This window comes from Marmota flaviventris, chromosome 7 (assembly GCF_047511675.1).
Source record: "Marmota flaviventris isolate mMarFla1 chromosome 7, mMarFla1.hap1, whole genome shotgun sequence".
In the NCBI taxonomy this organism is placed as follows: Eukaryota; Metazoa; Chordata; class Mammalia; order Rodentia; family Sciuridae; genus Marmota; species Marmota flaviventris.
In genome coordinates, this window is record NC_092504.1 from 66,200,722 (window position 1) to 66,340,114 (window position 139,393).

Genomic DNA, 139,393 nt, shown 5'->3' on the forward strand with positions numbered 1-139,393 from the left:
ACATATTATGTGTGGTTGATAGACTTTTTAATTATTAATCCATTTATAGACTTCCTCTTCTTCCTTTTTCTTCTTAGATAATTTTATCTTTATCTTCATTCTTCATATTTTTGTTTTTGTTATTTTTTTTTAATTGAGCCAAAAGTAAATTTAATAGGACTATTTTGGTGTCTCAAGTTCCCCAGGAAAGGTTAGAAAGCCACACTTCAGAACTCTCACCCAAGAACTATTCAAAATCACATCACAGGGCTGGGGTGGAGCGCTTGCCTAGCATGCGTGAGCACTGGGTTTGATCCTCAGCACTACAAAAATTAATTAATTAAAGGTATTGTGTCCATCTGCAACTAGAATATATATGTGTGTTGTGTGTGTGTGTGTGTGTGAGCTTGTGTGTGTATGTATGTATATTTTTAAAGATTTTTTTTAAGGGCTGGGGATGTAGCTCAAGCGGTAGCACGCTTGCCTGGCATGCATGCGGCCCGGGTTCGATCCTCAGCACCACATATAAACAAAGATGTTGTGTCCACCAAAAACTAAAAAAATAAATATTTAAAAAAAACAAAAGAATTTTTTAAAACATCATCACAGCTGGATTCAGCGCTGCACACTTATAATCCCAGTGACTCAGGAGGCTGAGGCAGGAGGATTGCAATTTCAGGGCCAGCCTCAGCAACTTAGACCCTCAGCAACTTAGGAAGATCCTGTCTTAAAATAAATAAGAAAGACCAGGAATGTAGCTCAGTGGTAAAGTGCCCCTGGGTTCAATTTTCAGCACGAACAAAAACAAATCGTACCACAAAACTGGGTCCATAAAGGCACCCGTTTCTGCTGCTGCTGCTCTTGTTACACCCACATGCAGCTGCTTTCAACATTGATAGCATCAATGCTGTATACTGGGTGTAGCTGATAGAACCTCTGCTTCTGTACAAAGTGGTTGCCACCTTGCCTGCCACCTGTCACAGCATTTATTATTTTATTAATCCTTGCTTCTTTGCTTCAGTAACTACTGGCTCAAAGTACAATGCAGAATTCTGATTTTAGTGCAGAGCTGATTTCATGTATCTCTGCTCTATTGGAAGGGGTTTCCCAAACATGGGAGGTAATCCCCATTTTTCATGAAACTGTAAATGTTATAATAAAAGAAAAATTATTTTCACTTTAGATTCTTGATAGCCATGATAAATGTTCCTTAACATAGTGTCAAAGCCCCATACATTCTCCACGAATTTTCATGCTATTTGCTTTAGAAGAAATGGGACATTTTTGCCATGCATTTTTCCATATTATAGATTTGGATGGTTGCACCCTTGTTTAATATGTGCCTCTCTTTCTTATATTTCCTCATTACTGGTAGATGGGTCTCAAGATTTTTGTTGTGAACTATTTTTATCACCATAAATATGTCTTCATGTAATTTCTCTTTATTTTTCCTGATTCTTTTGTTGGATATATTGAGTCTATAGATTATCCTTTGTCACTTCTGCAAAAATTTTAGCCATTGTCTCTGAGTATGGTCTTTTATTCCTTCTTCTAAAACTCCAGTTTCACATTATACTTATTGTATTAGCGTTCTCTAGAGGAACAGAATCAACAGAACATATATAAATTTAAAGGGGAATTTATTAGGTTAGCTTACATGATCAGAGGCTAGATAGTCCCACAATGGCTAGCTGCACTGTGGAGACCCAGAGAAAAGCAGTAGCTGTTCAGTCCAAGAAGCTGGAGCCTCAGAACAAGAGGAACAATGATGCAACTCTAGTCCAAGACTAAAGTCCTGGAAGCCCGAGAGTCATGGATGAGTCCACATTGGAAGAATGAAAGAAGCTGGAATCTAATATCTTTGGGCAATGGTAGCAGTAATCAGGGCAGCCACTCAAGAAGAACAGAGGCTGCACATGTTGGCAGACCTCCTCCTCCCACTTTGGTTCCATCCAAGCCCCCAGCTTATTGGATGGTACAGCCCACTTAAGTGGGCCTTGCCCTTCAATTTTCTATTCCACATGCCAATTGTCTCTGGCAACACCCTCAGACAGACCCAGAAGTGTACTTTACTAATTTCCTAGGCATCTCTTAGTCCAATCAAGTTGACCGTCGAGGAACTTAGGAACTATAACTTTTCAAGTTAATTCTCTATGGCAATTTTCATGTTTTTTACTTTCCATGTTATGTTCAGATGGTTTATTCTCATTTCTCTTTCACTTAAATAACTCAATTGCCTCTAATCTATTGTTAAACCCATTGATGTTTTGCTTTTTTGTGTTTTGTTTTTGTTTTGAGATAGAATCTCACTCTTGCCCACACTAGCCTTGACCTCATGTGCTGAAGTGATCCTCCTGCCTCAGTCTCAGCATGTAGCTGGGACTATAGGCATGTGCCACTATGCCCATTTATCTTTTGTTTTTTGTTGCAGTTGTATTTGTATAAGTTCTTTTTCATATTTTTCTCCCATCTCCTATGTTTCTTTTATATTTTGAAGATACTTTCAAACTTGTATTTTAATCTGAAAACAGTTTCAAATCTATTTTATTTCAACACAAGTATGTGTGTCTGATACTTCCTAGATTTGTTTATTGTGCTGTTTTGTGGTGAGTTTTTAGATTAAATTTATTTCTTTTTGTGGGGTGTTGGGAATTGACCCCAACACATGCTAGGCAAGCACTCTACCACTCAGCTACACCTCCAGCCTATGATGGCTTTTTATTTATCATGTGTTGCCCATTCTATTTGAGAAATTATTTGTAGAAACAATCAGAAATCTAAGGATGTAAAAAGCAAGTGGATTGGTTCAGAGATAGAGTACACACTGAGGACCAACTTCTTAACATACTAACTATTGGGGGATACACATAAAATCAAAATTATAGCAGTACTTGTTATGAACTGAATGTATCCACCCAAAATTGATATACTGAAATCCTAACCCCAATGTAATGAGTCCTTTGGTAGGTAATTAGGTTTTGATGAGGTCATGAAGGTAGATTGCTCATGATGGGAATAGTTCCCTTATAAGAGACCAGAGGGTGCTTGATCTTATGTTTTCCCCTGCCTACCCCACTCCTCTACCTTATATATACAGAAAAAGGCAGCTGTCTAAAAGCCAAGGCAGCCCTCACCTGATCATGCCAGTACCCTGATCTCATTCTATACCCCAGAATTGTAATAAACAAATTTATTTAACCTACGTAGCTTATGGTATTTTATTATATCAGCCTCAGCTAAGATATTAAATGATTTTCATTTATTTCTGGCAGGCAACTAAGGCCTTGACTATTCTCACCTTAGTTCTGTGATTGAAATTCTCTTAATTATTTAGGTAAGGAAACTGGGTAATCCCTTTAGCATGTGGCTCTGTAGACCCCTTTAATGAGATAATAATGGCATCAGAGACCCCATCTGGAGTTGAATCTACATTTTTTTTACTTCTCTGTCATTTGTCCTTATATGGTCATCAAAAGTTCTAGGCTTATCTGGGTTTTGAGCTTCTAGGTTTTTGTCAGGCGAATTTCTCATCTTTTTAGTTATCTAGTGCTTTCCAGTTTTTTAAAAAAAAATACTTCGCCCTTCTTCTTAATTGTTTTCAGAAGTATAGTTTTGAATTACCTAGGCCACAGTTGTAAGCAAAAGCAAGAATGTACACAATAAAAGTAAGTGCCGCCAGGCGCATGCCTATAATCCTAGTGGCTCCAGAGGCTGAATCTGTTCAAAGCCAGCCTCAGCAAAGGCCAGGGGAGGTGATAAAGTAAATGCCTTTTGTTTTATATAGGTATTCATGTACACATGAGTATACACTAATGGACTGTGATAATGCATATGAATATGTAATGATCAATACAAAAATATGGTATAATTTTTTTCTTATTGGGAATTGAACCCAAAATAAAAGGTGAGACAGGATCTCACTAAGTTGCTGAAGCTGGCCTTAAATTTCATCCTTAACCTCCTGAGTAGCTGGGATTAAAGACATGCACCACTGTACCCTATTAATATAATCTTTGGAATGGTTTCTGTTTTCTAAAATAATTCTGAGAACTTTTGACATTTTCATATAATGCTTTTTTTTCCCTTTCTCCTGGCAACAAAAGAAGTTAATAATTAACCACAGTCTTTGTTTTTAAATTATACTAAAAGTTTGCATACTTTTCCAAAACTGTTAGTCAATAAAACGGTAATGTCTGTATTTTTCCTGTTTAAGAATCTCCACTTGTTTATTAAAAGAACACATAATTCCCCCAACCCCTCCCCACCCCCGGTTCTGGGGATTGAGTGTTCACGTGCTTAACCACTGAGCCACAACTCCAGCCCATTTTCATATTTTATTTAGAGACAGGGTCTTGCTAAGTTGCTTAGGGCCTTGCTAAAATGCTGAAACTGGCTTTTGAAATTGCAATCTTCCTGTTTTAGCCTCCTGAGCCACCAGGCTCATTTTTGTTTCTTTGAAATGGGGTCTGTGTTGCCCAGAACACAAGATCCTCCCATTGCTCCCTCATGAGTGGCTGGAATTATAGGTGCACACCACTGCCTCTGCCTCAGTCTTAATTTTGACAAACTCTAAGACCTATGTGTACATGCATTATAAGGAATAAGTATTGAAAAAATAGATGTACATTAAGTGAGATAAAAGTTTTTGACTTGAGGTTTTAATGTCATTGAAATATATGATTTTAAAAAATCATAACAATCCCATACCCCAAGTATTTTAAAATACACTTTTTCAGATTATTAAAAGAAATATTTATTCAAAAAATTCCTTTTCCATATTCCCAAAATTGTGGTAAGCATAGTTCTAAAAATTCTTAATAGTAATAAAATTTTTGGACTCATTTTCAGTATTTTAGAAGTGTGGTAGAAATCACATAAGAAAAATCTGCACAGGCTAGTATGCTTCTGATTATCAAACTAAGTTCTGATTGAGAGGTATATACCTGATTAATGTCATCACATAGGCAAAGCAATTTTTACAACAAACCATTCAAAATATCATCTATAGGGAGAAAATATTTAAACTACCACTTACCCACCCCCTTACTATTCACATTCTTCCCTGAGTGTCTGAGGTTCAAGAGCAATCTAAATATTAATCAGTGAATCTCACAGGACTGATCTTTCATGGGAACAAGTAGTTGCTCCATATTATCCAGGCTCGTCTCAATAGAGGAATGGACCCATTGATAACACAATGCTTTTTTCCTACAAAAGATCTCAGAAACCAAGCATATTAAACATTACTAACCAGTCATAATGCTTAAAAAGTGCATTCCCAGAAGTGGTAAACTCTTCAGCTGAAAATCTTGGACTTAAATATACCTCATTGTTTAATAGGAGTTTAATAAATTCAAAAATATAATCTGAGTTGATGTTAGCTAACTCTCCCAACTTGAAAATCAGGGCTTCATGGTTTTGAGGACCTTTGGTGGTGGGGTTGACCATCCTATTGTCTACAGTCAATCATTCATGTGTGTGTTTATCAGCCAACTAAATAATCAAGTACAGAGCATCTACTTTGTGCAACCTCACCAAATTCAGTAAATTTTAGTCAGTTACCAACAATTCTATATCCTTTTTTAAAAAGGATATAAAAGCCAACAGTTCTATACCCTTTTAAACCAGCTGGCTCTTAAGAGATGTCTACAGTTTCCCTGAAACTTAAATTTAAAATATTTTTTTGATTTATACAATTTATTTTTGGTCAGATTCTCAAAAGTAGATTGACAAGAGAAAACTTGGTAGTAGTGTTTCTAACATTTTTAACTTGCTTTGATCTTTGAGAAAAATCTTGGAATATTTCATTTGAAATTTCTAGATTTGAACAAGAGACTATTGTATAAACTTTTTAAAAATACACCCTCAATCTCATCACCAAGATCAATATGCCATCCTCACAGATAGATACTGGTAGGCGGGTCGAACAAAGTGAAATTGCCACTTAACAGCACAAAAGTCCTCACAATGTTTAGCATTTAACATTGTCCTGTAATGATCAGAACACCACCATATCCTTTTCTATGGTATATATAAAGTAGCAGTTGAGACGTCAGTGTATTTTTTGCTACTGAACCAAGTTTTTTAAAAATATTTTTAGTTATAGATGGACACAATGCCTTTATAATTTTTTTAATGTGGTGCTAATGTTTGAACCCAGTGCCTCACATATAGTAAGCAACTCCAACCCAAGCCCCTGAACCAAATCTTGTGGAAATTCCACTCAAGCTGGCCGTTTTAAAGCAAACAGCCCATGTTTTTATGGCAATACATATTCAAAGAATTGGGGGTCTTTTCCCAAGAATTTTTTAATATTTTTATTTTATTTATTTACTTTTATGTGGTGCTGAGGATCAAACTCATGGCCTTGCATATGTGAGGCAAGCGTTCTACCGCTGAGCCATAACCCCAACCCCCTGGTTTTTTGTTTGTTTTTTTAAATGTTGCTTTTGCACAAAATGTTGCGGCCATAGTAGATTAGATGACAGGCCTATGAAGCTGAAGTTTGGGAGATTTTCAGAGAATTACATTTTTAAATTTTGCTCAAGACAAAAATCAATTTGGATGGTGTATAATGCATTCACATAACTTTTAACTAAAAATTGCTTGTGTTACTTTAATTAGTAAAACTTAGCATCATTTGGCTAACAACCAATTAAATCTTAATAAGTAGTTAATGACTAAAGAAATGCCCTTAAATTTTATGAAGATTAGAAAAAGACCTCTGCCATTATCATGAAATGATGCACTGAATATTGTTGGGTGGGCAGAGGCTCTGCTTATCCACATTAGTATTCCCAAACTCTAATATCTTAAATTATTAAAGTGGCTTTAAGACTGCAATATTAAGTTGCTAACAAGATATTCTGCTTAACAACTAACACAGAACTTGGAACAATTCAGAAAGCTTATTTACCTGTGTGGGTTATCACAGGTTACTTCAATTTCATTTTTACCCCCACCCCCCTAGATATTCAAACTTGGTTTAGAATAGATAATTTTGTCTTTTTGCACTACTGGAGATTTAATCCAGGGCATTACCATAGAACTGAGTTCCAACCCCCCTCTTAAGACCTAAAAATCAAATTGCTGAGGTTGGTCTCAAAATCCTCCTATGGTAGCCTCTCACACACCTGGATAGCAGATATATTCTAGCTGGATATGATGGTGTATAACTATCTGGTGAACTAATAGACCCTAAGGACCAAATTAAAATCTCAACTCCAAAGCCCAAGTAGAAAAGTACATTCTCATTTCCCCTTCAGATTCTTGATAAACCACGTAAATTACGTAGTGTAGATTCTCAAAATCATACATATCAAGACTTAATTGAAGAGTTTGTATTTTGTTTAAAAAGCTTTTATTCAGTTTGATCAGGGAATAGGACAATCTCAATGCCAACTTGTCACCTAATCATAAATCTGAATTTACAGGATCCACTACTCTGTATTCTATACCTTACAACATTATCTCTCTTTCCTAAGATTGCATATTGAAAGAATAATAGCCAACCTTGATACTTGGCCATACCAAAACAAGGCCAAGACATCATCATGACTCAACAGCTCAGCAAGTACAAATATTGTTGGAACAAAAGTTGCACACATCCAATGTTTAAAAAGGGGAGGGTACTGGCCTAAAAAACACTGGTTTGGTGTCAGACCAATTAATCTGCATGTGAACACATATGCCAACCCTAACATGGAAGGAACCATGGGAACAAACAGGGTTCCCTAAGTCCAACTCTGTGGAATGTAAAATTCAAAGCTTGTTTACCCCAAGTATAAAAACTTCCAATGCACCAGGACCATCACACTTAAGACCAACATTAACCTAAGCATTTCCAAATGGTTTAACTACTCTACTCATGCACTAATTGCCCTAAAAGTGAGATTTACTAGCATTACTAACAAAGACCACATACCTAATATAGCTTCCCAAGATTGCCAACAAAAATACTTCAGTGTGGTGGGGGCTGTGACCTATATCAGCAGAACACAATTTTTAATTACCTTTAATTGTAATCTTAGCCAAACTTCAACAGATTACTTTTGAATACTTAGATCCTACTAGTTTTTCTTTCCTTATAAGTGATTAATTAGAGAATTACAAATGGCTTGCCAGAGAACAAAGGAGCTATTAAATTTTTTGTTTGCAATACTGGGTATAGATCCCAGATGCTAGGCAAGCACTCTACACCAGAGTTAAATCCCAACCCAAGAGTGCTTTCTTTAGATGTAAAAATCTAGCGAAAACATGGTCTACTAGGACTAGGTTTGAGACTGGAGTTCCTAGCTATCCAGAGCACAAAACACATTATGCAAAGAAACGCATGATGGAAGCCTCAGTTGATGGGGAATATATCTACAAAAATGGGTGACAGGGTAGGTGACATTGTGGTTATTTATAAAGGACCATAGTTTGTCCCTGTGGACAGTATACCCTACAAAATAAATGGTGCCATAATTATTGCTTATTTAAAATTACACATTTACAGAGCTATGTAGTACCTGACGCAGAAAAACAATCACATAAGGAAGCATTTATTTGAGGTTTAACATGAAATCATACAAACAAAATTTGTATAAACACAAATCCACATTGAGTCATAACACAGATAGCAAAGGACAAAGTAAAAACAAAGAAAACTAATTGGCGGCTATATACAGTTGGACACAGTAGTTGTGTCTTGTACACTAGAAAGTCTTTTACAAAATAATCATCTTAGATCAACAGAAGATCAATCTTCAATGTCGTCCTGCAAGATGGGTTTCTTTAGCATCTCCTAAAAGCAAAAACAAAAGAGCAATTAGATCTGTGCCACTGTCACAAGCTTTCAAAGGTCCACTTTCATGAATTGTTTTAAGTCCTCACTTTATTCTTTTCTTCAAATTATTAAAGATCACATGCATATTTATTGGCAAAATGAAGCTTGAGTAATTGATAAACTCACCCTGGAGTTCCCAAATGATATTAAATTCAAATCTGTTCAGAGAAGAATCTGGGAACACAATCTTCCCATATTCAAAGGCTGAACTTAAGGCCTACTAGAAGCATCTCTAGTAAGCCAAATAAAATGCTACCACAAATGTGAATTTCAATAGGCTCATTATATCACAAGAAAACAGATTGCTTTGTGCATATGATCTTTAACTTATATCCCCGATTTAAAAGTTCTTGTTTTGGTTTGTAGATTTCACTATTAGCTATAAAAAGAAAAAGCAAGCATTAAATCTTAAAGAATGAACACTTAAAATGAGGCTCCACAATTGAAATACAACACTAAACAGAAGACCAAAATGATTAAGCTGTAAAAAGGCATTTATGTACTTTAACTCCTGTAAAAAACCATTTAAGTTAAGTTTAGACACTTAATCTCCAAAAAGATTAAAAAAAAGAAGCCAAAGTCTGAAGTTTTCCACTTTAATCTTTACGCTGGTACATGAAGTTGGAAGAGACCATACCACAGGACAGCGTTTTCTGGTGTATGCCTTGCGCTCTGCCCGCAACGTGCGACCCCCAGAGATAGACGTGGTCAGGGTGACACACGGCCTGCAATGAAGTTCCCGCTGGCGGGTACAAACAAGGTATAATGTCAGAGTTAGAAGATAACATTCTTGTTTTCCTTAAGTTGTACCCATTTCAGTACTTTACCTGTTAATAGTTCTAAAAAAGTTTAATTATTCCTCTAGACCTCCTGGTACACAAACAGAAAAACTCTTAAGTTTTTCTGTAATACTAAAAAAAGTGAGATAAGACTTTAAAGTTAAAGATCTATAGACACTTTAGGCAAAACAGGCTCATAAAAGCAATTAAAAATTAACAATTTAGTAAAAACAGGCTACATAATATGTTGTTTTTACTTAGTTTTCATTTGTCTATTGATCTTTAAATTAGACATTTCCACTGGTTTCTTATACTCTTATACACACCTGTTTTCTCCAATGTCCTCCTCTAGTATGGCTGGTAATTATTTTGGTGATTGCCACCCCCTCGAGAAGCCTTGCCATAAGTGCTCTGTTGACCTATTTGGAAAAGATACAAATTTGGCTAAGTATTTTATACAATGGTTTCTTCACAAACATTAAAAAGCTATCAAATGTGTAAAACTTTGCATGCTAAATATGAAAATATTCTTACTAGCCAGTAGTCATAAATCATATATCCTAGTACTTTTCCAATCACCATGATCTATTACTATAATCTCATGATCATAATATACCTCAGAAATAACTCCAAATATTAAAAAATAGATGGAAACCTGTACACAAACAATTTCAGAATGGGAGTGTACTTCAATACTGAATTTCAATACCATTGGTTTATGAAATTAAGTTAAATATTCTTACCACTGTAGTCTGCATATCCCTGTCCATATCCATAGTTCCCATAGTTATACCCAGTATAATCATATCCGCCATAGCCACTATAGTTCTGATCACCACCATAGGCACTATTGTAATTTCCATATCCTTGATCATAATAGTTATTAAATCCTTGGTTCCAGTTTTGGCCCTGACCTGAAACAATGCACAATGATTGTTAGGAAACCACTTCTGACCCCCAATTCTAACACAAAATGATGCGTTCTTGTCCCCTGCTCTGCAAATTTTAGAAGGCAGAATGGACCAAATATTGCTATCTACTGGATAGAATATGTTTTTACTGTTATTAGGGGGCAGAAAGTCCAATTGTGCCAGTATCAAGTTTCTAAACATAATGAATAATCAGTTATCTTTTCCATTTAAGGTTAAGATATTAGGTCGACCTTAAGAACTTCTGAGAAAACCTATCACACCATGTTTTGTCAAGTAATATTATTTTTCTACAAGTAATGACACTATTTGTCAAAAGTGGCCATTCTTAAACAGGTGAAACCAGCTAAGCTCATTTAAATAAAAAAGCAACCCCCTCAATTTGTCATTTTTTTCTATGTTGGAATAGCTTTAAAATTAATTCAACTTTGTTCTTTCTGGGCTTAGTCTTACTTAGCAGCATATAACTTAAACCCTGGAATCATTACCCAAAAATTCTCACCTCGGCCACGACCCCTGGTACCACCTCGCCCACCAGCTGCAGCACCTCTTCCTCCTTTTTGTTGTTGCTGTTGCTGCCTATATACCTCTTTGGGCTGTGCAACTTTGATTTCACACTATAAACAAATTTCAAAAAAAAATATACAGAATTTTACTGAAGTTTTAGCATTAAAACATTTTACTCTTCTCAAATTCATTACTTTTTAAAAAAATCCTCAAATTTACATTCAATATATTTACATAACTTTACCTTCCCAGAACCAATTTGATGATATCTGCTTTCTAACAATTTCTTTACTGGCTCTTCATCTGTATATGTGATAAAACAAAATCCTCTTCTTTCGTTTGTTTTTGTATCCATGGGAAGTTCAATATTTTCAATCTGCAATGAAGATGCATGTTCAAGATCATCCAATAATAGTAAAAAGCTACCAATCTGTCTCAGAACACCAGGTAATTTCCTAAAAGGCATCATTATTAGCCTTAAAAAAAAGATTTGCTATATATGGAACATTAACAGTAAATTACCTTTTAACAGCCTTTTGTACCCAGTCCATACACTGATCACATCAAATATCTGGGTTTTGTGCAAAAGAAATTAGATATTGGTTTTTGTTACAGCACAGAAAGCAACAATTAATTTACAGTCACTGGAAGGTAGTTGAACAGTGACATAATTCTGTCTTCATGAAAAATATTAAGTGGTCCTACACAAACTTAACTAAGGATAAACATTTATGAACACACCCAATAGGAGATACTTGTAAACATCAGCGCACCTCTCCAAAGGCTCCAAAATATTCTTTAATTTGTTCCTCAGAGGTATCTGGGCTCAATCCACCCACAAAAACCTTTTTAGGGGGTTCTTTCCCTTTCAAAGCTTTGGCCCTTTTGGGGTCTATCAATTTGCCATCCAGTTTGTGTTCTTTCAGTTCCAAAACCTAGAAGACAAATTTATTGACAGCAATTAAACCCCATAAAAACTTGGGGGGGGGGCGACACCAAAAGAGGCACAGTGCAGAACACATTCCTACCTTATCAACACTAGCAGCATCTTTAAAAAGCACAAATCCAAATCCTCTTGATCTTCCAGTGACTGGATCTGTTTTAATCGTACAGTCTACAACTTCCCCAAATCGAGACAAATATTCAGTCAGATCTTTCTTGCTCGTATCCCAGCTCAAGCCTCCAATAAACATTTTACTAGAAATAAAAGTTATTTTAAGTTTAGCAGTAACTTAAATGACTGCTTCACTCCTGGAATTAACCAAACTGTGAAATAAGCATAAGAAAATTTACACTAACTTCAAGCAACTTAATCTACTTTTACAAACACGAACAACTGACCACAAAAATCTCGAAATTGCATCTAGGGCACCCAGATTGCTTTTCACATGGTGTAATGCAAAGTTTAAAATGTGGCCAAGGTTCTGCCAGATTCCTCAAGGTCCGAAAATCCAACTTCCTGAACAGATCACTCACAACTTTCATGATCTCTAGTTCTCAGCTGTCACGCAAACATCCTACCTAAGAACTCATAATTTAAGCATCAAATGCCACTCATCTATTAGCGCCAAAACCATGAGTTTCTGAACTCGCCCCTGAAAAGCTGCGCGGGGCAGTAAAAGACAATGAAGAGGCGGCGGCAGCTGCAGCATGTGGTGCAGCTAGGCCGGCCCCTCCGCCCCCCCCCCGCGGCCCCCCCGGCCCCACGCGGCGCCTGCGCACTCAGAACTCCGAAGTAGCCGCCCTCCTCCTCCAACCCCTCTGCCCTTCCCCCACCACCCGTGGGCCTCTCGAGTCACCCCCGCCGTCTTACTTTCCTCTTCCCTCCAAGCTACTGGGGCCCAGTGGGCACGAGGAGAATCGACTCGGGGCAAGAATTGGGGCAGCACGCGGCTCCCGAGGGACGAAGGGCGCGTGTGGCGCGCTGGGGGAGGGGAGGAGAGAAGCGTGCGGTACCCGTCATCCTGCTGATTTTTGCTCGCGTTGATCTTGGATCCCTCTGCGAATTCTTCTATGTTGCTGTACTCGTTCATGTCCTCCATAGTGGCGGAGATGTCGGCAGTCGGGTGCTGGCGCGCGGTCCTGGTCCCGGCAGCAGCGGCGGCGGAGCGTTGTATGGAGCTGGATTTAAAATGGCGGCGGAAGAGATCCGGGCGCCGCCTGCGCCCTCCCTTTATAGCCGCCCCGCCCGCCAATCGGGAGGGCTGCTGGGCGGTGACGTGGCGCTGGGTACGGCGCGCCCCCTGCCGGGCGGAGCCGGCAGCAAGCGAAGGGAGGAGCGGGGCGAGCTGCCGCGGCGCCCTCGGCCGCCAATGGGAAATGCTACGGGAGGCTAAAGTAGCGGGAGCGGAGGGGAACAATGGCGGCGGCACATGGGAAAGCCGGGGCGGGACCTCCATCGCGGCCCTCCCGGTGAGGAACGAGGGAGGGGACGCGGGCTTGGGATAAGAGAAGAATCAGATGAGAAAAATAAAGGGGCGAAAAGTCCTGGGGTCAGAAATCCCGAGCAGCGCCGTCGCGGGGCCACAGTCCTTCTTGCCTTGAGAGCCTTTTGTCTCTGGCGTCTGGTCCGACCCACTCCTACCAAAGAGCCATCAACCTGCCTTTTTGCGCCCTCGGTCCCCCTGTGCGGAGCTGCTGCGGCGGCTGCTCCTATCGACTAGCGCCGGGGCCGGACTGCTCCGGAAAAAGGCGGACTGCGCCCGGCGCTGGCGGCTGAGGCGGCGAGCGCGCTCGCCCGCCGCGCGCACGCGTGTTTCGTTTTCGCGCTGGCTGGAACAAGCCGAACAGGAAGGGCGCGCGCGGCGGCCCCTCCGGGCGGCGGCGCAACACCAGCGCCTCTTCCGCTACCACCTCAGGTGCCCAGGCCACGCGACGCGGCAGATCTCCCCCGCTGGTCGGCCGCAGCCGGGGTCCAGCACTGCCTCAGTGGCTAGCTGAGGACCCGAGGAGGGGTGGGGTCTGGTCAAATCATTGTAGATATGCAAGAGCAGAGGCAGTGAGCGGGATGGGGGCTGGGTGCAGTAGAGGGCAAGGGGCACTCACATCCCCGGCGCGCCACTCGCGGGGCTCCTGTCTGCACGTGCCCCGGGCCTCTCCCACTCGTTCAACCAGTCTGCGGAGGGCGCGCGCGCGCGCGCGCGCGCGGCTCCCGCGTTCGCTTCTTTGTTCCCGCCCACGCGAGGCCCATTTTGACGGATCCCGTTCGAGGCAGGCTGGCGGCCAATCGGAGCTGCCGCCGTTTCCTCCCCGCCTCTAGGAACCCACGAGAACCGCCCCTTTTCCTGCCCACGTGGTCTGGGCCTGCTTCTCCGCCTCATTTAGTTCTGACCCCTGGACGGCAGTCGTCTCCACTTGGTAGTCCGCGGAGGTATCCTTTCCTGCGCGCTTCAGGCCCCTCGAGGTCGCCACCTCCGAGATTGCTGCGGGGCTCTCGGAAGCCCAAGACTGTCTTGAGGCGCAGCCGGCGCCGCCCTCCACCCTCCCTACCAGCATTCCGATTTCCGTGGTAACATCTGGGAGGGAAATGGTCGTGTTTTCGGTGCCCGCTGAAGTCACTGTGATCTTGTTAGATATCGAAGGTACCACAACCCCGATTGCTTTCGTGAAGGTGAGGGGCGGGGAAGTTACTTGTGCTAAAATACAATTGGAAATTTAAGTATTGCAGACTCTGCACTAGAAACCTGAAGCTTAGGAGAAGTGCAGCTTTACATCCTCTGGAATGGAGAAGAAGGAGGTTGCTTTGGATAACGGGCGTGCTTTCCTCATGGCACCATCTTCTCCGTCCTCGGTTCTTGCTCTTGGTTAGATGCAGCTGGCTGGGAAGAGATGGTGATGGTTGAAAAAAAAAAAAAGGTGGGGGGGCTCAGAGGGGCAAGTCCCGGTATGCGTGTGCTTCGTCGCCCCGCAGGTGAGCATCCTGATAGTTCTCTGTGGGGCCTGGCGAGGCTGCAGTCGTGATTTAGTGGTCCTTGAGGTCTGGTTCCTCAAAACGGAAACACCTAAATGTCAAGATGACATTCCAGGTAGCCTTGATATCTTGGGCGGTAATGGTCGCTCTTCGTTCCTTTCCTTGGCTGCTGTTAGTGACCCAACTGCTCACTGGTATTTTATTCAACTAGGTTTTGTGGTTCACAGCACTGATTTATTGAACTACAGGACGCTTCTAGGTTCCGTGCATTTTCCTCAGAAGAACATGGAAGCTTGAAGCTTTTAGTCAAAGCATCCTCCTGTTAATCAACGCTGTGCATGTAATCACAAGCTTACTCTTTTCATTATAGCAGGCTCCTTTCCTAAATGTATTCTAGTCGTCTGCCAGAATACATACCAAATGTTGGTATAATTTTTGAAAAAATGTCTCAGGCCTTGATTTCTCTTTAATAATTCATTTCAAATACAAGTATTAGAGATGCTTGGGGAAATGTAGGAAAAACTTTTTGATTCGAGAAACAGCAACTTGTGTTTTAAATTCTATTTCAGTTTATTTTTAAAAGAACCCGTGAAAAGTGATTTTCTAGATGTAGGTTATATAAAATCTATATACACATTTAGGACTCCAGATGTCACAACTACTTAAAAAGTTTGGAAGAATTACAGTATTTTGACATCTTAAAGATTCTGAAGAAATCTAATTGGACATTTTTTCCAAGTATTTAATCACACCAAGGACGTCAAGATTGCCCAAATGCTAATGATTGTGTTGGCTTTCTTTTTTTTCTTGTGACAGAATGCCTGCTTTCTTGGTTTTCAGAGAAAAAAAAAAGATTCCTAATTTTTGTGGTTATAGTATATAGCTACTTAGCTCCATTGTGGCTCTCTTACTTTCTGCTGTCATCAGGAGATCAGGGTAATAACAGAGAATTTTTGTATTAAATATGTACCATTCTTGGAGACTTTATTTGTGGAATAAAATGCCTCATACAATTCAGTTTTGTAACAAAGTTACAGATACCCCTTCCCTACCTTTTTTTCCCCACTGCATAACTTTATGATAGCCACTTCTTGAAAACCTTATGACAAACTTATTCTAAATCTGAAAATTAAAATACCCTAGCAACCTAAATAAGTTGATTTGAGTTTGACACTAGAACTCTGGTGGAGTAGCTCATGCCTGTAATCTCAGCGGCTCAGGAGGCTAAGGCAGGGGGATCCTGAGTTCAAAGCCAGCCTGAGCAGCTCAGCAAAGGCCCTATACAACTCAGCAAGACTCTGTCTCTAAATAAAAAATAGAAAAAAAGGACTGGTGATGTGGCACAGAGGTTAAGCACCCCTGGATTAAATCCCAGGAGACTATTTTGAAACTCAAGGCAGGCTGCAAAAGAATGATACAGGAATGTTTAAAGGATAGATCATTAGTAGTATTGTTAATGTTTTTTTTACACATGATTTTATCAAAGCCACTATTTCCAAAAGTCTGTTCAGAAGAATGTTAGGTCCTTGGATGTTTATGGTAATTATGCAAATAAATCCATTTAATGTACTTTTGGGAATGCTAGTCTGAATGTGTTCAGCTAGATTTCTTAATTGCATGATTTCTCAGAGCCTTTGCATCGTAATACATACGCATATATATGGTGTGTCTTGAGGATAACGGCTTTTTATAAATTTACTTGAAAAGAAACTTTAGCATAGTTTTTGCACACTTTTTTAAAGGACATGCTGAGTTGTATCCTTAAACTTGTAAGCATGGAACTGGGAGTTGAATGATGTTTTATGTGTTGAGCATATTATTAGTCAGATTAGGTATATGAACTTGCAGCCCTGCTCCGTGGAATGATGGAAGGAAACTGAGTACTGTACATATGTGGAATACATAATAACTCATTTTTAAAGATTATGATGAGTGTGTACTATTTACTAAGGCTTTAAAAAGTTGAACAGTTTGCCTGGGATTTGAACCAAAATTGTCTATTCGAGAACTCTTATTCTTTCCATTATTGAATGCAGTCTCTGTAATGAGACCACAGTGTTTGGTCTTTTTTGCTTGGCTGCTTTATATATTAAATAGCACAGTTGATATGAGAACACTTCAGTCAATATGAAGTACCATAAAAGTATATAGTAACAAATTTCAACTTATGTCATCTCTTGGAAATAGGTTTAGTTACAGATCCTTGGACAAAATAAAGCCTTACCTTATTTGGGTGTTTGGTTCAACAGTGAGTGTTTACTGTAAAAACCAAGCATTGTCAGAAATTGCCTTTGAAGTACCCTTAGAAAGTGAATACTCTAGAGCTTGCCCATCTCTCTTTTTTCTTTTTTTAATTAGAGCTTAATGGTTTACATAGTTGTTGGGTTCATTCCAGCAAACTCAGACATACATGGAAATAGATTTCAGTTTCTCTATGTAAATCAAATGCAGCTCATTTTTCCTTTATGGATGAAACATTCCTGCTTCTTCCCTTGAGCATCAGATGAAGTAGTTATTTTGGGATTTTGTGGTGATAAATGAATAATATGTCATGTCAATTATTAGCCACACACTGAACCACTCAGACTGTAAAAGACACTAGGGAACTGAGACTGCCCCCTGGGAATTGACTTGGGTAGAATGGTAGACAGATTGCCAACACTGTTGTTATATTTTCCCTTTTTCTTTTTTTGCTGAGTACTTGAAAGTGTTTGTGTGTTCACACACACACACACAAATACAATGCCATGTAAGTACATAATGTAGTGCCAACAGTTCAGGATATCTTATGAGATGCCATAGAACCTTTCTTTTGCCATAGTGGGGATACCCAAGGCCTCATTCATGCTAGGCAAGCACTCTACCATTGAGCCACATCCCTAGCCTTTTTAAAATTTTATTTTCAGATAAAATCTCAGTGAGTTGCTCAGGTTAGCTTCAAACTTGCAATCCTCCTGCCTCAGCCTCCCAAGTATATATTTCATTTTCTAAGTCATAAAATTTTCAGATTTCTCTATACTAATGCTATAACTGGCTAATTTCTCATAGAAGTTGATGACTGCAGGTCCTTTGTGAGAATCATTACGATTGATTGAGAGCAGAGCCAAAGTAGAACCCAACTTTCTTTAGAGTTCCCACTGCATCTGCATCCTCAAAGTCACCAGCTCTGCACCTAATGGCAGGCTATGTGTCTCTAGAGTTGCTTTTTTCTGCTACTGACTCTGATCTTTACAGTGTTGATTTCCCAACATTTTTTTGGTCATCAAATACAATTGCAGCAGGCACTGCCAATATAAATTTATGTATATATATCATTGTACTATTACTAAGTTTTAAAATAAAATGAGATGACATTCTAGTCAGAATGGTAGCTATTAAGAATACAAACAATAAGAAGTCTTGGCCTGGATGTGAGGAAAAAGCCACGCTCATACGTTGCTGACGAGACTGCAAAGTGGTGCAGCCAATATAGTGACCTTATAAAAGATGAGATTACAATAATAAAAATGACGGTTGTTATAGTCTCCTATCCATTGTATCATCTTACATGCCCCTGTGTATACACATACTATGGTGCAACCACTTGATCTTTGTCACTGGTGATGTAATATGCATTTTCTTTGTGCATTGTGTTATTCTAATGTTTTTAGTCTATGAATGAACTCCATCAACAGTCCTTGCAGTTATCCCATTGAGAAACCTGGCACTATTTCTGAATTTGGGGAAAATGATCTCTCGTTCTCTATTTCTTTTTTTTAATATTTTTTTAGTTGTAGATGGACACAACATCTTTTTATTTTTTTTATTTTTTTTATTTTTATTTATTTTTTTTTTTTAGTTGTAGTGGACACAATGCCTTTACTTTATTTTTATGTGGTGCTGAGGATCCAACCCAGCAGCTCGCACGTACTAGCACTCTACCCCTGAGCCACAACCCCAGACCCTTTATTTATTTATTTATTTATTTTTATGTGGTGCTGAGGATCAAGCCCAGTGCCTCACACCTGTGAGGCAGGCGCTCCACCCCTGAGCTACAACCCCAGCCCCCAAAATGCTCTATATTTAGAGTTAGTACATGTAACAATAGTTGTGATAGTCTATAAAGTTGCTATGAACACTGTTAATGAATACTGAATCTTTATTCCTAAGTTTCTGCAAGCCTCTGGTCATATTTTCAACTGATCAATGATAACCTTATTTTACATGTGTTTCTGTTTGTCTTATTTAGTATGTATTATTGATTTGTTAACAGTGAGTCACAGCCAATAGCACTGTAACTAATGCTTAAGCACAAAGCTTATCTAACATGTACTTTTTCCACAAGGTACCTCATAGCCTTCTTGAGTTGAGGAACTCTAGATAGTACTTTAGCACTTTGCTTCAGGGTCATTTTTAACAGCAAAATCACCAAGGAAAAAGTGGGAAAACATGGCACAACAGACCTAGAAAGGACACTTGTTTACAACATGGGAGCTTAGGCATGGCTTGTTCAACCTCAGCTGGGAATGTTAGCATCTTTGTATTAAAATTTTTCATCATAAGTATTTTCATCATAAGTATATTTGTCCAAAAATAACTTTGAAAGTGCCATGAGTATTGATTTGGAAGTTGCCCATTTCAGGAAAAGATGTGCTAATATGGAATTCACAGATAAGGAGAATTGCCTCTGTAGGATATTATTTCTAAGTACAGGCTTAGAAGTATGTTGATTCTTGGCTACATAGAAATTAGACTTTATGGTGACTCTACTTTTTTTTTTTTTTTTTTTTTTTTAATGGTACTGGGGATTAAACCCAGGGGTACTTTACACTGAACTAAGTTCTCAGCCCTTTTTATTTATTTTGAGACAGTGTCTCACTGAGTTCCTTAGGGCCTCATTAAGTTTCTGAGGCTGGCCTTGAAGTTGGCAATCCTTTTGCCTCAGCCTACAGAGTCACTGGGATTACAGGTGTACGCCCCCGTACCTGGCTACTTTTTCTTTTCTAATGTATCACTTGTGATGTTGAAGATGAATTATAATTCTTTGAAGATTTGATAAGGTTGTTTTGGTTTTGGCTAACCTTATTAGCACCACGATCTTACATTTGTAAGATCGTGGTGCTAATTAAGGATGGTAAGACAGTGGTTAGGAGCTGGAGTTTTAGCTTAGAGAACAAGGTGTTTGGCAAAGTTTTGAACAAGACTAAGGGGAAATACTGTTGCTGTTATTACTATTGTTTTATTGGAAATGTAACAAAAATGCCTGACAAACCAAAAATCTCATTTTTTTTAATTTTTTGAGATGGGTTCTACCTATGTTTCCCAGGCTGGCCTGGGCTCTAGTGATCTTTCTGCCTCAGCCTCCCAATTAGCTGTGACTACCAGCCTGTGCCACCATGCAGAATCTCTTGGAGAGATCAAAGCTACATTAAAAAAGGAATGTGGTATCAAAATCAAGGGAATTGGTTCTAGTAACTTCTTGAAGTCATCTGCCCACATATGTGAGTGGGTTTGCCTTGATATTGGCATTTGATAAGCTTGGGTTTGAGTCGTGGATTTACATTTGTGCCAGCAGTGAAACTGCTTTGAATGTTTCATCTGTTATAAGACATCACCTTGCAGGGATGTTAGGTGAATTCAAGGAGACAATGTGAATTCCTTTTCTTCCCTTCCATTATTAGAGTCTAAGTCCCTGGGCCAGTCAGGTTCTCCCTCTGAAACTCACTGGAGACACTGACATTCTTTTTTGAGCTGCTTTTTAAAAACCTTATTCCAATTACTTGCCTCCTTGATAACCTTCCCCTTGTTCATTTGTGAATCATTACACTTAATTAGGTGACAGTTATCTTTAATTACAATTTAATCTCCATAGATTCATTTTGAATGTGGATGTTGAAATCAAATGTTTATTTCTAAAGACATCAGTTTTCAAAGGAACATACATTGTATGGGTCCTTCCCATTTACCTTAGAAAGATAGGATCAGTAGAGTTATGATTTCTGAGCATCTGTGATCTCAGGGAGCTGCCAGAACACTGAAACTTCTTAATAGTTTTGAATCTAGTCTTTGAAAGGATATTTAAGGAGTAGTTCTAATACTGCAACTGCTAGAAATAGCTGGCAAATGGTATGAACCATTCCAATAAATAATAAATGCTGGCTGTTAAAAGGGTTCAAGCAAGTCTTGGGAAACCATTTTAAGGGAGTTTTAATAATGAAAACAATTTAAAAAGTCACAGTAAAACTAGCTAGCCTTTGTACCAGACTACATTAGTCCAAGTAAAGTAAAGCCATAATGAGATGGCAGGTCTACTTCATTCTTCACTGATTAGACCACATCTACCAGCTTTTTTTTTTTCCTTTCCCCTAACCCACTCCCCACCCCAGTACTTGGGAATTGAATCCCAGGGGTGTTTTACCACTAATACATCCCCAGACCTTTTTATTTTGAGACAGGATCTTGTTAAGCATCTGAGGCTGTCTCCATTGTTGAGGCTGGCCTTGAACTTTGATCCTCCTACCTCAGCCTCCCAATTCTTGGGATTACAGGTATACTGCACCACATTTGGCCAGGCTTTTGTTTTTCAGTGGCAAGTGACCATATTTTAGAGACAATGGTCAAATGAGGGTGAATCTGATAGAAAGGAACTAAAGACATCTACAGAGTGTGTAAATTATCTAATCCTTATAATAACAATTTATGATAATGATTTATTAAAACATGATAATAATGTTTTGCCTATTAAACTTTTAAGAAAATAGAAAAAACTTAACTATTAATTGTTTTAATAACTATTAATAAACTAATAGTTTTAAGAAAGTTATTAATAAACTATTAAAACTTATTGAGAAAAATTAAGTATATTACTTTAACAAGATTATTTAAAATACTAGGTTTTATTACCAATAATCATCCCCTTTTCCTTTCTATTGATAACAGACTGGAAATGAGACTGATAGGCTTTCCTACCCTTTTTTTTTTAACTTCTCAGCTTCTTGATTTACAATGAACCCTGCCCTAAGGAAGAAAGTACAGTGTTGTTTATTTATTCCTGACAAGGATACTTTTGTCCTGACTTAAGAGTAACAGCACAAAGAAGGGTCAAAGGGATCCAGATATTAGAATCATTTCCAAACACATAGTTTTTGCTATTTCTTAACTAGCAGGGTGACATTTATTTTTATGCCATTTAAGTGCATTTAGATTCTACCACACTCCTGACTTAAGAGTAGCATATCCCTTGTGAATTTAATTATGTGAATCGTAGTCACAGATGGGGCTTAGCATGATAGAGATGGAGGTTATATCACCCAGAAAGACTATTCAGCTGCCTAGCTCACCCTCCCACGGCCACAGTTTCAGGGAATAAAAAGTTGTCTGGCTCTGGGAAATGTTTTTTAACTAGTTCATGAAAGATCAGTATAGGTAAATTTAAAACCTGATTTATTAAGTCTCCCTAATATTATTGCTGTAGGTATCTGACACTACACTCCTATGTGAAAAATAGGATGTTTTCCTTAATCACAGAGAAAGATGTTAAATGGGAATCTCATCCAAGAAAGTGACTTAAAGTGACTTCGACCTAGTAGGGAAGCATGGCTTGACCCAAATATAATTTTTCTTCAGATTTATCATATCACAGCTGATTCACTACCTGTGTTGATGGGACTCTTTTCTCTTGAGGGTACAGTCTAGCTATTCTGATTTGAAATTTGGGTTTTACTAAATTCTAATAGCCAGAGATAACTTGACTATAATCATCAATTGCATTCAAGTTTCCCCTCATTTTTTAAAATTTTTATTTATCTTTTATTTTGGGGGTACTAGGGATTGAGCCCAGAGGTGTTTTACCACTGAGGTAAATCCCTAACTCTTTTATTTATTTATTGTTTTAAATTTCAAGATGGGGTCTTGCTAAGTTGCTGAGGCTGGCCACTTCCAACTTGGAATCCTCGTACATTAGCCTCCTGAGCCACTTGGATTACAGGCATATGCCACCATACCCAGCCAAGAATGTGATTTTTCTTAATTTTTAATTTTTATTGGTACATTATAATTATACATAATAGTAGGATTCATTGTGACATATTTGTACATGCACATAACGTAATTTGATCAATTTTATTCCCTAGTACCTCCCCCTTTCACTTCCTTCCTCCTGTCCTCTGTTTGGTCTCCCTTCTAAATTTGTGAAATTCCCACCTCCCACCTTTTTTTTTTTCTTTCTTTCTTTCTTTCTTTCTTTCTTTCTTTCTTTCTTTCTTTCTTTCTTTCTAGTTTCTACATATGAGAGAAAACAGAATGGTTGACTTTCTGAATCTGGCATTATTTCACTTAACATAATGCTTTGTAGTTCCATCTATTTTCCTGCAAATGACATAACTTTGTTTTTTATGGCAGAATAAAACTTCATTGTATAAATACATATCACTTTTTTTATCCAGAATATGCAATTTATTTTTAAGAACAAGCCAGTTATTTTTCCTTTCCTTTTTTCCCCTGAGAATAATGAAATAATCTTCACTATTGCTTTTAAAATTTTAAGTTCTCAAATACTAAAAACATTTGCACTGCATGTTTCCCTTGGAATACTTTTTTAAGTAGTTTTATTTCATTTTATTTTTTAATTGCTTTTGTTTTTTAAATACATGACAACAGAATGCATCACAATTCTTATTACACATATAGAACACAATTTTTTCATATCTGTATATAAAGTATGTTCACACCATTCATGTCTTCATATATGTACTTTGGATAATGATGTCCATCACATTCCTCCATCATTGTTAACCCCCTGCCCTCTCCCTTCCCCCGCCACCCCTCTGCCCTCTCTATAGAATTCGTCAATTCTTCCCATGCTCCCACTCCCTACCCAACTGTGAGTCAGTCACCATATATCAGAGAAAATATTCGCCATTTGTGTTTTGGGGATTGGCTAACTTAGCATTATCTTCTCCATCTGCATCCATTTACCTGCAAATGCCATGATTTTATTCTCTTTTATTGCTGAGTAATATTCCATTTGCATATGTGCCGAATTTTTTTTATCCATTCATCTACTGAAGAACATTTAGGTTAGTTCCACAATTTAGCTATTGTGAATTGTGCTGGTGTAAACATTGATGTGGCTGTGTCCCTGTAGTATACTGTTTTTAAATCCTTTGGGTATGGACTGAGGAGAGGGATAGCTGGGTCAAATGGTGGTTCCATTCCAAGTGAGGCCCGAACTTCCTTAATAAGACTCCTATAGCGCAAGAATTAAAACCAAGAATCAATAAATGGAATGGACTCAAACTAAAAAGTTTTCTTCTCAGCAAAAGAAACAATCTGCAAGGTGAATAGAGAGCCTACATCTTTGGAGCAAATTTTACCCCTCACACATCAGATAGAACACTAATCTCTAGGTATATAAAGAACTCAAAAAACTAAACACCAAAAAAAACAAATAACCCAATTAATAAATGGGCCAAGGACATAAACAGACACTTCTCAGAAGAGGATATTCAATCAATCAACAAATATATGAAAAAATGTTCATCATCTCTAGCAATTAGAAAAATGCAAATCAAAACTACTCTAAGATTCCGTCTCACTCCAGTCAGAATGGCAGCTATTTTGAAGACAAACAACAATAAGTGTTGGCGAGGCTGTGGGGAAAAAGGCACACTCATACAATGCTGGTGGGACTGCAAATTGGTGCATCCAATATGGAAAGCAGTATGGAGATTCCTTGGAAAACTTTGAATAGTTTTTTTATTTTAAATAGCTGTACTTTAAGTACTATTCTCTCTTTTTTTTTTTTTTTTTGGTACCAGGGATTAAACTCAGAGGCATTTGACCATTGAGCCACATCCCCAGCCCTCTTTTGTATTTTATTTAGATACAGGGTCTCACTGAGTTGCTTAGTGCCTTGCTATTGCTGAGGCTGGCTTTGAACTCACAATTCTCCTGTCTCAGCCTCCCAAGCTGCTGGGATTACAGGGATGCACCACTGCTCCTGGCTTTTAAGTACTATTCTTTAGAGGAAACTTTATTACCTATTTTTTTCCAAAGGAAATTTGAATAAATATTATCGCAACGATTTTATTTTTATTGATTCCATGACTTTCTCATTGAAACAACCACTTGACCACAAAGTTCATCCACATTTTGACTTTAAACTTTTATGAGGTAACTTCTTTAATTAGATTTTCAGAAAGTAATTATAAATTGCTGTTTATATAGTATCCCCTTCAGCATTTAGTGGAATTTATTCATAATTCCCTGAAGGGCAAACTCTCTTTTTAATTTTCTAACGTTTTCCTACATGTATACTGCTAAACCCTAACAACCCCTTAGATGCCGGGTGCATTAAAAATATTCACATATGTATAGAATCCTGGATTAATTGCAGCATTTGTTCATACTAGACTATTTGAAAGTTATAAGTGGATTATAACTGAAGTTAAAGCAATTGTAATCACAGATATTTCTGGAATTATTTTTGCAGTTAAGGGCTTTGCATATGTTGGGTAAGTACTCTGCCTCTGAATCTACATCTCCAACCCTTTTTATTTGATTTTGAGACAGGGTCTTGCTAAGTTACCCAGGCTTGCCTGGATCTTACAATCCCTCCATCTCAGCCTCCCAACTAGCTAGGATTACAGGTGTGCTCCACCACACCCACTGTTTCTGGAATTATTATTTGGTGGGGGTGGTACTGGGGATTGAACTCAGGGTCACTTGACAACTGAGTCACATCCCCAGCCCTTTTTGGTATTTTATTTAGAGACAGCGTCTCAATGAGTTGCTTAGCACCTTGCTTTTGCTCAGGGTAAACTTGAACTTCCTATCCTCTTGCCTCTTGGCCTCCCAAACTGCTCAGATTACAGGGTTGTGCCACAACACCTGGCTTCTAGATTTGGGGGGGGGGGGAGTCTGAACGCAATATCTTTGGTTTATTTATGTATTTTTATGTGGTGCTGAGGATGGAACCCAGTGCCTCACACATGCTAGGCAAGTGCTCTACGGATGAACCACAACCCCAGCACCACCCCCCCCCCCAATAATTTTTTAAGCCTAAAATTTTTCTGTGGGTAAGGTTGGGGAGAAAGCAACAAATTTTTGTTTTGGGGTTTTTTGTTTGTTTGTTTGTTCTTAATGACCAAACTTTCTTTACACAATTTTATTGCATATGGAATGGGCAATAATTATTATTATTTTGACATTATTTAATCTTAAGCTTGCATCATCTTATCAGAGGTGAATCAGTAAGATTTTAAATTTTCCTATTTCACATATTTTAGAACTAGAAGATTTAATGAATTTTGTAAAGTCCACAGATAAACATTTTGGAGAGCTGAGGCCCACTGTTGTTAGTACTGTGCTTCTATGACCACACCCCATAAAATAAAACACTTTTAAATTGGTTTTCTTCTCATCTAGGGGCTTAGGAAAATTATTATTATTATCTTTTTTGACAGTGCAATTGCTTTCTTAAAGGATCTTTCAGACTACATGGGCAGAAAAACACACCAAGAATTATAAACCTTGGTGTGCTGAGTTTAAAAATGAAGAGTCAGATTTAAAAAAAAAAAAAAATCCTGCTTAAAAAAATATTTTCTAATGTGATTACTTTTTTTTTTAGTTTTTAATTTTTGTTCTTATACATGACAGTAGAGGATGATTTGACTTATTTCTACAAATGTGGAGTACATCTTATTCAAATTAGGATCCCAGTCTTGTGGTTGTACATGATGTAGAGATTCGCTGTATTGGCATCAGATTCACCATTTTAGGTCGGGAACCATTTTATCTAGAGGCTCCAAAGTTTTGATTCTGAGGCAGTGCTGCTTAAATTCTGGTAAGAAAGTGCCTGCTAAAGGATCAACCCCACCCCAGCTATGACACAACTCCTAAGCAGCTTATGAAATTTCTCTTGTGGACTATAAAGCTGCTCTGTGAGTGCCAACTGACTGCTGCTCTTCTCTGAGGGACAGCCTTGTTGGTTTGCCTCGGACTACTGACAATAAATCTCTTGCATGAGATTGCGGTGTGTGGTGTGGTCTTTGGACTTTGTGTGAACTCTGCGAGTAACCTTTCTCACTGTAGTGTCTTCATATATATATATACATACGAAATTTATGTCAGATTCATTCCACTGTCTTTCCTATTCCTATCCCAACTATCTTCCCTTCATTCCCCTCTATCCTACTGAACTTCTATTCTCCACCCCCATTGTGTGTTAGCATCCACATATCAAAACATTTGACTTTTGGTTTTGGGGGATTAGCTTATTTCATTTAGCATGATAGTTTCCAGATCCATCCATTTTATGACATGTCGTAAAGGCACTCTTTTTTTATGGCTGAGTAGTATTCTATTGTGTATATATACTACATTTTCTTTATCCATTCATCTATTGTAGGTCCATAGCCTAGCTATGTTGGATTGAGCTGCTATAAACATTGACGTGGGTATGTCACTGCAGTATGCTAATTTTAAGTCCTTTCAGTATAAACAAGGAGTGGAATAGGTGGGTCAAATGATGGTTCCATTCCAAGTTTTCTGAGGAATCTCCATACTGCTTTCCAGAAAGGTTGCACCAATTTGCAATCCCACAGCAGTGTATGAGTGTACCCTCTTGCCCACATCTTCTCCAACATTTATTGTTACTGTTTTCTTGATTGTTACCATTCTGACTGGAGTTAGATGAAATCTCAGTGTAGTTTTAATTTGTGTTTCTCTAATTGTTAGGGATGTTGAACATTTTTTCATATATTTGTTGACCTATCGTATTTCTTCTTCTGTGAAGTGTCTGTTCAGTTCCTTTTGCCCATTTATTAATTGGGTTATTTGGTTTTTTGTTGTTGTTAAACTTTTGTTTTCTTTATATATCCTGGAGATTAATGCTGTATCTGAGGTGCAGGTGGCAAAGATTTTCTCTTCTGTAGGCTCTCTCTTCATGCTCTTGATTGTTTCCTTTGCTGTGAAGAAGCTTTTAAGTTTGATACCATCCCATTTGTTGATTCTTGATTTTACTTCTAATACTTTACTAGTCTGCTTAAGGAAGTCAGTTCGTAAGCCTACATGATAGAATGTTGGGCCTATATTTATGTGGATTTATCTCTGTGTCTTTTATTCTGTTCCATTGATCTTCATGTCTGTTTTGGTGCCAGTACCATGCTGTTTTTTTATTATTATGGGTCTGTAGTATAATTTGAAGCAACAATATATTGATATCCAACTTGCTCTTCTCCCTAGGATTTCTTGGTTATTCTGGGTTTCTTATTTTTCCAAATGAATTTCATCACTGTTGTTTCTAGTTCTCTGAAGAATGTCATTGGTATTTTGATAGGGATTCCGTTGAATCTGTGTAGTGCTTTTCTTTTTTTTTTTGTTTGGTTTGGGTTTTTTTTTGGGGGGGGGGGGAGGTACCAGGGATTGAACTCAACCACTGAGCTACATCCCCAGCACTATTTTGTATTTTATTTAGAGACAGGGTCCCACTGAATTGATGAGGGCCTCGTGCTGCTGAAGCTGGCTCTGGAGCCACTGGGTTTACAGGCCTGCTCTACCACACCTGGCTCATGTGTGGTTTTTACTCATGATTATATTTCTGATTCTTACCACCTGGCCTGTTTATATGAGTCATTCAGCAAATATTTGAATAAATGAGTGAATGAATTTAAAAATAAGCAGCTTTCTTGAATTCAATTATAGTTTCTCCTAAAGTGTAGGGTCTTCTCTGCAGTGTGTACTTGTGTTCTACACTCACAGCTTGTCTTTTTAGACAGGTTATTCCTAAAACTGTTTGAGCTATTATACCTTGATTTTATACAACATTCTGCTGTACCGTTTACCTCACCCATTGTCCCACAGTGTGTTGCACTACCTGACTGACTTCTTAACCTTACTGTCAGTGAGGAACTGTTTTCCTTATCATCTAAATCCACTTCTCCATGATCTGCTCAAGAATTAGCATATCTTGGCACAAAGTAGATACTGAAAAATATTGTCAAATGTGCCACAGTTTGATTTGAAAAGAGATATATACTACATTTGCAGTAAATAAAAATATAAACATTTTGACTAGAGAGAGAACTAAGGGTGTAGCTCATTGGTTGAGTTTGTGCTTGGCATGAATAGGGATCTGGGTACAGTTAATCTGCAGTACCAGATAATAAAATTTTGACCAAAGAAAAGTCATTTGCAGGGCATATGTTGCTAATAGATTGTTTATTAGTGAATTGTTTTGCATAATACTTTCTTACACATTACTCTGTAAGTAGTCTGATTACCAAGAAAGAATTGTAGTGATCAGATTTTTTTTTAAAGAAAGAGAGAGAATTTTTTAATATTTATTTTTCAGGCGGACACAACATCTTTATTTGTATGTGGTGCTGAGGATCGAACCCAGCGCTGCGCGCATGCCAGGCGAGCACACTACTGCTTGAGTCATATCCCCAGCCTGATCACAAATTTTTTTAAATACTTGTTATAGGGCGTCATTTTTTTCAGCAGCCATTTGCCATTTTTCAGCACTGTGCATTGGGGGTATTATTGGGAACAAGACACACTCAGTCCATGCCCTCAAAGATCTGTGCTCTAGGAACATAGTTCAGAAGTTGGTAGCCTTTTTTTTTTTTTTTTTTTGTAATGGACCAGGTAGTAAATATTTTGGATTTTGCAGGCCATATTGTCTTGGTCCATATCCCCATTTCTGCCATTATGGCCTCCAAAGTTGTAATTTACCAGCTCATGTATAGTTCACGTTTCTTGGTCTCGGTCTCTGTCTCTGTCCCACTCATAACAGCAAATTTTTGCTAAGTTCCATTGATTTATCTGTTAAAATTAGCTAAGGTGAGATTATATAGAATAACTGGATCTCATCACACAATTGGCAGAAGCTAACACTTTTTTCTTTGTTTTACTCATTTATCCAGGACATTTTATTTCCTTACATCAAAGAAAACGTTAAAGAGTATCTGCAGACACATTGGGAAGAAGAGGAGTGCCAGCAGGATGTCAATCTTTTGAGAAAACAGGTTGGAATATTTTCTCTCACACATTCTCCTGTGTCTTATAGTTGAGGATGCCTAGAGACTTAGAACGTTCTCTGAGCATACTGTAAAATCAATGCCCTCAATTCACAAGGGAAGAAAGTTGTAGTGACTTGCCAATTTAGGAATTCACAGTACATAATTAAGCTGCCAGATCATGGCAGATTGTTGTCTATAAAATTGTCTCTTTCAGAAGCTGTTTAAATTACATGAACATATTATTTATTAATAAAATGAAGCCCTTTCTGGGTAGAGTGAAAAAGGTTTTATGCAATCTCATTGCATATTTCATTACTGTCTCCAAGTGACAGCATCTTGTCATTTTCCACTCTACTGCCTCAGGGCGTGCGTGAGTCCTTACCACCCATTTTACAGTGCTCCTGCATCCTCACACCCTGACACATGCCACACTTCTTACCCATCTCACCCTAGGCCTGCCCTTCAGACTCACCTTGGTGGCATGTATTTCATCCTACCTGTTCTCTCACTCAGTCCTCATTCTGTCTTCTTCTTTCACATTGTGTGCTATGCATCTTCTGTTCTCTTGATTTTCTTACCGGAATTGCTTTAGTGGCAAAGATCAACCATGATGAGCAGCAGTAACTGGCAATTAGTTTTCCTACACTGGATATTATAGAATGCTCTCTATAATTCTGCTATTTAATATTACAGTTTAGGACTGGAACTATAGTCATGTTCTTTGAATCATGGGATATTTGGGTTTGTTGAATTTTCTGGATAACTCAGGGTTTATCTGAAGTATCCTCCCCCCCAGTGATTACCTTCTTTATTTTCTCAACCTTGTTCTTGAAACATGCATACATAATCCCCACCCCAGAATCACATGTGCTCTTTGCTTTTTTAAAAAAACAGCATTGGGGATTGAACCCAGGAGCACCAGGAGCACCAGGAGCATTTTATCTCTAGGCTATATTATTTTGAGACAGGCTCTAACTAACTTGCCAGACCTGGTGTTGAACTTGTAATTATTCTGCTGGGATTACAAATGTTCACCATCATGCCTGGCTTCCCTTATTAGGATTGCATTGTCACAAGGTTATTCTAAGTAGCTTTAGGGTTTTTGTAAGATGTGGGAGATTATAGTAGGCTGAATGTGAACCAATTGCATTACTTCACTAGTTTCTTTTCATTAAGTCTAGCCATAAACTAACTTATGAGATTTTCTGTTTCTACTTTAATTAGTTATAGTACAGAGAAAATGATCAGATGCAATTGAAAATCCTGGTTTACTGATCCTAATGAGTGAACAAAAAAAGACAGTTGTTCTTATAATTATGTGCTCATTCTCCTCACATATAGTGTGCCTTTTGATTTAAATTTCAGCTTTAGCAATCTAGGACAGGTAATATAAACTTATTAATTATAATCCCATTTCTTTTAGAGGTCATTCTCTTAGGAATCATTTGCTAGGGCTTATGATGACTGGAGAAAATTTATCTGCCTGGTTTGGGGGGCTCATTTTTAATGACCTTTTTAAAAAATATGCAAGAAACAAACTTCATGTTGTTTCCAATTTAAAGGCTGAAGAAGACGCCCACCTGGATGGGGCTATTCCAATCCCTGCAGCATCTGGAAATGGGGTAGATGAACTACAACAGATAATCCAGGCCGTTGTAGATAATGTGTGCTGGCAGATGTCTCTGGACCGAAAGACCACAGCACTCAAACAACTGCAGGGCCACATGTGGAAGGCAGCATTCACAGCTGGACACATGAAAACAGAGTATGTGCTCAAGTGACTAAAATATTTCACTAAATATGTTTCTCATTAGTCTTCTCTCTCCATTATAAGCCACAATATTAGTAAAATGGACACATTAGCATTGTTTTAATCTAACAAATGAGCTGTTTTGTTTTTCAAAGCTGAGCTGAAAGGATTTTACTCAGCTGTATCCCAAGATGTTCATGTCTGGCTTTGTGGATGGTTGAAGTTAATTTTAGACCCAGTTTAAAACAACTTCCTAGAAAATGATGACTTCCTTGAACTAAGTCATATTGGATTCTTAGCATACGAGTGACAGCACTATTGGTCTATTTCCCAGAACCAACAGATCACCTGCATTTTTGCCTTGTTAGAAAAGGAGAATACTGTGAATTATGAACCTGTTATTTTGGGATTACACAAAATGTCAGCACTGCCACTTTTGCTATGCTCTTGTGAGAGTTTTCCATGGATCCTGTGAGTCTTGGTTAATGGGTTCCTGATAGTTCTTTTGCCTAAGGAGACTCTAGAGTATCATATTGCTGAGAAATTCTTAATAAGAAAACCTTTGGATCCAAGACTTGTTTACAGCTACCTATATTTCTTTTGTATTTCTGTCAAATGAGATGTCATTCCTTTATATTATAAACATCATGAACCTTTTTAAAGGATATACTGGAATTTGTGGATATGCCAGTGATCTGGGAATATTCAGCTGGCTTAATCTATAAAACATTCAAAAGTGTGAAGCCAAGAGATTATTCTCCCAGTAGTTGGCCTTTCTTTTGGTTCTTTAAAAAGAAGAATTGGTTCCACATCTCAGGTTCTTGTACTTTTCTTTTCACTTAGTTCCCAGGATATTATTTTGACCACTAAATATGGCAAATACTGTAGAATCAATAGGAGACTTGAAGTGTCAGGAATCAGAAAATCAAATACTGTCAAGTCTCTTAATTGATTTGTTCAGAATAAAGTTTTTTTGTTTGTTTTTTCTGTGTAAAACTTTAGACTTTCTGAGTTCTTAAAAAAAAAAAACTTAATTCCATTATCTATCTTATAGATTTGTAGCATTGAGCCCCCCCAATTTTTTTTTTCCCCTCATTGTTTTGGATGTACATATTTCTAGTTCCATGTCTTCTTAAAGCACAGTGGACATAAATTAGCCTTTTCTTTTCATTAATTACATCAAAAATTATATTACAATGTAGTATTAATTGCAATGTTTTGTTTTTTGCTTTTAAGTTCTTTAACAACTTTTAAAAAGCAGTTTATTCTTTTGAGATATACATACATGACAGTAGAATGTATTTTGGCATATTATACATACATGGAGTATAACTTATTCTAATTAGGATCCTATTCTTGTGGTTGTACATGATGTGGAGTAACCCTGTCATGTATTCAAATACAAGGCTAGGAAAGTTATGTCCAATTAATTCTATTGTCCTTCCTATTCTCCTCCCCACTTCCTTAACAATTTAAAAACCCACTTTCTTATTTCCTTCTTTTACCTGTAATCCCTTTACATTGTCAAATTGTTCCATATAATCTGCTGTGTGATCTTGGAACTCCAGTAACATTTATTAGAACCACAGGAGTTCACACTCTATGTAGAGTGGGTTCATAATGTTACCATTTGAGCACAAATAGAGAAGATTGTGTCATCTCTTTTCTCTGGTTTTCATCTGACTAATGATGTGTTCCTGCATTTTAACTTTGTAATTTTCCCCCCAGGTTCTTTGAAGATGTAGTTCCAGCAGTCAGGAAATGGAGAGAAGATGGAATGAAGGTGTATATCTATTCTTCTGGAAGTGTAGAGGCTCAGAAACTATTATTTGGGCATTCTACAGAGGGGAATATTCTTGAGGTAGGTTACTTAGTTTGCTTTGTTTTGACACGATCAAAGCACAAAATGATAAAAGGAATGTACTACAGTATAAACTAAATCATTCAGATAATTACCTTTGTACATACTGACAGGTTGTAAAGAGAAGTAGAAAAACTTGAATACATTATAGTGAAGGGAGAAATGTTTTGTTTGGTGCTAGTTTTTTGATCAAAGTCTCAAACATTTTTGTGGGTTTACCTGCAGAGTTTATATTAAAAAGGTATATCCCTGGTCCCTGCTTCCTAGCTTTTTTTTTTTTTGTAGTGGGGATTGAACCCAGGGACACTTAACCACTGAGCCACATCCCTTTTTATTTTTTATGTTGAGACAAGATCTCACTAAGTTGCTTAGGGCATCTCTAAGTTGCTGAGGCTAGCTTTGAATGTGTGGTCCTCTGCCTCAGCCTCCAAAGCTACTGGGATTATAGGCATGTGCAACTGCTCCTGGCTCCTTCCTAGCAAATCTTAATTGGCAGGTCTGGAAGGAGGAACCTGGAATTTGCTTTTATAAACATCCACCCTAAGGATACTGATGAGGATAGTCCTTGAACCAGCTATTATATGTATGTAAAAATAGGTATACATGAGTTAGCATATACAGGAATACATCCTAACTCATGAGCTAACATGTAAACCAGCTATCTTGCCAGTATTAGGAAATCAACAACTCAAAAGAAACTAATGGAATGCTTCTTTTGATTGTTTAAAAAAAAAAAAGGTAAAAAGAAAACAGTCACTTTTGTTATTGAATATATAATTTCCTCTATATGAAGTAAAATTTACTGTCTTGAAAAAAATAAAGATGCAAGCTAGCTACGGTGGCCTGTAATCCCAGAGGTTCATGAGGCTGAGACAGGAGGATCGCGAGTTCAAAGCCAGTCTCAGCAATAGAGAGGCGCTAAACAATTCAGTGAGACCCTGTCTCTAAATAAAATACAAAATAGGGCTGGGGATATGTCTCAGTGGCCAAGGGCCCATGAGTTCAATACCTGGTACCTCCCCACCCTCAAATAAATAAATAAATATGCAAAATAGGATCATGCGCAGTGCTAAGAAATACATAAAGACTTCAGTTGTTGTTGTTGTTCTTCTTTTTTTTTTTTTCCCATTGTGCTGAAATTGAGCCAAGGACCTTGTGCACACTAGGCAAGCAAATGCTTTACCACTGAGCTGCATCCCCAGCCCTAAAATAAATATTTTTTGAGCCCCTACTGTGTACAGAGAATACTTTGGCTTTGGAGGTTGTCATATTCTCACTTTAGTACTTCCCTACTTTTTTTTTTTTATTATTAATTTCTTTATTTTAGTGCTCGCTTCGGCAGCACATATACTAAAATTGGAACGATACAGAGAAGATTAGCATGGCCCCTGCGCAAGGATGACACGCAAATTCATGAAGCGTTCCATATTTTTAACCAACAATAAAAATTAAAAAGAAAAAAATTTCTTTATTTTAGTTAGGTATATATATGATAGCAGAATTCATTTTGTTGTATTGTACACAATTGCAGCACAACTTTTCATTTCTCTGATTGTACACAATATAGCATCGCAACTTATGTGCAGTCATACATGTACCTAGTATAATAATGTCCATCACGTTCCACCATCTTTCCTGCCCCCATGACTTCTTCCCTCCCCTTCCCTCCCTCCCTTTGCACCAGAAAACTTCTAGAATTAATAAATGAATTCAGTAAAGTATCAGGATATAAAATCAATACCCATAAATCAAATGCATTTCTATACATCAGTGATTAATCCTCTGAAAGAGAAATTAGAAAACTACTCCATTCACAATAGCTTCAAAAAATAAAAAATAAAATACTTGATAATCAACAAAAGAGATGAAAGACCTCTGCAATGAAAAGTACAGAACACTATGGGGGCTGGGGATACAGCTCAGTTAGTAGAGTGCTTGCCTTGCATGCATAAAGCCCTGGGTTCAATCCCGAGAACCGGGAAAAAAAAAAAACAAAAACTGCAGAACACTAAAGAAAGAAATTGAACATCTTATAACAAATAATGAAATCCTTTAATAATTTAAGACTGTTTTCTGAATACAGATATAAACTTTTCTGCTCTAACTAATGAAATAGGCAATAATAAGGTGAAAGTAGATAGGACATCATAATTATCTACTAAGTTCAATAATAAAAAATCTTTGGTTACTAAATAAATCAAACAGAGAGAAAGGAAGTATGCAAAAATCAATCTTAACATTTTTAAAAAGTTAAATCCTTAATATTGCCTTAATTTGGTTTTGTGTCCTCTTTAGACTTAGTTTGTGAAGAGTTCTAAAGACATTCAGAAGATCACATCATAATAGCTTATTATAAATATGGACTTAACTACTGTTGATAAAATTAGCAAGTGATAATTAGAGAATATCTTTTCATTCTAGGATCAAAAGGGTAATATTTAGAACCTTTCACCAGAGGAAAATCCAGCCCAATCTAATATGTAGTTTACATATAGTGTTTTTAAAATAGACTGTAGGACATGTATATTTTAGATAAGTTTGGAAGTGCTAATGAAAACCAAGTGGATTCTTTATTTTGTTTTGTTTTAGTGCTGGGGATTGAACCCAGGGGCACTGAGCTACTACATCCCCAGTTCTTTTTTTTAAATTTTTATTTTTAGACAGGGTCTTGTTAAATTGTTGGGGCTGGCCTCAAACTTGTGAACATCCTACCTCAGCTTCTTCAATAGCTTGGATTACAGCTGTGTACCATCACATTCAGCTCATCCAAATGTTTTTTACTGTAAAATCTTTATATTTACCTTTTGGAGCCTCTATAAAGTCCTCTATTAAGTAGATTTTCAGTAAATATTTACTGAATGAGTGAAGCCACTATGATTGTCATGAGGTTCAGGCGGAAACGATACTAAATAAAAGGGATTTAGTGTGTTGCAAGTGTACTTATAGAGTTAGTGTTTCTCCTCTCTTTGTTCAGCTTTTTGATGGTCACTTTGATACCAAAATTGGACACAAAGTAGAGAGTGAGAGTTACAGAAAGATTGCAAACAGCATTGGATGCTCAACCAACAACATCTTGTTTCTAACAGATATTACTTTAGGTGAGTAATTGGGCTTTCTTCCTTTTTTTTTTTTTTTTTTGAAGTGGAGTCTTACTATATTGCTTAGGCAGGCCTGGAGCTCCTTGGGCTCAAGTGATCCTCCAAGTAGCTGGAACTACAAGTACATCCCACTGTGCTCGGCTCAGACATATTACACTGTATACTTCAGGAGAGGAGTTGGGCCTGATAGTATCAACATATTTCTTAAGTGAGAATTCTTGAAATACAATAGTTTTATAAAAAGTAACAGCCACATGACCCACCTTCCTCTCCATTTACCAGTCCTTCAAGGTTGTAAATGGGGAATAACACTGAAAAAAACTTTATTCTCTTCATTTTTCTCCATCATGGTACCCTATACATCACTCTGTATGTACATACATACACCAATGACGTGGGAGTATAGCAGAGGGAGACTTAATGTTATTGTGGGATGATCATGCAGGTCAGACCATAGGTGATGGTTAGTTAAGGACAATAGAGTCACAGTGAACCTATACCAGATGCATTTAATAGCAATGAGATCAGCTGTACACTTGTGGAAGGGGTATAAGAGAGATAACTGCCGCAGCCGGGCTGGCTGGGCAAAATAACCCGGGGGGTGACGAACAACTTGTGTACATTGATACAGCAGGAGTGGAAGCCGTTTATTGTAGGACAGGAGCGGTATTTATACATTCCACACAGCTTATCTAATTAACATAAACTAGATACAGCAGTCAACCAATCAGGAATCTCCACACTTAATGGCTCGCTTTTGTTACTTCTCAAACCACTCCCTCTGGCATTTTGCCAGGCACCATCCAGACTTGTTTACGAACTCTAACATTCCCCTGGCAAAATGCCAGGTGTTATTTTGACTTGTTTATGGACTCTAACAGATAACTATAAATAGTTGAAGCAGTTTTATCTGTCATTTTGATCAGTCAGCTGTCTCATGATGAGTAGGAGCTTCATCTTTGCTTTCCTTCAATTGGTCTCTTTTCTCGAGACACCTATCGGGTAAATCTTAGGCTTTATTGTATTGATTTACCTTTTAAAGACTCTTTTTTTTTTTAAACTTAGCATTGCCCTTCGTATTATATACAGTACATTAGCATTATACATTATTACTTTAAGGGTTTAATGTGCAAAACAGCATGTACTGTCCTTTGTTGTTAGTATAAATTATTTTAATAATAGTTTGGATCAACTTGGAAACTCAGGTTTTAGCATCTGTGTAAGAATGTGATCTAGAGAATTATAACAAACATAAGTGAAGAGGTAAGTGAAGAGTGCTTTGAGAATGTAATTTCTGATTCTTATCTGCAAGCTCCTTGCTAAGAAGGCATTCCCATGTGGCTACTTTTATTTATTTATTTTTGGGGGCTGGGGACAGGGTCTTGCTAAGTTTCTAAAGTTGGCTTGAACTTAGGATCTTCCTGCCTCGGCCTCCTGAGTAACTGGAATTTCAAGCCTGAGCCACCAGGCCTGGCTGGCTCCAGCTTTTGATTGTGTGGTCATTCTTAGAGTTCATGCATCTCCTTGTGGGCTTACTTTTGCTTTTTATAATTTACTTGCATTTGAGGGCAGTCCTACATATTTGAGTTTTTCTATTCTACTTTGGATTATAAATTTCTGTGGGACTGAGATCACACCCCCAAAAGAGCACTTTGTGCAGTTCTAACAAACTGGATCTGTGGCATTAGTCTAGAGAAGGATGTTAGGGAGAGGAGAAGGTTGTTCTCTTGTCTAGGTGTCTCTACATGACTCCTGGGCCCCTTGGAGGCAGATTCGGTGGCCTGTATATAAGATTACTCTCTCTAGACCTTCCTGTTTGTTGTCACACAACTAAGTTACTTCTACTGGTCTGGACTTTCATAGAGGGGGCCCAAAGGAACATCCAGGTTGCTAGCAAAAGTTCTTGCAGATAATGTATATGATCTATATTCTTTGTCTTCTGCTGACACTTAATCTTTTGGTCTGATGTAATAGGTGAGAGTTGTAAGTATATAAGCAGGTGCTAATTTGCTAAACTGATCCTTTTTTTTTTTTTTTTTTAATCTTAACCAGCGTAGATCATTTGATGTGTTCAGAAGTTACACTGCGTTTTTCCAAAGACAGTAATTCTTAATATCTTTGTTCCTGCCTTGGACTACCAAATTGCTGGGATTACAGATGTGTGCCACTGTGCCCAGCTCTTTAGCACTTTAGATGATAGATTTCTGCAAGCTTAGAATTAATGTCTGCTTTGTGGTACCATCTCTCTACCCAGTGAACCACTTGTTGATGAAATATATGATTCCACTTTTGATCCCCATGCCTTTTCTCTATCCAGTTTTTTGGTTATATTGATAATACTATAGTTTCTTTATATTCTTTTCCTTAACCACTTTTTTTTTTTTTTGTAGTTGTGCATCTATAATTTTAGGTCTTTTCTCTTTTCACTTAAGCATTTCCTTTGGATTACAGTTCCATAAATTATCTTCACTTTAAAGAATAGAAGTAATCCCCAAATGGGCCTCAAAATGAAATAACTTTCTCTTAGTCCTTTAAAAGAAGGTTTTATTTCTGTCCCTCATCTTCTGCCAGCCGCACATCCCATTAGGCAGGGTAAGAATTTAGATTATCTGTAGCTGGGATGAGGCCAGGTAACTGGCTGCCTGCCTTTCTCTTTTCTGTCACTTCTGGTCCTGTGTTTTGGTACCACATGCTCAGGCTTCCACTGCCAAGGTAGAACAAAAAACCAAGTTGATATCCCAGATGGTACCTAAGTATGAAAAAAAGAATTTAAAGACCTCTTCTCACTGGAGAAAAGAAAAGCGATCCAAGAGTTTTAAGTCAACAAGTTTTACTTAAGTGTCTCAATATTATACCAATAGAGCCAATAGATGCTTAAGGACAAAACTTGCCCTCTGTGATCTAGTTTATGAAGCCTGAAAATGAAACAGCCACTAGCTAGTGTCAATTCCCAGATGGACTATAATGTCCCAACTTAGTCAAGATCCTGGATGCCAGTCGAGATGAAAGCTTTGTTTAAGGAACTCATGCTCTGCAGCCAATTAAACTGTGTTCCTTTATTATGGCAGCCCAGAGTGTGATGGCTACAAACAGCAACCTCCTCCGTAGTATATGCAGCCTGTTGCTTAAATGGGTTTCCCTAAGGGACCTTGGAAATGGTGCTTTTCAGTGGAAGTTCATATCTCCAATCTAGGCTCCAGAAAGGTCTGTGGCATGTCTTTGGGAAACCTCAAGACACAGTGGCAAGTGTTCACATTGGCCAAGTCATCATGTCTATCCACACGAAGCCACAGAACAAGGAAAATGTTGTGATTGATGCCCTATGTAGGGCTAATTTCAATTTTCAGTTCCCTAGCCACCAGAGGATCTGCATCTCAGAGAAGTGGGGCTTCATCAAGCTTAACACTGATGAATTTGAAAACATGGTGACTGATAAGCAGTTGTTCTGATGACTGTAGGGTTATATATATATCTCCAGTCATGGTCTGCTGGACGTGGTAAACCCTGCACTCATCAGTCTGGGAGGTAGGGGCAAGTATAAGGCAGCTGCTTTTTCTGCTGACACGAGTGGCATCTGCGGTTTGCCTAATGATGGCATTCTTACATGAAGAAGAGAGTCTTTAGCACTTGGTTTGCTCGGGGTCCCTAGGAAGGTGACAGGCCCTTTCAAAATAAGAGCAGAAAGTAGACTTGTAGAAGTGGACAGGGTTAAGAAATGGCTTTCTTTCCCCTTTGAGTCAGGAACAGCTTATCTCTCAACACTGCTGTCCTTTAATTAGTCCATTAACAAGCTGCTACTCTTTTCCAAAGGTTGCAAAACTGCCAAAGCTTCCTGTTGTGCCAAATTTAAATTACATAGACTTTTACAGATTTTTTTTTTTTTTACCTGTTAACTTGACTGTCCTAAGAAGCCACATCTCTCTTACCACAGACCTTGTCCTGTTTGCCACTCTGACTTGCTCCATTCTCCCAGATATATGTGTGTGTTTTATTTTTGCCTAGAATTCCTCCTGTCTCTGCCAGTTTTCTTTCCCTAAAAAGTGCAGATAGTAAATACTTTAGGCTTTACAATCTGTCGCAGCCCACGTGACATTTATTCAGTTTCCCCAAATCCAGGCTGATGAGGGGATTGGAAAAAAGATAAACAGACACAAATGTAGAGAAAGCAGTAATCCTGATGGGAGAAGACTGGCCAGGAGCAGGCTCCCCATGTTTATTATATAGGTTTAAACATCAAAAGGATTTACTGTGAGAAAACTTTTTCAAGATAAACAAAACTAAGTTATGGGTAAAACAGCTCATTAAAGGTTGTCAGCTTGCGCTCACAATTCTCTACCTCCAGGCATTTAAACTCAAGGCCATTACCAATAAATTCTGTGAGCTGCACAGAATCCCTTTTGAAAAGGGCATTACCATCAGCTAAGCAATCTCGATCAGCACCTTTCCACCAAGAGTTCTCCAAAGGGCATCATCTCCTCTGCCTTTCAAAGAAACCTATCATTCATTCGCCACTCCATGTCACAGCTATTTTCAGCTTTCTCCTTATACTGCAAAAGTAATCAGATGATACACAGATAAATGGGTGTGGCTATGTTCCAATACAATTTTATTTACAAAAGCAGGTGGCAGCCTATCAATTGCCAGCTGTGGTTCTAGAGCACGGATGATGGAATCAGACTGACAATTTCAAATTTTAGCCCTATACCACCTGTTAACTCTCAGTTTCATATCTTTAGGATGGAGGTAATGATACTATCTTGGGGTTGCTATGAAGATTTCGATGAGAAGGGGAGCTCCAAGAAAGTAGGAGCTTTATTTTATTCACATATTTCTGATCCTAAAATAGTACCTAGCACATAGTACATGATAAATTCATGGGAGGTATTAGTGGTTATTTTTCAAATAGAAGTAAAATAGAGAAAGTAATGTAACCCAGATGTTTTAGAGATATCTCCTACAATACCTAGTTCAATTTGACTAGTCCTATTTTTACTGTATCCCTCTGCTGCCACTGCCCCCCTAACACACACACACACACACACACACACGCAAACTCTTTGTCATTCTCTCTCACACACTCACACACACATCCATGTATCTTAAGATGTTCATAGTCCAATGAAGAGCAGAATAGCAAGTAGTTATAAATTTATATTGTGATAGAGGTAAACACAGAGTGTTAAGGGAGTATATGGAATGTTCTGAAAGTCAGAATGTTTTGAGCTGCATTTTAATGAGCATAAATTTATTAGGCCAAAAATATAAGCAGTTTAGTCAGGGAGCATGACGTGTTGGGGCTTGGAGGTGAGGGCAGGCACTTCAACCTGATTAGATTATAGGATTCCTTTTGTACCGTATCTATTTAATTGATAGATACTGCCAATTATCTGCCCTTTGGGAAATAGCTCAGTTGCAGGAAGGAATGGAGGAAGGTTATGGGATAGAACATGGCTCTGACCTGCATTCATAAGTAGCAAACTTAATAAAGCTCAGAAATGTAGGATACACCACCATTCTATTCTGTCAAGTCCAGTTAGGTCCCCCTCTCCAATTAAAATACATAACATAGTCAGCCCCAGTGTGCCCATCTTCTAGCTTCAACAAAAATCAAAGCCAAATGTTCTTCTGTTCTTACATCCCCCTGATGACTTTGATGCAAATTGTGGATGTTATAGTTTGATATTTCTGACACATACTTTGATTTTTCACAGAGGCCAGTGCTGCTGAGGAAGCAGGTGTGCATGTAGCTGTGGTGGTGAGACCTGGCAATGCAGGATTGACAGATGATGAGAAAACTTCCTACAGCCTCATCACATCCTTCAGCGAACTATACCTGCCTTCCTCAGCATAGAGGAAGACTTCCATAGAAGACCAAACTGTTCCTCAGAGTTGTCCCCCTAGTGTCTAGTTTTATTCTAATGGCAAAGTAACTTACTTCTATACGTACATATGTATGCAAGTATATGTATGTGTATGCTCATTAATTTTCATGGGCACATAAGTGAGGGGAAAAAAAGTCTTAAGTTCAGTGAAGAAACTTATTTAAAGATGCTCTATATGTAGAAATAGTTTGAGACCCTAACAGTAACCCACATTGAGGACAAAGTGTAGTTGATAGAAGAATACAGATCAAATGTGTTATGATTATCAAATCCTATACCAAAATGAGAACTTAGTTTTGAAAATTATTCAGAGGCCTATTTTAAATACTGGAAATACTTCAGAGACATTCTTAACAATTCATTTCCCTTGTTTAATGGCGAGTTAGAAGAGTTACAATAGCTGTATTTCATATTTGCCTCCCTTGGTACAAAAGATAAAGATATTTGTTTCTGCTCCAAAAGAGCAAAATAAGGAAAGAAAATTTACCTGAGTCTTGATCAGTCAAGTATTTGTTACTAAAGAAGAAAATTACTAATCATGTGGCACCCATAGCCAACACTCACCTTATCAATGAAAAACATGCAGATATAACAGCTAAAAAGGAAATGTGGTTCTTTATGTCCAACAAAATGATTCTAATTCTGCTGGTTTTACCAGTTGCCTTTCTAATTTTATCTTCACACGGTTTAAAAATATATATTAATTGTTACTTACTATTTTTTAAAATAAAGTTTTGCTGAAATTAGTTCATAACACCCAGAAGAGCCCTAATATGTAATAGTTTCTCCTTGAATGTGAGAAATGTAAATTTTATAACAGCATTATTTATCCTGGTTCAATTCTAGTAGGATTCCATGTCAGTTTTATGTTGTGATTAATAAAAGTATTCTCTTCTTTCAGTTTTATAGAAGTCCCTGAACTATACCACATATTACCATAATCAAAACAAAACTCAGATTGAAGAAAAATTTTTTAAATAAGAATTTTATTTTAGTTTTGTCTTAATGTGTATGAAGCATGTTTTAATGAAGTGCCAGTGGAAAAAAATCATTAGCCAGCATTTGAATTATGTATATATATGAAGTTACTATTTCATCTGGGTTCTAAAAGCATTCAGTATATTAGTGGAGTTTCTTATATTTATGAGAGTCTTATGTTGAAGTTTATCAGATAATGCTTGAAGGAGGCAAGTATTTTTCCTAATGAATTCTGGAGAAATAATTTTAGGATGCTTCAAATAAAGAGAAGGAAGTACTCTTGCAAATATGGGAGGACAGGGGATACAAATGATTTTACGTTGATAATTTTGATCTTCTAGTAGCTAATTTAAAGAATCTGAAGACGACAAAATGTAGTAGGAAAATAGAAATATAAATAATTTTAAAATGGGAGTTGTCGCGTTCCTCGCGACTAAAACACTCAGGGTCATTCCAGGGGAACTGGGCTGCGCGAAATAACCACACAAGAGACAGAAATACCTTTTTCTTTGGGGTTCCTGTGTCAGCTCCTCTGACCTTAAGGGTCTGCAGAAAAAGAGCATGCGTGCATGTTGACCCTTTTATTGAGGAGAAGCCATTCAAATGAGCAAGGAGTCAGGGTTTCAAGGGGCTGAGTCTAGCTTCATGATGTCTGCTGGTTGACATCTAGGAAGGCCACATCCAAGGGCAGAGTAAGAGAAGGGGACACACAAAGTGCGTTTCCATGGAACATTCTATCCCAAACAGGGTAAAAGGGCAATATCAAAGGAACAGGTGAGCGAAGCTCAACCCATGGGGCTGCAGGAAGGCACGCCTACACATGAAGACACATTTGGCTGCATTTTTACTACTCTCAGGATCCAGACCGCGGCTACCCCTTTAGCTACTTAAAAGTTGCCAGATCACAGAAGTGACAGTGCTTCAACCTATCAGGAGAAGAAAACGCTGGTTCCAAAGTCCCAAAATGGCTCAAAGGAGCTCATGAACAACAAGAAAAACAAAGGGTAAGGCCTAGAGAGTTTAGGACCCATAGAATCCAATAATTTATTTTATCTTTTTCACCCAGTGGTGGTAAAAAGCAGCCAGTGGGGGCCCAAAGTGGAAGGGGAATGGGTGCTGGGTAGGAAAAGGGGGAGAAAAAAAAATTCCTGCAACAAAGGTACTATTACAGGAACTGCCTGGGATTGTCCCTCCTTTCCCTTAGAAGGGTCAGCTAGCTGTGGTTGGCTGATGAGGTTTGCCTTTATCTTAGGCCAAAGATTTGTAAGTTCAAGGCAGGCCTTGGCAGTTTAGCAAGGCCTTAAGCAACTTAAGAACCTATCTTGAATAAAAAGGGTTGGAGATGTAGCTCAGTGGTAAATGCCTCTGGGTTAAATCCCTAGTACCCTACCCCTCCCCCAAAAAAAGTAAGGAAGAAATGAGAAAATTATGCACCAGAATCTAAATTAGGAATTTAAGGTGCTCAGAATCTAGCCAGCAAATAATTGGGGTAGAGAGGGATATACTGTCTATGATGAAGAAACTTCCTGAAAAACTATAATTTACACTGAGTAGTAAGGACAGAAAAGAAATAGATTCAGGGTTTAGAAGAAAGATGGAATATCAGATTCAGTTTGTCAAAGTGGGATGTGAAAGGAGGGAGAATAAAGGTGAGTTGAATATTTCTTAGGTCCTAAGTAAGGAACCTTAGGGACAGTTAAGTATGTTGGAGATGGATGTTTGTAAGAACTTGAGGAATCAGTAAATTGGTTAAGAAGAATGAAAGATAACTACAAAAGTGGGTAATGAACTAGGAGGAAAATTCATATAAAATGCCTTTCTTATGAAAGGAAGGAAAAAATTCTGGAGATTCCAAAAAATGAGAACAAAGGCATTTAATTTTCTCAGCATCTTTATTTGCAGAGAATATAGGAGAATTTTGAAAGTCATGGCACTTTCTATTCCTGGGTCTTAATCCGAACCTTCTAGTAGATTTTGTCAGTTGGTATTTTAGAAAGAGAAACCGCAAAGAGGATTCTCTAATCTTTTTTTTTAATAATTATTAATGCATATTAATTGTACAAATTGATAGGATTCACTGTGACATTGAGTATTCTCTAATTATATCAGCATTTCTGGTGTACAAAGTTTTCCTATTTGGCCTTCTGGAAGTCTTATCTTAGTTGCTGATTATAACCCAAGTCAAGAATTGCATAAGCAGAGATTGTTCTCTATTCCTGAGAAAGATTCATGACAGACTTTTCCCAGCAGATGGTGCTGTTTCTCCAGAAAACTAGGCCAGCAGATGGAGCATTAGGAGGCCGGGAATGAGTATGGTTCATTTATTTATTGATTGATGATGGATGGACATAATAATTTTATTTTGTTTATTTTTTATGTGGTGCCTTATACATGCTCTACCACTGAGCCACAACCCCAGTCCTAAGTCATTTATTCTTAAAAGCCAACAGCATGCTATTGCAAGAGTCAGACTAGTTGTGGAAAAATATGGCAATGTTCTCAAATGAAATCCACCCACTAATATTCTTCCTCTCCTTATCCCCTAAAATGCATTTTTAAAAACAGTGATTTGGGGTAAATAGTTTTTCCAGCAGTAGTGTTTTTAAAAGGCTTGTTTTCAGTTTTGTTTTTTTTTTCATTCCTATCAGAGTATAAAAGTTGAATATAGAATGTGCCAAAACAATTTGCTATTCTACCACCCATGCCTTGAAGGCAAAATGGCATTATTCTCAACCTAATATTTGGGAATATTTTACAGATTTTGCTGATATTCTTGGAATAACTCTAATAGAAGTAAAATTCACTCTCCTTACAAATTAACCCCAAATCTACTGTGAAGGGTCATATTCCCCACTGCCATAGTACATATATTTTTAAAGGAGAGGGACGGTAGTCAATAATGACAACAAAAAAACTAGATGCAAGCAAGTGCTATACTTTTTACCAGGGAATGCTGAAACACATGACCTTTCATCTGAATGTGAAAGACTAGATATCAAAGAAGCTAGGAGAAATCATTTCATGCAGATGGAACATAGTACAGCAAAGATCTAGGGCAAAACTTGACCTATTCCAGGAATTGGGAAGCCAGTGCCTGGATGCTGTCAAAAAGGACACAAAAACCAGATGATTAGGGCTGGTACGCCAGTAAAGTGTTTGAATTGTGTTTTTTGTTGTTGTTGTTGTTGTTGTTGTTGTTGTTTTCATTTTACTTTGTTTTTATTTCAATGTAACATGCAGTTAAAAAGAAAAAAATAATTAACAGGATTTATTAGCATTTACAATGCTTTACAAAGAAAAAGGACTTTAAAAACAATTTAGTTCAGACTTAAGAAAAAGCTCTAAATACTTACAATAAATCTATTTCCAAATGTTCAGTTTGGACCAAAATTTAAGATAGCATTTGGTAGATATTTATGTCTGTTGTCTATTTGTAGTATTTTTTATATAACCTCTGATTCTTGGGATATCCAGCCCCCATTTTCCTAATTCAGCATTGTATTCTAAGTGTGGTGGGAAGTCACCACAGGATTTGAGCAGGGGATTATAGGATCGATTTACATTTTTAAGTAATTCTTTATGAGGTGGAGAATGGATCACAGATAAGCAAGGTCATTTATTCTTAAAAGTCAACAGGAAGACCAGTTAAGTATTCCAGAGTTGAGTAAACAAGGGGGTAAGATTTTTAGAAAATGGGAGGGTAATAGTTAGGAGAACTACCGCTGGACTGTGGAATCAAGGACATTGCCACTGCTGCTCACAGTCACAAAGGTGGCCACACATCAGAATGCTGGGCCTCCAAACTCATAACTCTGCAACCTTGCATGCCAGTTGCCGCTGTCTTGCTTCTCTTTATGTTTATATGAAGTATCTAACTTCAGCCCAGGACTCAATGTGTAACAGTATCTGGGAAATGTTTTTAATTTTCCAACTCCTCCAATTAGCAGGTGCAATGACAATTGACAGAGCCAGTTGCTGGATCTAAGATAGGAAGCTTTTACAGCAGTAAAGATAAAGGAGGGTGGCAACTTGCCTTAGGGTGATAATGGTAAAAACAGAAGTGGGCACTTTCAGAAATTGTTTCAGAAATGTCAAGGACTGCAGTTCTTGATTAATTGAATTTGAAAAGATAGGTCCTAGGTTTTTAGCTTGGATAGATGGCGCCACTCAAAACCAGCAGTGTCACTGACACAAAGTGAAAAGCCAATGCTGATATTGATTTAAAAAAAATAACCAAACAACAATTGGATGTAAGTCTAGAGTTCAGGGCCCTGGATTGGATGGAGATCTAATTCAAGAGTTTATTGGCAAAGAAATGCTATGAAAAGCCTTGGGATCCTAAACTGAGCTTTTAAGTTCCAACATGAGAGTTTGAGCAATGAAGGAGGACAGCAAAGGAAAAGGATTGGTATGGAGGAATGAAAACCAGGAGAATGGCACAAGTCAAAACAGGAGGGAGAACTTATATCAAGCACTAGTAAGAATTCAAGGAAGTTGAGATTAGCAGTGGCCCTTGGACTGGGTAAGTACAGTTTCAGGAGAGTACTGGTAATGGCTGAAAGATTAGTTCAAGTTGAAGAGAGAATATGTCGTCTATCTAAATATTTATCAATTTTGCTGGTCTTTTCAAAGAATCAACTGTGGTTTTGTGGTTCTCTATTTTGTTTATATGTACTCTCCATTATTTTCTTCCTTCTGCTTGCTTTGAGTTTAGTTTGCTCATTTTTCTAGATTTTTAAGATGTTTAGGTAGTACTTTTGCAATCTTTCTTCTCTTTCTTTTTCTTAGAGGAGGAAGGGTACTAGGGATTGTACTCAGGGGGTGCTGAGGCTGGCTTTAAACTTTCAATCCTCTTGCCTCAGCCTCCTGAGTCACTGAACAGGTATATACCACCACATCCCATCATTCTTTCTTCTTTTTTAACATAAGCATTGTAACTCTCAATTTTCCTCTAACCACTGATTTCACCAAATCCCATAGAGTTGAGTATATTGTGTTTCTATATCTATATATTTGTCTCAAAGTATTTTCTGATTTCCTTTGTGACTTCTTGACACACTGACTATTCTAAGAGTGTATTGTTTAATTGCTATATATCTGTGAATTTTCTAAGGTTTTGTCTACTGGTGATTTCTAATTTCATTGTATCATACTTGGAGAACATCCTTTGTACAGTTTTCATTTTTTTAAATGTATGACCTAACCTAAGACCTATTCTGAAGAATGTTTTTTATGCACTGGAGAATGTAATTTGCTGTTGTTGGATGGAGTATTCTATACGTGTCTGTTAAGATCTAGTTGGTTGATAATGTTACTTGAATCTTCTGTTTCCTTGTTGATGTTCTTTCTGGTTACTGTTATTCAATGTGAGGTATTGAGTTCTCTATCTATTATTGTTAAAATATTTTTCCCTTCAATTCCAGTTTCCCTTCATATAATTTGATGCTCTGTTGTAAAATGTGTGTGTATGTATGTGTGTGTGTTTAAAATTCTTATGACTTCTTGATGGGTTGGCCCTTTGATATTATAGTGTCCATTGTCTCATATAATACTTTTTGTCTTATTTTATCTAATATTAGTATAGTGACTTCAGCTTTCTGTTTACATGGAATATCTTTTACCATCTTTTTACTTCCAACTTATTTATGTTTTTGAATCTAAAATGTGTTTCTTGAAGAGAGTGTATAATGGGTTATGTTTTAAAATTCATTCTGCCATTCTCTGTCTTTAAATTGTATTAGTTTCCTGGAGCTGCCAAGAACCACAAACTGCTTGCTTAAAGCAACAGAAACTTATCCTCTCACAGTTCTGGATGCTAGATATGTGAAATCAAGTTGTCAGGAGTTGGTTCCTTAAGAGGCACTGAGGGAGAATCTGTTCCTTGGCTCCTAGCTTCTGGTGATAGTGAATAGTCCATGGTATTTCCTGATATAGTAATGCATTAATCCAATTTCTACTTTATTTCACATGGCATTCTTCCTGCATCTGTATCTTATAACTGCTGTGCTGGATTAGGGTCCTATCCTAATCCTATATAATATCATTTAAATTATATATACAATGATTTTCCAAATAAGATTGTATTCTGAGTTTCTGGGGATTAGGATTTCAACATATTTTGAATGGGCGGGGAAGAGGGACACCAAATTTAACCCATAACAGCAAGAATTTGTTAGGCTTTTCAGAGCCCTTATTCACCAAAACATCTCATTCTTCAGCCTTTATTACCAAAGTTTTTGGTTCATTTATTGTTTGCCTTAGTGTTACTCATTATTCCAGGTAGCTGTAATTAAAATATTTGGGAACTGGCAGAGTTCCAAGTTAGGTAAGTTAAAGGAACATCATTTGAGCAGGTCCTCCAAGGAGCTACAAGACAGGTTACTATGGACTGAATTGTCCCCCAAAGTCATATACTGAAGTCCTACCCACAAATGTGATTACACTTGGGGACAAGGAGTTAAGTATTAGTTAAGATGAAATGAAGTCATAGGAATGGGGCCCTAATCTCATAAGATTGGTAACCTTATTAGAAGAAGAGGAGACACCAGAGTTTATTCTCTCCCATGAGGACATAGAAGGTAGCACCTACAAGCCAGAGAGTTCTTGCTGGAAATGTAATCACTTTGACCTTGGTGGACTTACCAAACTCCAGAACTGAGAAATATCTATCCAATCTATATTGTTTTGTTACAACAGCCCACACAACCACAATTCTTCACAAATAAGATGCATTACTTTGCTTGCTATGGCACTCAGCACCAGAAATAGGCTGTTATCTTCAAGGCCATCACAGAAGTGGTACCTAGATAAATTAAAACACCACAAAGCCCTGTTTTTTTACTGAGATTTTTTTTTTTAATAAGTGTTCCCTGCTTTGCTGTGTATTTTTGCTTAGTTTCCAGAATCCCATAAAAGTTGTTTCTGATTTTTTTGTTTTGGTGCTGTTGTACTTCCATTTTAACCGATATCACCCCACGTTGCTGTTTTTGTTGTTGTTTTTGGTAGTGCTGGGACCCAAACCTAGGGCTTCGTGCTTTTGTTAGACAAGCGCTCTACCACTAAGCTAAACCTGCAGTCTCCACATGCTACTTTTTACAATATGACATTGACTCTCCTCTTAAGTTGGATGGAAATATATGATGTTTCAACCAAAAGAAGACAACAAACATGATGCTTTGTGACTTCCCAGGCTTGGTTATGATGCAAGAACTCTTTTTTTCAAGAGCTGGGGGTTGAACACCTACTCTGGGAGAGCCAGTTACCATGTTGTGAGAGAGCCCAGACTTGCCTGTGCAGAGGAGAACAAAGTCCCCACCCCCCAAGTTAACAGCCAGTTTTGATCTCCAGATAAGGAAAAAAAAAAAAAACTAGCCTTCAGATGCTTCCAGCCTCCACTCAGCATCTTCCAGCTGTGCCCAGATGCCATGAAACAGACACGAGCTATCCAGGCATTGCCTGTAGTTCCTGACCCACAGAATGTATGACTATCATAAATGGTGATTTTATCTCTACATTTTGTGGCAATGTAGTCAGCAGCCACAGTAACTAAAATGGGACCAGGCAGTGGACAGGATTTTTATCCTTTTCAGCACAGAGAGGTTTTAAAGTCTTGTGCAAGAGTATGCAGTTAAGGGGCTGAGGATATTTCAAATCCTATCTAGAGCTTGGGCATTTGACATGTACTAGTTGTTGCAGACATCATAGGAAATAACCCTATTTATAATGTGGACTTTCCTCCTCAAGACATAGAGAACTGTTTGCTAGAACAAGCAGAATAACTGTATTCTCTGAAATCTGACTGCATTAGCATTGTTTCCTAAATGCCAGAAAGCAGGTGGGGAACAACTATCAGTCATCCATTTGTTTTAGTATCTGTTGAGCATTTAACTATTTGCCATGCACTGTTCTAGGTGCCAGGTAACACATACACAAAAATCTTTACCTTCGTGGAACATGCATTTTAGGGGTGGAGAGAGTCTGATAACAAAGTAAAATGTTTTAATGTCATTCCTATGACAGGACCATGTTTTAAAGATGTTTTAGAGCATAATAGAGCTGTAAAGAGGAATAAATAGTGCTGGGTAGTCTTGGAGAGGTTGCATTTGAAAGTTCAGGGGCTTCTGTAAGAATGTAGGCACAGCAGTAAATGGATGGAGCAGGAGAATATGCTAAGTGAAAAAAGCCAGTCCCAAAAAACCAAAGGCCAAATGTTTTCTCTAATGTGTGGGTGCTAATTCACAATAAGGCAGGGGGCAGGGGCCAGAGAAAAATAGTTACTTTGGATTAGGTAGAGGGGAGTGAAGGTAGGGGTAGGAATGATAGTAGAATGAATCGGACATTATTACCTTATGTACATATATGACTACATGACTGGTTTGATTCTATATTATGTGCAACCAGAAGAATGAGAAATTATACTCCATTTATGTATGATGTGTCAAAGTGCATTCTACTGCCATGTATAATTAATTAGAACAAATTTTAAAAAAATAGAATGTAGGTCCCTGAGTATGAGAAGAAGGTGAGAGATTTAAGTATATGGAGGAAGATTGTCCAGGGCAGAGACCACAACAAGTACAAAGGACCAGAGGCCAGAGCACACATGGCTGTTGAAGAAAAACAAAGAGGCAGGGGAACTGGAACAGAGAGGGAAAGGTGAAAAGCAGGTCTTGCTGAACACTGCAGGGCATTTTAATGATTCATGTTTTTAGTGAGTATAAGAGAAGCCATTGAGAATTTTTAGCAGAGGAGTAATGAACTAATGAAACTGAAATTTGAGATGAAACTCAATTCATTATTTCTGCTGGCGGTGGGGTCTGCACAAGCTGCAGGCCTCTGCAGCCAAGAAGTGTTACAGCTCTTAATGGTGGGCTATGCCCTCCAGTGTTGGAGCAGATTCCAGCAGCTCATTGTCAGTTTCTTCTGGGTTCTTGTCTCATGGATTCTAAGAATGAAATCCAGAAACCAGAAAGAGCGAGTGTAAGAGTAGGGTTTCTTCAAGTGTGCACAGAAACAAAACTCAGGCAGAAGGAACGAGAGAACCTATCAGGGGTTGCCATCTGAGTGTATAGGGGTTTATATAGCACTTGGGTCAATGCTATTGGTCCAAAATTATGCTGGATAGAGTTTGTAAAAGTACTAATGCTGTTGGTTAGCCCTGAATCCCATTCAGGTTTGCCTTCCATTTTCTCCTAGCTCCTCAGGAAGCCAGTGGTTAAAGGCAGTGGATCACACATGCTCCATGGGTGGAGGGAGGGGTCTGGAGACCAGCGCTGCGTGGAGCACACTTCTTCAGCAGGCATCCACACTGTGTGCAGGCCAGACTGCCGTGAGGGGACAGGTTGGCTTGCCCCAGCCCACCTCCAAGTGCTCCTCAGGCGCTAGCTGGTTTGATGGGCTCTTTACAGCAGCCTGTGCTCACTGCCTATGCTTCAGCCTGCCTGGGCCACCACTCTGCTGTTTCAGCACCTCTCCTGCTGCAGCTTCTTAGCAGGGACCAGTGGGCTGGCCAGGAATCTGTCACTAATTTAGCTTTCTTTTCTTTATTTACTTTTTAATGTAAAAGGGATTGGAACCAGGGGCACTTAGGCACTGAGCCACATCCCTAGCCCTTTTTATTTTTTGAGGCAGGGTCTTGCTAAGTTGCTTAAGGCCTCACTAAATTGTTGAGGCTGGCCTCAAAACTTGAGATACTTCTGTCTCGCTCGGCCTCCCAAGTCACTGGAATTACAGGCATGCACCACCTGGCTAATTTAGCTTTTAACAAGATCATTTTGACTTCTGTATTAAGGATGGTTGGAGGGAGCAAATGATGGAGCAGAGAGACTTTGGAGGGTTATTCTAAAAATTCAGAATGGACAGTAGTGGCTTTGACCAGATGGTGGTAATAGACAACTGTAGTCATATACTTTAAACGCAGAGCAGACTGGAGTTGCTGGCAGATGTGGAGTGAGTGTGAGAGAGAAGAGAGAAGGGAATGAGAGAAAGGAAAAGAGCAATCTGAGCAACTGAAACATGAGTGTGCTTAACTTAGATGACTGGGAAGTCTGCATTTAAAGGAATAAGTTTAGATATGCTAAACGTGAGATACCTTTTAAGTGGAGATTTCATAAAGGTGGTTGAATATACAGATCTGGCATTTAGGATAGAGGCCTGGGCTAGAGAACTTGAAAAAGGTCAGCACATGGATATATTAAAAACTAGAACACTGAATGGGGTGACCAGAGTGTGTGTGTAGACAGGAAGAGTTTCAAGGACTGAACCGTGGGTTACTCCATTATTAGGATGTCAGGGAGAAGATGACCCAGCAAAGGAAACTGAGGAATGGTAGTGAAACAGGGCACGATGTTCTGAAAGCCAAGTAGAGAAAATGTTTCTGGCAGGGTGGTATGCAAAGGGATGATCAAACTGCGAAGTTTTGCTTATTTATCTAGACAAATATTGAGAATTAAATGATACCAACCCCACACATAACCCCTACCTCCATTTCTCTGTTATGATGGGTTCTGTAATGATTTTTTTGGAGCTTCCACTTAAGAGGAACGATGATTAAAGAAGCTGTGAATACTGTGGTGGTCACTAGGCTGTTTACAGGTATTCCCCCCATTCTGGGCTCATGGTAGCAGTGCCACTCTTTTATGTCCACATGTCCTAACCAAGGAAATGTAAGCAAAGTAGTGTTTGTCACCTTCTACAGAAGCTTGAAGAGCCAGTGAACAGTCCCTCGCATGAGCAACTGTGGAAGCATGAGAGGAAGCCTGGTTGGCCAGAGACAGGCAGACTTCCTGGCTGACCCTGATAGACATCTAGTATGAGAAATAAACGTGAGTTTTGTTAAGATAGCAAAATTCAACCAATCCTGACACAAAGCCTGAAGACAAATAATAGTGTCCCAGGCTCCAATTATAACCAGCAGGATTACAAATTTAAGGATGTAAAAGTTTTCTTTATAAGGGATAAAGAAAACCCAGCAGCAAATAACACAGATAATAGTTTTCCTCTCTGTCAGTTCTCCATTAAATAACTATTAACTTTTCTTCTTCAGAAACTTCCAAAAATAGGGTTGTGGCTCTGTGGTAGAACACTTGCCTAGCATGTGTGAGGCACTGGGTTCAAGTCTCAGCATCATATATAAGTAAATAAAATAAAGTTCATTGACAACTAAAAAGATATATTTTTTTAAAGTGATTTTTTAAAAAAGAAACTTCCAAAACATAGTTTAGTATATTTCCAACTTTGTTCTCTGTGCCATGCAGGAATGCTCGTTTCAAATGCAGATTCCCTGGTCTGGGCCCCTTTGAATGCTGATGTTCTTACTCCAAGAAGGCTTTATTTAAATAATGTGTGGTTTGGTACAAAAATATTTGTGTCTTTGTCCCAAGTTCCTGGCACAGAACTCTTGGAACTCTTGGAATGTACTGAGTGATGGAAGAGGTGTCTTCTTCGGTCTTGACCCCTTTTGATCACAATTAATACTAATCAATTAATACTAATGAGGTGACTTAGGTGGGTGAACCTGGTTAGCCTCAGAATGTGGCTGGTCACCTGAAAAACTAGGTGCTTTGACCTCCAACCTACCAACTTCTAGGAAAGGGGTGGGGACACTGGAGGTATAGATATAAAATAAACTCTGAATGAGCTCCAGAGTTCCTGGATTATAAACACCAAGGCACTAGGAGGATGGGATGCTCTAAGGACATAGAAGCCCCATGCACCTTCCCCTGCTCTGCCCTGTCCTGAATTGTAACATTTATAACAAGCCAGCAAAATGTAAAGCATTTTCCTGAGTTCTGCAAGCTATTAATAGCAAATTCTTGTACTCAATTTGGACATAAGTGGGGACAGTCTTATGCAACTGAACCCTTATACCTGTGGAGTCTGATACTAACTCTGGGTAGTTAGAGCTGTAGACACCCAGTTGGTGTCCAGAGTCAGAGAACTGGTTGTTGAAAACAACATACCAATGTAACACTGAAGTTCAACATCATGTCTCCCTGCTTACACATTTCAATATTAGAGAAGAAATGTTAGTGCAAGAGACAAGGAAATCACAATTCTGCATAAAAGAATTTTATTTAATGGCCAGATCCCAATGAATAATGTTAGCCATTGCTTGATTCTGCTCAAATGTACTATTAGGTATACTCTTAAGAAAGTATACAAGTGCATCACCAAAAGCTGTCTAATTTGGATTGTGTAGAGTAAAATAAAAGTTCATAAATCTTTGTTCTTTGATAAAATTTTTAAAATATAAAAATGAAAAAAAAACAGAAAAGCAGTATTCAAAACTAATAAATGTCACCTTGGACTATTTACAGTAAGATGCCTTTTTATAACAGAATACTCTGCTTGATTCTTTTCCTCACATTTTACTTAGAGGTATTCCCATGTCTTTATCTGATCCTTATTCATGATTTCTTCCTCTCGTGTCTCACTTGAAACAGCCAGCCATCTTCTCTTTTCACTCATCTTTGAGTCTCTAATACTTCTTTTTCCTCACTAATAAATGATTAACAGTTCTATTCAACAGACATTTATTTATTGAGCACCTAATATGTGCCAGGCACTGTGCTAGGAGGTGGGGATACAGATGAAAAGACACCAACCCCCTTCCTCAGGAAGCTCAAGAGTTTGGGTTGAATTTTTTAAATATCTTTCACATATTCCACAAAATCCTAGGCCCCTAGGAAGTACATTTGGAGATTTCTGGAAACAGTGCACTCATTGGGAATCTGTCCACTCAGCCTACTGCCTGCATGTGGAATTTGGAATTTTGCTCTTTGTGAAGCAGAGCCTAAAACACCCACCTACAGTTGGAGTTCCCAACTCTTATCAGCCGGAAACCACATGTTAGGCAGTAATGTGAATGTAATATTTTACTTTGCTTCTACAAATTCCATATTTGAAAAGCCCTTGATCCAAAAACTACCAGATTTGAGCAATATCTACATATTAAGAAAGTCCTCCCTGATTTGGACTAACCAGATGCTCTCAAACTCCTGTCTTATTCCTAAGTGTCCAGCAGGAACTCTTGTGGTTACCTCCACAGGCTCAGACTTCTGTGCATTTCTGTATGAAATTTTCCTTAGTTTCAAACATAAATTTGTAGGTGACTTTTTTTTTTTTCCTTTTTTCTCATGTTTGAACCCAAAGCAAGCTCAGTTCTTGCCTTTGGTCTATATCTTCTTTGTCCATTAAGTGAGACCCAAGAGAGTTACTTTAAAAAGGTAAACATGAAAGAGAAAACAAAAACTGTACATGACATACCACCGAAGCAAAAACTAAACCACAGCCTCGCTGCCCTCATCCAGGGCCATGCCTGGCAGACCATGTCCCTAGAAGTATTCACAAGTGGTGATCTTTCTCAGGCACAGTCAATCAAGTCCAGATCATCCAGGTGGGCTCCCCTCTTCCAGTCTAGCATGTTCCTTTCCTGAGACCCACACAGCCGACCACTGAACAATGATGAAGGGTGCATTGATGGAAAGTGATAGCTGTGCCTTTTCCAGGCCACACAGGGCCAGATCTCCCCACAGTGTCCATCCAATTTGGTGACGCTCATCCATTCAAGAACTAGAGCCAGATTCACAGCTTCCTCGTGAGCTAGTTCCAAGCCCTTTGGACCTGAAGGCAACTTAGGGAGTTGGCATTATTCTCTTGTTCCATTTGCCTCCCCCCTCCCACCCCCTCTGTGGTGGAGAGATGGTGTTGGAAAGAGGATAAGACGAGCAAGGCATACTGAGAGGAGGAGGGGACCAAGAAGTGATCATGCACAAGCTTCTGGCTCTGTCGTGCATATATTTTCAGTGTAACAGCGTGAATTTTGACACATAAGGAAGGGCTTGTGCTTTTTCATTAAAGAAATAACTCGCCCTGAAAAGCTCATTTGGCAAATGTGGCCACGAACATGTGTATGTGTGTGTGTGGGCAATGTGTCAAGAGGTGATGCTCACGTCCTGTGAGTGTGTCCTACGGGCCCTTCCCCATTGCCACACCCACCTCACCAGCACAGAGAACCTGATGGGTTACACCTGGTCGGTTTGATATTCAGAAGCTTCTGACAGACTTTCTGAGAAGCTCAGGAAATTCTCCTGGTACTCAGAACACACAATCTCGTAGCGGTAGTGCCGGAACTCCACGGCAAAGGTGCCAAAGTAAGACAGGAAGCACATGACCAGGCCCCACTGGACCCTGGCTGCGTACATGTGGATGTCTTGGGCCATGAGGATGAAGTCTGGGGAGAAGCAGTCAAGGAAGGCACCCTCATCAGCCACACTTGTCAGCAATCCCCTCACCAGCAAAACCGGGAGCTTGACAGAGCTGCTAAAGGCCAATATTTGCATGAGTGATAATATAACTGTTGAACTCTGTGCCAGATGTGCTTCTAAAGGTGCTTTCATGAATAATCGCTCTCAATTCTCACAGCAACCCTCTTATCATTTGCAGTTTTATAACAGTAAAGAAACTGAGACCACGTGAATAAGTAACTTGGCTCAAGTCACTCGGGCGGACAGCAGTTGGTAGGGCTGGATTCACACAAGCACTCTGACTCCCAGGCCAGGTATTCAACAACTGCACTCTACACCTGCCTGATGGAGTGTGAGATTAACAAAAGAATTACAACTCCAAGGTTAATTAGTGAATCAAAAACATAGAGCTATCTTTTTAAAAATCACTATGAACAACCAGAGGTTTATAGTTCTATCTGCAGAAATAATTTTGAACATACCAGTTTGCTAACGACCTCCATGTAAGCTGTGTTGGGCTGTGCTATGCTCTAATACTGTTGAGTGACCCCCTTTCCTCTTCTAATTTTCACCATTCTCTTCTAGACAATACTGTATAATCCCTGAAGTCATAATATCACATTAAAACTTATGCCCAGGTGAAAATATGCAATTTAAAAAACAAATAGATGAAAGCCCTATTCCTGACTGTATCCGGTGTGTGTTTGTGTGTGAGTGTGTGATACAACTGTGTATATGGAGAATAGGACCTCCAAAAAGGGTGAAAAGTTCATAGTATGTTTTAATGAAGGGCCAAGAGGCTGAGGACTGACTACATTTATTTAGAAAAATCAGAGATGTCTCTTAGAATGAGTTTTCTCTTTAGAACTTAGGTCTAGAGTTTGGGGAGATTTTCAGAAAATAAGAATATTGAAACTATTTCAGCCAAGCTTTGTTCTCTTGATGAGGTCTGGATCCCTTCACCCAAGAACCAAGAAGTATTCTAAGTGTTCCAAAATGACATGGATCAGAATCAACTATAAGCTCAAAACAGAATCATTTAAAGTCTGCATACTCATACTAAAGCAATAGTAACTTTACTTAAGTTAATGGAGAATGATTAAATCAAACCTCAAGTGGCCAGTTTTGACTTTTTTGATTTTGTGTTTTTTATCAGGTTGCTGGCAAGCAGCAAGTTTTTTGGTTGGTTGGTTGGTTGTATATGTACTGGGCATTGAACCCAGGGGCACTTTATCAGTGAGCTACATCCAGTCTGTTTTATTTTATTAAGTTACTGAGGCTGGCCTTGAACTTTCGATCCTCCTCCTTCAGCCTCACAGAGTCACTGGGATTATAGGCCTATGCCACTGTGCCTGGCAAGAAGCGAGATTTTTGGCTTGGATTTTAAGTTCTTAAGTGTCCTCTGTCTAATGTGACTGCAGAGCTTCTGAAAAACAGTGAAATGATCAAATGACCGTTAATGAAGGAAAAGGAAATAAAAAGCTCTAAATGTTCCACTAATTAGAGAATGTCTTTGAAAGCTAAATGTTTTCATTCTCTAGGGAGAAAATGGTCCAGTAACTGAGGGCAAGAACTGAGCCCAAGTTTATATCTTTTTTTGGAGGGGCAGGGGTGGAGGCATGTTCCTGGGGATTGAATCCAGGGCGCTTAACCACTGAGCCACATTCCCATCCCTTTTTGTATTTTATTTAGAGACAGAGTCTCACTGAGTTACTTAGGGCCATGCTAAATTGCTGAGGCTGGTTGAACTCAATTCTCCTGCCTCAGCCTCCTAAGCGGCTGGGATTACACAACCTCACTGGTGCAAGTTTAAATCTTGATACACTATATACTACTTGTGGGATCTTGGAAAAATTAGCCTGTGATCCTATTATTACCTTTTAAATAAGGATTAACAGGTACCTTGATACATTAAAATTTCTGAGAATAATGCTGTACACATGGTTAAGTGCCCAGTAAGCACTGGTGATTAAAGATGTATAACTGTGTGTAATTAACCGTCTAGGAACTTTGACTCCCTTCTCTGGTTTCCTGAGGAGAAGGAGGAACTATTAGAAGGCACACTTGTGGATTTAGCTCCACCCAGGGATGACTGATCTGACTGGTGGGATTGGAACTGGTCAGCTTGTATTGGGCCAGTGCTCCATCCTAACCAGCTATCTCTGGGATTTGTCTGGGGTTCAGTGGAGTGAGCCATTTTCTGCCTTTCCCTGGTTTCTATGCTTGTTACTGGATGGGTAAGTTGAATTGCAGGGTATAAGAGATGAGGCCTGCAGCATTCTTTCCAAACTTCCTAAGAATAAAGGCTCATTTCTTCTTCCCCATCTGTCTCCTTATGTCTGTTCTCAATTGGTTCAAACTCTGAGGGAAGGAAAGGAAATGAAGAGCATCCTAAATCCTCAAATATTTGTTTAGGAAAACTACACATGCAATGACAATCTAGTTCTTGAATTTGTTTCCCAGAAAGGCTTATTTTCCTGAAAGATATAAACATCCTAGTCCCTTGAAATTCATTTTAGAATTAATAAATTAGATAACAAGGCTTAATTAAATCATAATAAAATTTTTTAAGATGGAGAAAAATTACCCTTCTCTTTGGGTTATGTATTGTATGTTTTTCACAAAAGGAAACTTCTGTCATTAGTGAGGGAAGAATGCATGACACCACTCCTACAAATTGAAACAATCTTGAGATGGCAGAACTTGCTCTTAGTTCTCCATCTCTCTTGAGCATGAAAAACTAACCTGAGAGTTTTGGTTTTCACACTTGTTTACTTTTCTGTTTTGTTTGAAGATTCTGAGATGAAGCCAGGAGCAGTGGTACACATCTCTAATCAGAGCAGCTGGTGAGGCTACGGCAGGCAGATGGTGAGTTCAAAGCCAGCCTCAGCAATTTAGTGAGGTCCAAAGCAACTTAGTGAGATCATCTCCAAATAAAATATAAAAAGGGTTGGGGAATGTGGCTTTGTGGTTAAGCACACCTGGGTTCCATCACTAGTACCAAAAAAAAAAAAAAAGATTCTGAGATGACATGAGAGTTATCCCAACATCCTGGGAATGGCAACTGTCTCACAAACAACTTACCTGTGTTTTAATCTCACTAGTAAAGAACCTTTCACATTCAAAGGATACAAAGGACTACACAGAGAGTGATAGATGCTGACAGAATAACTCGCGGAATTCCAACTTTCCGTCCTTCATTCTTGATGTTGACTTTGAGTGTCAATGCAGCCTGGATCCAGCAGGTCAATGTGCCAAATCCAAAAGTCAGGGAGGTTCCCACATTATGGATTTCTTCATCCTTTGTGAGCTAGGGATGAACAGACCATGGCATGTGGGAGCCCATTTAGAAAAGAAGACAATGCAAGCTGATGAAATATGCGAGGGGAGAAAGATATCTCAATACTGGGATGAGAGATTTTAGGAAGATGAGAGTCCTCGATCTCCACTGGGTCTTTGTGTCTAGTCTCAAATGGTTCAAACTCTGCAGAGAGGAAGGGAAATAAACAGTACCCAAAACCTTAAAAACATTCATTCAGGAAAACCACTTAGGAAGTGGTCATCTATTCTTTGAATTGATTTTTTCAGAAAAGCCTTTTGGGAAAGGAAATGAAAAAACCAGACAAGTTACACACAAAAAAAGGAAATGTCAAAGTTCGTACAAGCATACATTCCCAAGTTTATTCTCCAGGCTAAGAAAATAAGACACAGGATCTGTTCTTTAAAGATAGGATAACCAATTCTGGTCAAGTCAAGATTGAATTGGCATAGACAACTAATCACTCTTGGGCTGTTCTTTACTTCTATAAAACTGACCTGTCTGTGTGATGTGTCCAACTCCATTCAGGAGAATTCTTTGAGTTTTGTTTTACTGTAGTAATAAGAAAAACTGCCATCTACCAGCTTGGTCATTATTTAGAGACTCGTTAAAAGATAAAAGGATTGAAGATTGATAGGCAAGGCTTTTATAGAGTCAATAGGTTAAATGAAAGACATCTGGGTTATTTCATTTGGGGGACAGAGATATAAAATCTTCAAATCATCCCACTTATTTAAAAAAATGTATATAACACTTAAATCTCTCTTTGTAATTACATGCAATTTAGTCATACATATAGGAAAATAAAATTATTGTTGAAGGGATAGCTTTTAAACCATGCTGTAAAATATCATTTTGTTGTTTAGTATGGTTGTGAATAGCTTTTGCATCAAATGAATATCACTTCTCCTTTATAATTTTTTTCTATTGTTTTTAGCTATAGGGTTCATTCTCCCATCCAGGCCCATCCCCTTGTTTGGAAGAAACCACTTTTTCCTCATAATTCAAAAAATATATCTTCAAAATTTGTTTAAAAATAATGATTCCTTAAATTAAATTTCCCTAGGATGTTGGTTTTCTGTGCCATATGCAATCTATTTCATTTCCTTTTTTTGCCATTTTAAATGTAAATTTAAAAATAGATAATAGTTATGTGGTTCAAACTTTTAAAATTTACCCAAAAAAATGGTATAGATTGAAAAGTCTCTTAGCCAGTATACATCATCCATCTGTTTTCTCCACAGGGAACTACTTTGTTGTTTGTTCCTTGTTTATTTCCTATAGATATTCCTGCAAGTGTTCTTTATATCTACTGTCATTCATTCATAATTTTGATTATTTGTGGTTCATCAAGACTGTCCCATCTCTGTGCTTCTAGGACTTTACTATAGATCCAAATGGGCACTTAACTCATCAAAACCATGGTCAAGAGAACTGATCATCACTGAGCATATTACAACCTACCTGCACCTGCAGCACAGGCAGGTAAGTGAGGGAAAGGCCCCCACAAAGATTCTAGTAAAAATGCTCTGTGCCCTAACAATTTGGGTCTTTAAAAAAAAAAAAAAACATTTTAAAAAGATTTATTTTGTTTTGGTTGTAGTTAGACACAACACCTTTGTTTTTATTTATTTATTTATTTATTTTTATGTGGTGGTGAGGTTCAAACCCAGGGCCTCGCACACGCTAGGCGAGTGCTCTACCTCTGAGCCACAACCCCAAGCCCACAATTTGGATCTTAACAGGATAAAATCTCAAATACTCTCTTGATAATTCATTACCCTAACAAATATGTTCTAAAAATGCAGCTTTCTGGTTGTCTAACTTGATATGTGATGGAATTTAGAATAGTTTGAGGAATTTGTGGAACTGCCTGTCAAACAACTCATCAAGTGAAAAAATACTTATTTAGTTGCTACTTGGGGAACTCTTGTTCCCCAAGAGGAAGTCTTGGGGAACATGTGATCCTGGCTTAATGAATTAGCAGGAGTGAGAGTTAAGACAGGACATGCTCTTAGAAAATCCACTACCAAATTTTCAGTAAGAACATTTCCTGAATGCTCATTAGATTGCTGAGGGTCTTGAATGCCTACACCATTTTTATTTCAAATCTAAGAAACAGGAGGAGTGTCAGGATCAGTGTTTGCTCACAAGGAGAAAATCTGAAGCAATAGTATGTATGGCATAGGTTGGAGGATGGTATGGAGGGAATGGAGGCAGGAAGATCAGTCAACTACTGCAATAAATTAAGTCATTTAGGACAAGAAGTGGGTGATGGTATTGGCAAGGGAAATTATTCTTGCAGATTGTGATCTTAAGCTTCTAAATTTCTAGGAAGAAAGATTAGGTGTTCTAGAGAAATTCTGAGCTTTCAAACTGGATTCCATGGGGGCTTACTAACTTGAAATGTAAGCATTCATCAAATAGAATATGTGGTGTTTAATTATAAAAAGGCAATGATCCTAAGTTTTCTAGAAAGACACATTAGGATGCAATTTGCTATTTTTAATAAAAAGTGTGACCCACTTCCAAATTCTTTGTCTAAAACTATTAATAGCTACTTCTTACAATAGCCTTGCTGTAATTCATATGCAGAATTTTCATATGTCTCACATGTGTGACAAGAACTGGCTCAGAGGGCTGGCTGCTGGAGAGCCTGTGACAGTGAGAACCACTGTTCCTAATTGTTTTTAAGGTTGATGAAGAATTAATATGGAACACATCGTGACTAGACTTCACTAGCTGCAATAATCATACAAGTGAAGGCCTTAATGATATGAGAGGGAGGTGAAAAAGGCCAAATGAAGTACCTGAAAATTACCAAGTAAGGTCATTCCAAAGGAAGCCAGACACAGCGCCACCAATCCACTAATATTCAGCCATGGGTTTAAAACCTTTGGTTTCAGTTGTATGAAGCGCAGAACAGCTACCACAAGGGCTAGGAATAAAGCAAAATCTTAAAATTAAAAAAAAATGTAAATCATTCACCTACTATGAGGCAGAGTTCTCCACCCACAACGTGCACAACTCAACTTTGCATCATACTCCATCTTAAGTCTCTGAAAGGACAGGTGATTTTACAAATACACTTTCCATGCAGTGCTTATGATTATTTAGATGTTTGGTGACACCACCTGGGGGAAGCCAAGAGGACTTGAAGCAGCAGTGCTGTCTATTATGGGGGTGATGCAAGGATGACAGAACTGTTAGTAGTGTTGTTCCAGAGTTTGCAAAAACAAGGTCAGCCAAGGGCTGACTGGCCTCAGAGAGCATTGCAGAGGTGTGGCATAGAACAAAGGAGCTGGGGACAAAGACCACGGCCTGGAATTCACTAATATCAGCCATCCTTTAGCTTACAACAGTGTTAGAAAACATGAGGCAGGAAGGTGGGGGGAGAGGTCAAGGTTACCACATATGGGCAAACCTGTGTTCCTTGGGCCAGAAACCATCCCTAGGGATAGGAAGCAAAGTGTAAAAATCCCTTCATTATTGGTTTTAGTTTCACTTCCCTTTGATGCTCCCAGTAGGTGCTCATTGTCAAAGGACCAAGACAATTCAAATTAGAGCAATTAAAGTAATCACGTTCATGAAATCTGCATCCTAACACCAAAGATGGTGGGGACAGAGGTAGATGTGTACTCAAAATCAGACCTGGTACATCAAGAAGACTCAATTCTTTCAAGTGATATTAATCACCCCATCTCATTTGTTCCATGCCACACCTCTATAATGCTCTTTTAAAAGGTCACTCTATCTTTTGAAGTAACTTGGTATCTAAGAACTTGAAGAGAAAATGAGGGAAGTTACTTGTATTTCAAATCTGACTTCTAATAGTAACCTTGGGGACAGTTACCACTCAAGCCACTAGTCTAACAATCACCTTTTATTAGAGACTTAGTGCAGGGATATTTTCATGTATATACAAAAAGCTGGAAGAGAATGGTTTACAAATGATGAAATGAATATAAATTGTATCTTATAATTAATATAAAATTTATGTACATATAAGGAAATGCAGTTTCTACTGCTTAAGACAATTAATTTTGACATTAAGTTTCAGCAGGGAAGACAGAAATTCAAGAATTACCCTATTTATATTAGCAATTATGTTGGTAATTATTCACTAAAGGTTTTGCCTTGATTAAAGGCCCTTATCCATAATCATTAGTTAAAATAATCTTCCATACATTTGCATTTTCCAAGGATGCTAAATTTCATAGTGTCAGGCTATGAACTAAAGCTCAAAGAGTTGGCTTTCCAAGTACCTCTGATCAGAGAGTGGAATAATACTTGATCTTATTTGGATTTTGGAACCAAAATAGAGATAAACCATGATTTGTGAAATATCAACTTATCCAGCCTTGATATAGTTTTAGTACATGTTTCATCTAATGCCCACTATGGATCAGAAAATTAATCAATTCTATTTCAGTGGACAACAGCTGCTCAAACAATTGGATTGAGATACCTAGTTAGGAGTTACTTCAGAAGTCTATTAATAATAACTATAGTTAGAAGGTGAAAGCTACTTCTATCCTAGAAGGTGAAAAGTAAACATTGTTAATAATTTTTAGGATGAGAATAGAAGAAGGAAGTGGGGACAGGAGTAATTCCACATACAGCATTCTGACATAACTTGGTCAGCTGATAAAGAAGTCATTAGATTAGGACTAGAGAGTTCAACACAGGGCACCATGGGATTTACTTGCTAATTAATTCTGCATGGCTGTAAGGGAATAATGACAAAATACCAAGGTGGCACATTTAATTTCTTTTAAAAATGATTAGTGAAACATATTACTTTGGGAACTCCCTGCTGGCCATTTAATTAATTGTAGAATAAGACCATGCTGGAACCTTAGCCTAGGTGAAACCCAATCCCTCATATAGCTCCTCACAATGACCCATGTAGTTTAGTCCCTATGCCCAGGAGAAGGGATTTGATGGTCAATCTCTGAGCTAACTATTTCTTGGCAGTAAACATGGGACTTGTATCATGTCTTGGTCCCAGTAATGCTAAGCTTCCTATTTGTAACATGGGTGATAAGACACTTTTTCATGAGCAAGTGATGAAATTACACAGGAACCAGAAAGCTCTGTGGAGCCAATAATTCAACCCAGCACTCTTAACTTCCAGAATCATGTTCCAAACACCATACTTTGCCCTTTTCTCCTGTTAGTTCCATTATTAATCAGCTCAGATGAGGTATAATTTCCTTTTAAAACAGATTCTACTTGAATTTTTAGAATGGCAAACTAAATGAAGAGACTGACCCTATAAACAGTCTTATTAACTCTTTGGTTTAAGTCAGATTCAAACCATGAAGTCCATTGTCAACAAAGTGGTAGTTTATTTATACCTTATTGAAAAAGACAGTTGGGGCAAGAGGACAATTTCAAAGGCATCATTATATATGCTGACCAACTTTTACCATGTTCACCTGATGAACATGACATGCTGTTTAGTTTCATTAAAAAAAAAAATTTTTTTTTGAGGCAAGAGGACCACAAGTTGGAGCCTAGCCTGGGCAACTTAGCAACACCCTATCTCAAAATAAAAGCTTTTAAAAAGGGGCTAAGGATGTAGTTTAGTGGTAGAGTACTGGTCTAACATGTTCAAGCCCAAGTATCACAGTGGGAAGAAAATTAGGTTTTACTAGATGGTTTTTAAAAGATATTAAAAATCTACTCCTCTCCTGTTTTGAGTATGTAGAATCTTTGCTACACATGTGCCCCCTATTTAATTTTCCTGTCTATTTTAAGAGTATAAATAGAAAAATTGTATATTTAAAAATTTTTTTTTAATTTTGAGACCGATTAGGTTTTTAAAATTCAAAACTCTGAGTAACATATCTTCATTACAGCTCTAAACTGGTGCCTGGCCAATTCTTTTTTGTTTTGTTTAGTTTTACTGTTTATATGCATCCATAATTCCTATTTATGACTGCGGTAGAACACGACAATCAATATGTTTTGGCCGAAGGAGGGAGAGAGGCTGCTATTAGGTGACTGAAATCATTCAGCTATTAGCTTCATCCTCAGCAACCTCCCCAGGGGCAGGAAATAATATTCCTCTCAAGAAATTTGTCTTAGGTCTTTTTCTCCCCTAGTGGAAAGGAAAATGTGGATTCAGGACAAAGAGCATAACGAATTCTGTAAAGAAAATAATTGAGCATTCAATCTTTGATTAGCCTGTCAAAAAGATAAAAGATCTTTGCTAACTAATTTTAATAAATGCTACACTGACTCATTTTTAGACTATAAATTATAATCTATAGGGCTGCTGAGAAGCAGTCACTTATAGACAGCACGGGCTATTTCTTAAAGGTAGTTATGCTATCTAAAGTAATAGTCTGATGTCAAGCAGGGACAGACCTGGGGAGATGAAAGTATCCACAGTGGAACAAGAATCTTTACTAAATGGATTCTTTTTCACTTCCAGAGTTTATAAATAAATAATTGTTGGTTTGCTCCCACCGAACACTAATCTTAATCAGTTTTGTGTCTACCAGATGGTCCTTCAAATGCTGAAAGATAATAAAGACTAAACACTGGATGTTGCAATACCTCCAAGCAAGAGCTGGTAAAAGCTTAATTGCGTCTTGGTGGAGTAGAAAGAACTGAAGAATAAGATGATGACAAATGTCATCTGGAAGAGGGGAACTTGCTTGCATTGCTTTGTTTCTGGAAATGCTTTTATAATTAGTTAATCATATGTTTTATAACTGGAGAATCTCATGAGCTGTGCAAACTGGTTTATACAACAAAGACTACTGGGAAATATCAATTTGTTTAAAAAAGAAAATAATATGTAGCCTCCCACATGTTTGTTGGTTTCTTTAAACCATAAAGGAGGACAGCTTGTGACAGCTTTTGTATAAAAGCAGGTTTCTACATTTCATGGTTAAATGAGGTAGTGTTTATAAAGCACTTAGCTTTGAGCTTGGAATAAAAATGATGGCAATTAATTATTGTTATTGTGCCCTGTGGGGTGATCAGATGAGTCGGTGCCAACCTGCAGGCCTACATACTGTGATGGCAAAGAGTGTGTAAAAGGCCCCGACTCTGCAATTCACAGCTCACTCTGGGGCTTTGAGCTCTGTTAAATGCAAACATTCCTTAGCGGGCACTGGGCACAGTGGTGCACACCTGTAATCCCAGCAGTTTGGCAGTCTGAGGCAGAAGGATTGTGAGTTCAAAGCCAGCCTCAGTAACTTAGTAAGGCCTTGAGAAACTTAGTGAAACCCTGTCTCAAAATAAAGTGTGAAAAAGGGGATGGGGATGTGGCTCAGTGGTTAAGCACCCCTGGGTTCAATCCCTGATACAAAAAAAAAAAAAAAGAGTGTATTCCTTAGTAGGCATTTGTGCCCCAGTATGAATAAGTTCACTGGATCTTTTCAGAAGAAAGTGTCAAGAGTAGAATAAAAAGGAGGGAGTATAAGGTTCCTGACAGTTCTGAGGCTGAAGGCAGTATCCAACCAAATCAATTGTGACCAGCCCTAGTCCCACATGTGCATCAGCTGCTGTGAGTGTCAGCCTTCTCAATACTTGTGAGAATCTGGGCCACGAAAACCCTGACAGGCACAGGCAGGAAGACAAGAGCTGCTTCTCAGCATCAGGATAGTTAACCTTCTCTTCATGGTCATGTAGTAGCCCATGCCTTCCAGACATTTCCTGCTTAGGTGAATGGGACATACTTTGGGGAAGCTTGGGTAGGGAAAGGCTCTGACAAAATTATACTTAGCTCCAGGGAGAAATCTTGCTAACTTCAGAGAAGTCCCCCAGTATGCTTCTCTAGGGATGTTCTCCAAGTTTCTTACGTTTTGAGCTGTCTGAACAAAATGATTCTGCTTGTGTTGCATGTTGAACTAAGAAGGTCCCATGATTTCCTAAGTTCTAGAGATTTAACCTTTCCTACAGCAAACATTAAAAAAGAAAACATTAAGATTGAGTAGATTTTTTTTTCTGGTGAGGAGGAGAGGATTTACACAGAGATGAAGTAACTGGTCATGTCGTTCAGAGACAGGTACCACAAAGGCTAAAAACTCCCTTGGTAATGATATTTTTATCTCTATTTGGAGTGAAAGTCTCTCCATCTAAAAGAACCTTTTCTAGAAAAACACTGTGGAAAGATTGAGCTGACATTGGTCCTCTCCCAACAATGTGACAACAGTGACAGATAGCTGACCCTTTGAAGGATATGTGGAAAGCCTGGCTTTGAGGAGATGGTGTACAAGTTGGACTTGAGCAAGGAGAGAACACGCATAGTTACCACTATCTCTGGAAGACTAACAGGGTCATACAAGCACTTGCAGAACTAGGGGACGGGATATTAAGGGAAGGTCTTGGGCCCAGAAGTAAGTGGAAGAAATCAGGGTCAGACATGAGCACTAAAGGTTGCTTTTTGTCTTAAGCCTCCTTCCTCATTTGCCAGCTTAAAATGTATGTGGGCACAGAGGAAGGCAAGAGCCTAATGTCAGTGCTGCTCTTTAGGCTTAAGACAGGGTCTATAAACAATATTTATCACAGAGCCCAAGCATCTTTTTATCTTTGCCAGTGAAGGAATGAATAAGTCATTCTTTTTAAAGCAAATGTATTGTACCACATCACATTCCAAGGCAGGATTTCATGGCACATGAAAGATATTATTTCATGCAGCAAAAGAAATAAAGTTCAGAGTATGCTGAAATGATAAAGACAATCAAAAGGAGAGAAATATAAGGCAAGCAGGAGGGAGTAAAAAGATTTATGAGGGGGGGAAAAAGGCTCCTAAAACAAATAGCTGGCTTTGGCCTATTGACATGATATGATACTAAATCATCAGCGAGGCCCACCATTGTTTTGATATAGTTTGGGGCAATGTTAAAAAAATAATGGACTGAAGTGCATCACGCATTCTTCATGCTCCTCTTACCTAGGAAGGCTGCCATGTTCATCACTTGACTAAACACACAGCTCGCAGGAGGATCATCCCCTGCAATACTTGAAAAAGATGAAATGTTTTATAATTACTCAAAATCTATAATCCTTCAACTTTTCCTAACATCCAACAGATCAGGTGAGAATTATGGAGTTACCTTATATATGGTGCATGCTTCACGCCAGATTTCCTGGGTAACAAACAACAGAGAGAGGCTTAGGTTAAAGCGTGGTCACGGCTGCAGTTCAGCTCTGCCACTGGCAAAGGCTTCACTAAAAGGCTGAACAACAAACTCCCCCAGAGATAAGCTTTACCTTTCAGCTGAATTTAATGGTAATATTTTTTCATCTTCCACAGCTATAAAGTACCTATCAGGAAAGAAAGATAAGTTGATAAAACAAAGCAATTTAAAAAAAAATAAACAAAAAATTCCAAGAATCATTTGTTTCCCAGTTAAATAGACTAAACTATTCTAAATCATACTCATTCTTTTCTGAGAAAATCCTTTTTAATAACATCTAGTTCTTTGAAGTTCCAATGTTATTTTTAATGTTTTCTTAATTTTCAAAACACCCCCAAGGGCTGGGCTTGTAGATTGGTGGTGAAGCACTTGCCTTGTACGTGTGAGGCACTGGGTTTGATCTTCAGCACCACATAAAAATAAAATAAAAGTATTGTGTCCATGTACAACTAAAAATAACATAATACTAAAAAAAAATTAAAAACACTCTCAAAATTTATGGCAATGATTTTAATCTGCAGGTTTTGTTGTTGTTGTTGTTGTTTAGGACTAGCGATAGAATCCAGGGCCTTCCATAGAATAGGCACGTGCTGTACCACTGAGCTACATCCCCAGCTCCCAAGGATTATAGTTTAGAAACTAGAAAACAAAGAAACCTTCCAACTTTGAGTAAATTAAAATTACAATTCAGTTTCTAGTTTCTTAGGAATAAATATTCACCACTCTTTTTTTAATGTTTATTTTTTAGTTGTAGGTGGACATAATATCTTTATTTCATTTTTATGTGGTGCTGAGGATTGAACCCAGAGCCTCACCTCACGTGTGCTAGGCAAGCACTCTACCACTGAGCTACAATCCCAGCCCCTATCCACCACTCTTAATGAACTTAAACTAAAATAAATTTCTTAAAGTGATTTATTACTTGAAATAAGCAATTTTTGAGGTAACAGGACTTCCAATGTAATGATATTCATCTTATAAACATATCAGACCTTGTCACAAATACTTGAACTATGAACAGGACTGTGAACAGAATCCAGATCATGTTTGTATCAAATTAGAAAAACTTGCAAATAATGAATTTACATGACCACTTTATAAAATGTTCATTATTAGAATAGATGAACACAAAACCAGCATTCTTTATTTCCTGCTTTGCATATTTATTACTTAATCTTATTTTAAGTAATAAAAGATGAGAAAATAAATGGGGACCTTAGTAAGATTAAATTACTAAGCATATTTTCTTAACAGATTTATAAATACATCCATATAGATATGTCACATATTCTCATATTTGTTTTTAGCTCACTGCATCTGAATCTTTAAGTCATTAAGAGCATACTCACACTATCCACAATCCAGCTGAAGTAAACAAAGTAAATACAAGAGGTAGAAACATCCATACACTGCATTTCTTCCCATCCATGCCTGTACCACTGAAATAAAATGAACAGGTGTTAATAATTAAGGCAAAAATTTACCTAACTCTTTCAAGATGGAAAGGAATTCCAGTGGGGAGAATCTTGTGAGCAGTTAACATAGACAATTGTCATCTAGCATTAGCTTCAGAGTCTTAGCTGTGATCTGATGCCAAATTTCTGATGAAAACTTTTGAGTACATTTAAGAATGGACAAAGGGGTTAGGACTTTCAGAAGAGCTAAGTACCAAAGGCAAATTCCAACCTACCTTTAGTGCTATTAACATTTACAGGTTTATGGACCTAAGTGCATAAGTATACTCCCAGGAAGACAGGTGTTATAAACAAATAGTTACTAAATAAATCAGCATCACAGGGGAAAAGAGCAAAAGCTTTGCAAATCTGAACTTTTCTTGTGACTTTACTGAGCAGCTATCACAGTAGACACAAAGATAAATGCTCTGGAAAATAATGCATTAGATTAGTTCCAATGAAAAAAACTGGGGAAAAATACAGATGCTGGGCATTGGGGATATAACATTTTCACAGCAAAAATACATAAATTAAAAACTCCCCTAGTCAGGCTCAATGGTGCACACCTGCAGTTCCAGCTACTCAGGAGGCAGAGGCAGACGGATTTCTTGAGCCAAGGAGTTTGAGACCAGCTTTGGCAACACAGTGAGACCCCCAGCTCAAACTAATAATTTTAAAATTCCCAGATAAGTGAAAACTAGAGGCTTTAGAAGTATCTAGGAAAGGCTGCTCTTCTGCCAGGGATGTGGGAATGGGCTGATCGTGGGCGGGCCAGCGCTGATCCTGCTTCGCTGGCAACACTTGCACAACAACATCACCTGCAAGGTAACAGAACTGGGAGTATCCAAAGCTGAAAGAAGTGGATGGTGTGCTTGGCTGAGCAGCAGCCTGGGAGAACGCAGACTCTACAGTACAGCCATGTCCCAATGCGAACATCCTCGAGCTTACTGCATGCAGCTCCAGACCCCTCTGCAGACATCCCATGACCACTTTCTACAAGCGCTGCAGAACTCAGTGCGGACACCTCTGGAGGGACTACGGCTGGCCCACCTGCGCAGTGGACACCCAGCAGGATATGAATTGTGTGTTCTGAGACTCTTTGCTAGTGAAGTGGGAGGTTCGCCCCTTGGGATGGGAGACCAGGGTGTCAGGAAATGGTGCCTGTCTGCCAGTCTGGGAGTTGCTGTGTGGTGGTGGGGAGACCCACAGGGAAGTGTGCTTGGTTCAAAGTCCTGCGCCTTCTCCTTTTACCTTCACTAGGCAGATGACATTTCCTCATACCAATGAACAGTCTACTGTTTGCACAACTTAGTACATTAAATATCCCTAAATACTTAACTGTTAATTATAAACCTGTAACCAAAACTTGTTCTGGATGTCGCATAAAAATTAAGTCTAATAAAAAAAAAAAAGGGTCTAGGAAAAATTATTGGTATCAAACAGAAGTAGCTAATTATCACTTTGTGACATATTTTTGCCTAAAACCATCAGACAAAATCTATTAGACATATTGGATTCCAGCATAATCCTTAAGGAAAAAAAAACAACACTTCTAAGAAAATAATGTACCCTAGTGACCTCCACTGGTGACTTGACAAACATAATGATAATGTGATTAAATGACATTTCATTTAGATTCCCCTCAGTATTCATTATTTTGAATTTTACCACAAGTTTGAACCTGCACTGCCAAATTTCTGAGTAATGACATCTGCTTTCATGTGCTGAGACTATGGACCTTCCAAGTGTAGACATCAGATAGAGAACATCATGCCCCGTTGAGGCTGGGAAGCCAATCCCTCTGCAAAGAAGTCTGAGTTCCTAGTACAGTCCTACCACATAAGGTAGATCTTTCTGACTAGGAGACAGACACCTGAATCTAATAACATGCCTTTAACATTTGTGCCTTAGTCTCAAACATATATCTGGGCAGAAATGTTAAACAAATGGTAGAATCTAGGAGTTGGAAGGCATTTGAGGCACTTTCAATCAATCCAATTCATCCAATTCACAATTATTGATACCCTACTTGTACCAGGCACTATGCCAGACTGTGGAAATACTGAGTTGAGGTCTAATGAATACTATGACTTATTTATTTATTTATTACCAGTCTATGCGATATATATATAGTAGTCTCTCCTTATGTGAGGGGATACATTTCAAGACCCCCAGTGGATGCCTAAAGCCATGAATAGCACTCAACCCTATCTATATATTTTTCTAATACATATATTTTCACTTTAAGAAAGCACTTTATGGCTTTTATCTTGTACATCTGTGTTTAGTTTTTCATCACTGTGACCAAAATACCCAACAAGAACAACTTGTAGGAGAAAAGGTTTATTTTGGTTCCTAGTTTCAGAAGTTCAGTCCATGGTGAGCCAACTCCACTGCTCTGAGCCCAAGGTGAGGCAAGTTGAGGGGGTGGTGGAGGAGTACTGCTTATTTCTTCGTGGCCAAGAAACAGAACAAGAGGAAGGCATCAGAGGTCACAGGGAAGATGAACCCTTCCAGAGCAAGCCCCCAGTGACACCTCCTCCAGTCAGGGCCCCAGTTACCATTACCTGCCTACATTATCACCCAGTTATTCCATTCAAACTAAGATGAACTGATTAGGTTACAGCTCTCCCAATCCAGTCATTTCACTTCCAAAAATTCCTGCATGAATGCAGGAGATTTTGGGAGACACTCCTATCCAAGCCATAACAGGATCTAAATTGCCAGCATCACTATCCTTGAACTTTGGGCTATTAATAAGTAAAATAAGCATTACTTGAACACAAGCACTGAGATGCCATGATAGTTGATCTGATAACTGAGATAGCTACTATGTGACTAATGAGCAGAGAGCCCATACAGAGTGGATACACTAGACAAGGGATGATTCAAGTCCTGGGCAGGATGGAGTGGGACAGCATAAGATTTCATCACATTAGTCAGAATGGCACACAATTAAAAATGTATGAAATGAAAAAAATGTATGAAATGTTCATTTCTGGATTTTCTATTTAATATCTTCAGACCATGGTTCATATGGATAACTGGAACCATAAAAAGTAAAGTTGCAGTCAGGGAAGATACTATAAATGCTTGGTCCATGTCTTTCCAATCTATGGAAGAACAGTGACCGTTTTAAGCATAAATAATATGGCCAGGCAGGATCTATTCATATTTATGTCCAAAAAGTTATAGATTAATAACAAAGCTATCAATTATGCTAACAAAAATTATTCCATCCAAAGGAATACATAAAATGGCAATGGTAATTGAGTAGGTAAAACAATTATTCTAGATTTGCCACTGAAACAGGGTGTTCTGGCAAGCTGAGATAGTTACACTACAAGTCTTAGAAGCTCTAGTTTCCAACCCCAGCTTTGCCAAAAACTAATCCCTTAGGGCCTAGATTAGTTACATCATTTTCCTATCTCACTACATCAAGATTAATGAATTTGAAAAAAGGGAGAGAGAAGTCAAAGACTGAGTTCTTCCAGGGTGGTAGTACCTTGGAGGTTAACCCAAGTCCAGTATTGTATATCTTTGCAGTAAGAGAATGCCCTAATATACTCAGAATTATCAGCCACAGAGAAAAATGGTAAACATTTTTACATTAGATTGGTGACAAAATCAGAATGCCAATATATGAAGGTAGAATGAATGAGAAACATAAGTGTCAAATAGTCAGATTGGCTTCCCTTTTAGGAAGATCTATGTGGGAAATCAAAATTTGAAAGCAGGGAGGCTAGATGAAGAGAGTTAATGAGACAACTCTTAAGACCAGGCCAGCGAGCTACAATAGTTCTCTGCACTGATTTCCTTCAAAGAGAAGCAGTCTGGTGGGACAGAAATGGTATGGCAAGGCAAAGGACCCAACCCAATTCTGCCACTCACTAGCAATGTCATTCCATCTCTAAAGCCTTAGTCTAACTGTAGAGATAACTCTGTTTTGTGGAATTGTGCTGAGGATTAATGATGCTGAGATTAAACACCTCCCACATAATCCGTGTTGGGTAAATGCTGTAATTCTAACTGCAGAGCAAATCCACACTTGCCTTAGGACAAAGTTCCCACTCTACAGGGCGGGGCTCAGGACAACTTAACACTTTCTTATTCTCTGGGATCCCACTTTTCTAGCTTCTCTAGAGAGGTGCAGACACCCTTCCTGATGGTAATAATCCTTTTCCCTCTCAAATGACTTCACCTCAAATTAAAATCTTGAGGTCTTAATAGTGAAGGTCTACCTTCCTGAGACTCTACTGCTTTGTTGTTTTTCAGTACGCATGTTTTTCAGTGCTCATTTGTTTTGTTAGGCAATTACCTAAAATGGTCAATGGCTAAAAGTACACTGTTTTTCTTTTATCAGTTTAACTCTCAAAGGGTAACCTATGTCCAAATTCCGGGAAACTCATAGTTTCCCTAGCTTAATAATTTGAAATATGCCTTTTCTTAACTTTGCGAGATGCCTTGGGAGGTGAAAAGGGTAAGCCTATGAATGGCTGTGTTATCAGTTTGCAATGGAACTACTTTGGTTTTCTTTAGGATTTTTAAAATGCTGACTATGCTTTTTTTGTTTAAATAATTGCAAATTCACATGCAGTTGTAAGAAATAATATAGACAGATCGTGTATATCCTTCATTCTGTCTCCCCAGGGTAACATCCTGCAAAAACACAGTATTATATCATCAACTAAGAAACTGGCTTGATACAACCCTTTAACTTAAATCAGATTTCACCAATTTTATGCACACTATTTACACGTGTGTGTGTATATATGTGTGCGCGCACGCGCAAAGCCCCCTTCTTACCTTCTCTATCTTCCTAACTACTTTGTTTTACAAAAGACCCTATGAAGTGCGAAGACCTCCAGAGACCAGGAGACCCCAGTGAAAAGCTCTTATAGAAACAGTTTCTGGTTCTGTCAACCTATCAATGCCCCATATGACAGATCTTGATGTTTCCATTTCTTTTTCCCTCTCAGGTAGGGCTGTGTTGATCAAAGGTGAAGACTCTGTCATATCTACTTCTCTTTCCTAGTCCCAAAGAATCTATTTGTTCTGCTTTAGTCTATATTCAGCTTTTAATGTGATCGAAGAACTCAGAGTAGATATACAACACTCATGAGCTCTCTGTTCTTAGTGCTGGAGGTTTGTGGAGGTGCCAGGAGTTAAACCCGACTGACTCTGAGCCGCTCTGGCTTGGCAAGTTCAGAGAATAAACTTGACGGGAAGTACCTCTGAAAAGAATAAACGAATTGATCTGTGAACAGTGAGACTCTGCCTCACTGTTGTCTTGAGAATTAAAGTTGTAACTGAGAGATGGTTCTCTTCCTTCCATGCTTCCAGACACCATTAAAATAAACTGCCCCATTGCTTCCAGTCACACTGAAAGTGGTACCCAAACTTTGATTACATTTCCCAGCAAGGATAAATTCCACTCTTCCAAAGCTAAATAACCCAGGTAGCTACCAGCTAGAAAAGAACACTTTTCCTTGCCTCTTTCAGGAAAGACAGGGAGAAAGAAGGAATATTCCACACTCCTAAGAGTTTTACCTTTGCATCCTGAATTGTACTTCTTTTTTTTTATTCTGTGTAATATTTACTCTTGATATTAATCTCCTAATAATTTTTCATAGTTAAAAAAACAAGGATAAGTGTTCCTATGTCCTATATGGCCAATTATATCTGGAACAATGTTACCTAATGAGTTTCTGACAAAAACAGGAGAAGAGCCCAAATTGCATAAACTTTCTTGAAAGTTCTGGCACTAAGATTTTGGTTTGGCAGAATCTCTTCCAAATAGTATCATTTTTCCAAATGACTCGCAAAGCTGTTATCCAGATGGTCAGATCTTCTTAGAGAGCCAATGCTGCCAACTCTGTACATTCTACCATGTGTTCGTTTCTTCCAATAAATGTCATTCTCTAAGTTTGAGTGATCTTCACTCTCTTTTACCCAATCTGTGGTACGAGTGGGGATGCTCAGTGGGGACTCCTCCACACTCTGAGATGGTGAAAACCTCCATCCTCTATCTGTTCTAATTTCTATCTGTTTGTGACCTGGCATCCTTGAAGTTCTCATTTTTCCCACAGAGAAAAAAATGAACCATGGCAAAAGATTATGGTGACTCCCACCATCGACATTTTTATTACTCTGCAAGTCTTCTATCTGCCAACAGCCAGGAGAATATTTACAGTCTCCTGGAAGCAAAAAAGAGGTTTTCTATGTTCACATGACCTTGTTACCTAGGACCCCAAATACTTTCTGAAAAAGGGTCTTTATAAAATGAAAGAAATATGATTATTAATGCTTTTATCATCAAATTCCAAACATAGTTCTTACAATATAAACTATGAAACTCCAAAGCCAAAACTACAGCATGCTGTTACCAATGCTGATCCTCCAAGACGAATTTTCTAATTTCTCAAGTGTTGATAAAATATCTCCAATCTACAAATAGAAAAGTAAAGCACATTGGATCATCTTTGTACCTTTTTAAACTTTTGTCAATGAGAAAAAGCTTCTAATAATAACTGTGATGTGTCACAAAGTTAATACTTTCTGGGGCTGGAAAGAATCCACTTGTTATAAATGAAGATTTGTACTACCTGGGACAGTAGAGAGAGAAGAGGCAGCTTTAGTTGATAGACCCTGGAGCCAGATGACCAGTGCTTGGAATCCCAGCCCTGTCACTTACTAATGGCAGTTGTATGACCTAGGTTAAGTCCACTCTGTGTCTCAGTTTCTTTCTTTTTTTTTTTTTTTTTTTTTTTTTTGGTGGAGGTGGTGGTACCAGGGATTAAATCCAGGGGCACTCAACTACTGAGCCACATCCGTAGCCCTTTTTGAATTTTATTTAGAGACAGGATCTTGTTGAGTTGCTTAGTTGCTAAGATGCTGAGGCTGGCTTTGAACTCTCAATCCTCCTGCCTCAGCCTCCCAAGCCACTTGGATTATGGGTGTGTGCCATGGTGCCCAACTGTGTCTCAATTTCTTGATCAGTAAAGAGTGAATAGTAATGGTACCTACCTCGCGGGGTTTTTATGAAAATTGAAAATATAATGAAAACACTCAGAATAGTGCCTAGCCTACAGATGGCCTTTCAATAAATGTTAACTATACTCACACACCATATAACGACATTTTTGTCAATGACAAACCTCATATGATTGTGGTCCCCTAAGGTTACATTGCCTAGTGACACTGTAGCCATCTTAGTTTGTATAAGTACACTCCCCCGTGTCCCATAGGAGGAAATCACCTAATGACAGTCTTCTCAGAAGTATCCCCATTACACGGCACATGACTGTATTCTCCACTGAAAATGCTATTTGGTGTTGTCAGTGGTCTTTTTTTTTTTTTTTTTGTAATTTATCAGGAAATAAGCTCCCTGGCACAGTAATTTTTCATTGTGTTCTCAGGGCCAGCTGGAATGGAGCAGAAAAGATTAACAAGCCACCCACTAATGACCAGGACTGTCACAGTATCTATGAACCAAGAGCCTTCTGGGAATCTTCGCCATGTGTGTCATGGGAAAATGTGAAGGCCTTATATTATGTTGTAATTCACTTGCAATTATAAGTGGTAATGACAAGGACTATTTGTTTTGTTTTTTTTCCCTAAAATGTTTACAGACTCTTGGATAGAAATAACACGTGGAAATATGCACTACAACCAACAAATAAGTCATACTCCTTCTGCTAACAGTTATAATTTTGTTTTCACTATATCCTAAGTTTTGGAAGGCCCAATAATCAGGTGCCCTTATATATCAGCAGATATAAAACTATTCAATATATAAGGTCGACCAATGCTCTATCCACACCCCAGCAATATTTCTCATGAGCCCTGGCAAAAAAAAAAAATAATAATAATATATTAGTAAAGGATTTCTGTAAAATGTTACCACTCCCAAAGAATACAATTTCTAATTAGAACCAATGGTGATTGGTTTTTTTCCCCAATCTCTTTTGATTTCTAAAAGCAATTACCTTTAGTTAATTGACAGATGACTACAGGGATCCTTTGATATTAGTGGCCCAACAGATTCTTTTTCTTAGAATAGATGGAACAGAATGTCTCAACATCATTCACAGACTAATTCCAGAAGGAACTCCCTTCTAGTATTTAATTTAATATGATATTAAAATTTCTATGCTAAGATAAAAATACTGCTCATATATGATACATAAAATTGCCAACCAAACAGTCATTTGTCTTTCTCCTACCTAACAGAAATCTAATTTTCTTGAGGTCATCAATGGGCTCAGCCCAAGGATGCAGGTCATGATTGGTTAAGGCAGGCATGGTTGTCTCATTTTTCTTTGACAGGTACCATTCCAGATGACCTTGCACCTGGCCAATGAGATATGAAGGAAAGTCCACTGACTTGAGCAAAACCTTGAAGGGTTTGCATCCCTGATAATGGGAAGCCTCTCCCACCTACCATCCTCCTTTCCTACTTGGGTTGATGTAGTAGAAACAAGTATTTAGTGCTATGGTAGCCATGATATGTCCATGAGACAATAAGCATGAAGACCCAAAGCCAACATACAGAGGATGGCAGAGCAGACGGTGGAAAGAATGAGTCCCTCATAACATGATTAAAGACACTTCACCAATTCCCAGTGCTGCCATCCTCCAAACTTCTTATAATGTAAATCAATTAAAAGTCTTTATTGCTTTATTACTATAAGCTAGTATAGCAGTAAAATCCACTCTTCCTTCTTCCATTATAAATTGCCAAAATGGCCACTCAACTATATTAGCAGCCTCCCTTGAAAATGTGTCCCTGTGAGTAATTCTCTGCAAGGATTACGAGTAGACATACATGTGATATTAGTGTTGTGTTATATAGAAAAATGTCCCTATTTTCTAGAGATACATACCAAAGTATTTAGGGATCAACTGCCATGATATAAAACTTAATAATTTTTTATCAAAAGGGTGATTTAGAAATAAAGTGGGGATGGCTATATAACACTGTGAGTACAATTAATTTATACACTTAAAATGGTTAAAATGGAAAATTTTTAAAGTATATTTCACCACAGTAAAGAAGTTTTTAAAAAAACCTATTCATCAAAAGTAAGATGTTTATGAATGCTATCATAAAAAATAACAAATGTTGGCAAGGATGTGGATAAATCAGAACTGTTATTCAGTATTGCTAGGAATGTAACATAGTGTAGCTATTATAGAAAATGGTCAGGAAGTTCCTCAAAAATTTAGAAACAGAATTATTATATGATGCAGAAATTCCACTCTGGGGTGTACAACCATAAGAATAGAAAGTGAGAACTTGAACAGATCCATGTTTATAGCAACATTATTCACAATAGCCAAAAGGTAGAAATAACCCAAGTGTCATCAATGGATGAATGGATGAACTAAATATGGCACACACATATTAAGGAATATCATTCAGCCTTAAAAAGGAATGAAATTCTGACATGTGCTACAACATGGATGAACCTTAACAACAGTATAAGGTTCTATATGTCCTTATATAGAAGGATATATGCTATATGAAATAGGCCATTCACAAAAAGATAAATATTGTATGATGCTGCTTATATAAGGTATCGAAAGTAGTCAAAATCAATAAAGACAGAAAGTAGAATGGAGGTTGCCAGGTGTTGGCTATGGGGTGGGCAATGAGGAGTTACTATTTAATGAGTACAGAGTTTTATTTTTTGCCATTGAAGCGCACAATTAAAATGGTAAAGATCCTAAATTTTATGTTAGGATATTTGGCCACCACCAAAAAAAAAAGAATACACATATAGAAAATGAATTATAAAAAATTAGTCTGTACCAACAAAGTCTCTTGATCCTTAAAAAAAAAAAAAAAAACTACCACCTTACCTAATTTGGAAAGCAGATCACATTCCTATTAAGTCCTACAACTAAACTTATTTGCAAAGAGAGATACAAAAGAATTTAGAAATGTGGGGCCTTGAAGGGTTGGAAAAAGCCAACGACTTCTATACCTCAAACAGTCCAAGATTAGAGATGAGAATATGGTGTTGCTCTACTAGAGTTTGGATCTGGAATGCCCCACAAAGCTCAGGTGTTGAAGCTTGGTCCCCACTGCAGCAATGTCCAGAGGTGGGGCTTTCAGAAAATGACTGGATCATAAGAGCTCTGACCTCACCAGTGAGTTGACCCACTGATAGTGAAATGGACGACTGGGAGGTAGTGGAAACTATAGGCAGGTGGGGTATGGTTGGAGAAAGTAGGTAGGTCATTGGGGGCATATTCTCGGGGACTCTTATCTTGTCCTTGGCCCTTTCCTCACTCTCTGCTTCCCATCTGCTATGTTCTGGAAAGCTTTGCACTGCCATGCCCTTCTGCCAACATGTTCTGCTTAATTTCCAGCCCAAGGCCATGGAGCCAACTGACCATGAACTCAAAGCTCTGAAACTCGAGCCAAAATAAGCTTTTCCTCCTTTAAGTTGTTGGTGTCAGGTATTTTGGTCACAATGATGAAAAGCTAACACACTATCCCTCCCAAGCGTGCTATTTCATAGCCTTCAATACAGCTGTCCTGCAATTGAGAGAGGGAATATGGAGGGCAAGTATGCACAGGAGTAAAGCAGGCAGAAGATCTTGAAAAGAACACTGGGGAGGGCTGGGGGTGTGGCTCAAGCGGTAGTGCGCTCGCCTGGCATGTGTGCAGCCCGGGTTCGATCCTCAGCACCACATACAAACGAAGATGTTGTGTCTGCCGAAAATTAAAAAATAAATATTAAAAATTCTCTCTCTCTCTCTCTCTCTCTCTCTATCTCTCTCTCTCTCTCAAAAAAAAAAAAAAAAAAAGAACACTGGGGAGATCACTGGCATGTGTACCAGCTGGAAGTGAGTAGAAGCCAGGTGAGCTCCTGAGACAGCTGTGTTAGCAAAGGGACCACAGCCAAGCCAATAATACCTATGGCTGCCTACTCTCTATACTCTCCGAGTCCCACATTGGCACCAGCAGACAGTGGGCTGCAAAGTGGGGTGTGAGTAGAAGGGGAGATAACTTGCCTTTCAGTTCCAGGTGGGGAGGCCATTAGGAACCACGTCTGACCCTCATGGCAAAGAGGGTGTGTATAACCCAGAGACCATGGGCTTTTTAGGTGGGTCATTTACTGGATAGGGCTTTGTTTGTGTCCTGAAATAAAGCCAGTTTGTTCTATGGGTAGGTAGGAAATAGGGCATTCACTGATAGTTGGTGGCTGGAGAGGCTAACTATGACAAAGACTGCTATCTGTGAAAAACCCATTCTCCCCTTCTTCTATTGTGATAGAAGAACAGCTAGATATATAGCTGCCTAGCTATGACACTCCCTGGCTCCTCTATGCTGGGACTTAGCCACATGATTCAGTTCTTGCCATGTGACTAAATTCTTGCCAATGGAATGTGAGCAAGAGGGATATGTGCCACTTACTAGCTTGGGACACATGTCTCTCAAACATTTACTCCCTATGGACTGAAATAGCAATGACCAAAAGACAGAACCTATGTTGTAGATGCTAGGAACGTAACATGGTGTAGCCATTGTGGAAAACGGTCAGGAAGTTCCTCAAAAATTTAGAATTATTATATGATGCAGAAATTCCACTCTGGGGTATACAATCCCAGCTGCCATGAGCTTCTTCTCCCATAACGACATGGAAAATATCCACCCTAAACTAGTACATGACCTAAATAAATAAATAAACAGACTTTAGTTTTAAACCACATTATTGTTGGATTTCTTGTTACAGGAGCTGAACCTTTTACTCAGGCTAATACATTCATATATTCTACGAACTGAAGTCCAAAATATCTTATCTGATAACTCACCCCATTTCCTATCAAAATGACGAAGTCTCTCTGACCATAAGCTACTTGAGAGACACCTTGATTCTTTTTGTCTCTCTCTTTAATGATTATTTTGAGACATGGTTTCACTAAGCTGCCCAGGCTGGCCTTAAACTTGCAATCCTCCTGCCTCGGTCTCTAGGGTAGCTGAGATTACAGGTGTGTGCAGTGGCACCCAGCTGAGACATACCTTGATTCTTAGATGACACTCATTTAATAGAACTCTGCCCTGGAAATCAGGTAATACTCAAGAGTCAAGGATAACAAAGTAACTTCCCTCAGTCTGTGGAAGAATTAAGGCCAGGGAATGGCTTCCTTACTTAGCAGTGGCCAATCCTTGATACACAGAATTGATAACAAAGATTTTATAAATAAACACATATATCTTACCCCTAAAGATTTAGTTATATTTTATAACTCCTGAGCAAAATGAGTATTCACAGTATCCTTGGAGGTATAAAAAACATGGGATACCATTACTGGTTTTGTTTTACAGATGACAATGAGGTGATTGGTCTTGACATGCCTGAATCAGCAGTTCTAAAGAATCTTTTCTAGTCCTTTTGCAATATGCAATTATTTCATGTTCCTTCCTATTCCTAAGGCAAGAAACAAAACAAAAACCTGTAAAGCAATCTGACCACAAGCTCACTGAAAATAAGATCCCTGAGCCTGGATGCCCTGGTCCACAGCTTTGAAACAGCATCACAGCATCTGGCCCTTGGTGCCAGCTCCTAGTGCCAGACCCAGCGGCGAGCCCTCAAGATGCTGGCTCTGTCCGGCTAGCTTTGACATCAACACCTCAGGCCTAGTTCAGTGTTGAGAAACAACAAACAGGAAACAAACCAGAGAGAAACAAGAAATGCCCCACCCAAACCCCCAGAGGACAGATAGGCCAAGTAAGTCCAAGAGATCTGAGAAGCAAATTTATATGGAATCTTATGTGGCTGATGGTTGAAGGACAAGACCAAGAAATGCCAGGCTAATGCATGTGACTATCAAGCCCCAAACACTGAACCTGTATCTCCCCATCAAACAAGCTGGGAGTGTTATACCATAGGTGATGATTAAAACAGTCATTCTTCTACACCCCACTATAATGGGGACTCAGAATGCAGCAGGACCCATGTGCACGTGTCCTTGATCCAGAGTCTCTGGCTTCATATGAAGGCACTGCTCTATGGTAGCTTTGAGATGTTGTGCAAATCACTTAACCTCACTAAGCCTCAATTTTCTCATCTGCAGAAGGGTTCATAAGAATACCTATTCTTTTAGGCTGCAATGAAGACAAGAATTAACACACATAAGACTCTTTGATGAGCATATGACAAGCACATGTAACTGGAAGCTACTATTATAAATGCATGCATTAATATCGCTGATGCCCATTCCATTTGTGGTTCAGGGAAAAAAGGTAGAAATGCAGATTTATTCCAATTTAACGATGACTAGTTAGGAATTCAATGAGGAATCTGAAAGAGAAAGTAAAACAGGCTTTCAGGGTTCTCTTGGAGAAGCAAAGTCTGATGACCTTGTTTAAAAAAAAATCCTTCCAATAGTTTCTAAGAAATTACTTTATGCTGATGACTTCTCCGAAAGGACAAAAAAACACATGAAATATAGTAGACCCGAGGTTGCTTGCTGGAGTTCAGACAGATGCTGAAGAAGGCTGTACATCATCCTGCATCCTTCCCCCAGCTAGAAGAACTAATCAACAACTCAGAACCCAAACTCCCCTGAACACACAGAGCCACTACATCACCAGAATGACAAACAGCCAAACAAGGGACTTGTAAAATGCAGTTAACTGCCTGATGCCTGTTCTTCTGAAGCCAATGAGCATTCCACACACCTGGTGAAAGGTGATCTGATGCAGTTTCTCCCTTCATACAGTACGCTGTACCAAAAACAGCTCAGAATAGACCTCGTCAATGGTCAGCCCTCCCTATCATCCCCAAATCCTCCCCCATTCATCACAGATGATGTGATTTTATGCTAATTTTAAGCACTCAGAAGGCCTCAGGTTATGAATAAGAGTGTGTCCACAGAATTAGGGCCTTTCTCATGCTAGGCCATTGCTACCATTGGGCTACATCCCCAGCCCAATATGGTTAATTTTAGATGTCAACATAATGGGGCCAAAGCATACTCAGATAACAGACAAATCTTTATTTTTGTATGTGTCTGTGAGGGTGATTCTGGCAAGATTAGCATTAGAATGAGTATTCTAAGTCAAGTCACCCAACTTCACTAAAATCTGTTCTCACTAATGCGCTGTGTCCAATCTGCTGAGAGTCCAAATAGAACAAAAACAGGTCGGGGAAGGGTGAGCTCTCTCCTTGAGCTGGGACATTCATCTCCTGCCCTTGGAGATCAATGTTTTTATTCCAGCATTAACACCAGTGGCCTTCCCAGGTTCTCAGGCCTTCAGACTCAGACTGAATATCACCACTGGCTTCCTGGGTCTCCAGTGGCACTTCTAACCTCCATAACTGCCTGAGCCAATAACAAAACTCCTGTCTCCTGTTGGTTCTGTTTCTCTGGAAAATTCTGACTCATACAATCATCGCTGAGATGTCTTCTCAGTTAGTTAATGAAGTCAAGTATATAGCTCTATGACACATCCTCACAGGGACTTCCAGGTGTGCTGCTAAGAGGACTGGCAATTTTCCACTCTCCTTCAAAGAGTAGGAAACATCCAGCTCCGAAGGCTGAGGCCGGAGGATTGAGAATTCAAAGCCAGCCTCAGCAACTTATGGAGGCCCTAAGCAACTCAGTGAGACCTTGACTCTAAATAAAATAGAAAAAAGGGCTGGGGATGTGGCTCAGTGGTAAAGCACCCCTGGGTTTAATCCCTGGTACCAAAAAAAAAAAAAAAGTAGGAAACATGATCAGTACACAGCATACATAGCAGCTAGCAGGAAATCGAACTCTAAACTGCTCTCTGCATTGGGCCCTGGCTGCCATGCCCCTCAGTGGCTCTCTAAAGGGTCTACTTGGTCCGGAGCTACTTCCACTGGGCATGCTCTCCAAACCATCCCTTTTCATTACCTCCTACGCCAGTTTGCCTCGTTGGTCCCTTTCTATTTCCCTCTGAAGGTAATTATACATTGATACCTCTCTCTTTTAGGTAGAAGGGAAGAGCAGGGTGTGAGCGGGGGAATCATCTCCTGTGACACCTATATAGACACCCTGAGTTCTTCCCCTTCATTCCTTATACTGTACCTAGACCATCAATCTCTTCAGCACTGTGGTTGGCTGCCTGGTTTCTACATTGTGGCACTGTTGTAGTAGCCCACTACCACCTACCACCTGCCTGTGCTTCTTCCTTTCCAGCTACAGAACGTGCACCATTCACCCTTAAAGCAGCATTACAGACTTTGTAGAGTACCAAGAACACTAATTGTAGCATATGATCTGCATCCTCAAATTAGTTAAACTCTGTAATTGGCTTGTGCCTGAAATGATTAGATTGTGAGGGCTATGACTTAATCAGTCCCTCCCAGTTTGAATGGACTGACTGGATGGTAACTGTAGGCCGGTGGGGAGTGGCTGGAGGAGGTGGGTCACTGGGCGCATCCTCTGGAAGGGGACCCCCATTCCCTCTCTTTTTTGCTTCCTGGCTGCTATGAGCTGAGCAGTTTTCCTCTGCCACTGTCCTTGTGCCATGATGTTCTACCTCACCTTGGGCCCAGAGCAAAGGAGTCAGTCAACCAGGGACTAAACTTCTGAAACTGTGAGCCAAAATAAACTTTTCTTCCTCTAAATTGTTCTTGTCGGGTATTTTGGTCACAGCAACGAGAAGCTGACTAACACAGCAATTCAAAAAACAGACAGATGGGATTATATCAAGCCAAAAAGCTCCTGCACAGCGATCAATTGACAGAGTACACAGACAGAACAGGAAAAAAATATGTGCAAACTATACATCTGTCAAGGGATTAATATGCAGAATATAGGAGGGACTCAAAATAAAATTTTTTTTAAAAAGAGGTCAATTTTAAAAATGGGTAATAGAGCTGGAGATACAGTTCAGTGGTAGACTGCTTGCCTACCATGTGCTCTGGATTCAATCACCAGCACAGCAAAAAATAAAATAAAAAGCAATATACTTAAATACACCTATCTCAAAAGAAATATGAAAAAAATGCTTAACATTGAGGATGGGAAAAGGCTGATCAATAGGTAGGGTAATGAGTGATAGGACAGATCAGTTCTGGTCACACATAGGGTGAAGATGGTGATGGGGGGAGATAATGATTGTACTGTATACTTCAAAAACTAGGAGAAAGAATTCTGCATTTCATCATGAAGAAATGACAAATGTTTGAGGTGATAGATGATAATTTTAAGTTAATATATAAAACATAAAAATTGTTAAAAATACCTATCAGTTTAAAAAAAATTTAAAGAATAGCAATTTGCCTAACTAATCTTGCTTAAAAAAAAATCCTCCTCCTGTGTATTGCTCTAAATCTATTTACTATCTCATCTTTTGGCCTATAATTCAGTTTTCTATGTGGAATTACTCACAAGAAAAGATTTTCCTAAGCAAACAATTAATATTACTTTATCCCCATTGTGAATACTTTTCTGTTCCAGATTATCAGTCAGTCTTATGACTTTGTTATTGTGCATGAAGAAAGCTGCCTATCTGAGGGCTTAGACCTTAACTTGGGAAGACTGATGGGTGACATCACCCTGCATAAGTCAGCTCTGCTCTTTGACTTCATACACACATTGAGGGCAGGGGCCTGGTCTTAGAAAGTTTTATTCCCTTCACATCAGCAAGACTTGTGGATTGTATATACACATGGGATTAAAAATTGGGAAGTAAAATTCCTAGCAATGCTACACCCTAAACAGTTACTTTTAATAGTTAAATATGTATTATCCCAGGCTTTTTTTCCTTAAGTATATAAATTTTCCAAAATGTGATTTTTTGTTTGTTTGTTTTGGTTTGTTTTGTATCAGGGATTGAACCCAGAGGGACCTAACCACTGAGCCACATCACCAGCTCCTTTATTCTATTTTTTATTTTGAGAGGGTCTCACTAAGTTGCTTAGGGCCATGTTTAATGGCCTTAATGTTTATATGTCAGGACTCATGCTGTCCTCTTGATCTTGCTCCCCAACCTGCTCTGCCCACAGCCTCCCTTTCTCCATTAATGGTGGTTCTCATGTTAAAAGCAACAGGATCATCTTAGACCCCTCAGTTTTTTGCACACCTTACAGTCAATGGACCAGGAAATCTTGAACCAAACTTGATCCCAAACCTAATCACTTCTCACCATAGCAGCTAGAGAGGAGATGCTTTTAAAAAACAAATCAGATTATGCTTTTTTCTCCCCCCCTGGCAGTTCTGGGCTTTGAAGACCCAGGGTCCTATATGTGCCAGCCAAGCACTGAGCTAAATTCCCATTCATTCATTCATTTAGAAACAGGGTCTTGCTAAGTTGCCCAGGCTGGTGTCAGATTTGCAATTCTCCTGCCTTAGCCCACAGAGTAGCTGGCTTCACAGGTGTGTTACCACCACACCTGGTGATCATGTCATTCTTTAGCACAATACCCTGCCAAGCCTCTACCTCAAAAGCACACACCCGTTCCCCTCCGACTCTGCCCACTGCAGTCCTCTGGCTCTGGCCACTCCAGCCTCTTTGCAGTCCTTAACTCTAGCATTTCTTGAGCTGCATGTGTGTTGTATTACCCCTTTACAGAACTGTTGCCTCTTAGAAATGCACAAGGCTCTGTTTTGGTGAGCTTTTTTTGCTGCTGTGACCAAAAGATATGACAGGAACTATTAGAGGGGGGAAAATTTATTTGGTGGCTCATGTTTTCAGAGGTCTTAGTCCATAGATGGCTGACTCCATTCTTTAGGGCCCTGAGGTGAGGCAAAACATCATGACAGAGAGTGTGGTGCAGGAAAGCTGCTCAGGACACTGCACCAGAAAAAAGAGAGAGACTCCCCTCATCAGGTACAAAATAGATAACCCCAGGGACACACCTTCTCCAGCAACACCCTACCGGCCTACAGCTACCACTCAGTTCATCCCTGTTAGGGAATCACTGGATTCATTAGGTTAAGACACTCACAACCCAATCATTTCACCTCTAAACTTCCTTGCATTATCTCACACATGAGCTCTGGGGGGACACCTCATACCTAAACCATAACAGCTGTTTCCTCACCTCTGTCTTTGCCAAAATGGTCCCTCCCTGGCAGGGAGCCCTCCTGAACACACCATTTAAAATTACTCTCATCCCTTACCCCCAGAATTCCCTTGGTCACCCTGCTGTATTTTTATCCAGAGCACATAGTCCTATATTTTATCTATTTGTTTTATTCGCTGGCTTTCTTCTTTCACTAAATGTAAGTTCCACAAGGGTAAGGCCTTTTATCTTTTGTTCTCTGCTTTATACCCAGTGTCTAGATCAAAGCCATGCCCATAGTAAGGTGCTCCATAAATATCTGGTGAAGAGTGTACTGTTAGAGTCTGTAAACAAGTCAGGATGGCGCCTGGCATTTTGCCAGAGGGAGTGGTTTGTGGGGTGGCGCCAGTGAGCCATTAAGTGTGGAGAGTCCTTCCTGGTTGACTGCTGTATCTAGTTTATGTTAATTAAGATAAGCTGTGTGGAATGTATAAATACCTCTGTTGTCTTACAATAAACGGCTCCTACTCCTGCTGTATCAATCTACACAAGTTGTTCGTCACCCCCCCCACCCCCCACCCCCCGTTATTTTGCTGCAGCCGGACTGCGGCAGTGTACAACCAGAGATATGAAAAACTGTGTTGTATATGTGTAGTATAAATTGTAATGCATCCTGTTATCATACATAACAAATTAAAATTTTTAAAAATGAAAAAAAAAGTCTGGTAAAGAATAAATTAAAGGTGCTGCTCAAAAAAAAAATGGAAAATAGATGATGATAAAAAGCAGAAGCCTTGGTTTAAGGAAACATAAATATGAATGCAAGTAACAAGAGTATAAGGAACACGTGATGATAACCATATGTACACTGAACACAGAGACCTATGCTTACACTATAGTAAGGGTGACTAATTCCAATTATGGCGATGGAAAGGGCAAGAGAGACTGACTTTTGAGCTGGGCCTTTGATAACGAGCACAACTGCAAGATGCCGGAAGGGAAAGGAAGGCCACCAGCAAGAAAAATTACATGAAAAGGAAATGCAAAATATTTGTGGAGTAGAATAAGTGGTGACACCAGGGGGCTGATGCCTGGACATTTGTTTGAGATGGGAAGTGGGAGGTGGTTGTGGGACCTGCACAGCATACATAGGAAGGGGACTTGCGGGTGTACATTCCTGGGCCATGGGAGTGCCTAAGGTCCCTTTGTTAGTGTCAGGGTAAAGATGGTGCTTTGGAGGTTAAATTTGTAGTTGCTTACAGGAGTCTCCAAAAACGCAAGACATCAGAAACAGGTTCGGAGGCCACAGGAAGGACTAATATCCATACGCTATACCTTGGGGGCTCTCTGGTCTGGAATGGTGAGCCAAACTGGCTATGGCCTGTTCTTTTACTCTCACCAAAATCTACAACTGGCCAAACTGAAATAATATGGAGAACCCAAAACATTGACTATTGTCGAAATGACTTTTGACATAATGAGAGCAAATTCCAATAAAACATCACAGGGCATAGACTGGAAATCAGTTAGGGGTCAGCAGCACTCACAGCTTTATTTCCCACTAAGTTAAATGATAGATTTACAAAGGTAAAGAGATTTAAAAAGGTAAAGGTTTATTTAGGATATGAGTATTTGAGAGCATGAGATCAAAAGTGTGCTGCCATGAAAGGTATGAGATAGCCAACTGTGTGGCCCTTAAGATCTACATAATGATTAAAGCATCAGAGGAAGAGGAGGTGTTTAAAAATATTCACTGATACTTGTGAAAAGACAGTGGTGCAGAGTTTATTCGGGACTATGGCAACTGATACAAGCATCCATGGGATTTGCAGCTGGGGAGAGAGACTGGACTCAAAAGCACTGACAACTGTGAATCAAGAGCCAAGGAACAGAATGGGCCAGTGGGTGGAAAATGACGAAGAGGAGAGACCAGGGGAGAGGGAGGATTAAGACTAAACCCACCTAGAGAATTCTCAGTGCAGACAGACAGGGGTGATCAGGTATCAGCTGGGGGTGGTACAGAATGAGGAAGCTGTCAGGTGTCCAGGATAGGGTATTCTTCGCGGGCACACATACACACCTTAAATTGACTTAGCAGGGTTCTTCTTTTTTTTTTTTTAACTTTTTTCTTTTTTTAACTTTTCTTTTTCTAACAACTTTAATTTATTTTTATGTGGTGCTGAGGATCAAACCCAGGGCCTCACATGTGTTAGGCAAGTGCTCTAACACCTGAGCCACAACCCCAGCCCAGCACGGTTCTTGATAAACCTGGATTTCATAAAGCACACAGATGGGCCTAAATGGAGGTTCAGGAGGCTGAATGAAGTTTGGCCAAGCAAAGAACCATTGTCCGAGGATAGGGTCTAAATAGCCTACTTTATTAAAACACAACTACCAACATGATCATAATTAGAGTGCAGAATCTAAGGTTATCCCAAATCATTTTTTTCTTTTTTTTGCAAAGCCAAAAATTCTAGTTTTTTTCTTTCTTCATAGAAAATAATTGTACATTTAGATTCTATACCTTTCTAAAGAGATGTTTCTGGGGAACCCTGAATTTCATCCTTTAGCTATAAATGACTAGTCTATATCCTTTAAATCCCAAATTACTTGCAGCTTTCTCTGGTTCCTTCAGAAAAATGTCAGGTAAGATATTGTTTTATTATTCTTTCTTTTGTTGTTGTTGTTGTTTCAGACCTGGGGATGGAATCCAGTGGTGCTTTACCATTAAACTACATTTCCAGCCCCACTTTTTAATTTTGAGACAGGGTCTTGCTAAGTTGCTGAGGTGGGCCTCAAACTTGCTTCCCTCCTGCCTCAGCCTCCCACATTACTGGGTTTATAGGCATGTGCACCATGCTTGGTTTATTCTTTCCTTCTTACTTTATGCACAATACCCTCCAAAAAAGGGATTATATTTTCATTCATGGGACAAATAAATATTTAACAAGAGTTAACACAGGCCTACCCTGGACAGTGGGGAAGGTACAATATGAAGAAGGTAAGAACTCTGTCCTCCAAATATCTACAGGAGAATACAGACACAGTTACAAAATCACCAAAGTAAAGGCAGAAACTGTCCTAAAATAAATAAGCTCTACAAAGCCCAAAGCAAGCCCTGTGTGATCCCACCTGAGGAAGCTGGGCAGAGATGAAGAAGAGGAGACATGTAAGATGATCAGGGAGAAATTCACCAGGAAGCTAAGGAGAAAGGGTGTTCTGGCTAGAGGCCAGCTTGAACAAAATGACAGGAACATGATTTGATCAGGAACAAAATGAGGGGCATGTTCCCAGTGAGGATTACAGGATTGCAGAGCTGTGGACTGTTGTGGAGGTGGAAGCCATTGCAGAGTTCCTGGAGAGAGACATGGCTATTCTAAACCAGAGCAACAGAGGCTGAGACATGGGGAGATGAATTCAAGGAATGTTTTGGAGGCAGGAGGGGTGAGTAGAAAGAATGCTTGTGGCATCTCACTCTTGGAAACAGGGGAGACAGGGCCTGCAGTGCACACCTTTCAGTAACTAGAACCCCTCTCACCAAAGGAAGCATAAAAATAAGGAGAACGCATTTCTTGGGTCAAATCATGCTTGATCCCATCTGCTATGTTGGGAATATATGTTTGGAGTGAAGTTGGTTTGGGCTTAGTAAAGGAGAGCGAAGTTACAGCACGGCTCGGATCTGCAGATTTTGTTCTAAAAGAGGGGTATGTAAATTAAAGTACATTCTGGAATCCAATCAATACTAAATAAAACCAAAAGGGACTGTATGGTTTCCAAAATCTAGTTCAGTGATTTTTGCCAGTTCGAGTGGCCACAACCATAAAATCTAATTAAAGATGGAGGGAGAGGAATGAGAAAAAAGATCTATAGAAGATTTATGAAAGGTCGGTGGTGATGAGGATAGACAGAGTGGTTAGAATAGCTCTTTAATTAAAGAATAGCATTCCATCCTTTGTTTTTTTATTGTTTAACAAAGACAAAGTGATATCCAGTCGCTTCTCTAGGGCAGAAAAAAGCTGAGCAGCTTTTGATTATGGTTATAAAGGGACAACCACAGCTACGACCAGCCTGTTTTGCCATGAGCTACAAAACCAGTCCTGAACCTGTGCTACAGGGGACCAGGTGGTCACTCCTTCCCATATGGGTGGCACATGCAGTCGCTCACTTTGTGAGCAGACAGAGTGGTGGAGGCTCTGCAGGCTCTAAACCTGTCCTTGTCCAAGGCTTGGAAGAGCAGGGACAGGGAGAGCCTACAAAGCGCATTTCTTAGGCAAAAGAATAACTTTCATAGGAAAGTGCAGGGACCACTTTTGGGGTTGGGGCTGAGGAGATGAGGCAACTATATTTGAATCCAAAGGAAGCATAAAAATAAGGAGAATGCATTTCTTGGGTCAACCCATGCTTGATCCCATCTGCTAAATTGGCCTGCGGCTTAAGTAGTCCAAAGTAGTACTTAGCCTTTCAAATCCACCTGCCTGGGAAGTATTTCCTAGGGAAATAATAACACTATAAATAATCAGAGCAACAACAATGACGATGACATGTTGGTGGCAGTTGTGCCAAGAACTTTCCATGCACCCCGCCCCCTTATTAATTCCTCACATGAACTCCATGGGGCAGTGATGTCCTCACTGCAATTTACAATGAGAATACAAAGGCCTCCAGAGCTTTAATGTTGTGCTCAGGGCCACACAGCGTGTAAGTGGCTGAGTCCAGCCTCTTGGATGATCCTCACTACATTCTACTAAACCTCATTATCCTTTATTACACTTACCACTTGCCAGAACCTCTCAGTTAGCCATAATGCTTAGATGTTCTAATTAATTAATTTACAAAGCTTTGTTTTCAACCCTTACTGATAATCTTTCTAAAACCCATCCAACCCCGGCTCAAGACAACATACTAAGCACAATTATACCTTTAAGTGGTGACCGAGGATCTTTTGTTGAGACTAATGATTTTGTCTCCCTAAAAGGTCTTCCCTGTGTAATTTTTACCCATCTTTCTAGAACCAATGCCATCAGCAGCTCATCTAGGAAGGGTTTCTTCCCTCACTACCCAGCCTATACTTGTTTTTTTATTGTTTGGTTGGTTGGTTGGTTTTTGTCTTTGCAAAAATTGACCATATCTCAATTTTTAAAAAATGGATGTTGTGGTGATTTTGTGTCAACTTGGCTTATTTGAACTACATTATCTAGAACTACATTTCCTTTCTGGTGTGTTTCTGATGGGGCTGAGCCACAGGAGACATCTTCACATGAGATTTAGAGGCCAAAGTGAAGCAACAGCCTTTGGGAAAAAAATGCTTTGGAGGCACAGGGCCATTTTATTTTTACACTTAGAAGGCTGGACATGTGTTTTGTAGCTCAGACACATCATTGTCTATCTGCAGCTTGATTGGGGACAGCTGTGGAGCCGGCAACTGCTCTTTCTTCCCCTGGACCCTCTGGCTTCTCTGATTGGGTCAGGAGTGTACTTAGCTCCATGATGAATGGTACCCTCTTCTCTTGCAGGACGCACATTGTCAAGGTTGGAGGCAGTGGGGACCAACCCAGCTCCAGCATCCTCATGGGTCCCATTCATGTCATGAGCTCTGGTGACTGCTTATGGAATCAGTTTTCCTTCCTTCTCCTCACATGCTTCCTTGACATCCATCTTTCCCCTCCCAACTGCTACCAGAAATGCATGTCAAGCCCCAACCTCAGAAATGAAGACAAGACTTTCTACAGACAGTTTAACCAGCTCTATAACTGCACACATTCCAAGCCCTGTAACCAATCACATACATGTGTATAGAAATCTCCATTGTGATCTCCTTCTCTTTGAACCTCTGCTGACACAGACAGATAGGAAGTAGTTGAAAGGCTGAATCCAATGAAAATATTACCTTTGGATGTCAATGTCTCATGTGATTATTCATTCACGCCTGTAAGGCAGGTTCAAGGAAAGAGGGAAGGAAAAGAAAGGGTAAGGAGGAAGTGAAAATAGGTCACGGGGCCAGAAAAAAATAGAAGTAATTTATGGTAATGTAATATACGTCTATTTTGTGCCAGGCACCAAGCCTGGTGCTAGAAATACAAAGATGAATAATAACCTGAGATCTCATAATCCATGGGGGAGGAGAACTCTTACAGAGCTAACTATAATGGAATAAGTGCTACATAATTGGCATGAATAAAACACTATGGAAACATGGAAGAGGAAGTCATTAATTTTGTCTGAGAGGATCAAGGAGGGCTCTGCAATGAGGCAGCATTGACACTGGGCCTGAAGAATGTGTGGGTAATTCCCTGAGTGCAGGGGCTCTCAAACCTCAGCAGGCAGCAGAATCACCTGCAGAGGCTGCTGGCCCTACCCCTGGGTTCCAATTCAGTGGTCCGGGGAAGGGCCTGAGCATTTGTATTTTAACAAGTTCTTGGGTGATACTACCCTACTGGTCTGGGACCCACATCTGGAGAGTCACAGCTGTAGCACAGAAAGATGGGGATGAGGGTGGCAAGCATTCTACATGGCAGGGGCAAATGGAGAGAGGCATAAAAATTCATTTACCATGTTCCCTGCTCTCCACAGCCCTCTTTCTTGTCCTCCCCTCTCTCTTGCTAATTCTACTTATTTTCCTCTACCCTCTTGACCCACAATCCTGGGTGGGTCAAGTCTTACAGTGCCCCCAAGGCACGACAGTGGAGATGTCCAGAAAGCAGGAGACTTCTGGGTCTGGAGTTCAGGCAAGTGCTCAGACTGGACCTGTTGACTTGGGCATCTAAACATAGTGGCAACAGCACGGGACAGAGGGGGCACCACCTCAGGAGAATGCACAAAGGGAGGGCATGTGTCAGAGGAGAGCAGACAAGAGCTGAGCAGAGCCACAGATGGGAATGAGAAACATCAAGGGGGAGGGGGGGACATTGAGAATGCCCCCAGTGGAAGTGAGCAGGAATAATCAGACAGGAGAAGGACCAGAATAGAAAGGATTGGCTACCTCTCTCCAAGGCTGCAGTGAGGTCAAGGTGAGGCCAAGGGATTCACCAAAGGGTACACTAGTGATGGCCTGTATCAGTTTCAGTGGGGTTGTGGAGATCCAAGTCCCACTGCATAGATTCACAGTAGTTGAAGTGAAGAAGACGGAGTGAATGCGCACTACTTTCAAGAGAAGCCTGGCTGTGAAAGGCAAGAGATGCATTCAGAAGTAAAAGGAGTCAAAATGGCCAAGAAAGAGTTTTGTTTTCCAAAAATCAGAGATTTGAGCATATTTTATGGTCACTGGGAAATCAGTACACAGGGGCTCTAGATTCTGTAGAAGAAGCACCCAATGGACAGACCGATCATTAACCACAGCAGGGAGGACGCAGAAGTATGAAGAGTTTCATGCCTGATAATCTCCATTTCCTCCTTGAAAGTAAAGAACAAAGACAATCGCTTCCAAGAGAGGGGAGGTGAGGATAAGAGAGAGGAGAGAGAGAAAAGGAGAGAAAAAACAATGAGGATATAGGAGCCCGAAGAGTTGGACGTACTCACTTTGAAGTTTGGAGGGGGTGAGCAGACATACAAAAACCATCCTATTTCATGTTGAGGGCCTAAATTCAGCAGAAGATCCTGATTTTTTTTATCTCCAACAGCTCAAGTTTTAAAACCATAGAATGGTGGCCACAGATATTTTCATTATAATAAAGAAAGGAAGGAAGAAAAAAAAAGAGGTGACAATGATAAAGTTAAGGCAACACTCAATGAATTTTTTTAAAAAGAAAAAAAAAAAGTTGTTTTTTTTTTTTTGGGGGGGGGGGCGGACAGGGTCTTGCTGTGTTGCCCAAGCTGATCTTGAACTCCTGGGCTCAAGTGATCCTCCCACTTCAGCCTCCCACTTTTGGAACTACATGTGTGCACCAACAAACCCAGCTTAGAGAGAAATAAACATAAAAAATAATCCAAGAGCTCAGCCAGGTACGGTGGCACAGACCTGTAATCCCAGCGGCTCTGGAGGCTGAGGCAGGAGGATCTCGAGTTCAAAGCCAGCCTCAGCAACAGCAAGGCACTAAGCAACTCAGGGAGAGTACCCTCCCCCACAAAAAAAAAAAATACTCCAAGAGCTCAAATTTTAAAACCACTACCCCCACCACAGAAAACTGACGCATCAAATGTCTTCAAATAATAATAATAATAATAAGCAAAGTACTGATAAAAAGTATCCATAATATATAGAGATTAGAGTGTTTGTGTATATATGTGTATACTTATTTATATATAATGTACACTACGGGTAACTGAGAGCAATACAAAATAATTCCTGCCTATAGACATGCAAATTCTTTTGTCAAGTAGAAGATCAATTGATTGCCAGTCTCACTCTCCCAAGAAATAACAACTTTTGCTTCCATTTGCACTTTCAGTATTGTTTATCTCTAATTCAATACTGTTGATCTATAAACTCGTTCTTTTTCAAACACTCTTTTAAACTGTTTATAAAACCTACCAGGTTCCTGTAGTGATTAATAAGTACAATAAAATCTTTAACATGTGTTCATTTTTATATCTGTATGAGTGTAATGAATTTCTCTTTTTCCGAAAATTGCCCTTTAACAATTGTAAAACTATTATGGAAAAACTAATTTTAATGTTAAAATAAATTGGAAAAATATGATAAGGTACCCAAACTTGTTTTTGAAGATTGACTGTTTCTGATGCTGAAAACTGACAAGCATATCTCCCCAAAATGAAAACTATAGAATAATTTTATTTCTGAATACAAATAAAAGATAATAACTCTTTTATATTGATACAGTTTTACAATTATTTACAATTTTTAACATGTCTTCAGTTTATGCTTAAACAAACTAACAAAAAAAAGACATCAATGATTATGGTTCTTAGATTTTTGTGGGTATATTTATCTATTTGTGTTTCTCTTGACTCCATCTTCTTGAAATATATTGATTGTTACGCAGCTGCCCCCCAACATGGCCATAAGTATTTTGATAATTTTTGAAAATGACCATAGTATAAAGATCATTTAGCCAAAATTGTAAAACAAAAAAAGAAAGAAAGACCATCAATGAGTCACAAGGCCACAGAAATGTTATCTCATCAATTAAAGAAGAGAAAGCAAGATAACCTACCATCTCAGGTTTTTAATACCAACAGATCTAGATTGTTTTAGGAGAGGTTACCACCTGCAACTTTCACCTTACTGAATTTAGGTGAAAATTTCTCTTTCAAAATCTTGGCTAAAACAACTCTATAGTTTTGCTAGGCCAGATACATTTTTAGAACTAAAACTCTGGTGGTTGTTGAGAGATTGCTATTCTAGGGCAATAAAATTCAAAATATCTGGAAAGAATAAGCCACCACAACTAAGTATAAGTTATTTCAGCAGTGTGAGGATGGTTTAGAACTTTTATTAACACATGCATTTTCAAAAAGTAAAATATCATTTATATATTAAAAAGGCATTGAGTAAAATTCTACACACATTCCATATTTTTCTAAAGCAGCCTTAAAAAAATGGGAATAGTGTACATCTGTAATCCCACTGATTTGGAAGACTGAGGCAGGAGCATTGCAAGTTCAAGGTCAACCTGGGCAATTTAGACCCTGTCTCAAAATTTAAAAAATAATAAAAAGGGCTGGGGATATAGCTCTGTAGGGAAGTATTCACCTAGTATATGCAAGGCCCAGTACCAAAACAATAAAAATAAAATAAAAAACAACTGGGAATAACAGGCTATTTTCTGGATGTAATTTTTATAAAAATTCTATGTAAAAATCAATAGCCAGCACCCTTCTTAACCATGAAAACATAATAGAGGCATTCCTTTTAAAATCCTGAACAAATTAAACGTGGACATATCTATTAGTATTTATTTAGCAATGTTCTGGAAACTTTGGACAATGTGGTGACTCATAAACTGGAAATAATAGGTTTGATGTTGTAAAGAAAGAGGCAAAAATCTTTTGATCCCAGGTGATGCACTTGTACCAACCACACCCTCATCTCACACCTGCAAAAGGCTTAACTGAAAAGCTATTCAGTTTGACAGGAGAGCTGGGCAAAGTGGCTGGATACAAAACAAACATCTAAAAATCAATAGCATTTCTGTGTAGTAGCCATAACAATTACAAGATGTAATAGAAAAGAGAACCTATTCAACATGTGCAAGATGTAACATGTGGAGGGGAAACATTGCTAAAAGCTAAAAATATGACCCAAATAAACGGAGAGGCAGTAAAATGTTGTCACTTCTGTGCAAAACACTTCAAAGCAGTGTATTTCTAAATGGGGTCCAGGGATTACTGCCTCAAAATAATCTCAGATTCTTATTAGCAGACAGACTCCTGGGCTTTAGCCCTGCTTACAGAATCAGAAGGGAGGGAGAGAAAGTTTGCGAGAAACTTCTTTATAGCACACTCCCTATTGTGATATGAACACACATTAAAGTTCAACACCCACAGCTTTAGGTAGGTTTCATCAAAGTCCATGAAGGGGGTTGCCCTCACCCATGTTAAGGTATTTCATTCACTTAAACATCAAGTACATACATAAAACATCATAAACTTCAGTAATAAAAATAATGTGATCTGTACAAAAACCAACAAACAAATCAGCAGAACAGAATACATAGCCTGGAGACAAACTCGTACACAAAGTTACAGAAGTAAAATTTGTTTCTGTGTCCATTAGAGCATCACCAGAAAACTGCTGCATTTTTTTCCAGCCAATTTGGAGGGCTTGTTTGGAATGGTGTGATGCTACATGGTACAGAGGCAACTCAGGTAGGGAGGTCACTGGTACACCTCAGGGGTACAGTGAAAACCAGAACAAGGTGAGATCATGGAATTCTCAGTCAGAAGATGTGGGCCATATGTAGAAAGATATAATAAAACATCCAAAAGGGCTTCAAGTTGAACCCAAGGTCATGCAGGCACTGACCAAATGGGCAACACTTTGCAGCAGGTGCCAGAATGAGGAGTAGCCTCAGTTTATGTATTTAATAATATCTAAAAGGGGAAAGCCCACAAGTCTGAGATAAACTTTAAAATAGGGTTTCACAGGCCAGGGTGTAGCTCAGTGGTAGAATGCTTGTCTTGCACTGGGTTCAATCCCCAGTACCACAAAATAATAGAGTTTCTTGGCAGAAACACCATTGACATTTTTCAGTGGCTAACTCCTCGTGGGGGACCGACCTATGAACGTAAGATGCTTAGCATCATCCTGACTTCCACATGTTAGATGCTCATAGCACCCCACATCCCTGATGTGACAACCAAATATATCTCCTGACATTGTCTCATCTCAACTGCTTTAAAGGAATCAACAAGGAACTATTTAATGAATATGTTAGGAAAATCAATTTCAAAATGAGGGGAAACCCATCTATGTAGATCCTCATGCACATAAATAAGGTCTGGGTGAAATAAAAAGTAAAATCTTAAGCTCGAAACTGTAACATGGTTAGGAAACTTAGGTAAATATTTAACATCTGTATAGGAAAGCACTTTCTCAGTTTTTAAAAGCAAGAAGAAATCACAAAGGAAATACTGGTAGTTTTGATCACAGGAAGCTAAACTTCTGTAAAACGAACAAACTGGGAAAATATTTACAAGCAATATGAACAAGAGCAACATTCTCCACATATAACAGTATAATAAAAAAAACTAATAACGTGTCAAAAGGAAATGGATAATATGTAAAAAGACTTACTGTAGAAAAAATCCAAATGTCCACAGTTGGTACACACAAATCTTGTTCAACCTCACTAACAATTAAAGAAATTTTTAACTAATGAATTTCCACAGTTTCCATTTTCTCTCTCTCCAAGAAACAAAGATTTAAAAAAAAAATGATACTACTAAATGCAGGTAAGTAGGGAGATAAAGGGGTATTCTCTATACCACTGATGATAAATGAGCCAAGTTCTTATACATACTTTGGAAACAATTAGCTAATAACTCTCAGGAAACTTAGGAAATCTCCTATCCGTTGACTTTTTACTCCCATCCACACAAATTTATAGTAGGTGTAGTATGTTGAATTGTGTCCCCTCCAAAATGATACATTTCCTGTGAGTATGACCTTATCTGGGAATAGGAACTCTGCAGATGCAATTAGTTAAGGCTCTAGGTCATCATGGATTTAGGTGGGTAACTGGTGTCGCACAGCAAAGGCCCATGGACAAGAAGGCAGGGACTGGAGTGATGTCCGCTCAAGTAGGAGAGACCAGGAACTGTCAGGAGCTGGAAGAGGCGGGGAAAGATTCTCCCCCAGAGCATTCAAAGGGATCATGGTCCTGGTTGTGGGTTTCTGGCCTCCGGAACTGTGAGCAAGTTTCTCCTGCTTTATGGCAAGTTTGTGGTAATGTATTGTAGCAGCAGGAAACTAAAACATGAAGAAAACAATCAGAGGCACCAACAAAGGTTTACATATAAAGATGTTCATATCTGCATTATTTATAACATAAAAATTAGGAAAAAACTTGAAGCAATGAAAAACAGAGGGTTAAGTAAAAATATACCCATAATATAAGATGCAATCATTAAAATGTTTTGAAGAACTTCTAATGCTTTAGGGAAAATGCTTAGAGTGTGTATACAGAAAATTCAGGACACAACAGTATGTTCAATGTGATTGCCAAATGGAAATGTATATAAAACACATACTTATTTACCCTGATACATAACATGGGTTAAAAAAGAATTCCAAATAGAAGATGGCACATATAGTCAATTGTGCACTAAAAGATGCACATCTGTAGTTCCAGCTACTTGAGAGGTTGAGACCAGCCTGGGCAACACAGCGAGACCCTAGCTCAAAAACAAAACAAAAGTTTTTTTGTTTTCTTTTAAAACATTACTTGAAGGAGTTTATTCAAAGAAATGTAGAGTTGTTGTTATTATCAACATTATTCATTAAGGAATCAACTCAAAGGATGCTGAAAAGACACTTGATAAAATCCAGTGCTCATCTCTTACAAAGTATCTAGGAAAACTAGGAACAGAAGGATTCTATAATGAGCCTCTCATAAACCATCAGCACTATCATTCTTTGATGTGAAAAAGAGAGCTTTCCTCTTAAAAATGGGAATGAATTAATACTACATCATGATTATTAACACTGGTCTGGCTATTTTTACCCATTCAGTAAGACAAAAGACAGAAATAAGGGTCTAGTTATTAAAAACTACAGCAATAGAACTGTTATCTGCAACAATAAGATCAAAGAACTGATTACACTGTTATTGGAAATAATGAATGTTCATACAAAGGGGTGGATAAAATAGGCTTCAATCGTACAGGAAAAACGTAAATGTAATAGATTTATAATAGCAACAAAACCCATAAAATACCTAGGACTACCTGTAATAAGAAATGGAAGTGAGCTGGGCTCAGTGGCACATGCCCATAATCCCAGCAACTCAGGAGGCTGAGACAAGAAGATGACAAGTTCAAGGACAAGCCTCAACAACTTAGTGAGACCCTGTCTCAAAATAAAAATATAAAATATAAAAGGCCTGGGGATGTGGCTCAGTTGGAAAGCACCTCTGGGTTCATCCTTGGTACAGGAAAAAAAAAAGTAGAAATGGTCATGAAAAAGTCCCTCAAAAGTCTGCTAAGAGACAAAAACTTGAACAAATGTTCCCAGAGGGTCAATTAGAGTGCTTTAAAGAAAGCCACTGTTGGCAAACCAATCAGAGACGTCAATAAAGAAATTGAGAGGATTCATGTGGAATTTGACAATATTTCTACTGCTCAACTGGAATAACTGTCCTAATAGAGGCTTCCCCCCACCTCCTCCCCTGTTCTGGGAATTGAATCCAGGGGTGCTCTACCACTGAGCTACAACTGCATCCCTTTTTTATTTTGGGGAGATAGTGTCTTGCTATGATGATCCTCCCACCTCAGCCTCCCAAGTCCCAGGGATCAAAGGCAAGTGCCACAGCACCCAGCCTGAAATAACTGTTTTAAGGCACACCTAACATTGGTATCTAAGTCTCTTTCTAAAATCTATTTACTGATGAAGAAAGTTTGCTTGGGAGTTTCACAAAATAAGTCATTCAATGTCTCCTTGTGCTTTTAAAATTAATATTTCATTACCTAGGAGGCTTCACAACCTACGGGGTATTTTCTTAAAAAGGTATCCCTCCCCCATCATGATTATTATTGCTTTTGCTCTTTATTTTCCTTTTTATCCTGGCTAATTTCCTCTAAGGAAATGCAAACCTCTGTAAAGCTTTGTGGTTATTTAAAAGAAGTACCCACTGAAACCTTTTTATTTGCATATCAAACTATATTTTTATATTGACATAAAACAGGCTGATTTTTTTGTTGTGTGCTGTTTCTCATTGACAAAAATTGTATATATTTATGATATGTTTTGATGTTTTGATATATGTGTACACTGGAATGGATAAATCAAGCTAATTAACATATGCCTGAGAACACTTAAAATTCACTCCCTTGGCGATTTTCAAGTATTTGATATGCCCTCATTAACTCTAGTCACCATGATGTACAATAAGTCTCTTGAACTTATTCTTCTAAGACAGGTTGATTTGGATTACAGCTGTCTGACTTTAGACAATTTATATAATCACAGTGCATTCCAATTTATTTATTTTTGAAAAGTAGATTAATGTACCTCTCTCAAATATTTGTAATGAGGATGCAGTCACCTAATTATTACCAAGCAGAGTGTTTGGCACATACTAGAAAGTTTCATAAGTATGATTGTTTAATACATTATATACTTTCTGAGTTTCTATTTCATTCTTTGAATTTCCCAAGAGAGTCTGCTTATGTAACTACTTAATCCTTTTCTGTTTTGTTTTGTCTGGTACTAAGGATTGAACCCAGGGGCACTCTGCCACTGAACTACAGAGTCGCTGGGATTACAGGTATGCCCCACTGCACCCGCTTTTATCCCTCACTTGATTCAGTCTCATGTTACGGCTGAATCACAGTTGTTCACCTGTGTCTGCTCCGGGAGGCTGTATGTCTTAGAGGAGGAAACGCTTCATTCACTCACCCACACACTCCTCACCCAGTCCACTCTCTCAAGCCAGATGCCCATCATGAAAGAAAAGAAGAAAGGGGAGAAAGGAAAGGGGGTTGATGCTGATTATAGTGACATATGTACTATGCACTCCAGCAACAAAATTTTATTTGATTGTGTCCTAATTTAATAAAATCTTAGTATTTCAGAAGATGTTCTAAGTTAATACAGAGAGGTGAATTGATATACACAAATCAGACTAAATTAGTAAGGGGTCAAAAATAAACCATAAATCAATCTGCCCACATTTACTGAATTCCCACTAGGTACTTAAAATGATTGTGGGGGTTCTGGCTCCTAATTTTATAGTCTGCCCATGGTTTCATAGTGCAAAAATGTGGATCTACTAAAATAGGCAGTCTCATGTATCTTACAAGCCAAACCATACAGACTTATGGATCCCATAACAATAATAGTGGTCCTGTCTTGCTATACAACATTATTTTGTTTTACCATATAGAGTCCAGACTCCAGGACTTTATTTATGTGCAAGTGGGGTGGAAGTACAGCTGCCAAGAGAAAAACAACATTTATTTATCTATTATACGTACAAAACTAGCACAATTTTCCCTGAATGCCAAACTGTAAAGGCTATAATAATTTTAACATTATCAAGTTAACCATCTGAATCTTTAAATGAGAAGATATTACTAAAAGTGGCATCTAATAAGGCTCTCAGTTAAATATAACCAAATGTTATAACCAAATATGGGAAGAAGCCAACATTCAGGAAGGGGTAGTGTTTGTGAAAAAGTGGGCCTTAAAACTCTGGGCAAATGGGAAGAAGTTCCTTGACTTTCAAGGTATTATGTTTGTTCTGATAGACCCATTGTAAATTGAAAATATGGCAAGTCAAATATGCATTGAGCCAAGTGTGGCAGCACATGCCTGTAATACAAGCAATTTGGGAGGCTGAAGCAAGAGAACTGCAAGTTCAAGCCCAGCCTGGACAATTTAGAAAGACCCTGTCTCAAAATAAAAATATAAAAATGACTCAGAATGTAGTTCATTTGATAGAGCACCCTTCCCTGGGTTCAATCACCAGTACCGCAAAAAAAGAGAAAAAAATGTATTGAATCCATCTAACCTTTTGAACATCAAGTCCACTGTATAGTTGGTTCACTCTCATAATCACATGGCTGGCTGGAAGCATCTCAAGAAGGTATCCTACAATATAGTGCTAACTCAAAGAAAAGAGCAAAACTGACAATTCAAAGGACCGTTTCCACTGAACACATTGACTTCCTCTCCATTATAAAGTTGAAAACTCCTAGATGGAATTTTCCGAAGTAGGAAACGATCTATAAATAGATCAGGCTGGGGAGGACATTTCACTGTGGGAACCATGAATACCAGTCACAGGACAGGACTGGATCCAGGTGAGGGTCAGCCCAAGCCTACATCAGAGAGGAACTAGAAGAAAAGTATGGATAGATAAAATGGGCTCAGAGGAGATGTGGCCTCAAATACCAAAACCAGTGGGTTGGATGAGGCTGTGAATGAGAAAATGCTCAGGGGTCTCTGTGTGGGGCGGACCTAGGACAGTGGATGAAAGATGAGGCAAGCAGCAGGATGCACCAGAGCAAGAGGTAGAGAAGCCAGTGCGGAAAATACCGCAGCTTTCCTTGAAATCATGATTAACATAATCTTAAACATCTATAATGCATGGGAATTACCAAAGTTATTTTTAATTAGCAAATGGTGGAAAAGAGAATAGGTAGCAGTCTCAGGTTGGGGTAGTTTGAGCACAGACCTTCTTGGAACCTTGTGCTTTGCATCAAGGTGACCAACTCTGTCATGAAATGGATCCAAGTGAAAGACACACTAGCTGGGCTGCAGAAAATGTGAAACAGAAAGGACTTATAGTAATCCTTCCTAATCCACAGTTTCACTTTCTGCAGTTTCAGTTACCCATAGTCAACTGTGGTTGGGAAATATTAAATGAAAAATTCCAGAAATAAACAGTTCATAAATTTTAAATAACTTTTATTATGGTCAATTGTTATAACTATTCTTTTGTATTATTAGCTAGTGTTGTTAGTCTCTTAACTATGCCTAATTTGTAAATTAAACAATCACAGATTGTTTATATATATAGAAGAAAAAAACTTTGTGTGAATGTGTGTGTGTGTGTGTGTGTGTGTGTGTGTATGGCTCAGTACTACCTTGGAACATATCCCCTGCAGATAGCGGGTGGGGGACACTAAACCACTAGTTAAGAGGGAAAGACACAGTACTGTAAGTACTTCATAGTGCATCCAATAGTTATCATAACCTCGTGAAATAAATATTAGCTATGTATGAAGTGCACTCTGCAACCCTCTCATGTGCTATGTCAATGACTGTATGCATATGGCACTTACTCTGTGCTAGGCACAACCACCCAGGGAGAAGGTAACTGTCACCCACTCTTACAGATGCACACCAGCAATAACCTGCACCCCATCATGTGGCTGGGAAGGTTGGAGCCTGGATAAGTCCCAGGAGGTCCAACTCCAGAATCATTAAAAAAATAGCTTCTCAGTCATTTTGATATCTAATTTATTTTCAATAACATCTCTTTGTAAAATATTTACAAATCTTCACATTACTCAGACACGGGAGAGCAAGGTGCCGTGGAATGAGGGGCCCCAGGGCAAGCCTTCCAGAGCATCCTGCTATCCAGCCCCTCTGAACCACCGGTGGTTTCCACACTGCAGCTCTGTGCCAGGTGACACGAATACAAAGATGAACACACAGTGCCACCCCAGGCAGCTCACACATGATTAGGAAATGAGCAGTGGTCAGAGATTGGTCCAGGAACTAGAGAGATCCAGAGAAGACACCAATGCAGCACTGAGGGCAGGAGGGGCAAGGAGGAAGGACCCTGCGCTGTCTCCAGGGATACAGAGGCATTTAGCAGGTAGGACATGCTTTCCAAGCAGAAGCGAGAGCATGGGTGGGACTCTAAGGCACCCATCCACTGTGCAGGAGCCAGAGTTCGATGCTCAGAACATGATGAGTCAGGCAGGGAGTGATGGAAGACGAGCTAGGGAGGTGGGCAGCTGCCCGGCAATGGGGCAACTATGCTGTCGCTGACAAGAGCAACTGAGGTGTTGTCTCCTGTGGCTTTTACTACAGGGAAATATGTTCATTGTAAATACCTCAGAAAGCAGAGATCATGAAAAAAAAAGAAAATGAAAATATTTTAAAAATCGAGACTTTAGATAACTACCATGACATTTTCATACATAACCTTTTGTCTGTATCTATGCATGATATATCTATCTGTATATATACTTACACAACATAATAAACATTTTTCTTCAAAAATTAAATGTAAAAGGTGGTAGGTATATACAATGGAATATTATTCAGCTTTGAAAAAGGAAGGTATTTCTAGCACCTGCTACCATGTGGCTAAACCTTCAGGAAATTACGCTAACTGAAATACCTCATCCACAAAAGAAAAAACACCATATGATTTTACTCACTTGAGGTTCCTAAAGTAGTTAAATTCTCAGAGAGAAAAGCAGAATGATGGTTGCCAGGGGTTGGGAGAGAAGGGATGAGGAGTTGTTTAGTGAGTATGGAGTTTCAGTTTTACAGGGTGCAGAGCTATGGAGCTTGGATGCATTACAATGCAAATATGCTCAACATTGCTGGTCTACACATTGTACAGTAGTGAACTTGACATTATATGTATTTTACCACAATTTAAATACAATTAAATAATTTTAAAGTAATTCATGTGACAAAGCTCTTTTAATAGCCTTTCCATTTATTTTTTATTTTAAAATTTCTTTTTGGTAACGGGGATTGAACCCGGGGGCACTTAACCACTGTGCCACATCCCCAGCCCTTTTATATATTTTATTTAGAGACAGGGTCTCTCTGAGTTGCTTAGGGTCTCACTAAGTTGCTGAGGCTGGCTTTGAACTTGTGATCCTCCTGCCTTAGCCTCCCGAGTTGTTGGGAATACAAGTGTGAGCCACCACGCCAGACCTATTTTTATTTTTTTCTTTCCGTGTAAGATGCATACACCTCTATCATGATTTATCTACCTTAATTCATTTAACATAGGAAAATTATTATTATTATTTAGAATGAAGAAACCTACAAATGCAAGTTGATGGGAAGGGTCCAGTAAAGAGTAGAGAGAGGTACAAGACCAGAGAGAGACAGGAATATTAGTAGAGCAGAGGTCTCAGGCCTGGAGGAAGCAGAAAGAGATGGCATTAGGGGCCCAGGTGATATGCTGAAACTGGTCTGAAACAGAGGGAAATAGATACCACATCTTCTGAGTTCAGAAAATAAAGAGGGATATGAATAGATTTGCATTTGTAAGGAAGTTTGGGCAACAGAGGGAAGTAAGGAGACTAGTCATTCTCAATTAAGTTAGAGGAAGGGAGGCAGGGTATGGAAGAGGAAGAAGGATACACAACTTTGTCCAGAGGACAGGATCCTGAGGTGAAGATATCTGAGGGAATGTGAGTGGGAGGTTGGGAGCAAGTAGCTATGGTTTAGTGGTGGTGAGCTCACTGAGGAGATCCAAAGGATTCTGAGGGCAGATTCATCAATGGACACTGATGAGGATGCTGTCACCATGGACCAAGACAAGTTGGTGAGGATGGGAGATGTTCTTTAAGAGGTGAACGGAGTGACTGGAAGCTGGATGAAGAGCAGCAACAAGAAGAGAAGAAATGTGGCTGGCCACCCTCGGTCTCATTCAGCATAAGACTTCGAGATTCGTTGCCATTATTCTCCACAGCACCCAGACCATACACGATGCTATTCTTATCTCTTTCTGGTCTGTCCTCCCAGACAGACTGTCAAGCTCCCTGAGGGCAGAAGCATTGTCTGTTTTGTTCACCACTCTGTTGCCAGCCCTAGATCAAGGCCAGTTAGAACACTCCTGGAAGTTTGCTAAAATAGCAGGAGGGTCTTCTATAGGAAGGAGCTATTTTATTGTGTTCAGCCTTTGAGGGAGAGAAAATGTCAGCCAGGGCTTCACCCAAGGCTGTGTGACCTTCACGTGTCCACTCTCCTGACCATCTGCCCGTATGCACACCTATGGTGCTATGATGGGAATGTCGGCACGGCTGCTTGGCTTACCTGTGATGCTGCTCAGCCAGTGGAACATGATGGAACCACCTGGGAAGCTTTAAATTAGGGGAAAACAAAAAGTCTGGCATCTGGGTCTTGCCCCTGGAATTCTGATTAGTTGGTCTAGGGTGCAGCTTGATTTTCACTGCTCCTCAGGTGACTTCACTGTGCAGCCTGGCCCCTGGCTTTCTTGCCACTACTCCTGGCTTCTGGTGCTGTCCAAGGTAGCATCTCACAGAGAACTTTGTCACTCCAGTGTCTGCCCAAGCCTGCCATGCACAAGGGTCAGTGGTCTGTTAGGACAGCCCAGTGGAAGGACGCTGCACCGCAGGACAGCACAAGAAGCCAGATCACACAGCTCACTGTACTGAAGAACACCACACCATCGTGTCCACTCTTGTGTGGCTGTCCAATTGCCACACAAGGCTACTAATATTTGAATCCATCAAAATTAAAAATTCCATCTACAACAGGCCAGACAGTAGATATTGTCAGCTTTGAAGACCAGATAATCTCTGATCCAGTTACTCAACTCTTAGGTGGTCGTGTAGGAAGCAGTCACCAGTAATTTGTAAACAGAGGGTGTGGCTATGTCTGGTAAAACTTTATTTCAAATGCTTTGGGATCCCTGCCCTAAAATAAACACATGCCCTAAGATTTTTTAAAATTGCATAATATGACCTTTTATACAAAACAGACAAAGATTCAATTGGAAAGAGAAGGCAAACGTGGCAAGCAAGCAAACCAGGAGTCAGATCAAACTGAAGTGAGACTTAGGGTACCACGTCAGATTCATATTAAGTCTGCCCAGAAAGACAGCATGTCGAGAACTAATGTAAAATATTCATGGACTCCAAGTAGAGTGGAGTCTCATCCTTCTGTGATGGCTGCAGTCATGCCAAGACTCTGAGAAATAAATCGTGCGACTTCCAAAAACATTTTCCAGCTCTTAGACTCTTGGTAGGGAGCAGTTACCATCCAGAACAATCCTCTTTAATTTTCCACATGAAAAAAAAATGAGTTAAAACCTTTGTTACAGGGCTGCAGTTGTAGCTCAGTGGTACAGCACTTGCCTAGTATATGTGAGGCACTAGGTTCAATCCTCAGCACCACATAAAAATAAATAAATAAAATGAAGGTATTGTGTCCATCTACAACTAAAAAAAAAATTAAAAAATCTTTGTTACAAGTAAGAAGGGAGTTACAGTAAGAAAAAGCTATCCTGAGCCAAGGACCATGCTTAGGACAAATACTGCCCATTAGCTAATCAAGAGCAGTATTTCTTTTTTAATTTTCTATTTGTTCTTTTTAGATATACATGACAGTAGAATGCATTTTGACATATCATACATATATGGAGTATAAATTCCCATTTTTGTGGCTAAAGGATGTGAAGTTACCTGGTTGTATATTCATATATGAATATAGGAAAGTTATGTCTGATTCATTCTACTGTCTTTCCCATTCCCATCTCCTCTCTGGTCCTCCCACATTCCCCCTGTCCAATCCAGTGAGCCTCCACTCCCCCCACCTACCTGCCTATTGTGAGTCAGAGATGCTGATCCAATATCAAAGAGAATGTTATTAGTTCGGTCTTTGTGTTTTTGGGATTGGCTTCTTTCACTGAGCATGATAGTCTCCAGTTCCATCCACACCAGCAAATGTTATAATCTCATTCTTCTTTATGGCTGAGCAATATCCTATTGTATTTATATACACCCCATTTTCTTGATGCATTCATCTATTGATGGGCATCTAGGTTGGTTCCATAGCTTAACTATTGTGAACTGAGCTCAAGAGCAGCATTTCTCAACTGCTACGTTCATGGCTCTGTTAATAGACACTGACTTTGCTCAGTAGCTTTATCTTAAAAGACCATGATGTACCCCTTTTTGATCACAACTGTATCCTTTCTGCAAATTAGTTACAGGAAATTTTTTGTCTTTTATTTTCTCAGAAACATGTACAATCAAAACATTGGTATGAAATGGCACCTAGTGTCTTTTCATTTAAATCAATGTTTATGCCACATGTAAGAAGAAATTAAAATGGAGGTATCATAGGAAAGATAATCAGCTTTCTCAAGAATGACTATTTTAGCTACTTGCACCCCTAAAGCTCAGGAAATAATGCCAAGAATTAATAAATTGGATGGTATCAAACCAAAAAACTTCTGTACAGCAAAGAAAACAATTAGGAATGTGAAGAGAGAACAGAATGGGAGAAATCTCTTTAGCTACTCTTTTAACAGAAGATTAATGTCTAGAATATATAAAGAACTCAAAAAACTTTACACCAAAAAATAAAATAACCCAATTAATAAATGGGAAAATGAATTAAACAGACACTTCACTAAAGAAGAAATACAAATGGCCAACAATTATATAATGTTCAACATCATTAGCAATTAGGGAATGCAAATCAATATTACATTGAGATTTCATCTCACTCCAGTCAGAATGGTAGTCATCAAGATTACAAATAATAAAAATTACTACAAAGGATATGGAAGAAAGGAATACTTTCACATAGTTGGTGGGATTATAAATTAGTGCAATCATTAAAGAAAACAGGATGGATGTTCCTTCAAAAGACTGGGCATGGAAATTCCATATGACCCAGCTGCACCACCCCTCAGTATTTATCCTAAGGAATTAAATTCAAGGTCTGGGGTTATAGCTCAGCACATGTGGGGCACTGGGCTTGATCCTCAGCACCACAAAAATTAAAAATAAAAGTTAAAAAAAGGGAATTAAAGTCAAGTGGAATGAGATGAACATCATTATCCTAAGTACATATATGAAGACATGAATGGTGTGACTCTACTTTGTGTACAATCAGAGACATGAAAAAATATGCTCTATATGTGTACTTTGAATTAAAAGGCATCTGCTGTCATATATAATGAATTAGAATTTTTTAAAAAAAATAATTAAAGTCAATATATTATAGCAATATGTGCATACCCATGTTTATAGCAGCACAATTCACAATAGCCAAACTATGGAACCAGCCTAGGTGTCCATCAACAGAAGAATACATAAAGAAAATGGGGTATAAATACACAACTAAGTTTTATTCAGCCATAAACAAAAATTAAATTATGTCATTCACAGGAAAATTGATGGAACTAGAGATCATTATGTTAAGTGAAATAAGCCAAACTAAAAGGTCAAGGGTTGTATGTTTTCTCTCATGTGCAGAAGGTAAAGAGGAAAAAGGAAAAGAAAGAGGGTGTGGTTCTCCTGAAAATCAAAGGGAGAGCAGTAGAGGAAAGGGACCAGGGGGTAAGAAGAGGGAAGGGAAGGGGAAATACTGGGGGATGATAATGGCCAAATTATATTATATTGTGTGGATGTATGAATATGTAGCAACATATTACGTATCATTACGTACAACTATAATGCACTAATAAAAATGTGGAAAGTAGAAAAAAAGAACAATCATATTAGCTGTTAATATAAAAAGGAGATAAAAATGGTTCTTGTGAACTTTGTACTGTCATTGACAAGACTGGAAATTTTTCAAAATGCCATACTTTTGAAGTAGAGGGCATGTAGGGACATACCACCATAAAGGTAGAGAAATGCCACCCTTAGCTTGATATTCCTGCTGCTGCATGAAGGTATGTTTTAGTTGTTAGTATTTCCATATAAATACACTTTAAGTTGCAGTGAAACTAGAATTTAGAAATTACAATACATATATATCCATTAGAAACTCCAGGACAGTTACACTATAGATTTCTTAAAATTTTAATTTACAAACCCTCCTAGTTCAGTAAAAAGTAATATTTATTTTTGAATTGTTTTACAATAATATCAACATTTCTTAACTAACATCTACTCACCCATGAATCAATAGAATGAAAATAATCTGAAAGGATATTTATTAACTAACACATTTTAAAAAATATGACACCCATTTTGGCTATGTAGTCAGTTTTAATTTATTTTTTAAGATTTCCAATTAATGCCATTTAAAATATCTCTTTGACAGCTAAGTCATCAGAAGTGTAAAAAAAACAGGAAGAAATCTACCTCATTAAAAATGAAATATTTGATGAACAGTAAGGCTGTGCTATTTTGGGAGACATTTATGTTTACATTCAGTTGATTACCATTATAATTCATTATAATTGCTGCAGAGTTAAATAACACCATTTAAATTACAGACTAATTTCCTCTACTGCCATAGTTAAGCACAATTACTTCTTCAGCTTTGTCTACACTTGCCTAAAAGTATTATGTGACTTTCAATGTTTTTTCAAAGACAGTTCATCTGGCCCCTTCTTATTCCACAGATTGAGTCTGCATCACTGTCCACAGAGATGGGAGATTCTGTAGCTTTGAACAATATCTGAATATCTTAAGGATTTTTATATGTTAGGTAAAGCCTCTGGAGTTTCTGAAGGAGGAAAGTGAGCATAATGGCAAGCTGTGGACTCATATTCTACCTGATGAAGGTGTTGGTTAAGGGATCACTTATATTTAGTTTTATCTGTAAGAAAAACTGAAATCTACTTCGCAAAATGAAATGAGCTTTACTTTCTAGATTGCATTAAGAAAAAAACTTCTGGCATCAATTTTAAGACATCTCATTTTATTTGGAATTCTAAAACGACAATATTATTTATTTATTTACTTATATATATATTTTAAAGAGAGAGTGAGAGAGAGAGAGAATTTTTTTAACATTTATTTTTTAGTTTTTGGTGGACACAACACCTTTATTATTTTTTTTTATGTGGTGCTGAGGATCGAACCCGGGCCGCACGCATGCCAGGCGAGCACGCTACCGCTTAAGCCACATCCCCAGCCCCTTTATTTTTTACTTCTTTGATGTGGGGCTGGGAATCGAACCCAGGACCTGGCAAATGAGAGGCAAGTGCCCTACTGCTGAGTTATACCCCAAGCTGTTTTCCTTTTACTTTATTAAAAATACATCATGAGGGCTGAGGGGGGGGGGGATCGCAAGTTCAAAGCCAGCTTCAGCAACGGTGAGGCATTTAGTAACTTAGTAAGACCCTGTCTCTAAATAAAATATGAAATAGGGTTGGGGATGTGGCTCAATAGTTGAGTGCCCCTGAGTTCAACCCCCGTACCAAATAAATAAATAAAGTATGGAAATTAAAAAAAAAATACATCATGAGGCACTTAACAGGCAGGTAGTGATTTCGAAAAGAAAATAACTTAGGATACAGTAAAAAAGTGAGGGATTTATGAGATGGACATATCTATTTAAAAGTATTTGTCACTATTTACTACAAACTAGTATGCAAAAGTAAGTGGTTAGAAGAAAAGGAAAACACCTCTGAAGACATAATTTGCAGTTAATGTCAGGGACACTGACATTTCTTTGGGCACCATGATGTGTTTCCAAGGGCATTAACCTTCAGAGACCACAGGCTGGCAGCAGTGAGGTCTTTCCAGTCTATTCCAGATCAAAAACTCCCCTCTTACCCATCAGGCTTCATATTACACAGAAAATAGCTACTGTCAGCTCCCTTCTGCACATGTGCAATGCGGCACAATGTTTTAAGTGTCACAAGTCTGCAGACGTCCATCTATGTGACGCTATCACATTGCAACTTAGGATGGTTGAACATGTGATCAGCCAACAGACTGCCCCAGTTTAGATTCTGACTCCATCACTGACTGGGATGTAGGTACTGAGGGGTAGCAGCAGTGACTACATCAAAGGACTGTTGTGGGAAACAGGCTAATATGTGCAAAGCACTCAGCCTGGTGCACTTGGTAAACACTCATTATTGTTAGTTACTACATATGTCTTATATCCATGTTTCCTGAAGTGGGTCCCCAGCCTAGTTTCATAGGCAATATTTGGCATCATGATTCAGTATGCACATATACACTTATATAATAACAACACAAATGATGAACATCCATATATATAGTGCTTACTGAATATGGACCAAGTTGTGCACAGTCATAATTTAAACCCAGAGGTCCAATTTCTCTAGGGCTTGTAGCCACTATTCTCCACTGCCTTGTGGCCTTGTAGGTGATATACCTGGAGGAAACAAAAGTTTTATCTAACACTGGAAACCCTCACTAACAAGAATGCACAGAGATGATTTCATTCTATCATATATTCTGTTTCAAAAGAAAAATGCTGATCCTAACTTGTTAAATTGATTTCAAGACCTAAGACATGAAGTTTGAAAAATACTATGGTGTTGTATGAAATGTTTTGTTTTGTTTTTTAAGAAAATATCAACATAGATTTTTAAAAAGTTAAATATGCATTTCATTTCAGAAGTTCTACATTGTTACTGGATTTGTGGAGAACATTTCCTAAAGTTATTCCTAAAGTTATTCAAGCATCCCCATTACCTTGTGGGATGGACACTAATTTGGACAACTTCACTGTAGGGGGTTAATATCCTCAGGACAAAGACAATGTTAGGTTTATCTTCACCTACAATTTAATTAGTATATCCAAACACAAATGTCTAAATAAGTAACTGAGGGAGAGTTCCTCCCAGAGAAGGGGAACCCCCAGGGCCTTGAGGTCTGGCCTGGAGAGAGGTATATAGGTCCCTAAACTAGGAAAGGAAGGATCACTCATCCCAGAGTCATGCAGGGAACTGTCTTATAAAACACTAAATGTGTGTTTCTTGCCACAGCCAAAACAAGAGTTTAAATCAAAGCAAATTAGTTTAAAATTGAAACAACATAGTAGATGCTAAATCAAATCCACTTAATAGTTCTACTAAAGATAAGGGTAGGTTGTATTTTAAGTGGATTTATTAACCCCCCAGGCTGCGCTGGGCAAGGGGATTTGGGTTTGAAGCCCTAGGGAAAGAAACTAAGCAAGGGCCCAACAAAGAGAGGCCTTGTGGGAAACTTCACTGTAGGGGGTTAATATCCTCAGGACAGAGACAATGTTAGGTTTATCTTCACCTACAATTTAATTAGTCATGATTTAAACCCAGAGGTCCAATTTCTCTAGGGCTCGTAGCCTTCAGCTGCTCCTTGAGCCAGAGGTACCCCCGTCAGACTTTTCACAGAGCTTCGGTTACTGCATGTGTATGGCAGAGGGGAACAGTTCTGCATAACTTCCTACTTCCTACCTTTCTCCAAATCCCCACTCTCCACCTTGAAAAAAATGAAAAGTACAGAAACCATCTCTAAGAATACATGATCTATACTGTGCAGGAGAGCATACAATGCTGAAGTTCATGAACATACACATGGGGTCAAGCATCCAAACAGTTCTGGGTGATGCTTACTTTGTGGAAATTAAAAAGGTAAAGCTGTTTTTAGAATAGAATTGAACTTCAACATAAAGCACCTTCTTCAGAGTAAATGCAAGTGCTTCCTCATAAAACAGAATAACAGTCAAATCTTAATTCCCAGCATTATCAATGCCAATTTCTACTGCCTTGTAATTAATGGATAATTGCCATCAAGTGCTATCTCTTTAGGAAATGGGTAGAAGGATTTAGAGCTGTACTGTCCAGTATGATAGCCTCTAATCCTATGAATCTACTTAAATTAATTAAAGCTAAATAAAATTCAAAGTGCAGTTTCTCAATTGCACTAGCCACATTTCAAGTGTTCAGTAGTGGTTCATGGCTATCATATCTGACACACTATAGAACATTTCCATCACTGCCAAAAGTTCTGTTGACAGCACAGATCTAGAGAAGGCTATTTATAGATGTTAAAAAGGAAATTTCTCAGTTGATAAAAGAATTGCAAGTCCAATCTACCAGAGCTGGCTTGACTCAGAACAGTGTGGGGTTGAACTGAAGGTGACTGCCAAAGATTCCATTATTATCTCAAAATATCATCCCAACTATTCTTTCCAAAATCTTTTTGCATTAAGACTTTGCATTGCCACAAGTCATTTTTCAACATTCAAACAACATAGCAGAAAATATTTGGCAATAATGACACTTAAAAGTTCCAATAATATATATATATATATATATATATATATATATATATATATATATATATATCAGCTTTGGAAATAAAAGTCTATAATTAAAGTAAGTAGGGACATACTTCTGTTTATGATAAGGAAAATGCAAATTGCATACCTGGGTCTAGTCCCTTTTGTTGATCTTTCATGAACTTAGAGCCAGCTTCCATAATACTTGAACTTTGTAGCATGTTTGGGTCACTTTAACACAAATCTCATTTGGGCTTCATAAGAACCTAATCATCACTATACTACTGACTCAGAATGCTATAGATTTCCTTAGGAAGGAGAAGACTAACAGGTTAAGTTATCTTGTCAGTATCTATTTTGCTAAACTGATTACTAAACTGATCTCAAATGGCTAAGATTGCAGGGGCCAACTAGCTATACTCCCTCCTGACTCCAGGCTGCCTTGCTAATCTGGCCACTGTACTGCAGAGATGTGAGCCACAGGGGAAACCAAGAGTGCAAAGTGCCCTTTCCTCTTGACAATCACAAAGCAGGTAAAGTAAGCCCGCCAAACCCTTGCAAGGTTGTTATAAACATGGTTATGGTAGTTCTTTAGCAAAGGCTAAACACAAAGTATTATTTTGTTCATAAAAAATTACTCCATAAGGAAAACTATCTCTATCCCACAGCAACTTGTAAAAGGCATTTAATGAGAAATATATTAATTAGGCAACTGCTATCAAGATAATGCAATGCTGATTTAAATAATCCAAACAGACTGCATTCAGCTAATGGCAGATTATAATAAACATGCATTTTTCAAATACTTTAATATGTTTGCTCAATGTCATAACATCTGTCAACTAGTCATTGTTAGCAAAACTTCTTTACCCTTTTATTTACCATATTCAGTTTGTGAACTTCCAACTTGGGGCACTTGCAAAATATGTATTATAAGCATGTAATAAATATAAATACAGAGCACATAATTAAAATTCCTATGCTTATGCCTTGAAGATTAAACTCACATTTCTAGTTCATTAAGAGATGACAACTATAGTTAATCTTGAAAACATGGTGGCTCTAGGTCACATACAAGAAAAAGTTTGGGACTTAACGCATGAGAACCAAGACTGTAGAATTCTTTGATCTGCAAACATCACAAATACAAACCTAATAATTTTTTTCTTGAAACAGAAAACTTTAAGTAGGTCAGCTTGTTAACTGCTACGATGGACTTTATACATTCACATTTGCTTAGCCTTTTGATGAACTGCAGCCCAGAATGGAGTCACAACCCTGCATTACTAAAATCTATCTTCAATTCAAGCAGAGAACTGAAGAAGCAGAAACTGATATTGCCCTTCAGGCTTTGTTATTGTAATAGAGCCAAGAACAGTTTTGTTCCGTTCTTTAACATGTCATTAGTATGCTTGCTTCCCTAACAGGAGCACGCATGTTAAGAAGCCAGAATGGGATCACTCAGGGAGAAGTGCAGTTCTCGTTCCACCTGGGCTACGTTATCACATTCTAAGTCACAATCCTGGCTCAGCCGTGAAATGATCTGGCCGGAATAAACCTGACCAAAAATATCAGTGAAGTGTTTGGGATATAATAAAGTGCTGAAGAGGTAGGAGTGGGAGGAGAGGAATAAATAGGGAGAAAAGGAATGTGAATTTAAAATGGAAAAACCTTCATCCTCCCTTTGATTCATTTAAAGACGGGAAACCACTAAACAAGGGCTCTAACGAAACATCCATCACTTTATTATTGCATTGGATAACCAAGGAGCCTCGGAAACCCACCCACCGCGGCCACCTGGAGAAACTGAAAATCCCATTTCTTCCCAAATGTGTGCGCCTAGGAAAGAGGAAAGAAAGCAAGACTGTGCTTTTCGAGTGAAGGGCGGTGCACAGGGCAAAGCAAGTTAGTGCCTCCTTCCCGATGCCCTGCTTCCCTTCCCGAGCCCGCCTGACTTGGCTAGCGGCGAAGTGAACGCAGAATGGCAGAGGGACCGGGAGGTCAAACTTAGGGTCGTTTTTCTCCAGGGGAGTCCACCCCATAACCGAGGGATGGGGCGCGGGGTGGAAACACCTGTCAAAGGGCCGGGCCGGGCCGGGGCCGCGGCCGGCGGGCGGCGCAGGGGCTCGGCGGACGGCACTGCGGTGCTGGGGACGCGGTGCGCCGTCTCCAGCGCTCAGGGCAAGCGGTGAAGAGCCAGCAGCGACACCGTCACTCGCTCGGGAGCCTGCGCCCGCGGCGCTCTGGGGAGGGGTCCGGAGCCGAGAGGGGCCCCGCAGCCCGGCGGACCCGCCGCCCCAGTCCCGCTGCGGCTCCCGCCGCCCCCGGTCTCCGCCTCCCTGCTGGGCGCGGAACCGGGCCGGACGCCCCCTGGCTGCCAGCCGGCCCGGACGGAGGAGGGGGCGCCGCGCCTACCTGCTCCGGTGCGGCGGGGCCGCGGTCGCCTAGCGGGGCCGTGACCTGCGGCGACGGCGACGGCGGCAGCAGGCGCGGTGGGGAGGGCGCTTCCTTCAGGAAGGGGTGGGATCTGCCCGCCCGCGCGCTGGTCCCCTCCCGCCGCACCGCGGCCCGCCCCCGACTTATTCTGGGGTCCCCGCTGCTAGGCCTCCCGGGAGAACAGAGCCCGCCGGGTCTCGGGCTTAGACACCCCCCACCCCCGGGCCCCTCATAGTCACCCGGGGCTGGAGCCGGGTGTGGACGGTCGAACCTCTTCCTTCCAAAGCCTTTGTGGACGCGTTTGCCTGGCGCTCCTCACCCAACAAAAGGAAGGACAGAATCAGGGATCCTCCGCCTGGTGGTTATTTATTCCTGACCTGTTGTAACCTTCTGGCTGGTTCCCTTCTGTCCCCACACCTAGGGTTTTTGCATATAGCAACTAAAATTCATTTTCATGCTCACTGGCTGAATGTGGTTCTCCGACACTCAGTGCTCTCCCGCGGTTTTCTTTCATCCTATGGAACAAACAGGGCCAACTTCTGACCCTGTCGATGAACTGCGGCGGACTCAGGTCCACCCTCCCAGCGCCGGCTTGCTTTTTTCCTCGCGTGTTTCGTCCGAGTCCGTCATAAAACAGTATTCATGAGCATTTTAATAGCTTCCCCCACCCCAGACCCCAGCCTCCCAGTGGCACCATTCTAGCAGCAGCGTGGGTCAATGCCATTTTTATTACACGCCCATGGTTAACTTAGGATCCAAACGCAGCCTTAATGTCCTCCTTATCCAAACCTCCCCAGTCAGTCTGACCGCCTTGCTTTGGGGAGCTTTCAGACCATACCGATCTTTTAAACTGTTGCCTCTCAAAGCCTGTCTCCCCGATTCAACCTACTCAGATTCTCCTATTCGACATTCTTTTCCAGAACTCTCCTGTTCCCCAACGAGATTTGAGATTATTGTCTACGTGTATGCACATTGATTTCTTGTAACTGTTCTGTCCTAGCTGCTGCACTGTTACTTTCTCGAGATCAATTGGCCTTCTCCTGTTTTTTCCTTACCTTAATGAATATGACTATAACTTATCCAATTCAAACAGCAAAAAAAAAAACTTAATCCTAGTCTAGTATCCGCTGAAAGTATAAACTAAATTTTGTGGGGGTTAATCCATGAGTATTTTCCTGAGGAGAGTAACTGACTTTTTCATCAGATTCTCAAAGTGGTCTATGAAATCTCCCAAAGTTTAGAATTGTTTGAGGCCCATCCCTGAATCCTGTCTCTAATGATACCCCTATTCACTGTCTTCCTGTGCCCCTCATTTCTTTCTAAGATGACTGAAAGAGCTTTTCAGCTAGACCTCCTTCCAATTAATTGTTTTAAAACCTCTAGATCCATCCAAAAAATTGGTAGTTCCTCTCAACTGTGTCTGAACGTCAGAATTACCAGTGGGGGCTTTAAAAAAATATATAAATGCCTAGGTCCACCTCAAATGAACTGAATCAGAGCTTGGTTATGGACCAGGTGGAGCCAGGACATGGGTATTTTGATGATGAAGCACACGTGATGTTTTAATGCTTATAACAGTCTTGTTATCCTGTTATTGGGAATAGGATCCCTAGTTTGTAAAATTACTTTTTTTTCCCTCTTCTCTGTGGAAGGACTGAGAATCCCTGCACCATGTTTAATTTACTTGAAATTTTTCATTTTAATTTTCACTTAGAGCCAAGTTTTTTGTTGTTGTTGTTGTTGTTGTTTGTTTGTTTGTTTTGTTTGAGCCACTTTTGTTAAGAAACTAACTTGAGTGTGTTTATGGACAGCAGACTCAGTGCCATTTATCAGCAGTACTAAATCACTATCACCTTCATCTCCAAAATATCCATCCAAATCAACCCCAAGAGTGAAATGAATTACATTCCTGACAGTGATATTGACTGCTTGAAACAGTATGTTAAAATGCTGGCCATAGAAAGTGTGGATTGTTGTAAGCAGATTCTGTTAATATTATGAAAGTTCTGCTAAATTATCTAGAGCTGGAGAGAACTGAAGATAAAATATAAGTTTAACTGTGATTTTACTTTTCTTTTATTGTTTTTGGTATCCCACTCATTAAAATCAGTTGTCCACCATGTATTCATTGTGACCTTAGATATTTTAAAATTGTGTATAAGTAAGATCAAAATACCATTTCAGAACTGGTTATCTTTAAAAAAAAAGTGCATAAGGATTCACCCCATACCTTTAAATGACCTATTAAGAGTGTTCCAAAATGCTTTAGGCTGTGAGGAAAGGGCACAGAGTTAAAGAATGAGCAAGAAAGAAACAAGACTTAAGACCTAGAGATGATGCCAGTCACAAATTTTGTGAGTGGATAGAAATTAATATTCAGGGACATGATTATTCTACAGGACCACAAGGAGCCATTGTGATTTCTACACCACACTACTCTATAAGTTGGCACACCCTTCCTCTGGTAACCAACACAAGGTTGCATCCATCTGAGTATGGTGTCTGTTTTTCTTATATAAGTGAAGTTGTTATGTAACTGAAATGACAAAAGAACATTTACGATTATATAGAAATTCTATATTCCTGTTCATTTTCTTTTTCTTGGGCAGTCAATTTGCTGTTGTTATTTAGGATTCAAATCACTTCCCTTATTCATTTGAACAAACAGACTTGAGAAGCACTGCTTAAGAGATTCTGGAAATCCCTGTTGCTGGTCAATTGCAAGGAACTCTGTTATAATAAAAGTCTCTGTATAACAAAGTTATTGCCAACCCTTATCCAATAACCAGTAATTTCAGTAATCTCTGATAAGCAACCAACCATACAAAGCTTATTGAAATGGCATTTTATCTTTACCAAAATCTACCTATTAAAAAAAAAAAAAAACCTTGCAAGAGGCAATTGGACAAAGAATAAAAATACATTTGGTAACAGGATGCTCAATGGGAGCTACTATTTTCTCCCATTTTGACAGAGTCCCCAGGTAATAGTTGCCAACCATTCCCACATACCAAACAAGGTGCTGAATCACCATGTGTGTTCCCTTAAACTCTCACCTACCTTAAGGAATAAAGGGGTGGAAGTTGATGCTGACCAGGTTGCTGTGGCTTAGGGAAGGTGTCAGCAAAATCATCAAAGTCATCAGTGTTCTAAGAGCCCCTCCTCAGCACCGAGGGGGCTTTTCTCTCATCTGGTAAGAGAAACTTCAGGCAGACATCTTGGAGAGCTGGGTATGTGTCCGCTGCAATTTGGAGAACACTGTGGACTGGTGTCTGGCTCACGCCTGAGAAAGCAGAGTTGGCGAAAGTGGCCTGAACACCAAGTAGGGGCTGTGTGGAGGAAGTAATTTACTCCCCCAGGAGACAAATCTAAGTGTGACACAGTGTGGGGCTGACTTTGATCCTGCTCAAGATGACCACTTGGAAAGGCAGAGAGATCTCGAAGAAAGAGGTCAGAGTTTGCCGCCAGATCCCCAGAGTAGGGATAAGAATCTGAAGCCACCAGTCAGAGGCAATAAGAACTTGCCTGTGCAAGGGAATGAATGAGATGTACCCCAGCAGGAGCGGGGGTAGTGAATGGGGCTCTAACAAACCCAGAGAGGCACCCACAAGAAGAGGTGGAAGCATTTGCTATGAGCCAGGGAAGCCATGTCACCTAGAGCTATCCCAACCTTTCTACTTCCTTAGCTCTCTCTTCCCCCCGCCCCTCCATCCTACAAAAGTGAGGGTAATGGAGGGGAGAAGAGCCAGACTGGAAGCAATACAGTGCCTGCCATCACCCCCTTTTCCCACTGAAATTTGGAGGGCTTTTTGATTCTGTGTGTTATTACACTATACCAAAAATATTAATGACTGAAATAAGATTGTATTTTTGGCTGATAGTGACCTGAGGCCTTTTTATTACTTGAAAGTTACTTGTAGAGCCTATGCGTTCATTCATCCAAGTGGCAGGAAAACAACCAGCCCCACAGAGCAGGTTGGAACAGGGCTGGTGGGAGAGAGCTAAAGCTGTGTCATGTTTATACCATGGGTCCTACTGGGTCAGTGTATCGGCTCTACAGCAATCCATATCAAACCTCTGAGGATGTCTCTTCTGCCATTTTACCTGAATTAAGTGAAATGTGCCAAGAAATCCCTTTTGTGAGTGTATATAAATTATGATTCAAGCTTTCCCATAAGAAAGTTAGCATTAAGGATACAGGATTAAAGAGCTGGGATACTCAATGTTGGTTTAACCTTCTATCATAGCTGTCTGCTGAGGTTTTCTCATCTTTAAAGGGCTCAGATTATATGATTGTCAAGGTCTCCTTCGGTCAGAAAATTCTATTTTCAAAAGGCTACAGCATGCCATAGATCAAGGACCAATTTTCCAGGCTGTGCTCCACAGGGCAAGCAGCCCTCACATCAGCATATCAGGCGTGGGAGAGGAGCAATGGTTTGGAGTGATAAGGAAGAAGCATTTTCAAAACGAGGTACTGACAAGTACCAAAATGCCTTCCTTTGGAGGCGACTTGTGGCTAAGGGTGATGTGATTGCCTTGGCGACAGTTTCCACATTAGGTACTTGGCGACTGTGAACTGGGAATCCCCAAGCACTTTTCCTGTATTCTCTTGTGTGTTAGGTATTATCACTTTCACTCTCCTCCTCCCCCGGAAATCAGAATTACAAAGCAGTCTGAGACTGGTGTTCCAGGGGGGAAAACCCTCAAATAAAGACCAGATTCCATGTTCTAAAACCCACTATAGCTCCATTTTTTTTTCCATGTTAACTAAGCGACTGTTGTTTGCTACAGACTAATCCAAAAGAGTATGAACAGTTTTGATTTCAATCAATCCCTTCTTTGGACCTTTTTGCCAAAGATGCATTAAGTTTATGGAAGATATCTCTTATTTATTTGATTTAAAAACACCTTCTAAATGGGAGAGCTCAAGATTGATCATTTTTAGGGTATAGTATTCTTTTCATCAGAAATGGCTGATTTTGAGGAATTTAGGTGGTTCTTATTCAGTCTGGAAGTTCTAAACCAAGCTTCAGCCCTATAGTTTTATTGCCGCACTCTGTTGTCTGGCACGCAGTCTCTATCTACCCTTCGAACTCAAGAGTTAACACCAGACAGAGTATTGAGCCTTCTTGGATTCTGCTACGCAGAACAGCTAGTGTTCCGTAGGTTGGTGCCCTTTCTTCACTAATTGCTAAATGTCACCCCTGGTTGGAGGCTGTTTGAAAACATGCCCCACTGACTGGGGATTGAACCCAGGTCCTCACATGTGCTAGGCAAGCCCTCTATCATGAGCTATACCCGCCAGCCCACTGACATATCTTTTTGTCCTCCACAATCCTCTATCTTTGCCCCTCCCTCTCTCCTCCCACCTTTAAAAAAATGAAGGTCCCCCACTTCATGCCTAAATCTACCAGTTCTTATTCTTTATCCTGTCCTCTCTCAGCAGGCATCTAATCCCTCCCTCTCAGTGTTTCCTTCTTAGCCTACATATGTATGACATTTCTTCCTCCCTAAAGTCACCTTCCTTAGATTGTGCTTTCTCAGGCAAGCTCCAGTGTCATCACTTCTCTTCAGGGAGGAATTTCTCAAGTGTAGGTTTTACTTGCTACCTCCCCTTTACCTCCAGTCTTTGAGTTACTTTCAGCTCCCAGAAGTCTGGGTTCTGCACCTACTGTGCAGGCCTGTGATCCCTGCGGCTCAAGAAGCTGAGACAGGAGGATCAGGAGTTCAAAGCCAGCCTCAGCAACTTAGCAAGGCCCTAAGCAACTTAATGAGACCCCACCTCTATACAAAATAGGGCTGGGATTGTGGCTCAGTGGCCTTGCACACCTGGGTTCAATCCCTGGAAATAAACAAAACAAAAATGGCCCTTGTAGATTCACAATGAATGACTTCCAAGGCCCTGGGTTCCCCTTACTGCAGGGATTCCCACTCTACTTTGCTATCCTCAAAACTCACATGTGCTTTTGTTCCTGAGTGTCCTTGAATCTCCTGGATTTCCTTCCAGCTCTCTAACTGCTTCCTGCATACTTCTTCACCGGAAGCTGCTCCTTTAGTGACATGGTCCTCCATAGCTGGCACCCTGTGCTCTTCTCTAACACTGTGGTCTCTCCTTCTGTGCAAAGTTATTTTTTTTTCCTGATGACCCCCCAAATGCTTATACATTCTGGGTCTTTCACGAGCCAGGCAGTGCCTTTTTCTCTTCCAGTGATCTCATATTCACTCAGTGATTAGGTTCTACATCTTAATCCTGCTTTGACAGAGTCTTGGGAATCGTTCTCCTTTTCACCTCTTCGCCTTAGTGGGCCTGCTTGCTTTGCTTTCTTTTCCCTTTCTTATGGTCCCCCATTTTCTCTTTTATACTTTATTTCACTTTCTTTTTGAATACATAGTTCTACATGCTGAATTAAAAGGTGAAAAAATCCAAATATATAGAATGAGTAAGTTAATACCCTCTCATTGCCTCTAACCCCTTCCTTCTGACCTCCAATGTTAGCCTGGTATGTATCCTTTGGAAATCTTTTCATGCTTGTACAAACTTATATTCCCATTTTTAACATAAAATGGGGTGATAGCATATATGTTTGTGTGTTTGTTTCTGTCTTTTCTGACTTAAAAGTGTATCATAGATATCCAGTGGAGTCAATAGAGAGCTGACTCGTTTTTTGAAATCACAGTTTTATTGAGATATAATTCACATACCATGCAATAAAGGTACAAATCAATAATTTTTAATGTATTCTCCATAATCAATTTTACTACATTTTCATCACCTCAAATAAGTCCCATACCATTCTTCAATCCTCCCCGCCCCCATCTGTCCCATAGATTTTCCTATTTTGGATATTTCATATAATTGGAGTCACATAAATGTTTTTTTTTGCGGGGGTTGGGGGGGTACTGGGGAGTGAACTCAGGGTTGCTCAACCACTGAGCCACATCCCCAGCCCTATTTTGTATTTTATTTAGAGTCAGGGTCCCACTGAGTTGCTTAGTGCCTCACAATTGCTGAGGCTGGCCTTGAACTCATCACGATTCTCCTGTCTCAGTCTCCCTAGCCACTGGGATACAGGCGTGCACCACCATTCCCAGCTACATATATGGTGTTTTTGTGTCTGGATGTTTTAACTTGTTCATCCATGTTTTAGCATGCATCAGTACTTAATTCCTTTTTTTTTTTTTTTACCAAATAATAGTCCATTGAATGGACATACCACATTTTATTTATCCATTCATTTGTTGATGGACATCTGGATTTTTTCCACCTTTTCGGCTACGTGAACAATGCCACTGTGAACACTGAAAACTTGTGCTTATGTTTTCGTTTTCATTTCTTTGGTATATATACATAGTAGAGGAGTGGTTGGGTCATATAGCAACTCTCTATAGAATCTTTTGGAGAATTGGCAAACTCTTTTCCAAAGTGGCTATTCCATCTTTCTCCATATTCTTACCATTTGTTATTACCTATTTTAAAAACTTTTTTTTAAAAAAAATTATAGCTCTCCTAATGAGCAAAATAGAGTCTTGTTGTGGCATTTCCCTGGGGGCCATCTTTGAAGCCCTTTTCATGAGCTTGTTGGCCATTTGTAAATCTTTTTTGAATAAATGTCTATTAGGATCCTTTGCCCATTTTAAAATTGGGGTTATTTGACTTTGAGGTTATTTGGGGTTATTTAACTATTGAGTCATCAGATTTTTTATATTTAAATGCTTAGCATAAATATTTTCTCCCATTCTGTTGGTTTCCTTTTTATCATGGTATCCTAACAAGCATAAGAATTTTTAATATTGATGAACCCCAAATTACCTATCGTTTGTTGTTGTTACTGATGCTTTGATGTCATGCTTGAGAAGACTTTGCCTAACTCAAGGTCACCAAATTGACTCCTGTATTTTCTTCTAAGTGTTTTATAGTTTCAGCTCTTACCCAAGTGTGATTCATTGGAGTTTCTTTTATGTATGATGGGAGGGTAGGGTCCAACTTCATTATTTTGCATGTGGCTATCCAATTGGCTTTGCACCATTTCTTGAATATTTTTCCCCTTGAACTATCTTGGCACCCTGGTTGAAATCAGTTGACTGCAAATGTGAGAGTTTATTTCTGGACTCTTGATTCTGTTCCATTGATCTGTATTCTAATCTATTGAACTTATGCCAGTACCATCCTGACTTCATTACTTCAGTAGGTTTTGAAACCAGGATATTAGCTGTGGGTTTTTTGTAGTTGGCCTTCATGAGGTTGAAGAAATTTCCTTCTATTCAAGTTAAATGCTTTTGTCAAGAACTAATGATGGATTTTTTCAAATCTTTCTTGCGTGTCTATTGAGATGATCATATTTTTTGTCCTTTATTCTATTAATATGATATATTACACTAATTTATTTTCAGATGTTAAATCAAACTTGCATTCCTGGAATAAATCCCTGTTGGTCATGGTGTATAATCTTGTTAATATGTTGCTAGATTTGATTTGTTAGTATGTTGTTGAAGGTTTTTGTATTTATATTCACAAGATATATTGGTCTGCAATTTTCTTTTCATATCTTCATCTGATTTTGATATCAGGGGTAATCCTAGCCTCCAAAAAAACTGAGCTAAGTCTGGGCATGGTGACACATGCCTGTAATCTCAGTGGCTCAGAAGGCTGAGGCAGGAGGATCGGAGTTCAAAGCCAGCCTCAGCAACTTAGCAAGGCCCTAAGCACCTCAGCTTAGCTTAGCACCCTGTCTCTAAAAAAGGGCTGGGGATGCTGTTCAGTGGTTAAATGCCCCTGGGTTTAATCCCCAGTACAAAAAAACAAACAAATAAAAAAAAAACTGGGCTAAGACATTTTAGCACCTTAGTAATGTGTCATAATTTGGATGTATCCCATTTATTTAACCATAGCCCTTTTGATAAACATTTATGTTTTTTCGATTTTTTTGCCACTATTAACAATGTACAGGATACATATACTTATGTACTTGTTGTGTTTTACTTCTGAAAGAAATTCTTAAACATTTCTTATTCAAAAAGTATATATTTTTAGTATTTGTAGATGTTTCCAAATATATTTTCAAGAATGTTTTAACAGTTTACACCACCGCCAATAATGTATGAAGATATTAGTTTCTTTACACCTCTCCAAGACTGTTATCATTATTTAAAAAAAAAATTTAAATTGTCATATCTCTCTGATTACTATTTTTCTATGGGCTAATTATGAGGAAATTTTTATGTATTAGGGATAATACTCCCTTCTCTATTATACAGCTAATACTTTTTTGTGGGACACTAGAGATTGAAATCAGGGTCACTCTACCACTGAACTATATCCCCACAGGGACTCACTAAGTTGCTGAGGCTGGCCTTGAACTTCTGAATCTCCTGCCTCAGTCTCCAAAATACCTGAGATTACAGGTGTGTAAGTTTGTAACTTTTCCTTTGACTTTGGTTCTGATATTTTTGACTAAAATATTTTAAATTTAAGCGCAAAGCCAGCTTCACCTTTCTTTTTCTCTCTCTTCTCAAAGTGACTTCTGGGTTTCCAGGCTTACTTGAAAAGGTCTCTTTCAACCCTAAAGTTACTCAGATATTCTTCCAGTTTTCCTCTAATGTTTTAATTGTATGCGTGTGTGCTTTAGATTTGATTTTTCACTTTTAATTCTCTGATCTATTTTGACATTTTTATTTATGTTACAATATAGGGATCTAACTTGCTTTCCTTCCAGTTTGACAGATAATTTTACCAGGACTTTTAATGAAATAAACTACTTACTTACCATCAAATTGTCACCTTTGTCATGAATTAATTTTGATAACAATTTAGATTCATAGAATTTCTGGGCCCTCTGGGCCCCTACTACTTTACTTTAATAATTTTAATAGGGGAAATTTTCCCTTGCTGTTCTATTTCCCAGGTTTCTTCTGTGTCCTTAGACATGTCTTCTGCCATATTGTAGTAAGCATTTGCCTCCTCAGCCCTCTCCTGGTATGTGGTAACCATGCAGCCTGGGTGTATTGGTATTGGCTATGGGGATAGCCTCTCTAGCTATATTACTTTGTTTATGGAACAGTGAGACCTAAATTGGTCCAATAAGAGTGAAACTTGGGATTTTTCATAAGTAGATGAAGAAAGAATCAAAAATCCCTGGGTTTTGTTGATAGCAATCTTGCAACCACAAGAGAAACCAGTCTGGAGATGATACCTTTACATGGAAAAGGAAAAAGCCAAGATAATCACAGAGAAGTGAAAGTGAGATCTTGATCAAATTGTACCTGAAGTCCATCCTACTTTTGGACTTTTCAGTTTTACAAACCACTAATTCCCTTCTGTGTTTAAACTTAAAGTCAGGTTATGGCAAGGGGATATAACTCAGTGGTAGAGCCCTAGCCTATCATGCAAAAGTCCCTTGGTTCAATCCCCAGCACTACCCAAAAGAAAAAAAAAGTTATTTTTCACAATAGAAAGCAATTTTAACTGATGCACATTTGGACTTTGAAATAATTTTTTTTTAAATTTAAATTTTAAAAAAATTTGTTCTTTATAGTTGTAGATGAACAACATGCTTTTTTTTGGGGGGGAGGGGAGTACTGGGGATTAAACTCAGGGGCACTCAACCACTGAGCCACATCCCAGCCCTTTTTTGTATTTTGTTTAGAGATAGGACTGACTGAGTTGCTTAGCGCCTCACCTTTGCTGAGGCTGGGTTTGAATTTGCGATCCTCCTGCCTCAGCCTCCAGACTCGCTGGGATTACAGGAGTGTGCCACCTCGCCCAGCAGCATGCCTTTATTGTATTTGTTTATTTATTTATTTTTTACGTATTGCTAAGGATCAAACCCAGTGCCTCATATGGGCTAGGCTGGCAGATCTGCCACTGGGTTACAGCTCCAGCCCCCTTCAAAGAATTCTATTTCTTAAAAAATATGATAATACTGTCTCATTGTTCCCAAATACTTCAATATTCCTAGTTGGCCATCATGCTATTCCAGCTGTTTGGCAGGGCCTGACCCTATCCCACTTCCTAGCCTTACTTCTAATTACTGTGGTCCCTTCTGTGCGCACACATTCCTGAAGCCATCTCAAGTTCATCCTCTTAGTTCCACTCCTCTACCTTCACCCCTCAAAGTGCAGCCTTCTACTAACGTCATACTCACACCTTGACACAATTCCTCCAGCGTGTTAAATGCCTCCTGTGATGAAAAACGTCCTGCGCAAGGCGATGGGGACATGAGTGAGAGATGCGCGCTGCCTCGGGGGCATCCTTCGACTGGGGAGCAAACCCACAGCCGTTTCCCTGCCGGGTGAGGCAGGCTCGCTGCCTTCCCTCTAGCAGGTGACGAATAAGCATTTGTTGGAATGGGACTGAAGCCTGTGTTAACACAAACATGGATGCTAGACCTTAGAGATTTATTTATGCAACGATGAACAACTGAGAGGAGAAATTAGGGAAGCATACGAAATGAGTAAGACCCTTTACAACTATGATTTGAGGTATTTTCTTTTGCTATCTTTAGTTTCATTGTCATGGGTAATACTGGCCTCAAAAAAGAAGTTGGGGGCAGGGGCGTGGGGTTGTGGTGTGAGGCACTGGGGTTCCATCGCCGGCAGCACATAAAAATAAAAACAAATAAAATCAAGGTATCGTGTCCATCTACAACTTAAATAAATAAATAGAAGAAGTTGAGCTAAGTCACTTTTAACATCTTAATAATATTCCATAATTTGCCAGCACCCCTCCCCCACCACCCCTGTGACCTGTCGGGACTGTGGTGGGTGGGCAGGTTGGAGGCTGCTGATTGAGGCGGGATGCACAGAAACATTGTCACTAAGAAAACAGGGGGGGCCTCAGACCGGCACAATCAGAGATAGAGTGCGGCAGGCTGTGAAGAGGGGCCTCTGCTTTGTTCACTTCAATACTCCATTATCCTAGCCCAGGTCTCCACACAGAAGAACAGCACTCAATTGCTGCTTCCTGGGCTTCAAAACACCCCCATCTTCTCTCACAAAGCCTCTCTCTTTTCTCCCCACTACTACCCCAGGCTATTTGCCTCTTTCTTACCCTTTTCTCCTTAATCCATTCTGTCCCATCATCCCAGATGTGGAACACCCACGAAAACTTAAATATAACCTAATTATATAAAAATAAAACATAGCCATAATAGAATGATATTAAAATAATAATAATAATAATAATAATAATGTATCTAAGGTATCAGTTATGGTCTCCAATCTATTTTAATGTACCAGCATCGATTTCCTTGAAAGTCACAGAACTTGGGGTTTCATGGGTTAAAGGCTGCCCACCTTTGTTGGAACCAAGGTGACCTGTGGAAGAAGGGGCACTGATGGATTCCAAACTCCCCTGGGGACATCACCTAGGACGCAGTTTGTAATAAACCTCAGGCTGTGCATTTCAGGACAGGTTCCTGAGAACCAGCTCTGCAATCTCAGACCATGAGAGATACCTATCAGACTTTTTATTTTTATTTTGGTACTGGCAATTGAACCCAGGGATGCTTAACCATTAAGCCACATCCCCAGAGCCTTTAATTTTTTTTTTTTTAATTTTCAGACAAGGTCTCTCTGTATTACTTACAATCTCCCTAAATTGCAGAGGCTGGCTTTGAACTTGCGATCTCCTGTCTCAGCCTTCTGAGCTGCTGGGATTAGAGGTGTGCACCACTACGCCCAGCCCTGTTAGCTTTTTACATGCAGCTCAGCACTGCATATATACCTTAATTCCTTCCCTCACCTTTGGCCCCTTCGAATGCACCAGATGAAAGGTAGGCATCCAGCGCTACAGTCTGCATGCTCGGCCCTGGCTTTCAGACATCCCATCTCCACTCTCCCCTCAGAGGGCCCCTGCAGCCCACAGCCCCCTGAGACTTGGAAAGGCAGGCTGACTCCATCCTTTCTCTGAGAGGTGCTGGCTGAACCTCTCCTTGGCTGTCCTTTGTTAGCAGTTTTTGTCGCTATAGACACAGTGTTTGAGAGTAACAGAAGTACCCTTGTTTTAGTTTTCTATGATGCTTTCCACCATTCGGCATGCACGCCCACTAATCAAGATTTAGTGAGACTGAGTTTAACTCCACAGCACCACTTTGAGCATTGCCAGTAGGCAACACAACAGACTCTCGAGTACTGGGTGGGAAGGAGAGCCCTGTGGAAGTCAATCAGGCCGATTAAAGCACACTCCACCTAACAACCTCCCGTCTGGAAACTGACAAGGGAGTTCTTGTGCCACTAGCTGACTATGTCACCTTGGGCCAGCCAAATTCTCTGGGTCTCAGCCGTAAAATTAAAGTCGCAGATCTGAAACAATCTTCTAGCTAGCACAGACTCTGACTTTAGATCCAGGGTCACCCATTTATTCACTATCTGGCTGAGAATATTACTCTGGTGTCCTCTGTCCTTTCCCATTTATAGATTTACACAAATGAAACCTGATGAGAAATAACACCAAGAGCAGCCTGGGTTGATTAATTAAAGCTTCTGACATGAGATGGGGAGGGATGATCAAGGATGCCAGGCAGCCAGCCTCTGTCCTTGCTGGCAGAGGGACACGGCTGGCTCAAGTCTTTTTAAGCTGTAATTGGTGGGGCTACTTGTGACTTTCTTCTGACCACTGCCCTTGAATGGAGCTCTCACCAAACCATGCTTGCGGGCGTGGAGGGACACCCCTGCTCCCTCTGCATCCCTGGAGTTAGGCTAGAACCACGGGAACAAGTTAGGCTTGTCTAGAACAGCCCTGCCCGTATTCCAGTTGCACATACATGTATAGGTTCGGCTAATATTTGAAAATATCAACACAACTCCCTCCACCATGTGGAAACCTTCCCCTAGACAGAGCAATGAGATGCACCCACTTCAGAAAAAGAAAACCAAATCATAAATACAGATGCTCCTTGGCTTACATAGGATGAGTTACATACTGAGCACATGGCTGTCATTAAACACACACACACAACACAAATTGAAAATATTGTAAGTTGAAAATGCACTTTATCCACCTAACTTAAGACAGATTCAGGTGAAGACTTGTAAAACAAGTTTCCCTTCAGTACTGTGGGATCAGAAAAAGAGGAGACCAGGGACCAGGATAATGAAGAAAGATTTGAAGTCAGGCATTGTCCAGAGAAAGCTTCATTTATCACCAATGCCAATCGGCCTCCGAGTGCCCAGTTGTTTTCATGACCAGTGACAGTGATTGGCACATGCCCGTCTTGCCTTCAGGGATGCTTGCTTCTCCTCTGACCTCCTCACATGGATGCCCGAACCTTGCTGACCACCCAGAAGCACAACCTGGAGGTAAAAGTGGGCATATCGATATCTATGAGTGGTGGTGAAGGGAAGGGGCAGCCCAGGCCCAAGATGAGAAGACCTGGAAGATCATGAAGTCGTCCACTGAGCCAGCATGGTGAGCACATGGCTGTCATTAAACACACACACACACACACACACACACACGCACCACAAATGATCCAGTGGACTCCTCTTTATTTTCTTTGCCACCACTCTACTTCAACCTGTTCATAGTGGGTCTCAGCATCTACTCTCTTTTTTTGGGGATTGAACTCAGGGGCAATCGACCACTGAGCCACATCCCCCCCCTATTTTGTATTTTATTTAGAGACAGGGTCTCACTGAGTTGCTTAGGGCCTCGCTTTTGCCCAGGCTGGCTTTGAACTTGCAATCCTCCTGCCTCAGCCTCCTGAGCTGCTGGGGTTACAGGTGTGCACCACTGTGCCCGGCTTCTCATCGACTCTTGTCTGCTCTCAATCCATTCTCCACACAGTAGCCTTGGTAATTAAAAAACACATTACAGAAACCATGCCTCTCATTAAGGGTTCTCCTTTGCACTAGGAATAAAACCCAAGTGCCTTCCCTTGCCAACAAAGTGTTCTGTGGCCTGGGGCCTGGATACCACTTTAGCCTCATCCAGGACCCAGTCCCTCACTCCAGCTTCTGGACCAGTCTAGATCAAGCCAAACTCTTTCCTTCCCCAGGGCCTTTGCACCATCTGTTCTCAATGCCTAGAAATTTCTTCTCTTGGCTACTTATGTGGCTGACTATCTTACCAGCCAGATGTCATTTAGTTATTCCCTGCCTGCCCAATTTAATAGAAGTTCTTCCTTCTATCTCATCACGGTAGATATTTCCTTCATGACATTTATCACAACCTGTAATTATCTTATTTATATATTTGTCGACTTATTTATTGTTGATTTCTCCTGTCAGAATACAAGCTCAGTAAAGTCAGGAGGCAGTCTACCTTGTTCATTATTTTATTCAAGTGCCTAGCTCACTGTTCAGCACATATTAAACATTCAATGAATATTTGTTGACTAAAAGAATGACAGTAGGTAAGACATGCCAAGATCATGTATTTCCATATAATCACACATACACATGATGCTCTCACTCCAAATAATGCTGACTATGTGGCAGGCACTGTTCAAAGTTCTTTATATGGGTTAACTCACTTCGTTCTCACATCACTCTGTGAAGCAGGTGTTACTGTTATCCCCAGGTTATAGTGGAAGAAACAGAGTCACAGAGTGTTTAGAGTGGCAATGAACTCACCTAAGGTCACAGTGAATTGGATGGATGGGCGTGTTAGTTTGCTAGGGCTTCTGTAATGAGATGCCAGAGCCTGGATGGCTTAAACAGAAACTTATTTTCTTAGTTCTGGAGGCTGGAAGCCCAAGTTCAAGGTGCCGACAGGACTCCTTTACTCTGAGGCCCCTCCCCTTGGTTTACAGATGGCTGCCCTCTTTCTGCCTAGTCACATGGTCGACCCTCTGGGCATGTGTGGCCCTGGTGTTTTGTCTTTTTATAGGACCCCAGTCAGATCCCATTAGGGTTCACCCTAATGGCCTCCTTTCAAGTTAATCCTGTCTTTATAGGTCCTATTTCCAAAAGAGTCACATTCTGAGATTTGGGGCTAGGGCTTCCTTATATGAATTTGAGTGGGGGACACAATTCAAGTCATAGCAGTGGGGTTGGCCTTGAACCTCAGAAGTATCTCTCAGGCTTTTGTGCTTATATTCTTCATGCTATAAAAACTCTGAACAAATCATAACATATTTAGCATATTTTGAGCTTGTTGGTGTGGCAGACACTCTTACTTGCCCACTCAACCCATCCCACCATGCCCACCCCCTACCCAGCATCCTGAAGCATTTCTCTTGCCAACAGAACTTGACTTTGGATTTGGGAGTCAACAATGGCCAGGTCCAGCACTACGACAATCATAACTTCACCCTCCTTTGCTATCTACTGGCTTTCTCAGTCTTTCTTGCATATGGGGATGGTGACATGTGACCTGATTCTACCCAATGAGAGGCTGGAAGAGGTCGGGCTGGGAAATTCCACAAATACAGGAGATGGAAAGGCACGAAGAACTCACTGATGCAACCCTTTCTCTTGCTGGGTCTTTGGACCCGTTTTGGAACTACAACAACCATGTTGGTACCACGAGAAGAGGAGCAAGAAAAGAAAAGGCCCAAGTGCTCAGGATGGTAGACTAGAGATAGGGGGAACTGGATGAAGTCTGAGCACATCAGGGAGTTGCTGAACTGAACCACCATCGCTACGTTCTGCTCTCTTGTTAGAAGAGACCATTAATATCTCTACGCAGTTTTTTTTTTAAAGAACAGCTTTATTGAAGTATAATTACCTTATCACAGGTACCATAACTTGACCTGTGATAAGCTTGCAATTTTAGAAAATTTACAGAATTGGACGAATACCATGTCAATCCAGTTTTAGAACATTAATATCACCCCCAAAACATTCCTCAGGCCAGTTTGCAGTGAATCCTTGTTCTTACAGCCCTGGTCATCCATTAATCTGCTTTCTGCCTGTACACATTAGCCTTTTCTGAACATTTCAGAAAGTACTTTGTGTGTGTGTGTGTGTGTGTGTGTGTGTTCGCACGCATGGCTTTCAGTATCTTAAGTGTTACTCATAGCACATGGACTATAAGTAGCACTTAAGAATTAGGGGACAGCAGGGTAGAAGGAGAAATCCTGCTCAACCACATGGTATAATGAAAAGAGCCCCCAAGTCTAGTTTCAACTCTTATCCTAACAAGCCTCGTGCCTTTTATAAATTTCAAAACTTCTCTAAGCTGATTTTTCTTATCCATGAAGTGAGGGCATCTTAGCAAAATGTTTTTTAAGTTCCCTTCCAACTCTAAGATTCTAAACCACTTATTTAAGAAATAAAAGCAGTATTTGAGATATTTTTGATAAAATTTGGTGTCATTCAGTGAAAACCCAAGACCACTCTACCTTCTATCACTCTGAATAATTATGTTGAACTGGCTAATTCTACTAAATAGGAGAAGCGAAGGTGTTACAAAATATCTATCACCTGGGAGTGGAGGCACAGACCTATAATTCCAGCTACTCAGGAGGCCAAGGCAGGAGGATTGCAAATTTGAGGTCAGCCTCAGCAATTTAGTTGTGACCCTGTCTCAAAACAAAACCAAACAAAAGGCTGGGGATGTAGCTCAGTTGTTAAGTGCCACTGGTTTCAATCTCAGTACCAGGGAGAAAAAAGAAAGAAAACAGGGGCAGGGGGTGGGGGATGCCTATCAAAGAAAGAGATCTGAATTAAGCAGGAAGATTATATGCAGAAGAAAATGAATTAATTGCTATCAAATTTGGAACTCTTGTCAGAAACAAGGGTGAGAAGTACTTGAACATATTCTACTTATGGCATGTTTGAATGTCAAGACATGAATGTTGTTGCCTTTGCAAAAGGAACACTATAAATTGGAGTGCGTTGGGAGACCACCCATGATTGTAGAAAAATAGGATCATGTTTTTCCTTAAAAGTATTTGTTAGAGCGCACTTCTGTGCCAGGCTGCCTAGTGGAGCCTTTCCAGAAGAATGGTGTGGCTTGGTGGTGGGGTTTAGTCATCTCTGGGCGGCGCTGGGCACCTGAGCTTCCTCTTTTGGAGCCTAGATGCTTAAGACAGTTAGTGCAACGAACAAGGGTAAAAGCCAAAGCAAGGAACCAGAGAGATCGCTTCTTCCCTTAGGTCCCGTGGCAGTCGATCCTAAAGGTTGTATCACCATAGCCATCCGTGCCAAACCTGGCTCCAAACAAAAAGCTGTAACAGATGTGACAATGGAAGCCTTAAATGTAGCTATGGTAGCACCTCCATCAGAGGGAGAGGCTGAGCTCTGTCGGTACTTTTCCAAGGTTTTAGAACTCGGGAGGAGTGATGTGATTTTGAATAAGGGTGGTAAATCTCATGAAAAGGTGGTGAAGCTTTTGGCCTGTACAACTGCAGAAGAGATCTCAGAGAAATTTAAAAAGGAAGCTGAAAAAATAAAAATAAAGCAAAAAATGAAAAGTACATCCTTGAGAAGCTTTTTAATTTCTATCAATGAAGAGGTTGCTAAATAGAAAAATATATTTAAATTCACAAAATATATTTTATATTTATATATTATATTTATACATATTATATTATATATATATAAATTCAAATATATATACATATGTAAATTCACACCAAAAAATGGGAGTGAGGATGTGGGGAACTAGGCATACTCATACATTGCTGGTGGGACTACAAATTGGTGCAACCACTCTGGAAAACAGTATGGAGATTCCTCAGAAAACTTGGAATGGAACCACCATTTGACCCAGCTATCCCACTCCTTGGTTTATACCAAAAGGACTTAAAATCAGCATTCTGCAGTGATGCAGCCACATCAATGTTTATAACAGTTCAACTCACAATAGTTAAACTATGGAACCAACCTAGATGCCCTTCAACAGATGAATGGATAAAGAAAATGTGATGTATATAAACATTGGAATATTACTCAGTCTTAAATAAGAATGAGATTATGGCATTTGTCAGTAAATAGATGGAACTGGAGAATATCATGCTAAGATATAAGTAAGCCAATCCCCAAAGGCCAACTGTTTTCTCTGATATGCAGAAGCTAATTCACAACAGGGGGGAGGCCCTAGGGAAGAATACAGGTACTTTGGATTAGGCAGGAGGAGTGGGTGAGGGGAGGGGGTATGAGGTTAGGATGGATAGCAGAATGAAACATACATTAATACCCTGTGTAAATATATGACTACATGACCATTGTGATCCTACATCAGGTTCAACCAGAAGAACAAAAAGTTCTACTCCATTTATGTATGATGTGTCAAAATGCATTCTACTGTCATGTATAACCAATTAGAGCAAATTTTAAAAATGTATTTGTT

General features: G+C 39.4%; 3 protein-coding genes, 2 non-coding genes and 1 pseudogene across 10 annotated transcripts in view; 4 read left to right on the forward strand and 2 right to left on the reverse strand.

Moving 5' to 3' along the window:
- Enoph1 (enolase-phosphatase 1) overlaps nucleotides 1–43,424 on the forward strand; it is a 63,270-nt gene extending 19,846 nt beyond the window's left edge. The window contains exons 1-6 of one of the 2 annotated variants that reach the window (XM_027939745.2): nucleotides 14,330–14,631; nucleotides 29,838–29,939; nucleotides 31,496–31,698; nucleotides 33,412–33,544; nucleotides 36,519–36,642; nucleotides 42,354–43,424. In XM_027939745.2, coding sequence (XP_027795546.1) covers nucleotides 14,548–14,631; nucleotides 29,838–29,939; nucleotides 31,496–31,698; nucleotides 33,412–33,544; nucleotides 36,519–36,642; nucleotides 42,354–42,493 — 786 coding nt within the window. In that variant the 5' untranslated portion in view covers nucleotides 14,330–14,547 and the 3' untranslated portion in view covers nucleotides 42,494–43,424. Of the gene's footprint in view, nucleotides 1–14,329; nucleotides 14,632–29,837; nucleotides 29,940–31,495; nucleotides 31,699–33,411; nucleotides 33,545–36,518; nucleotides 36,643–42,353 lie in introns of those variants that run through there. The other variant, XM_071614371.1, reaches the window with a different exon arrangement.
- On the reverse strand, nucleotides 8,502–13,740 carry Hnrnpdl (heterogeneous nuclear ribonucleoprotein D like). Of its 5 annotated transcripts, none has more exons than XR_011707983.1 (8): nucleotides 12,978–13,730; nucleotides 12,050–12,218; nucleotides 11,795–11,956; nucleotides 11,266–11,397; nucleotides 11,017–11,131; nucleotides 10,329–10,499; nucleotides 9,444–10,004; nucleotides 8,502–8,764 (listed from the first exon to the last, which is right to left on the reverse strand). XR_011707983.1 is itself a non-coding variant. In XM_027939742.2 (8 exons), exons 1-7 carry the CDS (start codon nucleotides 13,418–13,420, stop codon nucleotides 9,934–9,936), a joined length of 1,263 nt encoding a protein of 420 aa, XP_027795543.2. In that variant the 5' UTR covers nucleotides 13,421–13,730; the 3' UTR covers nucleotides 8,502–8,764; nucleotides 9,912–9,933. The 5 variants fall into 5 exon arrangements, 4 of the variants coding, with proteins under 4 accessions (XP_027795543.2, XP_027795542.2, XP_071470469.1 ...); XM_027939742.2 differs by having other exon boundaries at nucleotides 9,912–10,004; XM_027939741.2 differs by having other exon boundaries at nucleotides 8,502–9,548; nucleotides 9,912–10,004.
- On the forward strand, nucleotides 34,871–34,977 carry LOC114096384 (U6 spliceosomal RNA). The gene has a single exon (XR_003583422.1). It is a non-coding gene; the product is annotated as a U6 spliceosomal RNA (small nuclear RNA).
- Nucleotides 39,674–39,803, forward strand: LOC114096381 (small nucleolar RNA SNORA70). Its single transcript, XR_003583420.1, has one exon. It is a non-coding gene; the product is annotated as a small nucleolar RNA SNORA70 (small nucleolar RNA).
- Nucleotides 43,425–55,555: 12,131 nt separating the features above from the next.
- Nucleotides 55,556–120,223, reverse strand: Tmem150c (transmembrane protein 150C). The gene is made up of 8 exons (XM_071614372.1): nucleotides 120,139–120,223; nucleotides 71,578–71,667; nucleotides 70,302–70,355; nucleotides 70,145–70,177; nucleotides 69,982–70,049; nucleotides 63,878–64,005; nucleotides 60,881–61,058; nucleotides 55,556–57,735 (listed from the first exon to the last, which is right to left on the reverse strand). Exons 2-8 carry the CDS (start codon nucleotides 71,655–71,657, stop codon nucleotides 57,527–57,529), a joined length of 750 nt encoding a protein of 249 aa, XP_071470473.1. The 5' UTR covers nucleotides 71,658–71,667; nucleotides 120,139–120,223; the 3' UTR covers nucleotides 55,556–57,526.
- LOC114096300 (DNA-directed RNA polymerase III subunit RPC10 pseudogene) lies at nucleotides 71,727–73,097 on the forward strand (annotated as a pseudogene).
- Nucleotides 120,224–139,393: the final 19,170 nt, after the last annotated feature.

Bases quoted from the DNA above. Each gene is read 5' to 3' on its own strand.
- Hnrnpdl (XM_027939742.2), bottom strand. From the start codon at position 13,420: ATGGAGGTCCCGCCCCGGCTTTCCCATGTGCCGCCGCCATTGTTCCCC. The intron at 10,500-11,016 runs GTGAGAATTTTT...GCATTGTTTCAG, and splicing joins TACCAGGGGTCGTGGCCGAG to GTCAGGGCCAAAACTGGAAC. The intron at 10,005-10,328 runs GTAAGAATATTT...TTTTCCAAATAG, and splicing joins GGGATATGCAGACTACAGTG to GTCAACAGAGCACTTATGGC.
- Tmem150c (XM_071614372.1), bottom strand. From the start codon at position 71,657: ATGGATGGGAAGAAATGCAGTGTATGGATGTTTCTACCTCTTGTATTT. The intron at 64,006-69,981 runs GTAAGAGGAGCA...CTTTATTCCTAG, and splicing joins GAACATGGCAGCCTTCCTAG to CCCTTGTGGTAGCTGTTCTG. The intron at 61,059-63,877 runs GTACTTCATTTG...GTTCATCCCTAG, and splicing joins CCTTACTTGGTAATTTTCAG to CTCACAAAGGATGAAGAAAT.